Source organism: Chlamydotis macqueenii, chromosome 3 (assembly GCF_036417535.1).
Source record: "Chlamydotis macqueenii isolate bChlMac1 chromosome 3, bChlMac1.mat, whole genome shotgun sequence".
Taxonomy (NCBI): Eukaryota; Metazoa; Chordata; class Aves; order Otidiformes; family Otididae; genus Chlamydotis; species Chlamydotis macqueenii.
This window is the reverse complement of record NC_141558.1, coordinates 72,461,011-72,589,382: the sequence shown is the minus strand read 5'-3', so window position 1 is coordinate 72,589,382 and position 128,372 is coordinate 72,461,011. Positions and strand designations below refer to the sequence as shown.

The 128,372-nt window shown below is 38.5% G+C and overlaps 1 protein-coding gene across 6 annotated transcripts; it reads right to left on the bottom strand.

Moving 5' to 3' along the window:
- Window positions 1-14,266: 14,266 nt before the first annotated feature.
- On the bottom strand, window positions 14,267-110,864 carry ENAH (ENAH actin regulator). Of its 6 annotated transcripts, none has more exons than XM_086744470.1 (15): window positions 110,603-110,864; window positions 63,327-63,492; window positions 62,118-62,295; window positions 52,809-52,893; window positions 37,310-37,629; window positions 35,303-36,103; window positions 33,080-33,387; window positions 32,678-32,814; window positions 32,222-32,276; window positions 31,887-31,935; window positions 28,541-28,607; window positions 26,028-26,090; window positions 21,699-21,777; window positions 18,431-18,488; window positions 14,267-17,258 (listed from the first exon to the last, which is right to left on the bottom strand). In XM_086744470.1, exons 1-15 carry the CDS (start codon window positions 110,605-110,607, stop codon window positions 17,221-17,223), a joined length of 2,409 nt encoding a protein of 802 aa, XP_086600596.1. In that variant the 5' UTR covers window positions 110,608-110,864; the 3' UTR covers window positions 14,267-17,220. The 6 variants fall into 6 exon arrangements, with proteins under 6 accessions (XP_086600596.1, XP_086600598.1, XP_086600597.1 ...); XM_086744472.1 differs by having other exon boundaries at window positions 35,303-35,413; window positions 110,603-110,855; XM_086744471.1 differs by lacking the exon at window positions 26,028-26,090 and having other exon boundaries at window positions 110,603-110,859.
- Window positions 110,865-128,372: the final 17,508 nt, after the last annotated feature.

Here is a 128,372-nt window from a genome sequence, read left to right as displayed (position 1 = left end):
TGAATCCTCAGAGACCTGCTGGTGCTCAGGCGGCCTGAACCATCTCAGCTCCTTCCACGAGGAAGGGACTAGAAAAGGGCTTGAATTTTGTTTTGGGTTTTTTCATTGTTTTGTTTTTGAAGCTTGACCATAAACTGTTTCTTCTTGATACAAGAAACCTGGCTGGGCACAGGCATCAAAACCCAGCAATCAGCAGGCACCAGCAGCCATCTCTAGGGAAGATCAGGCCCCACCTCAGCTGGAATATTTTCTTGGTGAGGTCTCTGTTTGGCTCTCAGTCTCTGAACATCCTTCCACTTCTCAGAGAAGGAAAGAACAGCATTATTGCTCCCAAACTGGCTGGACAATACATGTCTTGAAAAGGCTGTGGGGAAGCGGTGGAAGAACCCATCTGCATTTCTTGGCATATGTTAGCTAAAGACAGTTACTCAGTGATAGGAGAAGCCCAGCCGCAGAAACACTCCTGTCTGCTGCCCGTTAGGCAGCCTGAGAAGCCTGATAAGGCTCAAAATGTCATGCGAGGGCTTGACAGTGGTGGCCTATAACTTATCCAAGCAGCAGCTCGCACAGCAGCAAGGCAGGCCACACCACGCCCTGACCTCCCACAGCTGCTTGAGGATCTTGACTTTGTTTTTTAAATGAAACTTATGGTTACAAAGGCACCGTAAAGCAGGTGGGAGGGAGATCACATATGGTGGGTCATGTACTATAAGAAAGGTTGAATGATGTGGAGGTGGACCTTCAAATCGCAGAACAATAATTAAGGTATCACCAATGAAGACAGTTGTGGTGGGCAGAGGAAGGCAAGAAAGCACATCTGTAATGGCTTTACTTAGAAGGTGGAATAAGAACAAGGCACACCCCTAAACAGAAAACATGTCATCCACGCAGTTTCTGGACATCCTATGAAGTAGGGAGCCTACCAGCTTTTGAAAGAGATGGAGAGGGACACAGGAGAAAAACTCTCTCCTCCCAGAAGGAGAGATAAGAAAGTTTCCTTTGGGCTCTTGGGTTTCTCAGAAGGGAATTTCTCTGCTCACAATGCCCTCAGGGAAGGAGGCCTGTCCGTAGGAGTCCATTCCTTGTTTAATGAGTCTCTTCCTTTGTAATCTCACTGATCTGAAGCGGAATGATAGAAATCTATTTATGATAGCACCCAAACCACCAGCTGCGCAGCAGTCAGGGAACAGGAACAAATTCCTTGTGAGAAAAAGAGCCAAAAGGAAACACCTCTTGAGCAACTATGGCTGCAATGGCTCCATTTTGTAAAGCCACAGCCTGAGAGAGATAAAGACTTCATCCTCTGGAGATGCTATTTTCTCTCTGTCAACTATTACCTCAGCTGAGTAGTTTAGAGTTGAAGGTCTAACCTGGGTGTAAAAACAGAGATGGTGCCAATCACTCCTGAAGCTGTAGGTTTCCGTTAGGGCCATCAGCACTACTTTTGGGAATTAACACTCCTGATTTTCTCCTGTTCCCAAGACATAGTGATTTCTTCCAGTCACACTTGGGAGAAGAGGATGTCTCAGCACCACTCCTGAGGTACTTCTTTATCTCTCTGCGGAGAGAGCAGACTTTTAGGGAGATAGCAGATGGCATCTCTTCTGCAGCAAGGTGCTGAGGATGCAATAGCTCCCCAACACACACCACAGCATATCACCACCAACGTTTAGCTAAACAAATTATACTCACAGGCTTCTATCAGTGACAACTCTAATCTTACTAATTCCCCAAAGACTTTTTGCCCTACCAGCTTCAAACTCCAGTGGCCATGGGACGGTACCAATTGTACGTCTCTATTCTGAACACGCTGGCGGGATTAGCAGCTCTCCACAAGGTGAGTTTCTGTGTGCTTAGATTAACTGTATGTTTACAGCACATTAACATGTTGCCTCATATCAGGAAATAACGTAACTCAAACCGCAGAACCAAGATTTCCTTCTCTCTTTTTTTCTTGCAATTTTAGCAGCAGTTTTTTGGGGTCAGCTCTTAAAAGTACAATAGTGTCACTATCAGACTTTTGTTAGAAGGTAAAATGCTTTTTTTTTTTTTTGATGGTTGATTATTTGAAGGATGATTATTTTTGCCTTTCAGAAAATTCTACCTGAATATAACACCAAAGGCTGAGATCAAGAGCGATTCAGTCACTGGAGTAAAACAAAAGAAATAGAGGAATCCTTTAATAAAATCACTTAGAAGAATAGATGCACAACTTCTCTAATTTACACCAACTGCACATTTGACAGAACTGAAGCAGCGATGCAGATCCCTTCACCTTTCCCCCAAACCGACTATTGGTATTTGATGGTACTCTACCATCATCACTTGACATTTTAACTGCTCCTTTTGTAACACAGCCTAGTATTTGTGCATGCTCAATATAAATTTGGGGCCATAGCTAAAGCAGACTAAGCACACAGAGTATGCCTTGCTGCCCAGAAACATGAAGTCCACTCATCTGCATCTTTTCCACTCTTGCAAAAAGCGGAAGTCATTGTAATTGTGGGCTCAAGTTAAGTAAGAGTTAAGATTTATGGATGAAAAGCCCATCAAGAATTAAACAGCTTTACTAGACTAAGATAATAGCAGATGCTGATTTAATAAGAGGAATGACCACAAGTTTATTGTGATGTGTTCTGTGTAGCTTGCTAGGGATATTTAACATAAGTAGGAAAAACCCCTTTAAAAAAGTCTAATTCTGCAGTCCTCACACAAGCAAAGCTTCAGCTTTGAAGAGAACTAAAGCTTTAGATCCTCTAATCAAAATCTCTATTGGCACAGGCTACTTTGCGTTCCTGCAAAGAGTTTCTATGGACCACATCTTCATATATGTAATGGAAATGTATGGATGGGATCTCTGGGTGACATCCAGTGAAACTGATGAGATGGGATCAGGGAAGCCTAGGTGAATGTCATTGAGATCTTACTATGAACCTCCAGTGGAGAAAAATGCAAGACTTTTGTAACCTGTTTCAGGATTTCACTCTGTGAAATAATTTTAAAGCTTAAATAAGTAATTTTAAACTTAAAATTATTTGTTAATTATTTTAAATTAAGATGTTTTGCAATAATGTAGGTCTTCATTGTATCTAATGAAGATAATTATCTTATTAAAAGGCAGCCATGGAGAACATGAATCTTCATATAAATAAACTTTTCATATTGGAAGACCAGTATGCCTCCTCAGTCATCTCTTTTCTAGAATCAACGTATTCCTTTATTTCTGATTTTCCATTAAGATCATCCTAGCTCTCTCAACTCTCTTATCCCTTGACTAAATTCAATTAATGTATTCCCCTCTTCCCCAGTTCCAGGTAGGATGGAGTAATACTACCCGTGCCACCCGTATATCACGTTTTTAAATACCTCTCAGTTATTTCACAGGGGTTTTGTTTTGTCTGTCAACAAATACTACATCATGGGCTTCTATCAGGTTTGACACCCAGCTTACTCCCCTGTTTTCCCTGCAGCATCCCATTCCCCAGCCTCCACACCCACAGCACCAGGTGAACATAACACAACCCGTATTTGTGTGCCTCTCTTGCAGCCAAGTACTCTGCAGTTCACCTGCACTGAACGTCATATTAAGATTTTAGGCCATCTCTTCAATATAACAGACTTACTCTGAACCCTCAGTCATTTATTTTAAATGACTAAAAGAAGCAAGCCCAGGACAGATGTTGTCTGGATTCCACTTTACAGCCCATCGTCTTCCTCATCTTCCCTCCCCGTTTGGGCAGGGAAATAAAAACTCCTTGCAAGTATCTTCTTCCTTTCTTCCACCAAACCAGTTTGAGCCATTACCATAACAGCAGTGAGCTCTAGACTACACTTTCTCCTCCTTTATGTCGTCATATGGGACACTCACAGAGCATCATTAAAGTTACAATACAATCTTGATGTCTTCCTCCTTATCAGCTAAGCCGAGGACCTCATTCAAGGAATCTGAATAGGTTTGTTCTCTCCAAATCCACAGTAGCTTTTTTCCTTTTTAAAACGAATTACATTTTGAATACTGTGAATCACACATTTTAATAAAATCAGCATCTTTTGAAGATCAAAGATGTAATAATGTCCACAATTCCTCCCGTCTTCTTTTTTCAACCCTCTTCTCATTGGTAATATGTAGACTGTGTTACCAAATTCAGCTGGTACAGACAGAGCTTTAAACAATCATTTATATTCCAACATCAAACCAAGTATTTTTGGAACCTAACAAACGCCAATCGTAAGACAAAGAGGCTGTGAAGCTATAATGACGTCAATCTTTTCTCCTACGAATGCCATCATGCCTTAGAAAAGCCGCTTTTTCCCCATTAAGTTTTACTGCAGCTTACAGTGCGGTTGTTCTGCAAAAGAGATTGGTAAGAGCATTGTAAAGCATCGTGCTTTTCACATCAGTCTTTCTACGACTTTTTCATTTTACAAACTAAGAGACAACTTTTACAATTGTCAGTCGGAAATATTAATCCTGCCTCTGGAAGTCAGCTGTTTCTTTTCTGGGAAACCCGCTGCTATCAGCAGCAATTAACCTTTATTAGCAATAGCAATCCCACAGCTGGAAATATCCCACTGAACTATTCTGGGCGCAATGCAGAAACCAGAGTGTAGTTTACCATTACATCATTGTCTCTGCAGGATAACAGGCACTAAAAAAATCCCTCCCAAAAGCATAAAGACATTTGAACTGAAGTGCAATATTCTACCTTTGCTTACAGTCAGGAAAAAAAACCCTGAAATTATGAACATAGATGCAAGCAGTCAAAAGGAACCGCTGGTGAGAAGTTTGCCGTTTTAAATAGAGGAATTAAACAGGCATTAAAATATCCAGCCTTTACTCTGGGGTTTCTTCTGAAAATGAAGAATGGTGCTGACCAGCAACGCCTGCCGCTTGGCAGAGCGGAGCCATACCTGCCGTCCCAGCCACTGCACATCAGCTGGGAGGACAGAACCACCCTTTGTTTCCTATGGCTTCTCCCCAGACAGGTACAACCCTTTCTTCAGCTCTCAAAACATTTCCATCATTGCTTCCCAGTTACTGTTTCATGAGATTGCCTCTGCCACAGATGACTTTTTCCTTATCCCTGGCTTGGTGCAGCTTTGCCAGTGATACTTTTGTCTCTACATCCCACACAGATCACCTTTTCATCAATCCCAGTAGAGCCTGAGCTTGGAAAGATCTTTCTTCATTTTAAAAATTTTAAACAGATTATTGTGTGTTTAAGAATAGGGATCATACGGCAAAACATCATCTCCTAATTGCCTCATCATGTTTTCCTGAAGGTAGCAAAGCACAAACACAAACACCTCAACCCCCCCCATTACAATTAATACCTCTGTTCCCACAGACCTTATTTTTCCTGTTCATTGGCTCCAGCTATTTCACATGTTTCCCATGACATAGCACAGTATTACACATTGTATCTGGAGTAGAACCGCCCTGCAATTTACTCCAGCTGCTGCCTTTGTTGGGTGATTTCACAGCAAATAATTATTTGCTCATTAATATGCAGTCATGTGAGTAATGCTCCAGTTTGAGCATTCTTGGGGTTTATTTCATAGGCTTTTATTTTAAATTGCCTACTTGATACTGAAATAAATGCTTGGGTATTTGTACTACTGTGTCCTGAGGCTTGTCTACTTGTTTAATGGCAAAGAGCATTATGCCAAGCAGCACAGTCCACATTACCTGCCTCCTCCCCCCTCCTCCATAATTGCCGACAGACTATTTTCCCATTCATTACAGCATCACTATGTTTAGATATAACTGAAGAAGGCCCTGATACGGTGGGACTCTGGCTGTAGGGAACCAACACAACACTAGTAAATGACTGCTAATAAAGCCCCGGTGAACTATGGTGAGGTGCAGGTCTTCTGGAATCTAAACCTAATTACCATAACCTAAATCACCTTTAGCAAAGATTTGCAAAGTAGCTCCATATCTAGAGGGTCAGAACCACTCTTTGGCAGATGAGGCTCACCAGAAAATCCACACCTCTGTCCTGAAGTGAGCAGAACATCTCGTCGCTTGCAGCCCTGAAAAGTCAGCAACACTGAAATACTAAACTGCTTTGTGCAGTGATCTGAATTGAAAACTACGTGTTTTATGTTATCCACAAGGCCTTAATGCTGCAAGGGAAAGAAATCTAAATGTCTCAAAGACCGTAAATGAGCAACACCCACCCTCCAACACAAAACCAGCCTTGTGCCAGCATGCTCCATTTGCTTTGGAAGGAAAGAATGCTGAGAATACACCAGCCATGCAGAGCTTCTGCTCTTTATTACACAACTGTTGTCTTTATCTTCACAGAACCTGAGAGAAACCTAAGTGTCTCATTCTGTACTATTCCCTATTACAAGCTTTGCATTTTTTTTTTACATATGACAAAATTGATCAATTTTAAGCACAACTTGCAAGAAAATAATTTTATTTGACCTACTTAACATCTGCTTCTCACCCTGTCCTCCAAAAATCTTCATCTCTTTTGTCATACTGAAGATAGATTCTATATGGGAGGACGAAGACCTAGATAAAATTAGTAAAGGACACTGCAAAACTGCAACTGTGAAAACTGAGCAATAGAAAACAGTATATTTAAAAGTCTCTTTAAACCCATGCAACATTGAGCTAAGTAACTCAGTCCCCTGTGCTCTGAGCCTACTTAGGCCTGCACATTCCCATGTATTGTACATTTATTAAAAGTGAAGACAGACAACCTTTACAACATGCTTAACCAGATGAGATAAAGATTTGATGTTCACATCTCCAAAAAACTTTTCAACTATATAATGAATGGCTACAAATATTTCGGCACCTACACTTGAAAAAAATTTTATTCTGGAACTGATGTCTTTTGCCATCAAATGAGATTCCTGCAACCCTCACCATCAAGCAGGCGAAATACTGACATGAAAGGGGCAGTTCACCCTCAGCATCATGGTAGATGCTCTGCTCTCCCTGCAAGGTCTCCACTCACACTTTAGGAGTTTTCTTTGCAACCAAACACTGAGATCGTGTGTTCCAAAAGCAGTTTGGAGGAAGAGCTGGCACATAAACCAGCCACATCCTCTGTTACCTGACAAAATTAGAGTAACTGTGAAAACAGAGAGATTCCCACTGGCACTCTAATAATACTGCTCACAATTGCTCTAAATGCTGTAGCAGAAAGGTACGCATCAGCTTTTGTTTAATGACAAAAATGAAGGCAACAGAAGTACTAAGAAAAAAACAGCTCACTGTGGCTTAGAGAAAGGATGCTGTGCCAACGAAGCCAGGAGCACAATCCAGAATCCATATTGTGCATCCTCGACACAACACTGTTTCCTAGGTGAGGTGAGACAACTTCTGTCCTCCCCTCTGGCAGCTGCAGCACAGAATTTAAGTTTATAAAGCCACAGCCGACTTGGAATTAATACATACTTTTAACTATAGAAAAGCCTTTTTAGCTTAAATAAAAACACCTTCAGGCTTACAGGGTTAGTCTGTGCAGCTGACATAAAAACAGGGTTTTCTTAAACCTGGCTATGCTGTTTCTAACTGCTGGATGATGGAAGGCTCCAGAAAATGAGTCAATGAACTTGGTATGGCAGCACTGGAATGACCATGACAATTACTTCCTACTGCAGCCTATGCAGGAATAAAGTTTCAGCAGCAGTATTTCAGCTTTTAAGTACTTGTTTTGGTTAAATTGGAGTTTTTCCCTCAGTAGTATGGGGCAAATAAGTTGCATTTTCTTGAAATAAGCTCTGTGCGATGAATATATGTGAGAAAGGATGTAAAAGTTCACAAAGGAAGGAAAGCGTTTTTCGCATTTAGCATCTAATCAGGCATCTGGAGGCCTAAGGTTTTGGTAGGAATGTTAAGGTTTGCTTCACAAGGTGGTTATTTGTATAAACCCAGGCCAAATCACAAAGACATTAAAGGTTATTCTCATCTCCTGGCAGTCCGGGCTGATCAATCACCAGACCAGCTAGCAGAAACAATGTAAGGAAAAAAATAAATAGGCTAGAGAAATTGAAATGCCTTATTCCCGTCTCGAAATTCAGCTCAGGCTCTGCCATATGCGTGATAAGAGAGAACAGCCTTGGTCAACAGGCAAGTGAGAAGCTGCCAAGGGACAAATTTTTGGGAAGTCTGGAGGAAGAGCATGAATCCATATCCATGTGCCTGCCTCTAAAGATGAATTTAAGCCTAAAAAGACCATAGCTGAACAGTCACCCCTTGCCTTCTCTGAAGCTATTTTAAGAACACCTGAAGGAAGTTGTTCTCCATGTTTTGAAGGAAACAGTTCAATTAACAGTTCAGCGATGCCTCAACTTGCACCACAGGATATTCCTTAGGCTGAAACTATGATGACTATGAAACAAATTTATTTTGATTATCCTCATTGTTCTACATATTGAGCATCTAAATCCTTTTGCTGAAAGCAAGCCATCACAGTGCAGAGACTTTTCCGGTTTCTGTCCTCTCTCAAGCACTTCAATTACCTTTCTACAACACCAGAAAAATCAGTACTCCCCTTGCTAGAAAAAACCCTACACACCTTACATTCGTTCCAAATAATTAGTACTTATTTTGAAAAGAAAACTGATGTTGTGCTATATCAAAATAACACCTCTTCTAACAAGGAAAGCATGGCTATGAGAAGTAAAAGAAAAGTTAACCTGTTATCATCAAGAAACTTGCTTGGTGAAACAAGCTTTTTCTCCCCCCGCCCCCTTACCTCCAGTAAAAAAAGCCATTTCCTGTAATTCAAGTTAAATTTTATTGCTTACATATTTTTCATAGATGCATAAAAAGTGCTGGGCAGTATTTACTAGACTGCTTAAACACAAGACCATTACATCCGATGGTTGGTAGCATTTCAGACTAAAAAGACCAAACTCTGCAATACGTGTATTGACTTCAGAGAAGCTGAGAATACTCAGAGGTTGAAGATGTGCAACATCTTTATTCATGATAGCTGAGAGCATGTAAAGAAACATTTGCTATTTGGGTCCCGTTAAACAGAGCACAAAGCCTGTTATTGCCTTTAGAATAACGTAGCCAGTAAATATGTAATGACCTGTTTGCTCTAAAGGTTGCAAGCTGACCGATTGACACTTAAAGGCATTGTTTCTTTCCCCAGAAGACCAGTGACTTCATGGCAATGAAGCTCTCCTTCAGCACTTATTTAAAATGTAATTAACAATTTGTTATGCAATGATAAAAAGCCAAGCCTTTGCTGCTGGTGCAGGCCCTGGTTGTGCTCGTGGCTTCACAGACAGGCTGTGCTGCCTCTGTCTGCAAAACGTTCGAGACCTCAAGCTGTAACACTGCAGGGCTCTGCGCTCAGGGAGCGGTGTTTCAGACCTGGACTCCTCTCCCTTTATATTAGTCAAATACATAAAAGACAGTATTTTGGTTAAATATTTCACCTTGTGTTTCTATGCTGTTAACAAAAAAAACTAAAAGCATGTAAGTGAAAAGTAATACAGCAAGAAAATGCAGTATTTTATGAAGTGCTCATTCCCCTCCCCTTGATTATTAATGATTATTAACCCTGTCACCTCTGACTGCCCTCACACACAATGCTTGGGAACACAAGAAACCCAGGTGCTCCAACCAACCCTCGTTATTTTGACCATGCTAAATGTGCCACCCTCTTCAAAGCCTTTTGCAACTCTATTGCTTCGGTTTCAAGGAAGGATTTTGCATTTTTGTCTGTCAGAAACCCTCTCTTCTGGAGTCCTCCATTTGCCTATCATTGCTGTGGACTTGTGATTTCTTTACCTACTTTCCCTAAAGCTGCACTACCCAATTTCCATCCCTAAGCTCATCTCTAGACATCTCCCAAATGAGAGCACAGAGTATCTCATTAACTCTATGATAAATTATTATAGCAAGTAGCAGCTCACCACCAAGTATTACACAAGGGAAAAAAGAGATGGAAACACATTTCAAAAGTAATACAAACTAACAAACAGAGTGAGTACAGAACTGAAAATTGTTTTCAGTTACAACCAATAAATTGCAGAATCTGCATATTTTCAGCTTGCAAGTTATAATTTTGTAAAAGTCTTCTTTGAAGAGTGCTTTTTTTTTTTTTAGAAATTATTTATTTAAAGAGTACTTCAAAGCTGTCACAAGCATGCAGACTGAGTGTTCCCCTTTTGCGTAGTTTGAGAGCTGTGTGGGAATGTGACCTTGTGAAGACTTGGTATGAGTTTGTCACCACAACTTCACGTATGTTTGCTTGACTCCAGAGTATCTGAGAAGAGTATTTAAATCTCTGAAGGATATATTTTTTCCCCATGACCTAGAAACAGGACAACCAAAGTAGATTTAGAGGTCTCATCCAGCAAAGCTGCCTCCAAAAATGTCTTGTCCACACATTGACCTGACATGTTAGAGAGATGCTCCAACCTCCAGCTTCACATAGCATCACTTACTATTCTCTATTAAAAAAAAAAACCAAAAAAAACCCCACCACACAAAAAATACCCCCAAAAAACCCCAAACAAAACCAAACCCAAAAGAGAAAAGGCAACAAGCATTTGATTTCCTTTCACTGCTGGAGTAAGGCCTCCTGATCATCAGACAAAGCCCGAGCCTGCGCATCCCTAGCTAACTGCGCTCTCCCTTTGGGTACGCTATTTCCTAGGCACCACACCGCCGATGCACCTGAACTGCTCCGAGAGGATTGCACTCCTCAGCTTCCCCACTGCTTCTGGGTGCAGTGGTCATCTCCTCTTTACATGTGCTCCATTAAGTCACATAACAGTGCTAATTTCCATTTACTAAGTGACTAACTCCTACTTCAAAAGTCACCTTTGCGAGGTCAAACATGTAAACTGTCTCCGTAACAGAGATTCACTCCCATACAACTAATAACACGTAGCGTAACAGCAGGATATATTATGCTCTCACCTCTGACAATCCAAATACTGTCAAATATCCAAGTTGAAGAAAATAACATTTAAGGCCACGCTATACGCATAATACAAAGCTTTGCCCTTCGTGTCAGGCTACGAAGAACATTGCGCTAATGCAGATTGTTTCAGTAATTCTTGAAGAAGATCTGCTGACCAAACCAGCATATGTGTCAACAGTCCTTCACAACTGCCGATGTCTTTCTAGCATCGCAGGCACCTGGCAGTACAAGCTGGTACCTCTCAGGGCTGCATTTCTGCAATTGCTCGCTCTGAACAAGGGAAAGGATTTTTCACTTACCCTGTGCGGCCCCTGATGGACCAGCTCCATTGGGGCTGGACTCCTCTCATGCCCCTTTCTGCTTCTTACACTGTAGCATGCCGTCAGCCTGTGGGACTGAGAGCCATGGAGAGCTTGTCATATTAGTGGAGCAAAGATTACTGGGCAGAGACAATAAGGCACATTTTTGGCTAACTTTGTCTCAAATAGAAACATCTTTCACTGGCAGAGGTAAAGGTCTCAGCCTAAGAGCCACACAAAGCTCTGTTTCTCATTATGTGCAGCCACAAGCCTTCGGGGCAGTGACAGACTTCTCTAGATGCATGTTCAGGAGGCATTTATGAGCGTGTCTGCACTCCCCTTTCCTCAGGGCTACATTTCAGCCGCTGGGGCTGGTTCTCAGCATCACAGGGCTTACTGAGCTACACAGGGTCAAACTAGTTTCAGGATACAGTGCTGAGGAAAAAATGTCAAACAGCACATAATTTACCTTCAAAACAGGTATTTTTTTTTTTTTTTTTTTTTTTTTTTTTATGTACTAGGCCTACAACAACGGGCTCAGAAAGCCACCTCTGCTGACTGTTTTGATTTGCAGATTCCAGCAGCATCCAGACTGGGTCTGAAACCCGTTTGTGAGTTTTCAGGCTTCTTGCAGCCCTGCTCATTTCTAGCTGCTTCCTTCCCTGCAAGGTATCAGCCTACACTGAACACTTCCCAAGCTCCCTTATACTTCATCTTCTTACACCCACTTTCTCACTACTATTTACGTTTTTCTCTGCCTGTGTCAGCAGCTTGCAGACCAACTTCTAGAGGCTCTGCCAAGAAAACCAGGATATAGTTCAGCACTCACAGTGTAGTTAGCACAGATAACCGAGCTGAAAGTTGTTCGGAGTAGGTAGGGACTTAAGTGGCTCCAGCCGGCTGCTGATTAAAAAATTACATTTAAGATTTATGATGGTAAACAGAATAGTGATGGGAGATCACTTCCAACTCTCCTGTGCTTGAGCAGTTGCAAAGAGAAGTGAAAATGTCACACCAGTTAGCAGTTCTAAAATTGGTTGGGAAGGGAGGAAAAGGTGGTCCACATAACTAAGCAACAATGGTAAAATGAAACATCTCAACAGGGAAAACCGTTAGCCTGCAGCTGAGAGCTGCAACAGCCAGAGCAGCAATACAGTTCATCAGCAGGAGTTGCTCCACATCTTTGCCATTTAACAGTTTATGAAACTAGGACACCAGATAAAGAATACTCATTGAGTAAGATTCAGGACACCAAGCTCCATAAAATAAATCTTAGAAAACGCATTTATTGACTGAGAGTTCAACTGGGATCCATTTATAAAATGGAGGTAATTTTACAAAGCTCCTTGACTTTCAGCATCACTGTGATGACCAACTACCTGAAAGAACTACCTGTGCAGTGACTGCAGGTGCTGGTTACCAGGTATCCTGCAGACACTAGTGCTGTGACTTTAAGGTTTTGCTTTGAGCTTTCCAGACATCTAAAGCTACACCTCCTATTCTGTATCTTGGACAATTACACCAAGTTCTATTAACGTATTTTAAAAATTCAGATTATAAACCCAAATCGACTTCAATAGATTTCCTGACATGACATATAAATTTCAACAGTCTTAAGGATTTAATTGTTTGAAGATGGTCACCTAACTCCTGTCAGGCATTCATATGGGCTAACTCAATGAAACAGTTTTTTGAATTTGAAAGAAAATATATATTGTGACAGTTTATTTAACAAACTTCTCTCGCTTCATTAACTCTCCTAGATTGATGCAACTGTGCATTAAATAATCCTCAGCATTTCCATATCCAAAAACCACCCCTTCAGACAAACAACTGAAGCGAACTTTAGCCTGTTCTTTCAGTACTTTACACTTGCCCCAGATCCACTGAAATCACTGACTCCTTCCCTTTTCACCTGCTCTCTATCAGCCCCTCCCCAGTGACAGCCTATGCAGTCAGGAAAATTTACAGTCCCCCAAAGAACTGTTAGTCTTGGGTACAAAGCCAGTTTTGGAAACTTTTTCCTTGCTCCCTATCAGCCCAGTCTCGTTCACCTACCAAAACCAGAGGGAATCTTCTCTTTATTTTGCAAGCTTTGTATGATTAGTTGTAAGAGACACGCTGGCAAGTAATATTTAGCCCTGGAACTCAGCCCAGTTAAACATTTTCAGAAGAGCCTATGTAACGTGCTGATAACCACCAGTTTGATCAACCGCAGACCACTTTCCTGCTTTTTTCATACACAACTTTAAAAAATAGATACCATACATCTCTTTGCACCAATGTACAGATTTCGTAACACTGTTCAGAAATTTAAATGAGACAATTGTATACTTGTTGCCTAAACATTACCCCAATAATAGTAGGCCATTTTAGAAACTAGCAATAATTTTATTTAAAGAAAATCCTTTAAAACTCATTAAGGTTGGTGCCAAACTTGGCACTGCTACCAATGGTTTGCCACACAGGATTATCCCATTATCCCTCTGAATAAAAAAAGCAACAGCAGGGAAGTACAGCTTTCAGGATGCTAAGTCAAGGACATTTAAACAGCTGCTCTCAATATTCCGCTGTAAGACAAACTGAGGAAAGCTGTCCTTAGTGCACAGAAAGCTATATTAGTCTTTCATGGTAGGTTTTCTTTATTACCAGTATTGAAAATAAATCATGAACATAAAAGCAGCAAGAGAAAAGTTGGACTAACTGTAATTATTTTCCCCTGGTCTTTCCCTCTCCCTCCCTTCCAAGTTCCCCGTGGATACAGATACGAAAGTGTAGGTGTGTGAGAATGTAAATCAAATAATACATTTAAAATGGATTTTCATTTATGTACAGCAGTTATTGTTCATGAATGTTACACAGTCGTTGCAGTTACATTATTTGTAAGGTAAATCTTCACTTTTCTCTACTGAATCTTCTGATGGAGAAACAGAACGGAGGGTAGGAATCAAGGAGTAAGGAATGATCACAGCCATTCAGAATTTTGGGAATTCCGAGTAGTAAAACCTCAGAGTGTCTTCTAACAAAGTTCCAGAAATAAAGGGTGGCAACATGTATATATTGCAATTTTATTTCATTCGCTCAAACAAAACGTTAGCAGGTAAGAAATTTAAAATGACACAATATGATAAAAATAGCAGAGAATGAACTGAGAAACTAAAAAGAAGGTAAACCTAAATGCATGAAAAGTCAACATTCATTAGTGATCTTCAGTCTTTGATTGACACTTGATGCTTGATAACTTTTTAAAACGATGAACTGGAAATCATGACTATCTGAAGAGATTTCAGCACCAGCACTAAGATTTTTACATTCAGTTGGTTTGCAGTTGACTTGGTAGCCACTTGTCTATAGTACAGGCTTATCACAGGTCAGATCACAGTGTTGAGGAAAGCAACGCCTTCCTGGCATTAGAAAGGATCCCTTAAACTGCCCTCAGCTTAAGACATCCGTTGTACAAAAGCACAGAACCACCACAATATGGTTTTTAAAGAACTTAGTTACCAGTAAGCAAAATGACCTTAGCTTCTTGCAGTTCATTTTCAATACTGAAATCTCTGGAAACGGTGCAACTGTCAGTAGGACAGGAAATGTCTACAGTAATGTTTAATTCAATTCGATTTTCTGGAAAGAACCAATTCGGCAGTTTGGGATTACAGAAAGTATGTATGTAGAAGCAGCACAAAAGACGACATCTGTTCCTTTTTCTTTTAAACAGAAATCATGTTAATTGTAGACCAAGGCACAAAACGTTTAGTGCATAAGCCAGTTCCTTGCACAATCTAGTAGTTCATCCTTTAATTTTGGACCACTTATTCATGCTATTCCACTATGCTACTCCTGAACTCTCCTAGAAACAAATCAAACATGATTTCTGACAAGGGTAAACTTCCTTAATGCTCAAAAAGTCCGTGTAAAACAAAGTTACAACAAAGATGAAAATGCCTCCTCTTGTTTTGAGAAAAACAGTACTTGACAAGCTTACTACAGATTTTTTTTTAATGCCTTCAATAAATGCATGCAGAAAAATGTGTTTTGTTTTCAAAAAAATGATTAACAGATGATGTTAGGCAATATTTCGACTGTAATCTTCTCTTAGAATTTGAACCTATAGAAACAGGAAATGTTTGCATTGGAGAAGAGTTTCCCACTGAAGCCTTTACAAAGCTGTAAGTGCTGTTTTGCTTTGGTGTTCAGCACTTAAGACAGTATGTTATTGAAAGCATTAGTCCTATGAATGGAGCTGCATATATTTTTAAGCTGAAACACTAGTCTCTCCAAAAGTTGTAAGTAAACTTTTCTTTTGGATCAGCACAGATCCCAAAGCAAACATGGCACTGTTATGGCTCAGAAAAATTGACAGTGCAAAGAAAAAGGGAAGATTTTGATCCATATTCTTTGTCCAAAGCACTACAGATCCAATTAACAGAATTTTTATTCCACTGAACTGTACCATATTAAAAAAAAAAAAAAATTACAAGCATAAAATCAGAATACCCCTGGGAAACAGAAAGGTATCCTCTTCCCCAAAAATGATCCTCAAATTGTTGACCAAAACCAATGGCATACACCATTGCTGTTTTTCAGGGTTTGGGCTGTGTGGAGCTGTGGGGTCTTTTGTTGGTTTTGAGTTTTTTGGAAGGACAGTGGCAGATATATTAGGAGGAGAAGGGGACGTTTACTGTGACCTGATGCTCTGTCATTCTAAGGTAACTAACTGCTGTCCTGTCTCATTAAACAATCAAAAAAGGAGTCTCAGAACAGAGTGAAGCAGAGGGTCATGGAAAAAGGTGAAGGACAATGCACTTACACAGGTGCATCCTCAGTAATTCAGATGCCTACACGTTTGTTCTCTCACTGAAAAATTAGTTAGGTTCACATGGGAGTTTCAGAACCATTATGGAAGTATTACTGAATTTCAAATAGAAAACTGAAAAAAGATACAAAAGGATTAAGTACCTGGTTCCATTAACATGGTTACTGATAAAAGTCACATTTTCCTCATTGTTACACATGCATGTAAGATGAAGAAAAAGTGTAGAAAGTAATAAAAATGTGTCACCTTCCCCCTCCCTCATCCCACATCCTTTTGGGCATAAATTAAGCCTTACAAATGAAAAGGCTACTCTGTGACATGCAATTTTCTTTTAATTAAAAAGCTGGCTGTGTTGTGTTACATTACAAAAATGTCCACATGCATAAATCTAAAAAAAGCCCCAAAATCTACTGTAAATCTACAACATACTAATGATTTACATTTGACTGTTGATTCGCATTATGTAGAAGTCTTAGATTTGGTAAAGCATCATAACAATGTAGGAAGGCATCTACATCTTTAAACTCTGGACTGTATTTGCTTTTTTTATTTTCCTATAAAATTGCATGAAGGCTAACTAGAGAGGCTTCCTATCATAAAATTCCAAGATCTTGATATGTCATCACTGTCTAGATCATTCACTTACAAATATTGCCCTTTAAAAGCACACATTTCTAATTCCATGTTTTGTGAACTGAACTTCTACACATCTGATCTTTTAAATTATTCATGGAAATACCAGATATGATAGGAAGACAAACCTGAGATACATTTGAAGTACAACAGTATAACTTGCTAACTCCTTCATTAATAAAGAAAACCTCTCTGAAAAGCCTTCCCAAGCTTCTCCCTGTTTTTTGTCTTAACAACAAATTCTGAAACATGTGCAATTTTATCTTGACATGAGTAGACTTCAAAGCACTGTGATCTTGTCTGATAGGTGTAGGAATTTCTGCATAATCATTACAGTAACTTTAAGAGTCTCTTCCGCCCTGCTGTAAAGGTCAGAAAAAAGCTGCAAACTAGGAGGGGAATAGCGTATCACCAGAGTGATGTGTCTGAAGCTCTTCAGAATACGTTGTTTCTCCCTCCTTCCAAGTGTCTGTCTGTCTCCATTTTCTTCTAACAGCTCACAAAACGTAGTCAGTTTTATACCAAATTAAAGAGTCACATCAGCTTAGTACTAGTCTTTCTATGCAGTATTCGACTTGCTGAGTTCCTGCCTGATAGCTAGAGAGAAAGAGAGAGAAAAGTTAACAAATCAAATAGTCAAAGTCAAGGCAGAAAGTCAGAATACACAACTAACCCCTTAAAGAAGGCTCACTCTGCTCCAACACTAATATCATGAGTAACCTATATGTAAGATTCCTTCATGTGGCTTCAAGCAAGTGTCATTCTCAGCCTTTTTCCTATTGTAAAATTATGTTAATATCTTATTTTTCAGGTCTGCATCTGCAGCAAGTCTATGACCTTACCTAATGACAATCACTCCCAGTGGGATTATCAAGGAGCATGTGTGGGAGCTCATTTATTTTATTTTCTTATTTGTTTTAAGAGCAGCTTCAGGGCCCTCCTTTGTTTGCATCATACTGTTCTAAAAGGCTACGGTACACAGTACGGTCAAAATATAGGGAGAAGCACTGCATTCTCTGTAGCCCCAATCCAGCTAGCTCTTTCTATGACACCAGTTGATGATATTTGATATTTTACCATCAGTAGTATCAGTTTAATAAGACCTTTTTCCCCCATTCATACTTCTCATACTTTAGGTTGGTACTTTCAACAAAGAAAAAAAAAGGGGGGGGGCACACCAAAGCAGTAAAACACAGTTTTATTTACTTCTTAACAGGTGGACCTTTCAGATTATTCTTTCTCAATAATTTCCCTTAATTACAGAAGACTACTTAGGAAAACATCTTTTGTTAAAATAAAAACGAAAATTGTGGTAATTCTTTTGACTCTTACATTACAGACCAGAGAGGAGAAGAGTAAAAGCTGAATGCACAATCTTAGTCTAAATATTACTAGTTTTGACATATACATCTCAGCAGCTCTGGGCTATTTAAAGATAACCCACCTACCACCACAGGATAGAAGAATAACTGCAAATCACTCAAATACAGCATCCCTCTGACCCCTTTTAAAAATACACTACTTGGTGTCAGTGTGTTATTAGAACAAAAAGCACAAGAGAGATAACATAGAAGCACATCAGTCAGAACAGGTCTGGCACAAATTAAAGTATGTCACCAGACTAAGAAGAAAGCTCCTTTTCCCAATATATCATTCTCAGGCTAGAAACACATTACATGGTTGTGCACCTGTAGCTGCTTACTCTAAGACTGTACAGTATATACAGATATATACAGTATATACAGATATATAAACAGATTGACACCTACCATCAATGAGTTCTTCCTTTAATTTTGTTAACTCCTTCCTCATTTCATCTAAAATGTCCTGTGGTGTCAGAGCATAAATAATAAGTTAGTTCTGTAACATGAACAGATTCGTTTTGCCACCTGTAATTTTCTGCTGAGAGAAATCCAAAATTCTTCCAACCTTTCATCAACCTTTGACCCTTATGAAATGCACAACCCAGTCTTTATCTTCCAAGTTAATCCCCCAAACATAAAGCATCCCTAAAACATTTGTACTGCAGGTACAATGAAAAAAAAAGCCTTCCACAGAAGTCCTACAAACTGATTCCTGTAGAACTTATGAGAGAAGAAGTGTCATACTGAAGTTAGAATATCACACTAATCTAACTGCTAAGTAAAAAATTCTTGGCACATCCCTTTAAAATAAAGCTTTGCTACAGATGAAATGTAATGTGGAATGCGAAAAAAAAAAAAAGCTAACTAAAACCAGCAAGAAAATATTCAAAGGAAAAAAAAAAAAGAAAAAAGGGAATTAAGTTATCAAGGTATTCCCAGTCACCAGCTGGAACGTGAGAGAATTAAGGCAATAGAGTGAAGTGCGGTCCCCTGCTTGCCGTTTTCTCCATCCTTTTGTTTAAGTGATGTTAACTGATAATTTGGTTACAATGTTTTTTACAAGCAGAGTGGCTAGTAGTGTCTGTTTCCGTAGAGGAGACGGTCACCTCCTGGCCAAATCTGTAGCCAGCAGGAAACTCATCCAGAAGACTTCAGCTGTTTCTTTCTCAGCTTTGGGGTTAGTATGCTGTTTGCAACTGAGTGTGCAATTATCCTAGTGTACTCTAGACTTGTTGAGTCCTTTATGAGCTGTTGGTAGAAGACACACATGGACAGAACTTCCCTGCCTGAAGTAATTCCTGGCATAAGAGTGTGTACCAAAGCTGCCAATGTAGGTCTCCCAATTTGCCAAGTCTTAAACAAGAATCTTGGACAAATAGCAAGAAGCCTCGGAACAGAAGCGTGGCCACCAGTTGCTGGAAAGAGCAGCGGCAAGTAAGAGCTTGCCACACGTTCAGCAGAAATGGTGAGAAGAGACAACGTTGCCTCCAGAGAAAAGAATCTTAACAGAGGCAGTGAGAGTCAGCATACTGCAAACTTGGAAGAGCTGTGCTTTATGGGATAATAGGATCCCCATCCTTTGTGCCTCCAATGAGAAAGAACCAGAGAGAAGAAAAAAAAAAAAAAAAAAGCACTCCAGAAAAAAAAAAAAAAAAAAAAAAAAAAAAGAAAAGAAAAACAGAAAGCAGTCAGGCTGTTGTCATGAGCAGCATTTCATTGAAGCTGTAGCAAGAGTACCACAAATCCTCTCAAGATGACAAAACAACAGTACTGCTTGAACTAGGTTCTAGAACCTCACACAAGCTCAAGAACAACCCACAGGCTAGAAACAATAACCCCCCCATGAGCTAGAACTCACTCTAGAACAGACCACTAGGCTTCCAAAAGGACTTGCTGCTCTAGAACAAACCACCAATCCGACACGCACCATGCTGCTCCTCCCCAGCCACCAAGCTGGACTCACGACTCTAGAACAAACCCCACTTCCCCCCCACTACTGGCTGGACCCCTGCTCTAGAACCTCCCTCCCCACTCAGGGGCCAGCCCGTTGATCCAAACACCACTTCAGGAAGACCCCTCACCTCCAACTCCACAATGCACATCACCTCTAAAAAACACTGGCACCAACACCACTACCATGGTCCTATAAACCAGCCACTCCCTGAACTCACCAAGTCTGGAACCCACTCGCTCTACAACCACCCCCCACTCTATGGACACCTGAATGTACAGCCCCCTGGCAACAGCAAGCACATCCCTTCCCCATTTTCAAGGACAGGGATCTGACTTCAGTAGAGCCTTGCTGGGAAGAGGCAGATCACATCCACAATACGGTGCATGCTCATAGTCTCTGCCGGAAAAGTAAGTAGCACCATCTCAACATGCTCCCCAAGAAAAGGAGCTTCCACCAGCTCAGCAGGGACAAATGTGGCCAAAAAAAACAGTACCAAGAACTCAAACATGACTCGCATACCATACAACTCAGACTGGCACTGAGAAAGCACGCTACTGCTTCTGTCCAAGCCTCACTCAGCAAGCTACTAAAGCTGGTCAGCTACCCCATCATACCATGCTTCATCAAGACTGCCACCTAAAGCAGGGACACCATGCTGAAACACTGTTCTCTCACAGGAATCAGACTTTCCTCCTGCACATTGGCCTTGCAGTTCCCAAAGACCCTACAGATTACTAGACACACCACAAAGCACAACAGGGCAAAAATACCCAGTAGCATTCTCACACATGAACAACACCGAACATCTTACACAACTCTGCTTGGGTCAGCATCAGCCCAATGCCCCAGGCAACAACTGCTTCCAAAAGGACATCTGCACTGAAAGCGCCTACCAGTAGCAGCAAAGATCATCGATCATCTTAGGTCTCCTCTACAACGAGGGACTTCTCTGTAGTCAGAGGAACACAAATACTTTACACTCACTCACTCCTCTGCGAGCTCCTGTTCTTCGGAACAGGAGCTGTTCATCTGCTCAGTCTACAGATCACTAATGCTCTTAACTGACAGCTCCTGTCTTCATACAAATCACAAGCGTTCTCTTACCAAGCCTTCTGGTTGCACAGGTTTGTCTGTTTAGCAAGTGTACTTGACAAAGGCCTGTCACCTACAAGTAATTGGTACCAAATAATTTTCAAAGAATCCCATAATGTCTTTTCCACATCTAACAGTAGGTGGCTGCCACCTTCTTTCCACAAGAGTCTCCTCTGCTCTTAGCCAGGATAGCTACACAAAAGGTGGTATTCATTGGATGCTCTTTCACCAAAGTCATGACCATGGATGCTCACACCTGACATTAAAATGTGGTAACACTTGTTCTGCTAGAACTGCTCTAAGGGCTTGTTTGTTTGGAAGAGAAGGAAAGGTTTTTCCATGCAAACCAGTTTCCCAGTTCATCCACAGTATCAACACCATCTTGTGCATGCTGTCTAATGCAAAGCAGGAACGAGCATCTGTGAGAAAGTAACGGGGCTGTGTAAGCCACCATCCTACACTTACAGCTCCGAAGAATACTGAAACACATCTAGGGAAAAATAATGACTAATAATTACTAAATAATTATTTAAGTTTTGAACTAGTTAACAAAACAGTTAAAAACTGGTATTGGACAGCTACAAGACCTTATACCTAAGTTTTCTATTCAACGCATTATATACGTACCTGCTTCAATCTGTCATAATCTAGACCTTCTGACTGTACTCCATTGGCATTGGGTTGCCCCGTTGGTGTAGATTTTGGTCTGCAGTACAAAAACACATCCGTGAATTACTGGTCAGTCGTTATTACAGGACACATAGGGCTTCCCCATCAAACCTGCTAACATTCGTCTATTGAAAACATAGTAAAGAATCAGAATGAAAAAAAAAAACGTTGGGAGTGAAAGGGTGGGAAAATCAAGCAGATCCAAAATGCCACACAGAATAGAAAGCAACAACCAAGAACGTTTTCCACAAACCGGAAATATTACCATAAGAATAAGAGTTATTAGTTCAAAACACGAACTTTTCAAGTAGCAGACAGATTTCACTGTCAGTGGTTTCTGATTTTTTCATAATGAGCATAAAAAACTGAACACCTTCAAGTGTCAAATGCTTTCCCTTCTCCCTTTTCAACTGCTTACTCATTTCAAAAGAGGCCCTCTCAAAGAAACACTCCCACTAACTAATGACTACATGGTGATGCTCTAACTGTATTATTAATGCTGTGGAATCACCCTGGCAGATTTTCAACATTTGACAGGACACAGCTGAGCAACCTTATCTAACTCCCTTCCAGCCTAAATTATTCTGTCAATTGCTTTTTAAGGCTACTGAAAGCAAATACTGTAGCAGCAGCAAGATTTAGAAGACAATACTTGAGAGGAAGGCCTAGTGTTTTGGACTATGTCATGTTCAATGTTTGCTTGTGTCACTTTCCTAAGACATCAAAAACTTGCTTACCGACATTATCTTGCATCTTTAACACACATGCCAGAAGAAGCAGGTCTTCTACCTTCTCACTTCTCTTTTCTGATCACCTCTGTTTATAGAAGGTGTAACTGATGTACTCACTAGGTTTCTGTGGGGCCTTGCATACCTACAGCTATGAGCAGAGACAGAACCTAGATTCCAACAGCAGGAATACAGAAATGGTCCTCCAAAGCAGGGATGGATGAATGGATGGGCGGTGTGGGTCAAAGAGGGAGGAATATTCTGCTATTCTTAACTTTTTCAATCTTGGCTAACATCCTCTCCTCATTACTTTGTAAAGTGTTAAGTGAAAAGAAGTTGATAAAATTTCTGGCAGTTTCTGTCAAGAGGTTTCCCCAATGTTTAGAACTATCACAGTATGCCAACATTAAGGAAGGGTAGGGTAATAATAGACTAAACTAGGTCCTATTTTACTGTCCTTGTATGTGGCATCACTGAACAAAAAAGTCTGGCCTAAACTCAATGTCTTACTGCAGAATTCTTCCATAGGATCAATTTGTTAAACACTGCATTTTTCTGGATTCACTACCTGAAGGTGCAGCCTTATTTATTTACAATGGAAGGTGGCCAGGAACAAAAAAGACAAAACAAAAAGAAGACAAACCAGTGGGAAAGGCAAAGTTCTGTGCTTTAATACTGTGTATTTGAGAGAAGATAACCTATCTTTTTTTTTTCAGAATAAAGCAGATTATGTGAGGGACATAAGCAGCATATCCATTGCTTTAATTTTTCCATTTAATTATGTAGTTTTAATTTAGTTAAAGCTGTGTTCTCACTGAGAAGAAAAAGAATAGTGCACCTATATATATGTTTGTTTTTACATCATCACTACCTTCAGCTTTCATGCATCTTCCCTTACAAGATAGCAGTTCATCCATGAAGAAATTGTCTGATTACACTGTCTCTGTTCAGTACAAGCAGAATAAGCCTCATACTTAATTGTCTTGATGAATTTTATAACCTGATAGGACTATTTTCGTATTTGTTAACTGAAGGAAAATACTCAAAATGCATCTCTAAACAGAAAAAGGCATGCACACTAAAATAACATTTTGATACTACTGATCTGATAAACTTTCTCAGGTTTGTGCTCTCTAGCAGATACTTTTACCTCTTCCAGGCTGCCAGTGTGAAAAATGTTAAGAAACAACATGGGACGCAAAAGCTGCTTATTTTCCTTTCTCCTAACCTGTAACAGGGCATGCCTGTTTCATTGCAACAGCCTGGCACATTCAAAGAATTCATTAAAACCTTCATACACATTCATAGCTACTGAGTAATTCTGGTGATAGGACATTTTAAATTGGTACACCCAAGCCCATTCAGCTTTTCAAAAGGCAGTAACTCCAGTGTAGGTGGTAGAAACATCTCAGTGGGTTTTTTTAACACTTCATGATTATTTCTGTGCACTGACAAGTTAGTTATGTCAAGCCTAGTGGCACTCATTAGGAAAAAACTGCCAGCAGCTAACCACACAAAACAGAGTCAGCAGAAGTTAATGTATAACTGTCCCTTTGCTGCTGGATTTTTCATCAAAGCAGGGAGGTACAGGAACATCCTCTGTTGTTATACCAGCTCAGTTCTTCACTTGGGATCACAATACTAAACTGCTACAGTTGTTTAGAGAATTTAAACGTAAGTTCCAAGAGAGAAATTGCTAGTATTATTATTGCTTGAAACACACTGAAATGAAATACATGATCCATCAAGTAAGATGGAAGACAAAATATTCAATAACTTGATAGTGAAAGAAGCTGGAAAATAGAATTCACCTTGTAACCACCAGAAGATCTACAGTGTGTGCTAATGCTATGAAGACAAACCACAGTTTGGGATCTTTTACAAAACTCTTTAGATACCGATAGTGCTAAGTTCTTTATGAAAGAATTCCTTGCTCAAAAACATTTATGAAGATGAGATATTTGGCAATTGCTACTTCATCACGTACCTAATATTTAAAGTGTTACTTGCAGTTTACACCTGAAACAATGACTTAATCCAAACAGAATAGCATGAGTTTTTCAGCTTTTCCTTAGATTGTTTCTGATCATTTCCTTTCACTATCACTTTGCTCCCATACACTATGGCATTACAGCATACACCCAACGTACTGAAAAAAAGAATCTGTGTCCTCCCAAAATGTAATTTCTGACAAGTGCTAACAGATACCAACTACTTGCCTTAATGGAAGAACCCAAACAAGAATATATTTTAATAAATGACTTATAACATCAATTATTTTCATGAAATGACTTTAAAGAAGAGCTCTCCACAGCTAGACTGCTTTTTGTTTCGTTTGCTTCAGATCTTCAGTATAAAAAGACAGCTTTACCAATCATACGCCATATACTGCTAGCTGTCAAAATGCTCAACAGGAAAATATCTTTATGAACTCTACCACCCAGTCTTAAGAATGTATTTCGTTTTTGCTTTCTGAAATGCAAGACATTCTTCATTCAGTCAAATATGAAGGACTGTAATTTGTAAACTAGATAATTTCTGATCTTAGAAAAATCTAGCTGCCTTCCCCCCTAAATTAGCCCCTTTCCCCTTCTTCAGCTTGCTGAGAAGAAAGACTAAGGGCGAATGCAGTTGCCATTAAGAAAAACATTAACACTTGAAATTTAGTGAATAAGACATCTCAACGATTTGATCCCAAGATGGCTAAAGAGCTCTCCCGTGTGGTTTTTCATAGCATTGCCTAACAGGGGAGTGAGGCAACCTCGACAAGGCCCTAGAACACCTTAAATCAAGCATGCAAGATAAAGATTTTATTCATGCCAACATGCAGAATACACCACCCAAGATCAGTAGCTAAAAGGGGAACTTTTCATACAAAAGATTAAGTAGTCACCACAATGAGTGCCTTCATGAAAAACGAAGCTGGAATTTGACTCTGTAATCTGAGGGGTTCTGCAGAAAGCTTGTAAAACCTTAAGGCTTTCCATGTCAGTATTTTATTACTAACGCCACAGAGAGTGAAACTGAGATCTACAGCTTAATATATACACAATGTGAATTCTAATTTGTGAATATGTTCCCAACAGAAACAATGATTTATGTTTAACAAGTCTCTTTTTTTTCCCCTTTCATGTGTTTAAGTCAGGCAAAATCTATTTGTTATCTTTACTTAATTTGTGAAAAGCAGATGTGAAAACTCACCTGGAAAATTAACTGCTATTCCTGCGTACCTAGATGTACATTTTTAAAAACCTGCTTCTCCGAATACTGCAAGTGATTCACCAAATCTTGGCATACCCAAAAGGAATTTGTGCCTTTGCAGGTGGTGACTGCCAAAAATCGACTATTTAATATGAATTCAAAGCTGGTTCTTAAGCCATCTCAATTTGCCTTTGACAACATCTGCTTTTAATCAGTCCAAAAATGGGCTCAACTGGACAAACAAAATGTGAAGAGGAACCTGGGTGCATGTGGTGATTACCAATCCATGTAGAAAAAGTCCAACCCTGAACCAGTCAAAATGGTTATTACAAAGTCTCAAATCCCAACAGGATGATACCTGTTTAATGAATCATAGAACCTGTTTTCAGAAGCAAGCAGATTTTTCCACGGAGATTCCCGTCTACGAAGGGGAGAAACACTACCTTAACAAGCTATAATAGGTCTTAATTATGTTCAGTTTTAGCACCTTAAATATAATGGAGTTTTACTAGTTATGTTCCATGAGTTCTACCTGAATATTTCATGAAATAGTAAAAGTCTTTTCAAAGTCTGCGGTGAAAACGGCCTGATTTTAAACAGGACACTAGTTATCCTAAAATAGAACATTCATTCTGAATAACAACCCCTCCATTATCTACCTGTTTGGAAGCTCTGAAGAGAAAATTTTGCTTACTTGCCAGTTTCTTATGCATGCTTTATTTAATCCCTGTAAATGACTCATATCCTCTCTGTAGAGGTCAGAAGCAGGTTCTCAAGCCTTACCAGGTAAAAGTTATCCCTTTTTTGGCAAACGCAGTATTAGTGTTTCAAATAGCAACACCCTTTGACTAACTCTCTCAAAGAAAGTTTCTTTAACAAGCTGCTTGCTGAGATAGACTTCTCAACTGCAGAGAATTAAGAAAAATGCAAGGCTATTCAAAAAAGATTTCTACTAATACTTTTTCTGAGTCCATGAAACATTCCTCATCCTGGCTGGGAAAAAATGTCAACATTGACTAGAAAACTGTACCAGCAGTCTTAAAATACATGCTATGGCACCTTCCAGCAGGTTATGACAGCACTGGAAAATAATACTGACATTTGATAAAAACAGAATTCTTATTTTGAAGTATTTTTAGAGCATACACTCAGTGAGGCTCTCTTCAAGCTCAATTCTATCAACATTTTCCATTGTATGATTGAAGACAAAAGCTTGATGGAGAGATTTTCTCAGTATGTCTCAAGAGAAGTCTCAAAACTCCTTTGCGCTCCTGTACTCCTCTAGGCCAGAAAATATTTTTAAACAGACCTCAGTAACCTCTGAATTTCACCAGTTGAAACAAGATCGATGAAATAGGATGCATAAAACAGTTTACAAGAAGCTAAGGCTGTAGGGATAGATATAATGAAGACTTAAGGATATCCCAGACTCCCCAAATGAGTATGATACGGAGAGTTGCCCTGTTTATGAATCTCTTAATTTTCCTTTCTTCAACTGCTTATCCATAAGGTATCTATAGCCAAAGGGCCAGGTCAGCAACTTTCTTAAAGAATATGAAATCTAAAATGCTCTTTAGGATTTCTTACACAAATTACTTCTGTGACAAGTTCACCCTCAATGCCAGGTATTGATACGTCAAATCTGCTTCAAAACAAGAGATCTTGGTTAAAGCAGGTAAGACCTACCAGGGAAGTCAGGGGGAAGTCAAGACTAAAGGTAAAGCAGCATTTTGTTACACTGACAGTATACCAGAGAGGACATCACCAAAGTCACCTGCTTTTTGACAAAAAAAAACAAAACAAAGCAAGCAACCAGAATCAAGGCTGCAGACATTTTAAGCTCCCAGACTTAGTTATTTCTGAAAGACAGACAAGGATACTGAGAGTGTTTACCGCTGGGTTTTAGAACTGAAGACCTCAATAGCAACCTCAGCCACAAATAATGCCACTTAGATTATAATTGGTTTTTCTTTCTCTAATCACCAAATCTTGCATAGCTGTTTCCAACAGGCCTGAATTTTAAGGAGAAAACAATTGTAAACACAGCATTCTCAAGTTTAACATGTTCTTTCGTTTTCTCTCAAGAATTTCAGGTAATTTTGTCAGATTATCTCAAGTCAGAATCCTTTAACCTCTGTATGCAGAATATACAGGAACTCTAAAATGAACCACAAGTCTTCTGCTTAACGTAAGTGGCAATTAAATGTACCTCAAAAATTTTTTTAAAAAAAATTGCTAAAGCAGCTATTTCACAATTTTGCATTACTGAAAGGCCTACCAAAGTTCCATGTGACAAGTTACCAAAGATTAGTTAATGCACTGAAGGATGTATAGTTTTTCTACACTGCTTTAGAATGGATTTCCTTGGATTGGTAGGAGACAGCTACTGAAAATTGTTAGAGAATCAAATCTTACCAGGATGGCTTAAATATCTAGGTAAACATTCTATGACTAGCAAATAAATAGAAAGGAAAAAACCTATTCACTAGATTTGCTACTGAATATATGAATCACAGGATTGAATTTGTTTTTCCCTTGCAGGAAATTTCAGACTTTTAAAGAAACAGAAAGAATTAAACATGGCTGTAGGCAAACATACACCTTGACAATTGAAGTTATCCACCAGCAATTGTTAAGGAATCTTTTGGGGTTTCACCTGTGACTTGACTGTCAAAAATTTCACTTACTAGCATTCTCCAAAAGCAACTCCTCATTCCAGATTACAGCAGTTTCGTAGCAGTAATTTTAAACTCTTACATTTTGCTTTTAATACTACTAAAGGTGATTTTTGCTATGTTAGTCCAGTATCTTTAGCAGCACAGGCAACAACAGCAAACATAAGAAAGAGATAACTAGTACAAAAGGGAGTACCTGGAGATAACAGGTGACTTGCTTCCATTCACTGTATTTGTTCTTTCCCAAGGCTTTCTTGTTAGTTCTGGAAAACATAGTGAGAGGATTAAAAACTGTCTTTTTCTATTAGTTGTGCAATATACATGAGGAAACTTCAAGTACCTGGCAACTTAAGTCAGTCATTGTTTTTTGTTACTACATTGCATTAGTTCTTTCATATTAAACTACCTCCTGTTGTATTCATCTTATTTTTAGTCATGCTACCATTTATGTTGTGATAGCATCTTAAAGTCTCACTTTTGTTCTAGATATTGTAAATGCCATTTGATTCTTAATCCAACTGGGAGAAAGTCTGCTTATACTTCATGTATCTGATTGCTTCAGTTGTGAAACATGGAATTCTGGAACTATAACCAAATAGCTTCAAATACTGGAGGAAGATATTTTTAAGCTAAAGGAGTTTTCTTGAGCTGTTAATGAATTATACAAAATTAATCCAATTTTAATTTCAATGAAGTGACAGGAGGGATGATACAGCCTCACACCACCAGAATATCTTTTGGCAACAAGGTGTTTATTTTGCAAAGTCTTGTCCCCAGAAAGATACTTCCAAAGCTGCAATATATCATTTGCCCCTTTCAAAATAATACAGACTCAAACTAAAGGTACATTGCCTTGGGATTCAGAAGAGACTGTAGTTCACTTACCACCTGTGATACTAAAGCCTTACCGTGCATCTCTTCTCCTGTCTGGGCAGCTTATACTCTGTGGGCAAGCACTCCCTCATACACTGGAGAAGAGGACTTTTGGGCCTAGTCTGCAGGCATGAGTAATTTGTAGTCAAGTTCAAAAAGCCCAACCTATCTTTATACGTGCTCATGCTTCACCTTCCATTACAGAGCCTGCTTTCAGGTTTGCTTAGAATCCTGTACAACGAACTCTGACTCCCTGTCCTCAGTTTATCAGTGATCTAAAGCCACATGTGAAAGCTAGCTTTATTGTGCAGGTTTGTTTGTCAATAGCAGAGAGACAGAAATCACAGCTGAAACAGGGCAAACAGTTCAGTTAAGAATTGTTTATTTTGTGTTCTTGCATGCATGGTGAATGAGATTTCCCCCCCCCCCCCCTTTCCTTTAGTAGTCTCACCTAAGCCCTTCCTCAGGATATACCTATCATACCTATCATTCCTTACAATCTGCATAGGCTAAAACTGCTTACTATCATTACTTACTCAGGACTTCAATGTGCCACTGATCTTATCACTCTTTATTTCAGATTTGGGGTTTGTTTGTTTTGTTCCTTTTCTTCTGGATTGCTCAGCTCTCTTAAGCAGGGCAAGCTGAGAGGCAGAAATGTCCTTTTAGAGTCTGATATTGACCAGGAAGTTCTCTGGGATGCAGCTGCATATCGAGAAGAATATTTGAATTGCAGAAGTCAGATAGCACAGCCTGTGACCCAGCCAACTACAGGTTGTCAGTGCTAGTAATAAGTCTTAAGCTTAATTTGACATACCAGGCTTCAGGACTTGTCCTGTCACAGGAGTTATTTTAGTAGGACTTTAGCTGTATCTGCAAAATTGAGGAACTTTTGCTATGGTTGCAGCTTGCTCAAGGATCATGTGATTATCCTTATCTAGCTGAAACAGCAACACTATTCAAGGGTCATACATCTGTTGCCTATCCCATGGTTTTGAGCTTGATTATTACCTAACATGTTCTAGCTTAGACTTTACTTAGCTTTATGTGACTTTGTGCTTCTTCCCCTAAAAGGAATATACCATATACATAAAAGGACTAACATGCGTAAGTAATCATGTGTAACTCTCCGGAACTCTGACAGTTCACCACAACAGCACGTAAGGAAGGGTAAGCACAATGCCAAAGAGGTAAATCCTGACAAGTCTCTGTATAACAATTTCAGTTATACTATTAACGATAATTAGACATAACACCACAAATTTTTGACCCAGGCTCTGTTTAGTATGCCAAGCATTCCTCTCAAACATTTTAAGGACACGTTCCAAAGATGAGGCACAGCATCACCAGAGCACTTTACATCATCAAGAAATGAAGTGAAATCTCTCCACTGGGAGGAAACAGTCAAACCCTCTGGATGCATTTGGCATTTTAAAAAAGTTTGATGAGGTTTCTTATAACGACAACCACTTAAAGGAACTACTTCACTTCCACTATTTTTTATTTCCCCCTTTTGGGCCTACATCATTATTAGAAGGGTTCCATAAGCAGTCATTTCCCCAAGGCTAGTATGTCTAATTGTCTCTGTGTATTGCCTTACAGCCTAACTTCTTTAGACTACTGTCTGTATCTCAATGCTAACAGTTTTCCAGTTATTTCCATCCGGACATGCTTAGCTCCTGGCTCTCCTTTTTATCCCACAGCCAGTGGCCACCTGGGTTTATTCACCTTACAGCAGTGGTTTTCAATATTAACGCCAGCACACCATCAAGTGGCTGAATCATCTAGTGAAGAAGTATACACATGGGCAAGCAATCAACAGAGAAATCTAGAACATACTGAATATATATTCATTATCCAGTCATTTTCCACCAGTCTTCTGCTTCCTGTATCTTTTAGGATGACAATTTACAGATTATATGGCACACCCTTCCCTTTTTATATGCATATACTGGGAGGTGTCCAGGGAATCTAAGGGTACAAGAAGGTACTACTAAAGGACAGGAAAAATAAGAGTCTTGAGTGCCACCTGACGCTTTGTAACACAAGCGTTTACAGTATAAATACATATGCATGCTGACAATACATCCTGGCCAGCTACAGAATTGGTGAGATGGAAGCTTTCCTTACTGACTGCAGCAGAAGTGCTGGCTACACAGTTCCAAATTCTGTCACAAGCATACCTCAGCAGAGCAATCACGGGGAAAGAATTTGTATTCCATTCACTTATATTGATTTAGAAAGGACGCTTGCATGTGAGGGAATCTTTACTAAAGTACCTGGAAGTGGCAACCATTTCTGTCTGATAGTCTTGTACATCTGCTTCGAAGGAAAAACTACTGTCCCAACTTGTGTCCTGCAATGCCTGAGACAACTTGCTTTCACATTCACTACCAACTGCTTTCCGTGCATCAGCCCCATAGGTTCAACCCAGGAGAACCCTACACCAAACACAGTGTTTCAGTGGATGTTCCTTTAATCTGACACCTTCTGAAACACTTCTGAACCAGGAGCCATTCTAATGCAAAATGCCAAGCTGGAATCAGGGGAAAAGAGGCAGGCTTCAAAATTCAGCACAGCCAACTAATATTTTGTCATTATATTTTATGTTTTATTTATTATGTTTTAGCATTACAGAGTCTCAGAGTTCACAAATCTCTGCTACTTACCAGGTGTGCTTGTTGAAGAAACTTTTGAAGTTGAAGACTCTGATTCTTCCTGATTAAAAGGGAGGTGAGAGGGAGAAGGTGGGGAGGAGGAAGAGAAGAAAAATAACAGATTAATCTCAACTGTTTAAATATTTATTTCATTTTTTATATAGATTTAAATGGTTCTGCACAATTTTACGTAGAAAGTGTGCAAGCACTATGCACTTCACAAAACAGTGGTTATAATTTTATATATTTATATATGGTAAAGTACAAATAATCTCTCATGTACATGATTAGAATCTCTCTCATAATCTAGTATTGAATAACGAAGTAGATCAAATTTCTCAACTCACAGTTTTATCTTCTTTCTGCTCTGGTTCTGTTGATCCCTTTTCAGCAATTCTTCTCCTATAAGCAGAGACAAAAGTTACCAAGATTGTCACGGCTTTAAGATGCAAGAATGTTGTTTAGCGTAATTAAAGACATATGCAGCTTGACAGATAGATAATTGAAAATCAGTGTTTAAAGAAGTACTTTCAAAATACTTGCAAGGACAAAGCCCTTCTGTCAAAGCAACTGTGCAATTCTTTCTCCTCTTCAAGTCTGCATCCCCTCCCTTACTGCTGCACAAAGACTTACACAGAAGAAAAGTACTCAATTACACTCAAGTCAAAATAGCTATTCATAAAACATTATCAACTTCACGAAGAAACCACATGAGCAAGCTGATGTTTATTTGATCCTTAGCCAGCAGGCACCCCAAATCTACCTCTATGATCTGCCAGAGCATAGCAGAAACAGCTCCTTACCTCCTGGCCAGCAGGGCACTCATTTCTTCCATCAACCCGCTGCCTCCCAAGGGAAGTGGTCCATTTCCACGGCCACTGTCTGTTTTAGATGAAGCAGTGCTTCCTCCTCCTCCACTTGAACTGGAGGAGTCTTCAGCCTTCATAATACACAAAATAACAGCAGATGTGCAAATAAAATTACAGCAGACTTAATGAAAGAAGTAGAAGTCACATATGAGAAAGAAACAACTGTGTAAGGAATGTGATCGGCTGGCAGTACATCCTGTAATGCTTTTTAATAATGAATTAAGCCTACTCCAAAAGTCTTGATACTGCTATTAATCTTAAACAAAAATTACAACCAGTTCAGGAAGACGGGATTTAGAAACAGGAATTGGAAAAAGAAACAAGAGTTGTATTTACCCGTGAGACTTTCCTAAGTTTGGCTCCAGCAAGGGCAGCTGCTAGTCCAGTTAAAGGGCGATTTTCTTCAGACACGAATCCCACTGAAAATCCAGAGGCAGGGAGCGGAGGAGCAGGAGGTGGAAGGGGAACAGGAGGAACTTGGCTAGGAAGTGGAGGAGGTGGTGGCGGTGGTGGTGGCGGCCCTGAAGGCGGAAGGGGAGGTGGTGGTGGTGGGCCAGGAGGAGGTGGGGCTGCTACTGAAGACTGAGCTGGGCCAGGGGGTAAGGGGGGTGGGGGAGGAGGTGCAGGTGGTCCTTGGGCAACACCTAGTATCAAAGAGAAAACAAATAGGCTACATTAAGAATTTAGAAAAGAAAGATCTTATATCCATTGAAATACTGTTTCTTTTGCTCAGTGTATGAGACGTTAATACTGGTAAGGGTCCTTTTTACAGGCAAGACAACGCTGCAAGTTTCAGCAGGAGAGAAGCATTCCTATTAAATGTACTAAAAATATTACACAGTATGCTATGAGAGATCAGACAGTTTCAGAGGCATTTACATACAAAATCACTCCAGTCAGGTTCTGTGCTGCAACCAAGAAGAGTCTTACATCAGGAAACTGGCAAAGCTTTTATAAAGAGTCAAGTAAGGCACAAGCATCATACTGCATAGGAACAATCCCGTGTGTTCAAATGGTGCTAAACAGAGTGACTTTTCATTGTACTAACAAGCATTTAACACCACCCAGACATCTGAACCCTTGAACTGTTTGAGTTCCAATGCTAATTTCTAAGCTGTATAAAAATCTTCCCTCTAAAAAACATTCCAGGAATCAACTTTAATAATTTAATTAGTGAGTTAGAAGACTGACATATCTAGCTGATGGGAACAAGCTCTTCTGGTTTTTTGTTTGTTTGTTTGGTTTTGTTTTGTTTTTTTTTTTTTTAATCTACAATTCCTTTAATGCTTTAAATTCACATTGATATGCAATACAAAACATATTTTCAAGAAAGAATATTCTGGTGATTACTGTGTTATTATTATAGGAACAGTTTAAGAAATTGTGACTAAGAAAACATCCCCACACATCCACCCCCCCCCCCCCCCCATCCAAATTGTCATAAGCTGCTAAAAATGCTGTGCAGCTACCTTAAGCAACCTCTACAGGCAGGAATTTCACACACGAGTCTTCCTGGTTTCCTACTGTGCTAACTACTGTGTAAATTTAAAAAGCCTTTTAAACTCTCTTGGTATCATTCACCATCCAAGTGCACACTTTTATTCCATACAAGTGAGGCCCTTCACCCTATTTTCAGTCCATCCCAGAGTAGCTCACACATTCATTTAAGACAAGAGGGTATAAACAGGATCTATCCTGCATGGCTTGTGCGGGATGAAGCCACAGTCTGCTCATCCCTTAGGAGCCCCTGTGCCAACACCTTTAGCTGGGACACTGCAGACTTACGCAGAAAGACCTAAATCTATTACATCAGTATAAATACAGGATTAAGGTTAACAAAGACATGTACATCTATGTAAAACACATTTCTATCATACTGGTTAAGCATCCATTAAGACTGTCACCTGCTTAACCAAACTTTTTTTCCTAAAATCTTTTTACCTACACTGGTAGAATACCACAGGAAGACCTTTCTTATATAAAGGTCTTCCTGTGGTGTATATATATATATACACACACACACACATATATATATACACATATGCGTGCATACAGCCATATATCAAAAGATGACCACTATACAGAAAGAAATGCTGTACGTGTTACATACTACTTTCTAAATCTGAAACTACATAGAGTATCAAAGTGGTTCAGATTATTCCTTGCTTAAGGTCATTCAAATGTTCAAAGCCGCACATACGTTCTTCCATGTCGGCTGCCATTAGGAAACTAATGAAGCTACCTATTAACACCATGTTCAAATAAACTAACAGTGCAAGATTTACCAGGCAAGTATTTGACAAGCTGTGCTCTCAATAGGTGAAAACTTACGAAACCATAATTTTACTTATGACAGGCCACAGAACGCCGGCTCTCATCCACAAAGCTTTAAAGTTTCTCTTACCGCAATTTTCCAAACGGTATTTCACTGTGGTATTAAGATCACTGCAACTTTGGAAGCACTGTATTAATTCTTTGGGGCAGTTACAGGCTTTGATACCAATTGGTTTCGACTGCATTCCTCATTAGTGCATTAGTAGCAATAACAGAAAGCCTTACCCTGCTGGGTCGTAGGTTCAATCGGCTGAGAGGCTGCCTGCAAGACTGGCTCAGAAGCAGAGGAGTCTCCCAGCACAGAGTTTAGAGAGTTCTCAACAGAGGCAGGGGTAGCTGCAGAGGGAGAAGGGAGAACACTAGGCTTGGATGAGGGAGTCGAGGCATTCGGGGAGTTGGGAGAAGGAGAAGCTTGAGGTCCAGAGAGTGACAGAGGCGGAAAGGAAGGCAGTGGCGGGGGAGGAGGTGGCGGAGGTGGAGTTGGACCTGAGGTAGAAGGTGAAGGAACCGGATAAGCCAGGTTTTCAGGAAGCCCGTTAGGAGCTGTGGGAGATGTGGACACTTGGGTCACTGGATTAGAAGCCGACGCTGGGAGGACAGGTCTTGGACCAGTAGCTTTGCCTGGTGGACTGCTTATCATTACTGGAGGAGATGGGGGAAGAGGGGCAAAACTAGGCGCGGACCAGGCAACAGGCTTCGTATTTGGAGGCAAAGTTGCTGGGGCATTGACAGGAGAAGGGGGCCGAGAACTTTTGTTTAGTGGACGAGGAACCGTAGCATAATGGGGGAGAACAGGGTGGAAAGCTGAGCCTAAAGATGTAGCAAAACGTGATGCAGAGTGCCTTAGAGGCGGTGTAGGGGGAGTGGAAGTCGGTGGTGCAGAAGTCACTACAGCGTACTCCGGTGCGGCCTCTGACATTGGTGCTGAGACTGCTTTTGCATATGATGGAGGAGGTGCTGAAGGAGGCTGGCAACTGGAGTATTCAGGAAGTGGAGTGCTATACGGGGAGTTGTCGAAAGATGGAGCTGGACAGAAGATGGAAAGCAGCAGCAAAGGCAGGATAAAAAAAGGAGAAAGAGAAAAAGGGAGCTAATGAAGCAACAAAACCAGCATTCAAACAAAATGTATAAATGTAGACTACAGTTAGTACCAGAGGATTAGGCACAAGTGAAAATACTGTTAGGAAAGTTTTACATATTATCAACAGCTGCTTTTAAATTTTACCAACTATTTTTGTGCCAACATTTGAATTTACAAGTACATTCTAGAGAAAGTTTTCTCAAATCCCATCTGTGAGATGGATTAGACACAGGGTCAATTAATCAGTCTTTTATCAGCTTTTATCTTCTTGTTTGGTTGCAAACTGCAAGCAAGTGTAGTGATCTTAACATTTGTTATAACTCCACTAACAAAAACTCATACCATAGGCAGCAAGCATAATTTTTCTCTTCCCAAAAAAAGCTCCATGACAAACTTGAAACTACAGGGAATAAAACTACGAATAAAACCTTCTGCTCTAAAGTGACTACCTCTTACATAGTTATACCTCAAATTTTACCAAGAGCTGACTTCTTATATAAATTGAATTTGTTACTAAAGAACCAAGTGTTCCATTATACTACCAAAATAAGAAATCTTTCAGTTATCACTAGATACATTTCCACAGGCAGTGCATTCTCTTATCTACAAATATATACATTATGTTTTACTGAAATGTTACTACAATGATAAATTAAGCAAGACTTCATACTGAAAGGTATTTCTCACACTCTTACTTTGCCTTATGTAGGTACATACCTTCTACATTAACTCAGCCTCATGTGTTTGGGGTCCGCCCCGCCCCCCGCCATTATGCAATGAGAATATGTATTGTTTAATGGAGCAAACAATAAGGTATTTAGAAAATTTAACTCATCATACTTTAACCAGTGTTGGAGGTGCCCAATATGATTCAAATTCTTCAAGCAATCAGAGAGTATGGCAAACGGAGTGAGCAAATAGTGCAAAAAAAAAATTTATTTCAGAGTCAATGGAAAATTATGACAGGAAAGTCAAAGATCTTGGACTCCTTGCCATAAAAATGGAAGCAATTCCAACAAACAGAAGTCTGAAATACTGACTATTGTTGCACAACTGTACTCACTGCCCTTTGTTGCTTCTTTCCCACTCCATCACCCAAACACATATAGAGTAATCTGGCACTTGAATACACTCAGTGTTGAAATTCTTACCAGCATTTGAAATTCTTCTCTCTCTTTCCCATTCCAATTGTTCCCTTTCCAACTGTTCTTGTCGTTCTCTTTCTTGCCTTTCTCGTTCAAGTCGTTCGAGTCTTTCTCGATCCTGCCTCTCTTTCTCTTGTCTCTCCCTTTCTAGGCGTTCTTGCCGTTCCCTTTCTTGCCGTTCTCTTTCCAGTTGCTCCTGTTCTAGGCGCTCTCTTTCAAGTCTTTCCCTTTCTAGTCTCTCTCTCTCCAGCCTCTCCCGTTCCATTCGTTCACGCTCCAGCCTCTCCCGTTCCAGCTCCTTCTGCCTCTGTTGCTCTTGCAACTGTCTACAATCACGAAAAAAAGAAAAAGACTAAGCTGCAAAGCAAAAACCAAAAATATCAAGCAACTGTTAGAGGACAAGAAAAGATAAACTAATTAGCAATCTTTGCATCAGCAAGAACAAAAGCACAGCATTTGTACCTACATAAAATTCTCAATTTTACATGTTATTTTTCTGAGCTGGATAATAATTGTATTATGCTTACAGTAAAAAGAATCCTATATCCAGCTTCCTCAGCTATCGCTGATCATTTAACTAGCCGCCGCAATCTTCCTAGTTGGGGATATGGAGTCACTTTTGTTCTTTGCAGGGTATTTTATACTCAAAGAAATTAATAAAAGTACAATGAAATAGCAGTAACATAAATAACCATCAAAAAAACCCCACCTCCATATAAATTATGTTTTTCAGCTAAACTCGTCAGCTAGTATTTATGCTAATTTTACAGAAGCATAAAAATGTGTAACGTGTCCCTCTCCACTTGCATACTGCTGCATGCACTTATAACTTCACCAGGGTCAAGATGAGAACACCCTGAAGGCAGAGGGAAAAGTGGACATGGTCAGAAAAAAATCCAGGGTGCAGCAGCCAGGGAAACACTGCAGCGAGCTGGCAGGGTTTCCAGCTCGTGGGAGTCTTTGCAAAAGAAAGCAGAGAGGGGGGAAGATGTGGAGAGGAGAAAAACAAGTAAAAGCCAGGCAGAGGAAATACAAAGAACTTCCTAAGAGTAAGAAGAAATAATGCAAACTTTGCTGCCAAATCCATTAGGTTGGCTGAAAGAAACACTGTACAAAAATACAGTGGGAAAAGCTGTAAACAACCCTTAAGCTTTTTTTTCCTCCTCCAGTTTTTTTTTTTGTATTTTCTTTAGTAAAAAGAAAATTACATTCCAGTAAGATACATGTTTCTAGTCATCTAAAATATAGCTTTTTGATTTTCAAAGCTTTTTCATCTCTTGGGGGAGAGCACCAATAAAAGAAGAATTAGGCACATCCTTCTCAAAGGTGCAGCCAGTACGTTCCTGTTAGCATGTATCACTGAAAAATCTTGCTCATTATTATCCTCTATTTGAATTCTTACTTTCAAAAAATCATGACATGCAAAAAGAAGAACCTGTATATAAAACACACAGCCATTTTTTCTGCCATGCTTCAGATGCAAACTGAAGATAGCTCTTCACTAAGCACAATGCACAGGCAGCTTTTAACTAGAAAACAGAAGGCAGACCTAGATTTTGACACCTTAAGCTGCTAGATACGTGTTTTCTATAGACTGCCACTGGGCAATCTTATGTGGAACGGTCATTACTAATTCTATACTATATGCTTAAGAGTCATGTAAAACGGAAGCCTGAAAATGAAGGGAACTTCAGCTGTTTCATTTCTATTCAATGCTCAGAAAACACTGGCAGAATTGGAAACCCCAGCTCATGCACTGTTACTATTGAAGTCCATCCTTATTCAGAACTATGTTTTTCCTTTAAAAAAAAAAAAACCAAAAAAACAAAACCAACAAAAACTCCTGTAAAATACTGAAATTTCATAACTGCTATAAAGAATTAAGTTCCAATTATGTACAGCAAAAGGACTTTTCTCTACTGAACTTATAACCCAGCATCCTCAGAAGCTGCAAAATAGTTCTGCTCCTGTATCAGTTATTCTGTAAGTTTCTGCTCTCCCATATAACAAAGTTGTAATTGTAGCCATTAAGAAATTTGGGCTGCAGCTCAGCTTGATAAATGCTTGATTATTAGTCTCTGAAGTCCACCAAAAAGTCTGGTAATTGACTGATATATATATGGAATGAGTAGAGGATTTCTACAAAATATCAAGAGAATACAATATAAACCACAGAAATGTAAGCTCCAAAAGGGATATTAAAAATATTTCTGGCATTACATTTTTGCTTGCTCTGTACTGTACAAAACTACTTTTATTATGTGCTCTTTTTCCCTTAGATAGAATCTATTATTACAAGAAAGCAGGGTTTTCACCATGGCTAACTTCAGTTTGGTCATCTTAGGCACAGATGTTTGTAGCTAAAAGGTTGTTCAGAGCAGGACTCAACATTTACAGACTCCAAAGCAGCTTTTGTTTATTTTGTTCACTCTTTTTCATTAATTTTACAGGAACTAGCATATTCTACCTAGAAACATACAAACTGTTGATCCTAAAACTAAAATGTAGGTAAGGCATTTGAGGTTTAAACATTTCGTGTTACATTTAGTTTATGAAACTAGAAGGTATAAATTTCATTGGGTTTAATAACACATCAAGCAGCTGACAGATATTTAGATTTTCTTTTTCTTAAGTTCTTCATTTCTTTACAGAAATAGAACCTCAATATAGGTCACTTCTCACATAAGAGCAGCATCACCAAGGCAGTTCTGCAGTAAGTCATACTAAGAGCTGTGCCATTTCATATTTTCATAAGCAACCGGGAAAAGAAACAGTGAGGTGTGCTTGACTAAGCTCCTTAATATTAAGTTATTTCGGATAGCAAGGATGACGGCTGATTATGAAGAACCACTGATGGATCTTCTAATTCCAAGTAACTGGGAATAAAATAGGCAAATAAAATTCAACTGAGATAAAACTGCAGGGGAAAGAGGGAAAATTGCTAAATTCATATACAAAATGCTGGACTAAGAGTTGACTACTGACTCAGGCAGTTCTATGACAACATCCATTCATTGATGTGTTCTGTGCAAAATTACAAACAGATGCTACACTTTAGGAAAGGATTACAGAGCAGTATAGAAAACACTGTCATCCTGCTTCACAAACCCTGCATCTCTGTTCCCACCTCAAAAGAGGGAAAACAGCAGAACTGAAAAGGTTCAAAGAGCACCAATGCTATAATCAAATGTACCAGTTTCCATTAAAAAAATAACCTAAGTTGGAATTCCGCATTCTCGAAAAGACAACTGAAGGTCTACAAAATCCTAAGCAATGAGGACATCCTAATGCAACAGCTGGGAGGAAAGATTTGATGCAATCAATAACAGCAAAGCTAAAAAAAATTAAAAACATAATAAATACATTAAAAAAGAGTGAACACCTCTGTACATCAGGCAGATGAGCTGTAGAACTCCTTGACAAAGTGATTCAAACAAAGAGTAGGAAGAAGCCCACAGGAAAACAAAACAAAAACAGGGAAGGTCATTTAGAAAACAGAAATTGCATCAGGCAGAAGCAGCTGCTGAACCAGAAATGCCCAGAGGATTGGACAGTAGCAGAGGGAAGTATTCCAGGCATTTGCCCTGGCCCAGAAGGGTGGAGATTTTTTGTTAGATTTTACTTAAAATTCTAACTATTGAGAGCGGTATGTCCTCATATGTATGTACTATCTACAAGGATAGGAGGAATAAGACATGGCCAATGAGACTGTATATAAATGTATACTCTGTCTCTATATACCATGTAATTACATGCAGTGTTAGCTAAAGTATAAGATGTATGTCTAAGTCAAATTGTTTGTTTGGGATTGACTAATTCTCCTAATTTGGGTGAGCAGGTTCCTGAGGCTCACCTGGGGTTGTTCCCCTCTTCAGAGAGCTATAAAGACACAGAATGCCTGCATCGTAACAAAGCCTACCAGAGTGTTTCTATGCTTTAGCCTTAATCTGAAGCAAAATATTTCAGTTGGCAATCAGAACTATCTAACTGTACTGGCTGTCCACTAAGGTATAGATAAAAGACTAAGATAACCACTTTCATCTACGCAGGATCTGAACAAAAAAAAAGTTACCATTATTAAATAGAGTGAATAAGGATCTAACATTTTATTTTTGCAAAAGAATCCTAATTTTCCATTTCTTCAGGAAATAAAGGAATAAAACCAGAACTTTTTGAAACATGCAAAAGAAAACAATGACTGTATTGAGCACTTTGCTTATGATACAAATACTCTACCAAGAGAGGGCAGCAAAATACCTTGCAAATATTTCCTACCTTAAACCACATTCCCATGCAGTCAGATATAGGAGATTAAATACACCATTCTTGACAATAAACGTAAAACTATTTTCCTTATATATCACTGCAGCATTCCTTCATCAACAAGGGAAGAAAAAAAAAACCAAAAAAAAACAAAAAAAAAACCACACCACCAAAAAAACCCACCACCACATACCAAAAACAATCCACAAAAAACTACACATCACAACACCCTACATTTTTACAGTAGCTTTAACAATTTTCATAAATCTTTCAGATAGAAAATCAAAAGTGGCACAGGTCAAACTATCAGTATGCTAGTAATGCAAGCAAGTTGCTTCAACACAACTTAATGAGCAAGAATGGATTTCATAAACTATGAAAGAACTACAGCTTAGCAATTTTAACAGTTGTAACTTTAAAAGATTAAGAATTTGTTCTGCTTATTTTTTTTTTAAAAAAGGGATAAATTCATTTGCATTAAAAAGCCCTGGTTTTGTTTAGTTATAATTAGATAATGTGATTTTATTTCAAAATTCTGTCAAGAGATCAAAATTATATTATGAAAAAGCAGTAGCAGATTACGAAGAGTTATTACATATCAATTAAAGCATTTCTGAAAAGTCAAGACTTTGGTAGTTCTAGAGCATGGGAACGTTCACAAACATTATGAAAGCAATACATGAAAATCCTTCAGCCTTAGAAAGTACAGTATCTAGCTACCAGGTTAACTTTTGAAAAACCTTAAGAGGTACTAAAAATGCCCCAGAAAGCTATCTTATTGTGAAATGCTAATTACGCTATTGCAAAGTGATTCTAATTATTTTAAAAGTGTGGATTACTAGAATCTAAGAGCTAATTTACACTGAATAGTTAAGACAGTGTTATAAAACTGAACAGCATGTCAGTCATATATGTAGTGTAGGTACTGTTACACGAGTTTAGATTTGAAGAGTCAATTTCACAGTTTCAGAATAGCTGCCAGCTTTATCATATATCCTACTCATTAAACTTTCTTTTTGGATTTTAATTAGTTTCACGCCAAAAGCATCTTAGGAAACTTCACTTTGGGGTGAGGGGTGCTGGTTGTTTTTTTTTTTGTTCTTGTTACCTTTAGTTTCATATTGCAAGAGCTTTTAAAGTAAACTCCCCTCTTTCTCTTGCCCTTATACTTTCAGCCAGTCAAAGAAGTATGAGGAGGTATAGTCAGAGGATGAAGAAAGAATCACATTTACAATACTAACTTGTGACTTTAAACTCTATCGGTGTTAATCCTTCAGTACTTTGGGCAGCCAAGAATCAGGAGCATGACTGCATTCTTGAAATAACACAAGGAGAAAAATGCAATGAGCAGAGTTAAGTACACACCGTTGCACCTCTGCTGAAAAAATAACACATTTTGCAATCATGAAAATATTTAGAATTTCTCCTACATGACAACTATAGAACAGAATTGCTGTTAGCTGACCGAGGTGCAACCAAAGCCTTCCTAGCTTGTTCCAGATCAGACCATAAAAGGGAATAACAATTGAGTGCTACTATCTCAGCTCTTGATGTTATATGAAATCAGCCAACATCGCATGTACACAGAGACCACTTTCTATCATGCCTTTAGGAAGTAACATCACTGCATTCAATAGATCATCACACATGCTACTGCATGATGATCAGACAGGAAGCTATCCCAAATTAATACTATCCAATTCCTTTGGATCTGGTACCAGAGATCCTCTGGTACTTTTTTAAAGATTAAACACAATTTATGACAATATAGTCAATCAAAAGAACTGAAGCCTCAATAAATCACCTTACAATATGATCACTACCACGTGGGTTGAATGGAAGACAACGATCTTAACTAGATTAAGAAATTGCAACGTTTACTGGTAAAACAATATTTTCTGTCAGAGCAGACTTGATAGCCAGAGAGAACATGTCTTTTTCTGGAACATTTTTCATGTTTAAGCCCATATCTTAATCATCTGCAGAAGAGTTATTACAAGTGCCTCAGTTTGTGGAAAGATTGTCCCTCCACCAGAGAAAGTATGCCTCAGCATCAAGCAGTTCACATTGTGTCAAAAAAACAGAGCTGTTGTCACAAGGACACCAGGAGAAAGAAACCTACAGGTAACAAATCCATCGCTGAAAGTTTGTGAAAGTAAATAGTTGTCTGCTCTAGCAGGTCACCTTGTTTCCTCAAGTGCAGCTCTTTTTGTACATTCACATAAATCTTCAAGATTCGAACACTGGCTTGCTTTGCTCTTGGACATGAGACCAAGCCATTAATTTTTTTCCTAAAAAGATGATAGGAAACTGCACCAAGACCACCATATATCAAACTGAATAACATAACTCAGCCACAAACCCAAAAGGCTTCTTGTCATGAAGCCAGATACATTAAAAACAGAAGTATTTCTATGAACAGTACAGACAGAAGCATCTTTGTATCATATCCAAATTCAACAGGCACTGAGCTGACAGACATTCCGAGATGAACAGAAACTGGTTTGAAGTATTTAATCTTAAAACTCACTGTAGACAACAAAGATCCAAGACAAAGCCTGCAGAAAACAAAATATCTTGAGGAACAGACTTGACGTAAATGTTGCATTAAGTGAAGAGGTCAGCTGCAGGCAGATAATACATAGTATTTGACAGCTGTTATTTGTGTTATTTGTTCATCATTTATGAACACACTAATTTCATATTCAGTTTTTTCTTGGCTGAGTAACTTGGTGTCAAAGCAGAGCATCAGATCACTCTGAAAGATCAACAGGAATACTAACCTTGTTTTGTCTGCTTAAAGATACAACAAGGATAGGGGGAAAAAATCACTAATAAGACAAACGTATTGAAAAAGGACACCAAAAGCCATCACTTGAGCCACTAAAATGTAGAATTAAAAAATATTTTTTAAAATCCATAAAACATTTTTTCAAGGGGAAATTTTCAGGTCTGTGTCCCACATGTGAGGTTTTTTTTCCTTTTCTGAAGAACAGTTTCTTGCTTGTGCTGTTACCTACTCTGAAACAAATGTATAAGGCATGGCAGCAGACAGACACAAGGATGACTCCCAAAAGGCAGCATGAAGGTTGACCATTGCTGGCTTAAAACATTGCAGTAATATTTTCTGCACTTTATTCTGAAAGTTACCATTAAGCCATTCTGTATAAGAAATCAAATGTGATTATAACAAAAGTATTCAATCATGTATGCAACTTTCATTCTATGCTTAATTGTTTTTTTAAATGTAAATTTTATAACCTAACATATAGAAGAAATCTAGGAATAATGCCATTATGTCAAAGTTCTAAAAGTAAGAGTATAATATCAACCATAATTAATTATCAAAATCAAGATTCATCAACCCAGACCAATGGAGTTGCTCAAACTGTGTTGGTGATTTAACCATTAAACTTACATTTGCCAGCTAAGTAAATATTAAAAATACATTTAACCATTAAAATACATTTATAGATTTCAAAAGTTGCATTGCAACTACAAGAAAAAGTCATAGTATTCCAGTCCTGGAGTCTCTGTATGCCTAGATTTTCAGGGCTGCTGAGCTCTTGCACCAGCTCCTCTAACCCTGCCTCAATCTACGGAACAATAAACAAGACAGTAATGTTTGGAGTTTTATTCTAAAATGCTGCAAGCCCCAGCATGTGGGCATAGATACCATTATCTAATTCAACAGTCGCTACCTACTAGAATACATCTCACATGACGGTTCTCTTCCTCCCACCACTGAGTCACTGCAACAAATAGAGCAGCTGGCTGCAAACAGGCTACACAATGCATAGCTGAGCCACAAGCGCCAGCACCAGATGCAGGGTGACCTCAGCTCCATCTGAAGCGTGTTGTCATCTACAGAAGAGCAGCTACCTTGTGACTGCAAGAAACTGCATACACTGAGCTTGACTAGATACAGTTAACATAGTTTATGAGTGTTACAAACGTTTACAGAAAACAATTTAAAAGTGAGTGCTTGAATACACTGATTGTTTAGAACACAACTGCTAGTTTAAGTTTTTAGCTTAATCCTCTGATCTTCTTCTGCACAAGTTCAGAAAGGAAAAGGTGTGTCTGCTATGGCCGCTCAAATTTACAAGAACTTAACTGAATAATAAAAACCTGAATATCAATGTTAAACTTGCTCTTCCATTTTTAATATTAAATATTTATTCATCATTCCAAAATTCAGCATTTACCACAGAGCTCACTCTCACCTATGGTGACATAAACCTACTAACTATGTATCTCAAGGTCTACACAGTAATGCTTATGTACCATGGAATGAACACACACCACTCCCCAAATTTCATAATTCATTTACAATGAGAAAATATAGTCTAAGTCATGTCAATACAGATTGCAAAATTCCATCAAACATGGGCAGCCTCCACTGAGACTGAGAGTCTTCATGAATAAAAAGTACACTTCATGCACCAATAACATCTCATCAAAAGCAATCAAGATTTAACTTCTTTACATCTTAAGCTCTCTCAGTTGCATGAACTTCACTTTGCATCACCTAAACTGAACTCCTGCTATATATATATGGTCGCACTAAAACTCTTACCAAGTTAGCTTTATTTATTATTAAACGAACATTTTTCCATGTCCAGACAACTTCTACTCGAGAATAATGCACTTCCTTTCTGAGAAATCCAGATCAGAGCTTGTGAATAGCATAAAATGAGCAAGAAACAAAAGACTTAGAATATCTGCAAAGTTTGACTGTTCAAAAGTTAAAAGATTTGTGAAGTGAGTTTATATATATGCTCTGAAACTGACAATTATTTCCAGTTTCAAATGTGGTCAACTTCTGGTTCTTTAAACAGCAGTGAAAAGTGAGACTGTTGCAATTACGTTTTTTTTTTACGTTTAATTCAATGTAAAATTATAAAGGCATTTTAATTGATTATGTGTATCATGACTTTGAAAGACTATACAAATCTAGTGGTCATTAGAGCTATGTCCCATGTCCAAGCAACTTTCCCCTGATTAATCACCATTGCACTTCCACTGTCAATTTGATTCTTGCTATGCACTAATATTAAGACAGCCTAAACAGTAGTATTTGGTCTACAGGTTGGGGTTTTCTCCCCTCCTGAAAATGTCTAAAAACAGGACACCAACTATGTATTACTTCTCATTCCATTTTGATCATCAAAATCTGCAACATCATCCAGTTCCTCCTGTTCTCCTTTGTACTCATGTATCTCAACTCACATCAGTAGTAAGGATTTGCTTTGTTCAACAAAACACCAAATAAAATTTGATTGTTCCCAATCCCAATGATGCAGGAGGAACTGCCTGTTCTTATGCCTCTCACACTTCCACTGCAGTCCTCCTCTCTTCCACCTTAAGTAAGAGGCTGTCAAATGCTTTACTGAAGCCCGGGAACATTGCATGAACAGCCTTTCTTCTTTTGCAAAAGGAAATACTATCTGGGTACAGTTTACTGTGCTATCTTTTATCTGGTTAATTATTATTTTCTTCAAAAGTAGGTCTTAAAGCTTTTCACATTAGCAAGGTCAAACTAACAGGCTTTCATTTCCTTGATCAAAAGGGATTTAAGGTCTACCCACAAGCTTTTATGTTGTAAGCTCAAATTGCATTAATTGGAAATGAGAAAATATGACAAAGAACTAGGTTTTATCAGTCAAGCAAAAACTTGTAACCAACCACCATGATAAAGACATGAAGAGACAACTATAAACCTACACGTTATTAGATACAGGATTTCTAGTAAAGAAAGGGATCCATTAAGGCCCTTTGATCAAACATCATAAAATCTAGTTCTCCTTACCTTGATCTTTTCAACTTATGTAAAATATCAGAACACTTGAACTTATCTGGCAGAAGACACATTGCAGGAAGTCATCTGTGCACATCAAATTTTAGAAAAAAACCCCAAGAATCTCAGTAGTAGAAAAATCTGCTTCCGTTGGCAACTCTCTCTCAGTGGTACTGTAGTGAGTATGGTGAAGAGAAATAATTTCATAAAAGGGAACCACAACAATAAAAAATCTGGAAAAATGTAGAACAGTTTCTAATCTCAATTTCATGTTTTGCATTAAACAGACAAAAACTCCACAGAACTGAAAATTTTGCAGAAAGGGTAAGATTTCAAAAGAGATGTTTTATAAAGTGTTAACTAAGATACTTGTCAGAACCATCCCTCAAGCAACACCCATATTCAATTGCAGCAATTAAGACAACAATTTTGCCAATGTAGTCAGAAGACTGCTTAATGGAACAGTGCTTTTCTCAGTCTGCTAAACACGTCAATGTTACCCAACATCTACAGCTATTCAGTACTGTAAGCAGACAGCACCCATTACCTCTCCATAAAGCCAGTTATTAAATCTCTGAAAGGTAGACTTGACAGAACTAAGGAAAACTTTACTGTGAATGGGAAGAAACTGAATGGGAAGAAAACAAAAGGCACTAAAAAAAAAAAAAGTCATTATTATTTCCCGAAACTTTGTGGGCAATAAATAAAAATTAAGTCTTTAGGATAGGAGAAAATGCTGACCGATGGGTCTTTTTTCTTCTGTCTCCTCTTGCCTCCCGTCCTACGATGCAATGCAGAGGCTGGAAAGGCCCAAATGGCTGCAGGCTGTCCCATGAAACTACCTCAGTAAGCTCAACTTGAGAAGTTTTCACTGATGTAACTTCGATCTGCTGGAAGCCCTTAGCTTAGGTATTAAAAAACCCTTTGATTTCATCTAAATCATGTCTCTGGGATGCAAACTTCACGCCGATTTTGTAACATGCACAGCACACAATACAATCATACAACAGTATTCTGCTGATCACTCTTATATGCTAAATCAAAAAGCCAACTACTGTATCATATTCATATGCCTATCTCAGATTAGAACTGTTTGCTTAGTTAGAATCTAATCAATCCATACGCCTTTAAAGAAATCCTACTTCCTCAAAATAAGCTGTCAGATAAATGGCACCATTTCAAAAGCAAAGAAAAACTGGAACAGTACATCTGGCCACTAACTAGGGAAAGGTCATGGGCTGTGGGAAATTGGTAGAAACCAGGCTACCAGGGACAGAAAGTGATGGTGTGACTGAATTAAGAGATGCAGGGTTTTTTTTTTCCTTCAGTATTTCCACAAGTTTTCAAAACAGCTCAGGAATGATAGATGTAATATTTACTAATTTACAGGGGAAAAATTATTTTACTGTCGTTAAAATGATTAGGAAAATCTCAGGAAAAAATACTTATAATCCGTAAAATAAAAAGCATTCCTTTAAGTCTATTGGTAAATAATAAACTGCTACCCTTGTCAGCCTCTGAACTTGTACTACCTAAAACTAAGAAGCCTCCCAAAAGATGTTATGAAAACCATACCATATCAATATTACTTTCTAGCACAGTCACACACCAAGTTTTCTTTAACAGTATCATCCCAATCCGTGATATAAACTAAAACAGTAAGCAAACTGTTTGTATTTAACAACTACAAACCCCCCTAATATTCCACTGTTGTGTTTATGCAAACTTCAAATAATTTGAGTACTTACGACAGAAGTCGGTCAAGTTTTGGTCCATTACGTCCCTGAGGGACAACAGGCGGCTTGTATACCTTCATTATTCCTTGCAACCTATACACTTTCTCTGTTTCTGGTGTTCTTGGTCTCTTTATTTATGAAGCAGTGATGATTTTGAAGTTATTTATAAACATTAACTCATTAAATTCCCAAGTGTCATATTAGATACCAACTCAGTGACTCATATTCCTGACAATATATTTATCGTGGCTAGAAGAGAAGGTAAATTTACATGCACGAATAGCACACAGAGGCATGCCATGAACTAATCTTATATTTTAAAATGGTATTTGACATTAAGTAACTCTGAAGTTATTAACAAATACATATGTCAACTGAAGTTGGCTCATTATCAAACAATCAGTGGAATTTATAAACACTGCCTGACTACCACTCTGACAAAATGAAAAATAACTCATACAACAAAAATCCCTTCATTTTTGAGCATCAGAAGTGGAAGCTGCAGTGTTTTAAAGCTTGTTATTTCTGTACCGAAATGAGTGCAAGTTAAGGAAAGTTAGTTATCTTCAAGGACTCCCCGACAGGGAAAGCATATACCATGTGTTACGGATTCTCAAAAGAAAGTTACAAAGTTATCAATCCACTAGACAAAATTATTTAATTGACCACCTTATGGTCAATTTGCCTCACAGAAACCTCAGTGCTTCAGATCGCACACCCGGTCCTAGCGGCTTCACAGGTTGTCATCACTGCACAGTAAACTATCCAAATATTCAAGTAATAAGCTCTGCAGCAAAATAAACTAAGTAATATTACTACTTCATAACTTTTACTCAAAATGTAAGGCATCCAAATCCTTTTTAAACCAGAGAAAAATCTTTGAACAAAAATAATACATTTTTGTGAGCAACGATCTAATTTAATTCTTCATTTCCCAATTTCGCCAAGATTTTTGAACACCAGTTATAAAAGTGAAGGAAAACATCAGTTCAGTTGAAGAGCTCTCTTTAATATGCCGTTCTTCACTGGTCACTCCTTTGACAAAACATTTCTGAGGAAATGTTTTTATTTGTACCTAGGAAAACCCTGAAGCTACAAGCCATATAGTTTAACTTTTAAATTAGTCCTGCTTCTGCAAGGTCCCTCTTTCAACTTCAATTTTTACGTAAGCAGATTTTTTTTCTCAGGCTTAATATTCTCCTAAACTTACCACGGGAGTCGGTCAAACGCTACTGAACCCAGGTACACTTAAGGGGAGGGATATGAGCCCAGCACTTAAAAACAACTATTATCAAGCCACATCTTGAACAAAACCTCCACCCCACAGACACACATTTCACGAGAAATAGACTCGTGAAAAAAAGCCCACCTTTCTATTGATCCATCACAAACCCCATGTTCCTTCCTACGCAGTAACATTTACTCCCTTCTCTTGCATTCCCTGTAGTCTTACTGCTCCCAAAGAATTCAATTCTACCCACACAGACTTTACTGGGACTGAAAATGTCACTTGTAGATATATTAAAAGTAATATACACCTAAAACCTTTTCCTCCCAACTATTTACTACTTTCTACTTTAGTAGAAAGACTAAAGTAGTAAGAATATTGTTATCACAGTCTGAAAGCTGAAAGACAGTTACTACAGAAGTTCTAGCTTAGAGTTAATGGAACTGTATTACAACCATATATGTACTGTAACTATATAGTTACAGTAGAATAGAGAGCGGCGAAGTATTTGTGAAATGTTTTAATGAAATCACATGTTCTTAAGTTTAATGACACAACAGGAATAGACTTATGACAAATACTCTGGCTAGCAACATAAGTAAACACTCAATCCAGTTATCCATTCTTTTTCAGGGGAAAAACAAATCAAAACCAGGACCAGACTTCAAAGAGGACATTATATTAGATGAAAACAAGCAGAGCACACTGATCAAATGAGAAAGTAAAGCCTAAGAATGCCATCTAATAATATGTCCTTCACACACACAAAATTGAGAAACTTTCATAGCTCTTAATACAGGGCAGCACTTTTTTCTGAAGAGACGTCTATCTAAAATGCATCTCTGATAAGTATTTCAGCATCACAAATTTCAATTAAAACAGGCTTCTAAAGGAACAGATGGCAAGTAAAAATATAAAAAGCCACTATCGTAGAACATAAAAAATTTTTTAAAAAGCTTTTTAAAAGTCTGTCAAAAGAAGTAACATACAAGACTTTTATCGTGACAGCAGACTTGCATGTAAACACATCAAACAGACAGATTTGTAATGAGCTTCCTGCTATTTGTTTTTAAACAAAGGGACTTTGAGATAAAGTGACCTCTGCTCAGATTTAAGAACATACTGCAGAAAAGAGATGGACAAGTACGACCAATTTTGATGTCAAAACTTTGTTTAACATGTATAGCTATTTTATAAAATCTATAATATGAATCATTCCCAAATAATTAGCAATCTGATTCTGCTCACCTGTGCCCAAACAAACTAAATGCAAATTCAAAACAGAAAAAAATTCAGTGCCAATTAGATCCAACATGTTAAAATATTTTTCCAGCTACCACCGAAAGCTATTAAGTGTATTTACACCATCAATCTGGACAACTTCCTATTTGTTTAAGGATCCTGTTCCCTGCATCTGTACCGCATGTGATCTAAATAACTTCCAGCATCCCTTCTGGAAGGGAACAGCTAATCTCCTGGGAGCATTTTGATATCAAAATAATGCAGGATTGCACCACAGGCAGCATGCTTGAGGCAGCCCAAGGTTTTCACTTAACCCAGGCTGCTAGCACTATCCTAGAAGACTTTGCCATTTCATATACCCATATCCCAGACACTAAATCTGCAGCACTAACCCGTATTACCATGCAACAAAAGCAGGAATACGGCAACTAGAAGGTTTGTTCCAAGAATTTGGGCACATGATTGATACACCGTGATTATTAAAAGGAACTGAAAAAACTCCACAGGTTAAAAATGCTACAGGTCTGAAAAATATCCCCCAGGGCATGGGACAGGGTACAGTGGCTTCATACTGAAAGGAACAGCTTAGCTTGGAGGAGTGCCAACTGGTCAGGGGAACACGCACTATTCCCTGAAGGGCAGCACAGATATAACCAGTTTTGCTACAGCTGAAAGTTAAACTACTAAAGGTTCCATAAATTTATACACTAAAAGCAGAAAAGTTTCCTTGCTAAAGGACTAATATAGTAAAAAGGCGAACAAGCTTTCCAACACAATATTTTCATGTAGTGCATCCACATTCTGGAAGAAAAAAATTGCAATTCTCCACAATGATTTAATTCTCTACTTTTAAGGTTAAAGCTTCCTTCCTTGCTTGCTGCTTTCTCATTTATAAGCTGGTGTCTTCAGTTTCTGACACACCAGTCACTGGAAAATTAATTAGCCTGGTTAAAAACGACAGCAGTGAAATCTTCCAACGCTTCCCATCTGATCTTCAACTCTTTCGTGACAGGCCAATAGCAATTGCACTGTTTGAACAGGTGGAGATTATGAACAAGGGACGTAACGACAATCAAAGTTTTTACGCAGGAAAGATGCGCTACTGAAAACCACACGTATACAAATGCTGCCCTAATGCAAGACCGTAATTTAAAGTCCTTGACATGTAATTTCTTATCACTAGTGAGGAGTTACTACATTCTTTAATTGAACAGCTGTTCACTTATAATACCATACCTTCTCTGGATTTCCAATTCTTCTTGTGATGGACCATTTTGTACTTGAGAGGGAAGCTGTGAATTCTGTCGAGGCAATGTAGGACCTAAAAGTGAAGACAGACTATAAATTAATTTGAACTTCTACTATGCAAAAAAGCACAAAATTAAGGAAAAAGGCCAGTCATCACATGACATAAGAAATGTTTACTTCTGCTTTTTAAGCCAAACAAGCTCAACACATAATACAGCAAATAAAATCGGCAACAAATGTTACCTTAGGTATTAACAGAATGGATTCATTTCACACGGATGAAAAGGCTTCATAGAAATGCAAAATAAATATTATATATGATGGAACTTGACAAAAGCTTTGAAAAGCACTCCAAGTCTGAGATTTTCTTAAAACAATCAACAGTACTCTTGGAGGAACAGAAAAAGGCTCAAAAAATTAAAACACTCACCTAAATAGAACACTGGAAATGGGGGGGGGGGGGGGGGAGAACAGGAGAAAAACCATCAGAAGCTTATCACCATATCGAGATAAGGAAGATAAAGTATATTTCTACAAATCACAGGAAAATTTACTCAGATTTTAGCTCAACTTGAATCAAAGACTTCCCTTGTGGATAGGTAAGCATTGTGTCCAAAGGAACAGAGGCATGTAACGAACGGACAAACTGTGCATTCCGCTAAGCACAAGAAATGCAAAAGATAAGGACATGCAAATTCAACTTCAACTTTTACTGATGGGCAATTCTGAATCATACATCTTTCAAATAAATGTATATGCTAAACCTTTCTTCTAAAAACAAAGAAGCTTTGCCATTTTCCTCACAAATCTAGTTACAGAAAAAAAAATATTTAAAAAGAATTAACAGAAAAGAAGGATGAGGAGTGTGAAACGGAATACAGTAGATCATGACTGCATTATTTCTATAAAAATTGACAGTAAACCAGGAAGTTATTTAGACTACAGCTACACTTAAGATTATGGGATTTATAAGCAAGCAGAACTAAAAACAACAAAATTGTATCAAGTTCCGAAAAGATCCCAAAGCAAACCAGTAATTTCTTCATGAGATTCCAACAAACTAGTTAGTGTGATGTAGCTGCAATGAGATCTCCCCCATCTCAAATATCAAAACATAAATTTTTCTTTGCTATCTGAACTTGTGAAACATCCAAAAACATGAAGAGATCATATGTGGTACACTGAGACATAAAGGACAGGCGATCTGCCTCAGATCCATCAGACAAGTGCCCTGTTTAAACAGTATACAGAAAGGTTCATTTACTCAAAACAGCATAGTACTGTTTCCACGGTGGTCATAAATACAACGAATCCTGAGAATTAGAAAAGTGTAGACTATCTACTGTACCCTACAGTTAAAAAATAATGTAAGTTAATTTTAGAAGACAAAAGCAAGAAGTGTACAACAGAGGTTGTTTCTTCCTTATTTATTCTTTTCAGCAAACATGAAGTCCTCAAACCTAAGCACATGATGTCGTCCTGGATGTACTATTTTTGCTTGGAGTATCTCCAAGAGATATCCACAGATATAAACCTATATTTTTTTAAATGCAAAAGATTTAAGTGCAATAATAATTAGTAAGTTATCAGCAAGTAGAAACATCTGTCATAGTGCTCATCTAGAAAACTTTTCTGTTTTAAAGCTTCTGAAGTCACACGTCCTCCTCTGTCATCTCCCCTGCGTGACAGGTGGAAGGCTTTTATGCCCATTAAGCCACGACCACAGCTCCCAAGCAGCTGGGCTGTTTGCTGCCTGCACCATGCTGCAGCCTTTCATGGACTTTAAGTAGACACAATCCAGCAGCAACTGCGTTCCTGCTTAAACGTGCTATATACAACTACTGTTTGCCACGTCTAACATGCTTCCTTCCCTCAGATGAAACACAGTGAAAATTAGTAACACTAAAAATTAATAACAAAGAAGAAACATAAAAAGAAATGGTCATACAATGGCCATTTACCAACTAGAACTATTTTCTACTGAAAATACAGTAAAAATGAAAACTTCAAACTTCCACCTATTTAATCTTTAAGAGTATTTAAAAGTAATTTTGAACAAGGTATCATCATGCTGCAGTAGCGGAGTTTGGACTACCACTCTACAACCCTTCTGACAGTGTCCCCCCAAATCTTTCTTTTGCTAACACCACTGGAAACCAACCATCCAGCGGCACTCGCACTGGCTATTCAGACCAGGCCAGCTATCAGATAACCAGTTCTCAGAGCCTCAAACTTTGCTCTAGAGCACTGTCCATCAGAAAACCATGTTCTCCGTAAATTCTGCAGAACACAACCATCAGCAAACTAAACTAGTGTAACCTGGCCAACCTACTCCAGTCAGTGGGTGCTTCCTTCATAGTTATACATGCATGAGAGCCAAATACAAACCCTTGCTAAGAATTAACCTGGTGGTTCTAGTATTTCTTATACACTTCTGTCATTAGGATATGCAATCTGAGTATACCAAAGGCTTTCAAGAAAGAAAAGCTCAGCTACCAAGGTATTTGGCCTGTTATCTGACAAAATCCTCTCTGCAAGCACAGACTCTTGATAATCACCATGCTAACCGACATTGGCAAGTTAAAGGTACATACCAGGTGGAAAAGTACATTTTATCACATAAAATTAAATTATTACAGCAAGCCAAGATCACCAGTGCATTGCTAAAATACAACTGTCTGGATAGTGGGACAGATGGCATAATACATAAATAAGCAGGAGCTAGCTAATAAAAAGCTCTCTCAGAGGCTTTTGAACACTTCAAGATACTTCAGGAATATCAAGCCCCAAGAGAAACATTCACAGATACTGCTTGCAAAAAAAAGTTTAATCCTTCTACAGGATCACTTTATTTTCAGAGACCAGTACAAGCCAAGCAAGAGACAAGGCTGAATGGTCTATTCATTCTGAGTTTTAAGGAAAGCCTAACATCCATCTTTTTCTAAAGAAAGCACAGATGGTGCACTCCGTGGCACACACTGACAGACAGAGGATATAATTTCATACTAATTTGTCCAGTAGCCATTCTAGTCTAAACACTTTCTGTTCTTCAGCTTTTTCTCACGTTTGCACCATCCTTCCTCTGTGACAGTTCAGGCAACTGCATAGTGAGAGACAGACCGGAAATCTAATGTATTAAAAATCCCTGCAAAAGCCCTGCAAGAAGCGTTTCCACCAGCTAGATCGGGACCAGTTCTGGTTCTTTATGGGGTCACACAGACAACTATGCTGGCACAGATCAGAGAATGACATCAGACTGCTGGGGGCTGCTTGAGCAAATTAAGCATCCCAAACATCACCTTTTTAAACCACAACCAGAGTTGTAGTTAATCAAACTCCTTAACTTCATTTTCACCTCCAATTGACTTCTTACCTCTGTATCTCCATTCAAGAGCTGAATTAATTCCAGTTGCACAACCCTATGAATGTATAATTAACAAGCTGGAGATAGAAACACATGGTTTCTCCCCCCGTGATGCTTTTTGGTTCATCAGTTCCTTCAGTCTTTGCAATTCTATCGTCTGCTTTGGAGTTTCACACCAAACTCTCCACTTGTTTTAATGTCAACTGCCATACGCTAGCAGCATTGACGTAGTACCTGGCTGACACTGAAGACATCACATTCCTATGAGGCATTAGCCCTAAAAAACCCTGAGTATCTAGTTCAAGATAGGAACAATACTACTACAGGTTATACGAAGAGCTACAATGTTTATTTTCATTTAGCTGGACAGGGTTGCTCGGGAGCTGGTAACATATGGATTTGTGAAATGCTTTTTGGGGACCACTGGCAGTCAGATAATGTGAAATCTTCCTCAGAACACCGCAAGCCCAGGGTTCAAGAAAGCCAAAACACACACAAAAAAAACCCCACTCCCGCAATTACTGCACTGTTCACAGTATAGCATTAAAAAAAAAAATCTACTGTTTTTAAAATACAGTACCTTTAGAAAAAGCTTGTCAGCTATCACATAAGAATTTTAGTTTGAGGTGAAGATGTTTATTTTTCCCCCAGATAAACAGTTTTATATAAAAAGAACTCAGTAATTAAGAATTCCCACTCTTTCATATCTCAGTATTTTAGTGTCAAAACTAAGCAACATTCCTATTACACCTGATATGCAAATCAAAGTATGACTAACTTTTCAAAGGAAGAATGGATTGAAAGCAGACAGCAAGTTAATTTATACAGACATACGCTATAAAGACAAGTGTACTGACTAATTATAATCTTTAGAAAAGATTTTCATTAAGGACACTTTGAGTACACCTACTAAGCAAAGAACCCACTCCAGGCAAGAGTTCAAAACCACAGCTAAAAGATGTATTTCTGTTCTTGAATATAAGAACTTTAAAAAGTTGTTTACTAAATGCTCAAGGGTTTTCTGAATGAATGGAAAGCAGGCTTTTTTTTTTGGAGATCTATGCTAGCAAGTAATTAAAAAAAATATTATGGCGAAATAACCTCTTTCACTTGTCTCTAGCTCCTTCTCCACCCATTCAGAGCCTGTCTGGCTCTAGGCCGTTATAGAACAAAGTCTGGGGAGACTTGCTAACTAGCCTTCGGCAGAAGCAAAACAGCACCACCCCTGTAGATCTAGACTTGTATTACAGATTTATAAGCAGAACGATGACGGTCAAAAACTGGGGCATTTACAAGTGACAAAACTATTCTCTAGTACTTCTATTTGAGTGAAGCTAACACTTCTCTTTCCTTCAAATATATACTTCCTCACATATGGCTACCATTTTGTAAGTACCTTCAGCTGACTTAATTTACTCATCATTTTGATTTATTTTAGCAGAGTGGTAACTATTTTGCATTTTCTATACTGGAAGTAAATGCTTTCCATTTCACTTCACAAGCACTTTTATCTGATCAAGGGAAAAAAAACGGGACAAGAATAACAAAAATATTCATTACAGTACATCAGAATTTAAGTAGAGATAAGCTTCCTATCAGTGCCAGCAGAGCCTTGGAAACAGAGTGCTGAAAACCTGGGTGCCAGGCTTGGCTCAGCACCAGGTTGCTGGGTGACCTCAAGCAGGCTTGTGGCTTCCCTCCACCCTCCTTTTACGCAGGGGGAGATGGAGACAAAGCTTCAGCAGGAGAGTACTACACTTGCTTAATGAAACTACAAGATCACGATCTTAAAGCATCCAAAGTTAAACATATCGGTACCATCTACTGCAGGATATTCATTACTTTTTTTCCCCCCAGTTCTGTCAAAATTCGTTTAAATAGCCATGTTACAGATCATGACTGTCACAATTTGAGTATAATACTACAGAAATTAGCCTTTCTGAAAAAGTTTTGTTTCCACAGTTATGCTCCTGATTTGATGACAACATCCTGTTCCAAAGAGGCAGTGGATTTAATATAGCTACAACTTCTACTGGTCATATGTTTAAGGTAACAATATGACCCTTCAAGAGAAAAATATTTTAACATTTCCCAATGTTTATTAAACACAACTTTACCCACAAAATTAATGTACTTCTATGTATGTTTGCCATGCAGTTAAGACCAACTACCAAATTTTGTTAAAATTTTTTTAGTTGCCCACCTAAACTTTAATGCTTTCACCCGATATAGTATTAATTCTGAAGGACCACACAAATCAGAAATACCACACAGGCAACTCTTAAGAGTGAGTATGACTCTGAAAACTTAGCAACTCTCCTTTTACTTCCAAATACCACAACTATCACTGATTATTCTTTCAATAATCTTACTTGCAATTAAAATGTAAGTATTTTGTCCAATAAACAGTCAAAACTTCCTTTAGGTCAGTATTTTGGCATATAAATCAGGATTAGCTATTACAAAGTCTAGTAACTACCAAATTTTTTTTAAATCGATCCCACATTTAAAAGGAAAACAAAAAAACTTACTAGCAAAAACAGAGATATTATTCAGCTTCTGACAATACAGGTAATAATGTTACCACATCATGTAATGTAATGTAATGTAATGTAATGTAATGTAACCACATCATGTTATTCCCATTTTGACAGGGAGTGCTGACAGCCTGCTCCAGAGGCTTGCCAAGGGTACAAGTATAGCATAATTACTTCGCTGCCGTAGAATAATTTTCCTCTAAAGTTTTAGCATGACGTGAACCAAAACAATACAAGGAGAAGCATCTGAGATTCCCCCCAGCTCTGCACATACATTTCTTATTTCAGTCTCCTAGAGTCTCTACATGTTTTCCAATTAGGTAACCTCAGCTTTTGTTCCAGTTTGCATTCTCAAAACTACTCATATCATAGACAGAATAATTTAGTAAAAGTGCATTCCTCTATCAGCAAGGATTTAATGAACTATCTTTGCTGTAAGAGAAAGGACTACACATCAGTATACAGCTATGAAAAAAGCATGCATCTTTTCCTCATAAAGGCTTGATTATTTAATAGCTGAACAACATCATTTCTATGGTTAGTAATAATTTCAAAGAACTTTAAAGTCAAGGGTTTTATTTTCCCCAAGATGAGACTAACAAAATAAAGATACTCTGAAAAAAAAAACAAAACAAAACACAAAAAATCCTCTTGTTTCTTTTTCCCAGTCCCCATCTTCTTATGAACTAAAGTGTCATCTAAGGCAATATTAGAACAGCTTCACTGAAGCCATTCCTATCCTTGCCTTTATATCCAGAATATACCAAAATCTTTTCAAGAACCAATACCTAACTGTTAAAGATTAGTACAAAATCCATAATGAATCTTACATATATAATACTTTTAGAAAGAATTAGAATAGGCATATTTATGGGTTTATTAAATCCTTCAGTTCTTTTGCAGCTTTCAACTTCTGCAACGAACAACTCAAAGTACCTCCTCAAATGCAAGTGACGCATCTATAAATCTCATACTTAGTTTCTTATTCTCTTAGCAAGGCCTTCCTGAGACTGAAGACAGATGCCACACAAACACCACCAATTCCAGCTGAACTAGAAGGTACTTTCTGCAGCAAAACTGAGTATGATACCCCTTTGTTCCCCCCCATCTCCCAACGCACTTCCCTTACTTGCCTTTAGTCCTTCAAAGGCATAATCCATTTTCCCACATGGAGGCTTTTCTCATTCCAGAGTCACTTTGATTGCAACACTGAGCTCTACTTAATGCAGATATAAAATTTTTCTTTGTAATGGAATGCAAAACCTTGGCAGAAACATTTATCTTTACTCTGAATAATTAAGACAAATTAATGAATATCTGAACATACTGCTCAGAGCCTTAAAGCCAGAAATCCTCTTCCAATGACCTCTTCAACTGGTGACACATACTTGTCAGTTGATGAAGGCGTAACTTTTGACCACTCAATCATTTAATTAACTAAAATAATTAACTAAAATAATTAAAGTCTTCCAAAATTTTCCCAAATGAGTGACAGAAACAAATCATGGTTCATTTTTAACACAGTATGGGGCAGGAACTTGTAGCGTTAGTAGTCTACCTTAAAATTCCACAAGAAAGAACAGTTCTGTGTTGCTGTCCTTCTCATCTGGATTTGCAGGTGACTTACAGTCTGCTCCACTAGCCAGTAGGAAAATAGGGTCTGGCTAAATAGCCACTAGCTAATGTAATCATTCAAACCAGAACAAAGTGAAAATACTTGGACTTTTACACTGATTTAAATAATCAGAGTTCAGGCATAAGAGAAATCAGGATGATCACATGATCAGCACAGTAAACCAGGGAGAGGAAAAAACCTAAACTCGCAGAGCATTTCAAACAGTTTCACTGTCAAGGCAGCCATCACCTCGGAATACTTCGAAACAAACCTGTACGGACTTTTTTAGAAGAAAACTGGCAGTTGCAGTAAAGCCTTTACTCGACTCCAGCTTCAGACATTTTCACTCTGCATTCTGAATTCATTAGAATGACAAAAGGCCCATCACTGCGTGCTGGGTGATACAGGCACCCAGTGCCTCTGCTTCTGCTAATCCACTAGAGGGAGATCCTAAATTAAACAACCTCCAATTATGCCAGCAACACAACAGGTGAAAATGTCAACTGCAAGCAAAGATCAATGACATTTTTCAAATACATGCAAGAGAAGGAGACTATATGATTTTATTTTTTAAAAAAGATTAAGAGAGCCATGACAGCTGACTTGCAAACCAAAAGGATATCCACAGAATAATTTTAATATTCCTCAGTTGTTTAGATTTCTGTGAACCCCAGCATAAAGCTTTAAGTCATCTACAGCTTTACGAATTTCTGAGCAGTATACCTCTAGCTGCCCTTTTGGCCTTGTATGTTGCATAACAGCTTAAGCACTGCAGAATGTATCATCCTTCTTGCTCTACATCGTTTAGTTTCAAAGTTAAGTCTCGAAACAGCTAGCAGAATGAAAAGCAACTTGACAAAGTCACCCTTTTATTGCTCTAGTTGAGACAGCCCTAGTAAGGTTATCTACAGCCTCTCTTCTATACAAAAGAAAAAAAAAAACTGGCACAGAAGTACTCTCTCTTGTTACATGGGCAATCTTTAAAGTTTAATAAGGACAAAAGAATTCTATTTGGTTACAAGAACAGAAAGTCTCTCGAAGTTTTTTAAAATAAAAACTCCCTCTGGGTGTGTCCCACTGATCAATCCACTGCAGAGCCTATCTAGAATATGTTACAGACACCATTTGAAGACTGAAAGCCAGTAAGTTTTCCACCAGTGTTTGAAACCCTCTATGTCATCCTGTTCTCCAAACAAATTCAATGATAGATCTGTTGTCTAAATTGTATGTGGATACAAGGTCTCCAAGCTAGAAAACTGTATGGTAAGAACTCCCAAAGAGGATGACCTGAATTCTAAAGCTTGGAGGAAAAAACTTAACATTTTCATAACCCAGTACTCAATGAGAAGGAAAAATACCAATACACATTTAGAACACTAAAGGTCTCTCAAAATCTTGAAAAGTACTCTGATTAAGAGCTACACATTTGTTGGTTGTTTTGATTTTGTTCGCCACTCCCCCACCCCCCCCTCCAAAAAAAAAAAAAAAAAAAAAAAAAAAAAAAGCAAAAAACCCACCCCAAGGTCAGCAAGTTTCTATATGTAATAGAAAACATGAAATCAGGTTTACTTGTTAGGAATCGCATTTTCACAGATAGAAGTCAAGTTGAGATCACTATTAACCAGCAGCAATGAGGCAGACAAAATACCCAAATAATTAATATGGCTAGAAGGTGAATCATTATTAGAAACAAGACTTATTGACTTTCATGCATAAATATTTGAACTTTTTCCATCTCTGTATTTGAACAGTCTTAAAAAAAAAAATTAAGCAACTCTTACCAGCTTCCTGTGAATTTAATACTTCTAAGGCATGCATCATGGCACTTGCGAAGACATTGGCATCTTCTTTGCTGCCAAAATTCAGACCATACACCTGCCTAGCATCACGCCACTGGTGGAAGGTCTGTGTAGCCTGATTGTACTTCAGCCCTTTTGGAATGGCACAATTTATTACCACCTATAACAATAAGAAAAACTACTTATGTTTAGAATTGCTATTTCATCGCAAGTGCAGCTTCAGAGATTTTATTCCCTAACCATGGGGGCTAATTCCAGTCCCACAATCCACAAGATCACAATGTTGAAGCACATACTCATTTCAATTTTAATTCCAATGCCGCATGAAATCCATGATGAGAATACACAAGGGGACTAATGAGATATTTTGTATCAACTTTGTAGCTTAAGCATTCTCATTTCAAATGATGCAGTGATGTTTTGGAACAGCAATGTAGTAATATCAACAGTTCTGACTTTTAGTAGCAGAATACTTGTGAATATACATTTGGATTTCAGAAATGCAGTTCTACACTAACTTCACAACATACTTGTTAGAATTAGGTTTTTAATCAAGTTATCGCCCTCTCACTGTGGCTGCTGTAACCCTTAGCTTGCCATGCCTTCAGTAGCAGTTTATGTGGACTTCTACTCTGCATCACAAGGTATCATTCTGCAAGATCATTATAACTCACACAAAAGGTGATAAATTCTAATTAGTAGGACAACCATTTATTACAAGCCATCCAGTAAGAGGACCCCATTGCACTTGAATAACTATATCCTCCCACTTTTTTTCCACTGAATAACAGGAAAAAAAAACCAACCCAGGTTTGTTCTCAGATGAAAGCACAGAGATCTTTTATTCTTCGAATAACTGTTTAATGACAAATCACACGGGAGACTATCAGTCCATGCTTCAGGTGTGTGATAAATGACCAAGAACAGACCAAAATAATTTTATTAAATGCTGGGAGAGAGGGAAACAGATATAGCATGGACATATGGATGATATATAAAATATATATGGATGTATGTAAAGTGCTTAGTTTATGGGGGAAAAGCCATAATACAGTTTTGCTACTTCAGTTCAAAATAAAAGTACATTATTTACAGTTCCCGTCATTTTACTGAAGATCTGTTTCTTAATGTTAAAAAATCAATCACAAAAATAGCTTAAGATTCCTATTCCAAATTTTCAGATTGGCTTACCTGATGATCCTGAATCTTCCTGCCCACTACTCTGAACGTGTTGTTGCCTGTGTGATGATATATATGAACTCTGCTGAATCCAGTTGATCCACCAGCTGGTACCCATTTCTTATTGGCGTCATCGTAGACCATTACAGCAGCTCGTGCTTGGCAGATACTCTGTTCACTGTTAAAACACAAGTATTTTAGAGCAGAAAATAAAATTACTTATGGCAAATAATCTTCAAGGTTAATTTTTTGAAAAAAAAAAACAAAAACAAAAAAAAACCCTCAAAATGTTAAAGTAACACTCCTTGCAACTTGCTGAAACATCCACCTTGCTAAATAAAAAACCACTAGCACTTTGACTTTTGCTTTAAGGTGTTCATTCTGAAAAGTTGTGGTCAAAACAAACAGGCCTAACTACTAATGAAAGAGATCTTTTTAACATATATAGAAGAAAACACACACACGGGATAAAGTTCAGCACAAAAGAATCATGTGCTCATAAATGAAATGCTTTTTGGTTTTCACATCTTTTACAACAGTTGACATCTAGACGTAACCTTTTCTCCCTGAAAAAAGGTCCTACTCATTACTAAAAAGCACAGTTTCACCAGTAGCTAATCCTCATTATGGCAGTCATCTGGAAGCTAAAGTGCAGTCTGAAGTTAAAACGGAGCATATAATGAATATTTCATATTAGAAATACAAGGAAGCACAACATACCATAAACACACTATTTCTTAGGAGAGGAGAGGGTGATACTACGCAAGTTATCTTTACGGGAAATGTCCAGATGCAGACAGGAAATAAAAATAGAAAGGAATGATTTCTTATCAGTAAGCCAAATTCTCTGAACATACCACTCCAACACATCCGACATTATAGAAAGCACATGATGCCTGGCTTGCAAGGAATGTGGCCTGCCGTTTGGAAAACTGAGGAGGCTGAGGAGACATGCATTCTTAATAAATTACAAAAGGAAAGTAATGAAATGTTTCTTCATATTTTATGAAGGAGGGAGAAGATGACTGTCCCCTACTCTTTCTTGGGTTTTTTTTTGGTTGGTTGGTCGGGCTTGGGGAGGTTGTCTGTGTTTGCTGGGGTTTGGTTTTGGTTTTTTTTTTTTTGTTTGTTTGGGGGGTTTTTTAAGACCTTTTTTAAAGACCACGCTGAATTTCCCAATATCTTATTTCCATCTCCCGGCACAAGAAGATTCAGCAGTGTATCCAGTTGTTTTAACTTCCAGTACTGACATTTTTGAGAAAACAGAGCATCAATTTCTATCTCACTTTCCATGGCACTCCAGCAATTAGAAAAGCGCTCAATACTGGGATGCTTTCCAAGGCTAGGAGAGAAGAGAGAATACTGAGATCATGTCTCTTATGCATGCGAGAGACTCAAGATCAGATGAGGATTAATTTTAAAATGCACGTGTTCTAGTCTCATCACCTATTCAACAACTGGATCACAATGGGATAACAACCTCTAATTAGACCATCCTTTTTCTAGCCAGAAATCAGTTCCATGTAGGGATAGTAAAATTGTAACATGCACACATAAGAGTGCATCTTTTCTAAGCATAGTTCATCTTATAGTTTGCAATTTAGACCAAAAGTACCACATCTGATCCAACAAGAAAGATGCAATGGAAATAAAATTAGATACAAGTTTCAGGTGTTTCACATGCCACAGGTAAATAAGAAAGTGCCCTCATCTGAAGAAAGGACAATGCAAGAACCTACTGGATTTCTTTATTTTTAGAGTATTTTGGCACAGTTTTCTTGAATTCAAACCTAGAAATGTTCCATACTGTTCACAAAGTACGGAACAAACAGCAGTGTTTTGTTTTTTTTTTTTAAATGCCTAACAGTATTACAGAAAACTTCTGTAAAATTAGTGAACCTGAAGGAAATTTTTGCTACATTTGATTTTGGATCAGGCACAGGCATGATAAACCGAAAGTGACAGGACCTAGATACTGATCTGGAAGCAGAGCTATGCGGTTTGCAGAGTTCTTGACAAAAAATAACTTCATCTCAATCATGTCAGACAGATTAAAAAAAATCATTTAGATTCTATTAAAAATTGAGACTATGAGTATAAGCTAATACGTTCCAATTACAATGAAGGCAGAACTAGAGAGTGGTCATCACTGAAAAGACTATTAATAGGACAGACCATCAAGATCAGACGTTCTTATTCAGAGGTTCTCACTCTTTGCTCTACTACGGTCCTTCCACAGGCCTAAGGTTTTATAAAAGCTCCGGTTTTACATATTTTTATTTAACATAACAAGAATAAACACCTAGTCATTTTAGAACTATTTGGTATTCAAGTGGCACAATTCCTAAGTGCAAATAGGATGACCTTGAGTAGAATTTCTGGCTTTTCTTTAACAATTGTTGAACTATTTTTAGTTCCACTTCTCAGGCTATGCCTTGTAACTGGAAATATTATACAAGTCTAGATCTCAAACACTTCATGCTCCATTTAAAATAAAAGAATTTTCTTAATAGCAGGGTATTACTCTTAACCATATAGAGACACAAGATTATTCACATACTTTAAAAAATGACAAATACAAACAATTTCCAGTTGACCTATTCAATCACTACATAATAAGTCTTCTGCCTTCATTTCATACAAATCCTTTAACTAAAATTTTAACGTTCCAGGTCTATAATTTTCATATCCAGGTACCAATTTGAAGGTGACATACTCCCCTCCTGCCAACAGTTCCCACCACCCATCACTTTGTTTATCAGACTGCAGCAGTAAGATGGAAAAATGAAGCTATCTCTGTCAGAAACAAATTAAGCCATCACAGTGTGCTAGCCTTTTTCTAGGGTTCAATAATCGCACATTTCTAGATGTAGGGGAGATTAATTCAATTTATCTCTCTTAGTAAAAAGTTCTGCACTCTGAAGTGATTACTTTTTGCTTTGAAGAGAAGCATGGAGGCAAGAGCTTTAGCAAAGACGACTTTTTAGGTCTGCTCTTCAATGACCATTTGATTGTTTAATATTTGTATATTGTATATTACAGCAATTAGACACCATAAACCTAAAAAAAAAAAAAACACCACTTTTTAAAAAATAAGATGCATACCTGAACTCTACTAACCTCAAAGGGCTACACCTAATCAAAAATCCATGCCGTTAGCTCATTATTCTTTGACAGGTCTAACGAAAAACAAGGTTTAGTTTTCTTTCCACAATCCACCTTTTCCGAGGAAAACGCTGAGTTTAACATACAGACATATTACTAGAACTCTTTGTATTCCTCTACTACATATGAGCCAAACTTCAGTTCTAAGAAGTAGAGGCCAAGCGAATCAGAACAGTACCATTTATAATATTTCTCACTCTTCAAGCTTATTACATTGCCCTGCTGTACTTCTAACAGGAGGCAGGTCTGCAACAATCCAACAAGCTCAGTATTTATAAACGAACTCTTCACAGTTCACAGGATTTTCTGCAATACACATGTCCCTTAGATTGTAGGAATTGACTGTAAGATGCTAGACAATTACTTACTTCATTCACTGCACCAGAATCCCTCTGGTTTGATCACAAATTTTTTTTTTTTTTTTTTTTAATGGACAGATTCCTTTAGCACTAGTGGGAAATAAACAAATTGTCTATAGTCATGTTGCAAGAGAAAAGGAAAAAGGTCTTCATCTATTTGCCATGTCATTAGGTCTTCAAAAGCATCCTAACAGGATTTACTTATCTACAAACGTTCCTTTTTCTAGTATGCTGTACTGGTGTAATGGTTCCAGAAATCACTACATTTGGATTAGCCTGCACCTTCCCAACTGTCAATGAGAGCTCATTAGGGGATGCGGGAGAGTGAGTGAAGGGATCCATCTCCAGCTTTTCAAACGCTACTGCCAAAACGCACAGCTGCTCAAATAATTGACTGCTAACTTGTGAGGGCAGTGGGTTGGGGAACTGAAGTGTCAATCTAAATATTAATTAAGAAAAATTAAGAAATTGTCTGTTCCCATGTAAACTCACAAAACTAAGTACATGAAGTTATATTCAGAAAAGGGAAAATTCGTAAGAGGAAACATTCATGCAAAGCAGTGCTTACCAAACCTGAGGAAACAGAGTACAAGCTCCCTTCCCAAAATATAAAGCTTGACAAATAGCTGTATAAATATATGTTCAGAGGAGTTCTTCTCTAGACAAAGATGTAAGGCTATGACTGTTGAAGCCAGCCATTATTCTGGATAAGTTCACCTACAGCAATACCATATAAAGCCAAAGACAGGGTTATTGTTTTTTATTTGGGGGGAAGAGTGGGGAGAGGTCTGGCACTCAAAAGGCTCACACAGAAAAATCACAGTAGTAATGAATCATAAGATTATTCTTATGGGAGAATATACTTTCATCCTCCAGTGATGAGATCATATGGAAAGCTCAAAAACCATAGCAGACTGAACCCTAACAGACATCATTCTTTCGCCCAAATGGAATGTGTTCATTCTTTCACATCCCAAGTTCTTAAGCTCAATGCACAGTGACACAGTCTGCAGACCTAAACCTTTTTTTCCTCTCTCCCCAAAAAGTGGATGTTTGGTTTTCTTCTCTCAAGAACTAAAAAGGATAAACAGACTTAAGTAATCAAACTCATATGGAAAACAGTACAATTGTAGCCACAGAAAGGATCATTTAAATATACTAACAAGAGCAAAGAAAAGCTGTGCTTGCTCCGACTCTCAGCCTTAAGTATTTTCGTCAGTGGTATAACAATGAGGTTTTTTTGAAAATCACATCCCACTACTGTGTCTTCTGGTGATTCAGGTTTTTTTTTTTTTGCTATGTTCTCAGCTTACAGAAACATAACAACATGTTCTTAAATGTGCAGTCTTTATAGGGCAGAAAGGAATGGAAAGAGACGCTGATTCATCAAATGGCAAAGCTAGAAACTCCAAACATTTCCAATACTAACATCTTAAAATACACATCTTTAAAAAGCAGTTGAATGCTGGTCCAGATATCAAGTTTTATATCTTGGTGGTTGTGTTTCATAAGATTTTCCCTGCTTATTCAGATCACAGTGAAAATGTGTGTTCTCAAACAACAAAACAAAGCCAATAAAACAACAACAAAAGAATCCATAACATACTGTGTACTGTACCACCACTGTACTACTACTTTCTATGAACTAAAAGACACTTTGCAGACAAAGCAGTCATGTATTCTAAGCTGCTCATTTAGCCTAACTCAATAGTTAACCTATTTGATAGCATCTTAATGTAAAAATGTTTCCAATCCCACAAATATGTTCCTCACATTATGGTCTGCTGAGAACCAGATTGCACTCAACGACACAGATCAGTATTTATTTTAAGGAACAGGGGAACAGCTTTGGGCTACTTGAGTTTCTAACTCGTACTCTACTGCTTTAGTTCTACTCCTTTTTTTTTTTTTTTTTTTTTGAGATTTAGCCAAAAGCAAATCTCAGAGGAAGGTATAACAACCACAGTCGCCTCCTGACAACTAGACTGGCATCCATGCCACCAACAGGACATTATGAAACAGTATAATCCATTTGTGCTCAGCAAGGGTTAACACAGTTCTTACAAATAATTTTCCCTGTAACTCATCCTCAGTTGAAAGGTAAAAACCTCCAATTTTTCTGCATTACTAAAGCCTAGCTGAATATCTTGCTGCAAGGGAACATTACATGCAACAGTACAGCAGAAGGAATTATGCCGCTCGATGCTGCTCGCATCCAGCTTCAAATGCTGTGGCTTGTCTGCTCCAAGACTCAGTTAGTACAGTATTTACTTGCTATTTACGTTTTAGAATAAGACTACTTCAAGATCAGCTGATCTATCTAGTGACTGGTTATCACACAGATTCTTCTTTCGACACCCCTGAGCACAAGAGCAGCTGGTGATTTTTCTTCTTGCAGGTCAAACTTAAACAAGAGCCACTGTTCAAATGGGAGGTGAATGGGGAGGGAGTAGTTCCAGATTGCTTCACTAACAGCTTTCCTGTTAATGAGTTAGTACTTGCCTGTGCCTAGAAAACTTTTGATTGATAACTGAGAGATTCATTCATCTCTCCCACTTTTTCATCTCATGAATTACTCTGAATACAGATTAGCTGCAACATCAGAAACCAGAGGAAAATCCCGCATGGGAAAGTTGCAACCAGAAATAAAACTACTACTGCTGAGGAGCAGGTGAAACTGAATCTAAACACTGGGAATAACAGCTGGTGAAGGAAAGGTGCTTTGCTTTCAGCACAGAATTCTGCAACACTCCATTTTAGAGTTTTAGTTGGTACACAGTTTACTGAAGCTAAACTTTATTTGCTCAACGAGCATCTTCCACTGAAAGAAAATTGCTTTTCATCCCATGTATAAAGGCATTTAACATTAATTTAAGAGCAGTCTGCTCTTGGAGCATGCAATTTACAGAATAAATTTATCTTGTCGCTATAAATCTGTCCCTTCACAATTCCACTGTTGTAGCTTGTTTCATAGCAGCAGGTGAATATCAAACAGGTGAAAGAAATAATTGCAGGACACTCAGGCAGACGAAGAAATGTTATTTAGAAAAACAGCTTGATGTCAAATAGAAAGTCTGCTTTTCACATAGAATTATCAATTTATAATCCCAGGAAATTTGTTTTCAACATTGTTTCACATGCCATATTTAGCGTAAGAGTATTTCATACAAGGAAACATACAACGTTGTCTGTACAATGGACAAAGCCATTTTGAGCTGGCAATTCAATGTTGTCTCTTTGTTTGTCGTATGCTGATTCACATAATCTATTCTTTTAATTAAGAAATATTATTTCAGTCAGAAAATGCATGTTGGAGTCAGACTGAAGTGTTCAATCTAGAACAGTATTCTAGAAATACTCATGTTCTTTAAATTCCTGTATAAATTGTTTTTTAAATGGACAATAAAACTTAGAGAAAGCACACAAGTTGAAACAATCTGGAGCAGACACCTGAGAAACTGGAAGAGAGAAAGTGTTCTAGCCACAGAGTGCAAAGAGTGGCAAAAGCCACCAAAATATGAACATTTCAATAGAAGAAGAGTACTGTAAAGTTTTAAACCACCTTATTAACTGGTGTTGTATTGGTGGTCCACTGTAACAAGGTGATAAGTGGACTTCAGAGTAATTTGATGGCAATAAATGCTAACCTCTAATCTATTCAAAGTGAATGAGAGGTATTTAAGAGAGAATATGACAACAGTCAAACCAAGAAATGGCCACACTACAGAGGTGAACCATAATAAAAACAAAGGATTGACAAGAATTAATAACAGCAGACTGAAACCTACGGATTTTGAATAGCATGAAACTAGTTATATTAACAATGGCTAACTACATATATAATACACAATAATATAACATGCTATAATATTAATATATTGTATATTCTTATACATAAGTAACTAAATATATTTACAATCTCCATCCCAAATTTAAATTCATAAATACTTTCTGAGGTCAGCCTTCCAACTCTCATCTCAAACTGAAGATGACATTAAGATACCTAGCATGTATACAGTCCAAAAATGACTACTGTACCCACTACCGAGAGTTTAAGCAAAATTTAGAAACAAAAAAGGTTTCAAAAGTGACTTAAGTTGATTTTATCTATGAAATACTTCAGGCAAGGAACTATTTAACTAGTACAAGAAGTCACTTCTCAAATCTTAAACGAAAGAGATTGTGTGATTACTCAAAAGTAGGTATCAGTTTTCAAACAGGAACATAAATTTAAATTGTTTCATACACAAAGGAAGGGGTGTTCTTTAAGCAATTACTTCAGTAGAGAAAAGGAATGATCACTTGCTATCTTGTTTTTTAAAAAGGAAGAATAAAATTATTAACTTTTATCACCCATAATAGGCGTTGCCCTCTACAAAACCAAAAAGGCTAAGAACTATTACCTAAGAAACCACACAATCCAACCCAGGACTTCATCACTTAATTTTCCACAGGTTACCTGCTAACCTTGATTTTTTTTTTCCTTTACTTGTTTGTATGACTGTACTACTACTATCCAGATATTTATCTATTTTGGTGTCTGTTAAGAGGAACAGCTTTTCACAGCTTGCACTTAAGGTTCTAGGTTTTCCTTACAACTAATCTGGATTGAAATAAAATGCAGCACTAGAATGCTATACATACCTAAAAAGCATGCTCAGCCTTGGTACAGACAATACTTTGGATGCTTAAAACAAAATGTGAGGTTTTAAATCTCAGTGAAGAACTTACTTGGACATTATAAAGTTTGTCCAAATTTTACTATCAAAAAATTACCAAGTTTACTTAAAACTCCAAGTTATGAGATAGAGAAGTAAGAGCTTGGATACACTGGAATTTTATATACAAGATTTGGTCCTTGCCTTGTATGCAAACCTAGCGATATCTTAATGGAAATACTTTATTAAAAGCCTTCATTATTTAGCTTTGAGATAAGTTTCAATGAAGCAACTAAGTGACAAAAGCAATGTTTTTCCCAGTTCCTACCAGAATTTTCTAGATTTTTCCTCTTATAAAGATTCATGAAAATTTTTTTCAAGAAATGTTTTCAACATGTTTTGAAATAAATCAGAACAACACATTGGTTAGCTATTTAATTACAATGCATTTGCACTGATGGGGGGAAATCTTTCTACTCATTATTTTCACACCAGTAAAATAAAGTCTTACATTTAGACTCCACAGAAGCATGAAATAAGATAATTCAGTTTACGCTTTCTCCATGCACTCATCCATATTCTTCTTTTCTTTTATCCTCTTAGAGAGGGTGTCCTCTTAGACATGGCATTTCTGGTAATTTATCCAGATCTTTTTCCTGAAAACGCTGCATTGTTACAATCAAATTGATTTTTCCACTGATTCTGCAAACATATTTCTCAAGGGCATTTACTACTTTACTTACACTAAAAGGTTATGTGGAATCTATGCAGTAATTTAAACAGATTATGTTTCCTCAGTGTAGATCCAATACAGTGGCATTGCAAGCCAAAGGTCTTGCCACAGTAAGGTTAACACTGCCTGGATAGAGATTTTACTCAATAGTGAAACAATAGCAGAAGATTCCTGCCATGATCTTTCATCCATCTCAAAACAGATTTTTATCAAAAATCAGTTTCTTCATTTTTCAACTTTTTGACAAAGCCAACAGAAAACAAGCTCTACAGCACAATCTGAGAATGAAACAATTTGTAAGCACCAGGGTACACTGTAATTGAACAAAGCCAACAGCCATAAAATCAATGCCTTTACTGAATAGAACAATCATGACAGATTTAAAAGTTCAAATCTTAACTTAAAGGTCTTAAAGAGCAGGGCCAAAAGTCAGCCAGATACATTATTATTTTCCTACAAATAGTCTATTTTTGATGGTTTGTTGTTTTCTTTGCTACAATTTCATGAACCTTAGCCCAATTATTCTACGGAAAGCCTTTTTAAGTGGGCATGAAAAACACCACCATCTTCAGCAACTAGATTGACAGCCGATGATTTCCTGTGAAAAACCACTTAACTTACATTTCCTATCTTCTATATATATTTTAACAAAAAGTGACCTTATTATGTTATTTCTTAAGCTTTCAACACATGGTACAAATCACAGCTTTCAGAGCCCAGATTCCCTGGGCAATCTGAGTTCCCGAACACACACTGCAACAGAACCCATCATTAATTACCATTGCTGTGGATCACGTAACTCATTTTACTTTCAAATAAAGAATGTCCAACTCCTTCTGGAATAGTGAGATAGTGGCATTTTTACATTACCCATTTAACATAATGGCTGCCTCTGATGTAGAGAGCTGTGTAAAGGGAATGGGGCTGATCTTTGATTGAGACATTACAGCCCCAGTGTTAATACATGAATATGCAATTCATAGTTCATTACAAGAAAGATTCTTGTAGGAAGTGTCTTTCTAAAACTTTCACCTCAAAATCTCACCTCAAAAACATGAACATAGAAGTCACATTTGCTAACTGAGCACTTGTTTTTAAACACCAAGTTGACATTAACGTTAATTAATCAATGAAAATGTGGGTCCACTGCAGATGAGAGGTTATCTAGCAGCAAAAGACACAGAAAAGGCTCCATGTATTTGCCTTCCTCTCTGCTGGCAAATTTTGTTCTGAGACTTCCCAGGACTGCATGAGTACCGGAGTACTACCTGTGCTACAGTAAAATTGAGTTAGGGGCCTCAGTTAGACAAAATGGATACAGAAAGTGTATTTAATTGAATAGTACGCACCCAATAAGAGTGGAAGTAGCTAGGTGGTGACATCATGAGTGAGGCCATTCTAACATCTTTACCAAGTGATAAAGACAAGTTCATGACAGTTGGAAAAAGGCAAATGTTGTTACTGTCTTCCAGCAATGCAAGAACCAACGTTCGGGAGCTAGAGGCCCAAAGGGTTCCAAGTAAGCAGTTTGACATTTAACTGGTAAGCTACTACTGGTGAATTTCTCAGGGGTCAATACTGGCTCTAATACTGTTTGATGTCCTTGTTAATGACCAGGAAAACAGGATGAAATGCAACTTCAGCAAGTCTTTGGATGGCTTTCCTTAAATTGGGACAGATTGATATGCTGGACAGTAGAGCTAATGTTCAGAGGAGTGTCAGCAGGCTCAAGAAACCAACTGACATAAACCTCAAGAAGGTCAAAAGCAAGAGCAAAAAACCTGGGAGAAAATAATCACCACACTGTATAAGGTGCTTATTTCCCTCTATTCAGACCATATCTGGCATATTGTGCCAAGTTTTGGGCTCCCTAGAAGAAGGGAGATTTTGACAAACTGCAGCAAATCAAACAGAAAACAATTAAGGGAGCTAGAGAGAAAGACGCATGAGGAAGGGCTGAGACAGCTGTGTTTGTTCAGTCTTAAGCTAAGGCAGGAACGCAACTGCCATTTGCAACTGCTCACTATGTCATTACAGAGAATACAGAGTCAGAATCTTCTTAAAAGTGCACAATAGAAGGATGAAAGGTAATGATCAAAAGTTGCATGAAAAGAGCTTTAAAGAGCTTTCAACTATGTAATAAAAAAAAAAAAAGATGCACAAAGAGAGCAGTTAAACACTGGAACAGGTTGCCCAGAGGAGCTGTGGAATCTCCATTCTTGGAGATTTCAAAATTCAGCTGGACAAGGTCACGAGCAACCTGACCTAACTGGCCCCTTCCAAGCACGGGACAGGAGCAGAAGATCTTCAAGAACTGCCACCTTGACTAAGCCATTCCACGGCTCTAGAAGAAAGAAAGTTCCTTTGAGAAGGTCCCACTGAACTGCAGACTTATGATAAGTGCCTTACTTATGACAATTACTGCCTTAGCATCTCATTTTACTGGCATGTTCTTCCCAAAAATAGCATCATGCATTTCACACTTGAAGTTTCAACCAGCCTCTCCCTCTGTAGCCTATAAAGATCTTAAACACTAGCAGCTCGAATGCTCAGTGTCCAAAAGTTAGAGGTTTAAATAAACTATGTAGTACTTATATCGCTGACCTGTCCTACAAAATAAATGTCTGAATATTTAAAATAGTATTTTACTAAGTCATTTTATATCACCACAATTAGCAAAGTAACTCACTAAATTCTATTGTGAAAGGGAAATAAAACACTACAGTTCTCAAATATGGATTGAACAAGCAAGAGCAAAACAAAAACCATTGACCTGAAGGATTTGGTAAGTAAAGATCCAATGGAAAGCAGACCCCTCAGTATCTCCCTTTCTAGGTCAAACAAACTAAGTTTTTAGTCTTCACCAATTTGTAGCTCTTCCTAAACTTCTCATAATTCTTTCTACTACTAAGAAAACCAAAATACCCTGTGAAACTATTAGAGGTATAGTGAAATGAGATAGAGAAATTTGAGCCCATTACTTCAACCAAGACACTGCTCAGAGTAAAGTGGAGGGATTACTCCAAACCTTACATGCAATACTTACATAATCTTCATGTGGCCCCCTTACCTCCCCCTTTTTAAAGCACCCAGCAGATGCACAGATAGGAATCAAACTCAGTACTCCCACAGCAGTAAAGCAGAAAAAATAAAATGTGGTTTTAAAAAAGCATCTTCAACAAGCTCAGTGAATACCTGAAAAGTAAAAGAGTATCCTACTCAAATGATTTAATTTCCAAGCAATTATGCTAGTTGACACTTGCTAAACATTACAGTTGTGTTTATGACGATTACAAAGATTCTTCCTGAAGACTACTAGCATTTTCTAAAACCACTATAAAGTTAGAAGAAAAATGACCAAGGCAGTTTCAAGTTACTGAAACAAATATTTACTGACATTTTTATAGGCAACTGCAAAACCAGAGAATTATCCACAGAGTTAGTAATCCTGATATTCTGAAAAGGCATACCTAGCACAAAGCTATTTTCTATTCTTCACAAAAATCAGCAACAAAACACCACCTCTATTTTCTCAAGTCAATCTTGAAATACTTTCTGTTCCATAAAATAAATGAACTGCTAAAAGCTTAGTCTTGTGCCATATTTATTCTATTCTCTCTTATTCTTCTTTAGGAAGCAATACATGTATTTTAAAGCACATGGAAGAGTCAACAATTTTCTCTACTTAAAAGACTTAAGACAAATAAGTTTTATAATCTGGAACTTTACCAAAGGTGCTCAGTAAACCGTTATGTTCATGACAGCTCCTTATGTCATACACATGCATATATTTTCAATACACACTCTTCACATGTTTATATTTGATATAAATTATAGAGAAAAATGACCTTAAAATCAGGAAATATTAGAAATGAGAACAATTAAATTAACAAGTTATAGAAATCTCTTAAATAGAAAAAAATAGGCTAAATTCATTCATTAGGCATCTTATAATTTTCAGTAATTATTCCTGCGACTGCATAAAGTGAAAAATATCACGGTAAAATTACCTGTAGTACTTCAACAAGATAAAAAAAACATAGTCTTTTGTGCAATAAGCCTTGGTTCTCCTCCCAAAACAAAGCATGTAAAAATGCTTCATGAATTCCTGAAATCTCTTAACAAGTCTGTACTGCAAAATATTTCAAATATAAATGCATCTCTTGACAATCTTGTCTTTATTTCTGAGGTCTCCAGGATAAGTCAAAGTTACAGGTCTTAATCAGGCAACTCCAAACAAGTGAATTCTTAAGCAATCCAAAACCAATCACAGTGCAGTAAGCAAGCATCAGTCCATAGAAATTACTCTAGCTACAACTGCTTCCTTGTAAAAGATGATCTAATGAGCATTCTCATGTTGTTTATTCAACATAGCCATTCATGATAATCTGTAAAACAAAGCAATACTAAATTTCCACTTACACACCTATCTGCAGCAGAGTTCTACTCCTGTTTTGAGCATGCACTTCCACATACAGACTCCATTACAACTCAAGCAGAGATTATCATCATCAAGCTGACCCAATCTGGAAGCATTCTGCTTCCACTTCAATTATGGTTTATTTACATTTGCCTTTGAACACAAAGTTATCACCTATATGAAAATATTAATTCAACTTTCATGCCAAACTACTGCATTTACTCATTGAGCAGCATATTTTTAATTTCTTCTCTTTTTTGATCCAAATTACTTTTTGGCAAGTCTAATCCAGCCTTATTCTCAATAACTCTGAATTCTTTCCCACACCATTTAATCTCTAAATATCACTTAAAATTAATTATTATTTTTCACTTCTATACTTAATACTAATACCCTTCTTGAAGTGGCTACTCGCACTGCTATTTCAGAATCCCTTCTTCCAAGTTTGACTACAAGTCAGTCAAGGTTTTAGCCTCTAACTTGAAGAAAGCCCTGATTCCACCCTACACACATCCTAATTCCTCATTTCTACTAACACACTTCCCTCAAGGTTGTAAGGTTTGTCTTTTCAAAACCTAGCGCCTTAGGTATAAACTCACTCTCATACAACCTTCTATTAAATACAGCTTAAATTAACCTATAATCATTCTGATCTGTAATCTTCTTTTCTCTGAATATCCTTCATACAGTGCTATTCAACAACAAACAGTAAAAAAATTTGCATTTCCCAAAGTCTGAAGTTTGGCTTCATCAGTTAATTATTTTGATGACAAGGTAATAATGCTGATTTGATCTAAAAATTCTACCACTGTTTTATGGTCAGCATGCTTAATTTAAAAAGAAAATTCTTCTTCAAGAGCTGGTGAAGGGATTCAGATGATTCTGTCCTGTAATATAGGTGCTACTGTAATTCTAACACAAGGAACATGTTACTTTTACATTAATGAGATTATAAGCAAAAAGTTTGAAGTGTTCTACTCTTCCTCTCCAAACTAGTAGCTAAAGCACAAGCAAAAATACAAAAATCAATGCTAGAATTAATTTCAAAAGTATTTTGAGTCTTGGTGACCCACTTTTAACTTTGAACACCAACAGATGATTGCAGTAACTAATTCAAATCTAGTTAATAATTAACATTAACATTTGTGCATTCATTACATCTAATGTTCTGTCCTAGAAAAAGGGATGATCTAGATGCACCACTAACCATGGAGCAGAAGTTGATTTTCTCAGAATATCAGCTATCTTATGTATCTTGCAGCAAAACCTAAGCTGCTAGAGTGAAGTGGCAGTAAGCACGCAGCCCTCAAACAGAAGTGTATCAATGTAGATGTGTGCTCTACATACTTGTTTGAAGCAGTTTTATCCATCCAGAGTAGCTAGAATAAATGGACATTTGAATTGTCATGTCAATGAGTAAAACAAACTATTTTTCAATATATCTTGCTTTGCTGAAATAGGTTTATTATCAAAACTCTACAGAAATTGTTACCTCATGAAAAAAAAAAAAACCACGAAGAGCAGTCTTCAGAGCATCAACACACAGATACCAGAAATGACTAAATTATTATGCCATAATATTTTGTTATAAAATTGATCAACATCTTCATTATGACTTTACACACAGTTTTTTCCAGAGAGCAGCTCTTCTGGTATTTCAAACCTCTTGGCAATGTAATTATTGTCTAGTATTGCAATATTTTATTTCCCCCATTTCAGGATGTTTTGTTTGTTAGCTTCTTAAAAAAACAGTTACCAGGTTAAACAGTGAGAATCTGTGTTTGCTGTGGTTTCCTGCTCTCAATTCCTAGGCGATTCAGTCGTCTCCCTAGTTGTTCTCTCTTCTTTGCAAACACCCATGTTTCAATACAAAATCTGAATTTTCAGACTAGGAAGTTAACTCTGTTTTACAATAACATTTATCTTAAATAAGCTAATCTGTTAAACACCAAGATCTACAGTAAAAGAGACATATCCATGTTCACCTGAAGAATTTCCATTACAACACCACCTACGTCTACCCCCAAGTTTTAGAACAAACTGCATGACATCTACTACTGATAGCAACTAAAGGAGATGGTATTTCCCAAGAGTGCTTGCAATTTAAAACTTTCCCAGACAGTAGAATTCATACCTTTCTTAAGTATATCTGCATGAACAAGCACAAAGAATTATTCAACAAATCCAGACCTCTGCATGTGAATTTCTATTTATATTTGGGCATAAGATTTGACTCCAGACTGGGCTAAAAGAAAAAAGCCTACGGATTTTTATATTTTCATATGTTATATTGTATACATAATGCATTATATTAAAAAATTCCATTGTGTAAGTCTTTTATACACAATGGTATTATCAGCACTACTCAGGAAGTCCCTTAAATTTCTGACAAAAATATTTTTTTTCCTTTCAGGGCAGGGAGAAAACCAGTTACTGGCTTCCTTTACTAGAAAAAAACAGGAAAATAAAGTTTTCAAAACAGTAATAAGGAAAAAAAAAACCACATGATCTAATAAAAGTGCATTTTTTACATTACTGTCAAAACTGGAAGAGATGTTTAGACATTTCTTTCTAGTATTAGTTATAATCAGATGTCAGTTACTCTATCTCCTCCTTTAAGGAGTGTAGCTCACTATACCTTATCTCAGACTGAAAGCCCACTATTTAAACCAAATGTAGTGCTGTACTTTGTTTTTCTGCTAGTCTTTTCTTACTTAAGTTTCTTCAGTGAATCATTACATAAGCAAATACTACTCACTACATTGAAAGTATAAATTCAGTCCAGAAAGCACAAATAAAAACAGCCCAAACAGAAGAGAGGCTCTAGCCAATTAAGGCTTTTATTCTGCAATTTTAATATTAGAAGTGTCAAAAATACAGCAGAGGAATAAAAAGCTAGAGACCTATAATAATCACTAATTTTCAACTGAAGAAAAAAAAAAACATTTGTAAGCTCCAACTGAAAAAATAATATTTAAAAGCATAATTACATATTCATTGTTATTTGTGCTGATAAAATATTTAGTGAAGTAACTATAAACACAAAGGTGAGTTGAAGAACAATGTTGCTCACAGCAGAAAATTAAGACTTCTTATCAGCATATCCGTTGTTTAGGTTTGTGCTTACTGCAAGTGCCAGAAAGCTTTATCTGAACAAGAATTTTCACTAGTTCAGCTAATTCAGCAGTAATTTTTGCAAAATGCTATTTTAAAGTATAATAGCAGCACAATCCAGCTGGCATCCCATAGACCTCTTTCATTGTACAAGATGGTTGTTATGGAGCGAGAAATTTAACGTGGCTTTCATTACTCCAGATCAACTGTCCAACCATTGTATTAGCTTTCCTCTCCAGCTATAACTTCATTTTAGAAGCCACCTTTTCCAGGAAATATTGCATTACTTTAATCAACATTTTACTTTATTACGTTATTGTCTATGATAGTCACTTAAGCGCTGAGATATCTTACGCCTCATACCACAGGACAAAGTTCTGCTATTTACAGCATTTACTACCAGGCTGAGTTTTTCCAGTGTCATGACACCCTTCTAACAAGTACTTCAGAAGTTTAATCTTTAAACCGCAAAGGGAGTGTCTTGCACCTTCCCTCTTACAGGAGCTTTGGGAATCCTACTCTCTAATCACAGCCTTCCAAGATGTTGCATTTACTCACCATCTGTATCACTGGCATTAGCAGGTTCTGCTTGCAAATAAAGATTTTGGTTTTGTCTTTTTTTGTGTGTGTGTGGTTTTTTTTTTCTGTTTGGGGGGGGGGGGGGGCGGGGAAGCTATAGTCATGTTTGGCGTTCGTGGGGGGAAGCTATAGTCATATATTACTATGCTGTGGCGCACATCAGTTTGATAACACCAGCTGCGCACTTAAGACTTCATTATCTTCAGTTGTTACCTGCCCCACAAAAGCACTCTTAGGTAAGCCATGCACAAGACAAGGGGCTTAACACAATATTGCATTTTCAGAATAGCTAAGCATTCATATTCTGGAACATACTATGTGACCAGCCACAAACTTAAGGTAAGCAAAGAGAAGCAGGCAGCCTGCACTACTAACCATAAATATGTATTTTGTGGGGAGACACAGAGAAAAGAAAAGTTTTATCATCCATTTTATGCCATATGCAGGCATATGCTACAACCACAGTTCACTTAACTGGTCCCTGATATAGTATAATCCGTTTTCCATTTATGCATATTCAATTGTCCAAGTCCAGTTTTAAACAGCATGTGATGAAATGTAACAGTAAAACTTGGCAAATGCAACATGAAACAAAGTCAATAGAACTTAGTTTTCACATCTGTAGGCACAAAATTAAATGATAACGTTCCAGAAAACACTAACAAGTTTAAAGTATATAATTTTCTAAAGTCTATTACGCACTTTTTTCCATTATGACCTTTTCTCTCCCCTACATGAGCATATTAGTTGTGGGTTTGTTTTTAAAGTTTACCATTATCTTTAAAAGCAAAAAGGTAAACTGCTTGTTCTCCCTCCTCCTATGTACAAAGGAACAACATTCACTGCATCTATGAAGTACCTAAGGGCTGTGAGTCATTTGTTTTGGAAAAAAAGCTCCCAAAGGCTATCAAGCAAGACTGTTGAGATAAAGCCTTTCAAGACTGACATCAGGGTTTCCCAGACACTACGTGCACCAATAAGTGCAGACTAATCGTATTTTGTCAGACTGCACACTACTTCTGAATCCATCTACCAGCATGCCAACAAGGATAATGTAAGCATAAACTATTAGAAGCACATGCCACTCCACACAGCTCTTCTGTATTCTCACACAAGTCCCTTCAGAAGTGTTTAACGGCTTTTTACAAAACCAAAATTAAGACAAATGCACTCATATGAAGCAAAAACAAGCTGGGGGGACTCAAGGTTCTGATTGCCAGCAGTGTGTGAACAAAGCAGAAAGCTACAGAAAGGCTGTTTCAGACCGTAAAAGAAGGCCCAGCAAACTGGCTAGTTACCCTGTCAGCACAATCCACTGAATAACCCAAAGTTCTGGTTTGGTTTAGAAACCAGTTACTTCAGCTTTTATTCTAGCAATCAAAGGCTGCCAATGACCTAGGCAGTCTAATCAAATCCAGGCCTTGCTAAAAACAGTAGTTTGAATGTCAGTAGCTGTTTTCCTTTATGGTACTTGGCCAGACTAACAGCATCATCGGCACTCAAAGCACGACACAAAGTTTATTTAAATCTAGGTATTGCAACACAGCTGTCTTTACTAGCAGGAATATCGGAAAGTGTTCTTTAACAACTAATATCTGTTAAATTAAGTAGACACACACAGAAATGTTCAAAGGAGCAAGAATTATTTAAAAAAAAAAAAATCCAAAACAGTACCAAAAGCCCAAAACTTTCATAGTCACTTTAAAGAAAATATCCAAATGAAAAAATGCACTAACAGCCACCAGCATGCAGTCTTACCTCTTGCTGCCTAACAATGGTCAAGAAAGAAAATTAGTCAATACACTTTAAGTGAGCATTCAAAGGAACTGGAAAAGTCCGGTCATGGACCAAATACTACTCACAATTCCTCACAAAACATAGCATACGGTGGGACTCACCATGAGCACCAATGTTTCCTTCACCTCAACAGCTAAAGAAGCAGTCAAAGAAGCCTTCATAGGGGTGAAGCAGCATCCTGAACGACCCAGAACTCCTGTTGCATCAGCTGAAGATGTTCAGTTTATGAAGCAGACTCATGAAAACACAAATGAAGTCTTTTATATGGCAGCATAAGCCAATAGGGTATACTTTTGTAAAAAGTTAAAAAAAAGAACTGCATAAAAAACAGATGCATAAAACAGTTTCTTCACCTCCTTTAAGCAACCTGCATTCATACTATAAGATCTAGAGATGTTAACACTGGCTTAGTGAAACAATTCACATAGTATCACTAATGCCAAGAGGAAGAACTTCTTTCTGAGAGGCAAGTCTACTCCAAAGTGCAAAAAACATGCTCATAAAAACCTAGATTCCCAGTTATCTGTGGAATGTAAGATTTAGCACTTTACAACCTTTTCTGTGGCAAATCTATCAACGAGTAGCTTGTCATGAAACAGTGCACGTGAAAAGAAAGCTGTAACTGCTAGTGGTCGTTTGGGAACTGTTTGTATGGGGCGGAGGGAAGAAAACAGTGCATGCTGAGTTTTGATACCTAAAAATCTAAAAGATTGCCATATAAGCAATTAGTAACATGGAAGTAGATGTAAAATCTAAAGGATAAGGGAAAACTAACTTCTGTTAGCTTTCCAAAAGCACGAGCACAAAGTATAGTACACTTTGGACTACAGGAGACATACAAACTGCAAGAACACCTGGGAAAGTCGAAGTGCACCAAAAAAGACATAGGGATTAAAAAAAAAAATAAAAGAGCAAACCACGCAAAGCAGAGGAAAAAAAAACTTGGGATTGTACTACATCCTCCATAAACAAGTAGAAGGAAAATTCCCTTAACAGCAATGAAATACTGGAACAGACTATTTAGAAATACAGTGAAATCTCACAGAGGAACCTGAAAAAGTTAGACATGTCAAGACACATTTATTTGACTCTTGCTTCTCCACTTGGTATTTTAGGAGTGTGCCTGTGAGTGGGCAACCCTTGAGTCTCGCAGCTGCCAGACCACACTTCCAGGCAGAAGTTGCAAGTACCCCTTTCTGACACCTCCGTGGGGAGGGACAGAACCCCAGTGTACAGATCCCCAAGGCAGCGATGCAGATCGGTGACTTCACTGCTGTGACAGCACACTCGGCTCACAGGTATCTGCTGCAGACGGACCCTGCCACAGTAGAGATGGACGCTGGCTCCATGCAAAGGAAGGTCAAGATCCAGCAGTTACTAAACGTACTGTAGCACTTAGTAAGTCCTGGGTTTATCGTTTTCAGATCAGCAGGCTGCTGTTCTGGCAGGTATGGAGTAAGAATCAATCAACCAAATGAATCTGGCTCAGGTGTTCCCAAACCATGGCTCCAGTCCCATGTCTGAAACACCCAAGGAGCATGCATAACTTCATTAGGATCTGAAGTTACAGCTCAACTAATGTGCAATTACAGCACCGGTGGCCCAAAACACCATGCTGTGTCATTTGAGCCTCTCCATTACAGCCCACAATATCTGCAGCAGTAAAAATCCCAGATGCCCAGAATACCTCAACTTCCTTTAACACTCAAGAGTCAAAGTTAAGTGTAAGAAACCAATTGAGCAACGACCTAAACACTTGCACGTATATTAGTAGTTCAGGAACTGGAAAAGTGTCTTCTCAAAAAGCACACAGTGAGTTCAGAACACCTCATCAATATTAGTGAGACACAGTTTTATAGCCTTAGAAATGTTCTTACTGTTTTCTCTCACCCTTCTCTAATTGATTTGTATTTGGCTTATCTGCCTGGGATAAACAGTCCCTCAAACGCAGTCATGTCTAGAAATGTTCCTGGTAAATTACGAGTTGGCACCTGATTAATAATGAGTCCCAGGATAACAAATTACAGAATGAGTTTTTTATGGTTAAAACAGAATGTTCTGCCTCCTTAGATACACCAAAGATTTTCAGGGTTGCAGACAAACAACCAACCTCTCCCCGCTGAAAAAAAGAGGGTAGTACTTGCATAATAACTGTCTCAATTAAGTGTTTCCCACATGCTGATGGAGACTAAATCGTATGTTTTCAAGGTCAAAAAGCAGCATTTGTCCTAAAGATTTCAGACAAGTTATGAGACACAAATTTTCTCATTCCAAGTTTCAAATATTACATATAGTAGGCACATGGAGAGATAACTTATTTTGGGGGGAAGAAGCAAAACCAAATTCTTTCTTTACCTTTATAGGAGGCATTTACATTACTGTTCCGAGAACCAGGAGACAGTCCACACAGCACTACAATATATCCTTATGGATGGCTCTCACAAACGATGGGAGATGGGGAAAGGAGAAGAGTGAGGATGAATAATCAATATCAAGTGTTATCTGTCTTGTTATCATTTCTAGAACCCATTAGCCTTTAGCAATAATTTTCCTTGAAATCCCTAAACGGTCTAGGGATAGACTCATAGTTGCAGTTCCCAACAATTTTTCATACAGTAAAACTGATAAATTTGTTTTTTGTATTATTCTACTTCAAGTTTCAGTTGTTTCTGCACAGCTGCAGAAGCATATATCCATTAGCTTCTCAGATGCTCCAGTCTGTATTTAAGTCTAATTTAGCTTGAGTTATCAATAACTTCAGATGTTTATCCTCTAGCTGCTATTACTGCCATAGCAACTAGTAACAAACAAATGCTTTAGCAATCAATTTCACCAACATCCCTGAGAAACAAGACATCGGTTCTTCTCTGAAATCCTAGAGTATTTAGATAAATTCTAACACCTTGGGACAACTCTGATGATTAGATTCAAACAACTGACCACTGAAGGTTTAATAACTATTAATTTGCTCTTTCTAAACAATATTTGAGCATTTGGGATTTGTGGTATTTAGTGTTGGTTCTGAAATCTGCTGTTTGTTCTCCAAAGCTCCAGCCACTGTGAATGACATATATACATATGAAAAACATATACAGGATGAAAAGGAAATGCAGAACCTTCTCCTCTGCTTTTCGTAATAGATTGGTCTGAATCTGTCTGCAAGAGAACAGAAAGAAAATTGTGTAGGAAAGTTTGCACAGATGTTTTGTCCCAGAATCTGGTTGGTGCTACTCATGCTCCCTTTTTGTATATAAAACCACATTTTTAGAAATAATGGCTAATGGAAGCTTAGACTTAAAACCTACACATATCCACAATATACATATGAGATATGTACAGCATATTTAGCTTTGAAAGTTTTGATTCTAGCATGTATGGAGAAGTTACATTTTTAACAAATAAATTTTTAAAAACCTCTGAGAAGGCACACATGGTCTGTTTGCAGAATGCCTGCTCAAATTCCTGCTCTGTACGTGTCATTTGACGCAAAATCCAATCTGAAAGACAGCAGGTCCTCATTTTTCACAGATCAATTTTCAGCTTGAATCAGTGAATACATTGTCTGAGTTTGCATAGCCATAGTTGTAATGGAAACGTATACCTTTAATTTAATGAAATAAAGAAAATTCTCTCTTCACAAACTTTTAAAAATACTTCAAATACTTTTTGATATCATAGCATCACTTGTTCTAAAGCAGTCTCCAGTCTTAAAAACTATACAACTTTAGGAAAAAAAAACCCTGCCTTTAAAAGCCCTATAATCTTGATTCTGAGGCAGTTTAAAATAACTTTGCATAAAGTCATATACCTTAAACAAACAGTTGCACTCTGTTCCTGATGTCTCTGAAGCTTCTTTACGATCAGAAGCCAAAGTATTTACTTCTATCATTGTACAACATTTAATACAGTTTTAAGTGGTGTCTACTTAAACAGTGAGTTGTTGCAGAATCCACTTAAACTTTTCCTAACGGCTAGGCTAAGCAGCCTGGGTGTGGCAGCGCTTGTGACTGAAAGCTCCCTCCAGTCCCCTTCTCTGGTTGATAACAAGCCTGCTAACAGCTAAGAATACTTACAAAGAAGAATTTCAATATGCCAGCACTTTCTCTGAAGAGAAAGCCATAGCATGAAATTGATATGTACTATAATAATTAGTACTGTAGTCTAGGTTTAGTTTACCTGATGTAGCCTAGATTTAATTAAACCGGAAATCTCTATACTTACATTTAACTAACAATCTCATTCTTAATTTTATTGGAAAAATACTTTTTCTTACTTAACATTTTTTTTTGTGCAGCTTGTTTTCTTTACACCAATGTAGAATCACAACAGCCAAGAAATGCTGTTCTTTGCAAAATCTATGGGGCAAAAGCAGTCAGAATCACGTCCATCCTTCATCAACATTGAATTGTTGGTAATTCAGTGACAAAACTCAAACCAAGTGATTCAATTACAATAGCAAGTTCTGTAAACAGAACTTCATTACCAATTTGTTGTTACTACAATTTTAGTGGGAACTCCGGTTTATTGCAGTATTTTTTGTACTTTAATCTAGGTTATGGTATTATACATGTCTACGAAAACAATTATGAAAAAAAGCACGTGAAAAGAAGTTACATTCAAAACACCTACGTATACTCTAATTTTTGCAGTTACCTGTCTGCAAAAATAGTGCAGAGAAACAAACTAGTTAAATACAAAGCTTGGCATCTTAGTTGGATCAAAAAGATAATTTATTAAGTTCACAACAGTTTCTAAAGGAAATAAAAAGGCAGAGTTTTTAATGCATTAAAAAGAAGTTATCCACCTTATAATGCAGTTCTACACAAGTTATTTATAAAGGCATCTCATTGTGGTCAGGATATATTCTCTCTAGGTGCTACCCCTTCATAATTCTAACACACAGTACAAGTAAGGTCTTTTCTGCATCATTCACTGTTTCAAAACATCCAAAAGAACTTAGTTTGGCCTAAATTTAAATTACATAACCTCCACTTCTTTCAACAGAAGCTTTACAAGTGTAAATAAAGACAGCTTTTGGTCCTGACATGGCAACTTAATTGCATTTTGAATGAACTAGAACACAACTACATTTTCTTATGTACAGCTACGTTCATTCTTTACAGCTAGCAACTGTCAGACAAAAAAAAAAAAAAAAAAAAAGAATTTTGCTGTAAGTAAATACAACTTCTATGTGTACACTAGACATGAAGTTTTTTAAACAGTATTTCAGAACAAATAAGGAGTTTCTTGCCTGTACTTCAACATTAGACTGTTAACCTCTTCAATAGCCAAAGCCCATAAAATTGCCACCTTCCAGCACAGAAGTACTAATCCTGTTCACAATAACAGAGGATGTAAGAGAGAAATCAAGCCTAAAAACTTAATTAGTGTCAGATTAAGACTTAAAACATCCAGAAATTTATGTCCAGGCAAAAGATACTTACACCAAAAACCTCGAATGTCAAGTAAAACACTTCTATCAAAGTCACACTATATAGCATGCCGCCATCATAACGATCTCCTGAGGTCACCATGTTTTCTCCAGTTTGCTTTTACAACTCTCATAACAAGGAGACAGAGGAAAGGAATGTGGAAGAATCGACTGATACTACTACACCATAAAAATCTACCGACTTTTCTCCTGACATACAAGAGTTCTGTCTGACCTGTAATATGAGTCACAAACAAGGTACAGCAGCAGGACAGTGACCTGAAGCAAGAGCTGAAAGGAAGCCCTGTTCTTGAACAGTGCAAGTCGTACACAAAAGCTGTACAAATTTCAACCTTTTCCCTCTAGCCATAAAAATTATGCAACACGTACTGCCTCGGTGCTACATACAAGAAGAACACTTTTATAGAAACGGTTTCATAAAAATATTACAAACTGCTACAGCAATCACTGAAGTAACCTGTCAAAAAATTGTCAAAATGTTTAGAGAGAGCTTTCCTTACTAGTGCAGACCTTTATTTGCTAAAAGGAATAAATTGGAAGGTGCTATTTGGATAGTCCAAACTACTCCATCTGCACATCCACTTAATCCACACTGAGGATAATTAGCAATGCCCTTTCGACCTTACAGTAGCACAAGCAACATGATTGTTCCTCTTTTTCATTTCACTTGCAAAGAAATATATTCACTACACTGGATACCATAATACAGACACCTGAACAGAAGCAGAACTCACAATGAGGGGGCAAACTGAAGTCAGATGCCAGACTTGAACTTCTGATTTGACTTAACATCAATGCCTACCACCCTAAAGGTCAAAAAGTTACCTACAGAGACAGTTAATTTCTGGACATTGTTGCTACAGGAAGTTATGGAGGCAGATAAGGTCAGCAAGCTAAAAAGGGATTACAAGAATCCATGGATAACAGGTTCTTAAAAAAAAAAGAATCAATAGGCATGTTCCAAAGTGTTTCAAATCAGACAATGGATTCTAGGGTGCCAGCACAGGGGGAGGAAAAGGGATCACTAAGTGGCTGCAGGTAACTTCCTCCAAGCAGCTTCTGCTATTGCTGCTCTCCAGGACAGAGAATGGGACGAGACTGACCACTGATCTGCCCCAGCGGGACACTTCTCTCATTTTTAATGCTACTCTAATACTGAAATCTCTCCAGCTCACACAAAACTTAACTCTTTCCACAGGAAGGGGAATCCTAGGACCCTGAAATTTGTCTTGTTTAAATTATACATCCTGGTTTCTTTGTTTTGTTATCAAGGGAGCCTAATCTAAGATAGGAAGCAAAGCCTTTTAGATTAAGAATCCTTTTCTATTGTTTTAAGTAGTCTGAAGGAAGTCTCAGTTTAAATAAACAGCCAAATTGCCCAGAGAGCAACACTAGAAAAATCTTTGCAAGCTTTCTTTTTTTAAACTGACATTAATTTCAGATATAACAGCTTTCAAACGTATTTGCATGATTTCATAGGTAATCTATTGCTACACTACTTTTGATATATTCTTATATAATATTTCATAACAAGCCAATCAACCTAAATCAAGTCCCTAAGAGTCCTGTTCTCTAGTTATCAAGCAGCATCAGAAAAGTATTGCTAATGCCCCTCTAATAGCAGGTTATCAGATGTAAGAAATTTAGAAAGACAACACGCTGAAGTACAATGCAGACTAAGACTGAAATTTAGACAAAGAACAGATCTGTGTGCTCCACAACAAAAATGTGAAGAGTTCAGTATCCAAATTTTACACTGGAGAAAAGAGATGATGATCTCCTCTGCAACAGGCAGCAGCAAAGAAGCACGCCTACATGGGTTAGGGACACTGTTGTACTTACAAGCTAGATGCGAGCAATCTTGTCCTCATTACTATCACACACACACACACACACACACAGTGTTTAATCTCCGTGGTAAGGAACTATCCAGGAAGAGCGCTTTTACTTCCAAGAGACTCTAAACTGAACAGAAAAGCTCAACACAATGAACTGTACAGGCTTCTAGAGATATACTGCCTGCAATTTTCTTAAGAATTTAAAAGCAAAACCAAGCACATAAATTATGGTCTCCCACATCTCAGCTCCCCCCACAGCTGCTAAAAGGATGGGAAGTCTGCTAATGCCATCACCTTTAACTACTCAAGACTGATACAGCAGTGCAGCAGGTCTGGCTAGACAACGTCAAAAGAGAAAAACAATTCCTGCTCTTGCTTCAGCTGGACAGCTAACAATAGATGCAGTGCATTCCACGGATCAAACAGAGCTGCAAATAATCCCAGCATTTTTCGCCATGGTCACACAGAGTACACAGGCTATGTCACTGAAATTCTCCCCAAACTGGGGAAATACTGGGGAAAGCCTTGGGGCTGTAGCCGGCAACCACTTTTTAGAATGGCTTTTTAAATTAAAACTTTTGAAGGTGAGTAAGCAAAGAGACTCTAAAGTGGTTTGAGCTGAACAAGCCTTGCCTAAACTGTAGATCGACATTCTAAAGCTAGGAAACAAAAGCTCCCATTTTAGTCAAGAACTTGTTTTGCAAACAAGACACATTAAAAAAAAAAACAAACAAACAAAAAAAAAAACACACTAAATTTAGGATTGATAGTTTAGCTGAACATTGTCTAGTTAATTAAAATCACAGAAAAAAAAATAAAGACCTTTGTAAGAATAAAATAGCATTTTAAAAAAGTTTTAATTGGCATTACAAAAAATAATAATAATGTTCAATTAACTTCAAAATTTTTAAGATAAGAATAACGGGAAAAAAAAACAGATATACAGTTTTAAACAAAAAATATGATTCTGCTTCTAATTTCCAGAAAGCTCACAATGAACTACAATATTAGCAAGTGCTGGACATCACTCATCAGCATTTACTAAAGTTTAGACAAAGCACATATCAGATAAAAAGCTTCATAAACAACATTCATTTTGACAGAGCATAATTAAGTTACAAAACTCTGAACTGAGCTAAGTTATTGAGGTAAAACAGGGAGAACGGCTATATGCACTAACTCAAGTTTGAGAACTCCACTACCAATCAAGTGCTCTTTATCCTATCAAATTTTTTGGTAGCAGCTCTGCAACCTCTGGGCTACAAACCCAAGCTGTTAAGACAGCCCTGTGGATGTTCTCCTGATCGCGCCGTGTACAGGTGTCAGTAACCCTACAGCAATCATCTGGAAAGCGCACTTGGCAGGCTGAGCTAACAGAAAGATGCTGACTGCCAAGTGAACACAGAAAGCATTTGTTTCATTAAGAACTCCGCTGACAGAGGTTTAGAATGCAAGTATCTATTTCAGATTTTCATTTCTGCCTTTGCAGGCCCTGCTAGTTAAGATGTACATGTGGGAGAGCAAACCAACACTCATTTTTTGAAAGGAATGTGATGCTACTGCTAAGAAGAATGGTCACTTACCTTGCACCTCTGGATTTTACTTAGTACAGTAAGTTAAATTCTTTCTGTAGATGCATTCACTAGAGCTGGATAAAAAGACTGGATACTCTCCCCACTTCCATTCCCCTTCTGATCTGTTCTTCCATATTATCTATGAAGTGTTTAAAGCCTAACATTGGATAGGGAGGTAAGCAGTATGAAGTTACTCACTTCAACCTAAAGATACTCAGCAGTATACAGTAGATTAAAGGAACTCCATGAAAAGACTGTAACTACAAACAGTAGCTTGTTGCAACACAAAGGGAAAGCAAAATGAAAGGGTTTCCATGGTTTTGAGCCATTTTGCACTTAGAATTTGCCATACTGACAATTTTTAATGAAAAGTCAGCAAGTTTCTAGAAGCAAGTAATCCATGATTACTAGTTTAAGAGCTTATGCCCTACATGTACCAACTAGCTACACAGAAAATTAGTATTTGATAACACTGTGTAGTAGTATTTCCAACACTTTGAGGATGCTATGAAACACAAACAAGCCGTGTACAAAGGTGGCACACTGTGTCTGTCTTTTCAGGTAGTATTTTTGCTAGGCACAGAAGCCACAACTACTGCTAATTACATCTCAGCTAAATTAATTCTTATGTTACAAACCAAAACAGCTTCAAGCAGAGAATTATTTTCAAGTAAAACACTTTGCTCTGAAAACAATTAGCTTATACTGTAGGAGAAGAACATACTGACTATAAGTCACAAAATATTCCCTAACGCACTAGACTTTCTTGAAGGTTTTTAAACTATGTCGATTACCATTACGACAATATACCTTATTCTGATGAAAACCTGGAGTTTCTCCTGAAAGTCAGAGCAAGTTCAAGCATTCTGGATTCAGTACAGAACTCTGCTACAATCCACCACAGCCTGGGTCAAACTGAAAGGGTTTTAATCAGATGCCTGTAACACGGGTACCTCAGGTAAGCGAACAAAATCTGAAGCATACTGCACTTGCATAACTATAGCAAGACAAGAGTTGATGGTAAAAAGAGGGTTATTCCTGCAAAACCAACCTCCTCCCCTCTTTTAGGTTATTATCAGTAGGCTGTAGCACAGCAGCTTACCCCATAAACTGTTACACTCTACTAGATCATAGAATCATAGAATGGTTTGGGTTGGAAGGGACCTTTAAAGGCCATCTAGTCCAACCCCCCTGCAAGGAGCAGGGACATCTCCAACCAGGTCAGGTTGCTCAGAGCCCCCTCCAACCTGGCCTTGAATGTTTCCAGGGATGGGGCTTCCACCACCTCTCTGGGCAACCTGTGCCAGTGTTCCACCACCCTCATTGTAAAAAGTTTCTTCTTTATATTTAATCTGAATCCACTTCCTTCTATTTTAAAACCATACCTCTCATCCTATCACAACAGGCCCTGTTGAAGAGTTTCTCCCTGTCCTCCCTGTAGCCCCCCTTGAGGTACTGGAAGGCCGCTACAAGGTCTCCCCGGAGCCTCCTCTTCTCCAGGCTGAACAGCCCCATCTCTCTCAGCCTGTCTTCATAGGAGAGGTGCTCCAGCCCTCTGATCATCTTTGTGGCCCTCCTCTGGAACCTCTCCAACTGGTCCATGTCCTTCTTGCGTTGGGGGCTCCAGAGCTGGACACAGTACTCCGGGTGGGGTCTCACCAGAGCAGAGTAGAGGGGGAGAATCACCTCCCTCGACCTGCTGGCCACACTCCTTTTGATGCAGCGCAGGATGCAGTTGGCTTTCTGGGCTGCAAGCGTGCACTGTCGGCTCATGTTGAGCTTCTCATCCACCAAGTCCTTCTCCTCAGGGCTGCTCTCAATCCATTCTCCACCCAGCCTGTATTTGTGCTTGTAATTGTCCCGACCTATGTGCAGGACTTGCACTTTGCCTGGTTGAACTTCACGAGCTTTGCATGGGTCCACCTCTCCAGCCTGTTAAGGTCTCTCTGGCTGGCATCCCTTCCCTCCAGCGCAATCCTTCTTGACATGCTGTCTAGAACATTACCAGGGAATCTCATACTATCCTCACTCTTTTTGCTTTAGTCTTTTCTCTGCAATGCTATTAGTGATGCTAGCAACAGATTGCTCCACGTTGCTTTTTACAAAGCTCATGTTTTCATCTATGTAAAAACTGCAAGCTTCAAGCACGACAGATTACTTTTCTTGTATACTTTGTGTCTGCATTTATGGGGATTTTTTCCCCATGAGAAGATCCTGAACGTCATAGCTACAAGCCTCAGTTTTCAGAAGACTGCAGTTGATGGGCTTATACTGTTCCAAGTTGAATTTCCCTGAAATTACTACCACTGTATTTTCAGCTAATGTTCAGAATCTCAGACTATGGAGGGATATCAATCAGATTTGCAAAAGCCTGTGACCCAGTGGTTACCTCTCAGAGCAGATGTGAGGTTCTAAATGGGGAAGGAAGCGAGCTGTCAGGTTTACAGAGATTCTATGTTTAACCTGAATCTTAAGAAAAACAGTAGCACAAACTATTAGTAAAAACCTACTAACATAACAAATATATCTTCAATATTACTTAAGAAGTAATAATGTAAAATAAATTTAATTTCCTTTAGGTTTTCTAGAGTCTTATACTAATTACCATAGAGAAGTAGCAGATGCTTTAGTATGAAAACGTCCTGTAAATTCTGTCAAAAACAAAGTCATAAGACAGATATACACAAAAATTACTGTAAGGGAAGCAGAAAAGATTTTTTAAAACCACATTGAGATAGCAGCTATCGATGCTACACTCAGAGAAAATACATCAAGTGCAGTTTTGTGATGCCTGAGCTGCATCAGAACCACAAAGAAATGGAGGAGTATGCTTGCTATTATCAGAAAGGACAGCAGTCCAGAAGACAATGCAAGCAGAAAGGAGGACAGGGTAAGAATTCTGAACAATACTGGCATACTGAAAAAATTACTGGAGGAAAAAAACAACGAACCAAAAAAAATCCCCAAACAAACAAACAAAAAACCCAAACCCAGACAGGTCTACATTTAGATATATTCCAGTGAACAGATGTAAATCAGAATGTAACAGACTAGACAACAATCAGCCTTGGCTTTCAAATAATGCAGACCAAGAGGGAAGTAACAACTGGTAGGAGGTTTAAAAAAATCCCACAGTGAAAGACTGGTGATTTTTTAAATTGGTGATTTTCATCTTGAAAAGACTTAGAAGAAACATAAACCCTCACATATACTAAAGGTAGCTTCAAAGAGGAGAACAAACCGTTCTCTGCTGTCTACAGTGAGTGAGTATGGAAGTCTTAATATACAGAAAGAAAGAATTAAATCACATAGTGAGATAAAAACTCCAAAGGTAGTTCAGAATGGGAGTAAGATTCCTGATAGAGGCAATACCATCTCAGATTAAAGACACATTTAACTGAGCTTCCCAAACTGCAGTCTACAGATCACAGAAAGAAAAATCTGTCTGCCCAGACTGCCCCCAGCATCATTTTTCCACAGACCCTCCCAAGACATAGACAGAGAATGCTTACAGATATTGTAAAAACCTGTCCCCTTGCTGCTCTGGAGGTACCACACCACCTCCCTCCATAATAACCAGGCCTGCATCTGCTATCTGCATCTGCCAAAACACATAAAAGTGATCCATTCCATCATTCATTATAGAGCAGTTGCACCTGAGTATCTAAAAGGAGTCACCTAAGTGGACTGTCCCGTTATATAAGACTGGTGACCATTACCTGTCTTTTAGTTATAAAGGAAAGACCAAGATAGACCAATTCAAAGCATCTTCAGAAAAAGTCACATGGTCTAACCCACACAATGAGCAAGAACAATGAGCTAAGTGTCAAAGTTCTTACTAGTCCTATCATAAAAACTGATGAATAAATATTGATGGATCTTAGTTTAGTTGAAGTTAACAACTCTGATTAAGCACAGTATGAGCAGAATGTAGATTCCTGGAGTTTCAGTGCTCCTCTCTGCTAAGCACACTGTTGTAATTACAGTTTCTGTTTCCTTCAAGTGCATGCCCTACCAGCAAGACAAGCACTATCAAGAGTCACACTGATTTCAGGTAGCACAAGCAGTTGTGAATCTAGCTGTTCCAAATTCATTAGCAACCTATGCTTATTTCAAACACCATGACACATTCTGTTTGGCTTATTATTTCCAGTTTTAAAGAATCTGAGAAATTACACACTAATATAGTTTAAGAAAATAACTTGCAGAAGTAAAAAAAAAATACAAAAGTTAAGAACGACTAGAAGTTCTGGATGCTTATATATGAGAGGAGTGACTTATGCTTGTAAAACTATTAAGAAGTCTTGTTATATACTTACTGCTCTCACTCTTCCCATATTTTTTTTTCAGACAACTTGACACAGGAAAAATAGACTGAGGAGTAAATGAACAGCTAGTAGGTTTCTTCATTATTCAACATGTATTGGCTATTTTTCTACAGTAAACAAAACTTGTTCTGAATACCAAATTCAGAAGTTATTTGCAGTTTAAGTATAGTGTCAGAAAATACAGCATTTAAGAGCTTCAAACTTGAACATGCTTATTTTAAAGAAATTAGCAAAAGTTGGAAATTAAAGGAGAAACAGATAGTAAGTTGTTTCCTCCACTGGAGAGCTGAAGCACAATAACTGGTGTACCAAGTCTTCTGACGTTGATCATTTAATCCAAGATGATCTAGGGCCCTTCGTCTTCAGAGGCCATACAATGTTCTCTTTGCTTTGAAGGATTAAGGTATATGCTGAATAATTTTATATTTTGACAGATCAGGCCCACAGCCTTAAGTTAGTCAATAAGAAAACAAGTCAGGACATAGCTAATGAACATCCCTAACAACTCTGAACAACTGAACCAGCACCAAACTCTTCGAAAAATAAAAAGCAGTCAGCTCTGGTGGAAAACACTGAGCCGAGACCATGAAATCATATTCTCTTTAAGGAGTTCCCTACCTCAGGCCTTCCAACCTCTGCAACAGAGCAAGACAACCTAAAACATTAAAAAAGCAGCCTTCAAACTGCAATCTAATTCTTTCTGCAGACTAGAATCCAGTCTCTCTTGCAGGGGAAGAAAAATGGCATATAACCGTTCAAATGCTTCAACATCCTTTCTGCAGAATTCTGTGTATAGTGTATGCATACAGGCCTTAATTGATGACCAAGAGCTGACCGGCTAGTGTGACTCGGCACACACACATGAAGGAAGAATGCATTCACTTCTTTTCAACAGCTGAACAGAACTTCTCACTATTTGTATCAAATCTACAGGATTTGCCCCAGTTTCACTTCAACTGGGAGGAGCAGGGGGGGAAAAGATGATGGATATAAAAAGCTATTTTGTAATAGCTCTATTTACTGAACTTAAAAAAAAAAAAAAAGAAATACTATGCATCACCTATTACTTTGATCTGGCAACCATTAACATGGAAATGGACTGTTGCTTTACATGCTGCATCTTTTTGTTCATTTTTGATTGCTACTCCATTACACTATGAAATACAACACTACAAACCCTCCAAAGCAAAAAAAAAAAAAAAAAAAAACAAAACACAAACAGTGTTTGTTCCTAGTGGTTAATTTTTGCTCTCAATTGTTTGCCTCTCTATCCTGAAGTTGTACTTGAAAAATTTCTGTGGAGATTTTCTTTAGCCCTGGATGCTGACAGCAAAATCATAGCTGTTACTAGACTTGAAGGAAAAAGGAGAGGGTGGGCTACATGATAACAGAAATTAAGAGATTACTCCCGCAATATTACAATTGGATTTAGGGTCCAATTAGATAAAAGTGGAGGGGTAATTTAGGCATCTGAAGATAAAAATACATTGAGTAGTATTTTAAAGCATTTAAAAGTTAAATGATCTTTGCCCTACAACTAGAATGTTTTCAGAACATCCATTTTCTACTTTGAGATCCTTTAAGATTTACCTAAGTAGCCTACAAATGCACTACTTAAAACTTAACATATAAAATTTCCCGATTTCCTGTGCATATTCTAGAAATCCTCCATTCTACATATTAAAATAAGTTAATTTCATTAAAGTCACAAATAAAACTGTTAGCCTCACTATTAAATTATTCTGCCCTCCTCCTCAAGAAGAGGAGGCAGTTTTACAAATGCCTACTGTTTCCTGTTCCAAAAGATGCCATGAAAACCACCCATCATACCACTGAAAGCCACAGACAGTATTCTCGTTCTCGCCAAACAGTTCTGCAACAGAAGCAAAGATTCATCTTCCCAAAACAGTAAGCAAAAAGCACCCAAGCATCCCTGTCTGTGTCTTTAAATCATTTCTAACGGAGCTTGGGTTTGATCTCACCAAATACAGAACGTCATAAGAATTTTTTTAGGTTGCATCATGTTCTCTTTGTGTACACAGAGAAATGGGTTTTATTGCATCTGCTTGAGAACAGGCATGCAATGCTCTGCCATTGAGCTCTGAATTAAGCAGCAAACTACAAGAAAGAAAATGGTATTATTAAAGGCTGCTTGCTCCTTTAATGATGCTTTATATATTAGAGGCATCCCCTTAGCAAAAAGCGCAAGAGAACAGTACTGAGAGATGTTTCAAATCTTTCCTAACTTCATTTTTACTCTTCCTTTTGAATTCTGCTTTATTAAGAAGGCACACAAATAAATTTACAATAACATCAAAAAAAAAACCTCCAGCTATTTACAAATCTACTTCAGACTGACAGTAGTATATTTCAGTTCTAAGAGCAGAAAAAGTGACAGTATTTGACCTGCTAATTTTAGTATCCAACTTAATTTCAGCTTATATTTTGTAAGTTGTCTTTCGAAATCCACAACAAAATTCAGAGAACTGCTTAAAACAAGATGGATTATTATATAGGAAAAGTGTCACAGCACCTAAGACACAATGCAGGTGTTTTATTCTGTATTAAAAATCCTCAGCTTTCAAGTTTCTGTATTTCAGTCATCTATATTGCGTGACAGCCTTTAAAGCAAAGATCAAATTAACATCCTTCTAGCTTTCAAATATTATTTTTGCCTTTTTCGCTACGGAAGTCTAACTAGATTATAAAATAATGCCTTACCAGATGTTGTTATTTGTCCATTACTTAATTACTGGTTCCAGAGCAACAGAAGGTAGTTTTCCCAAATATGCGCTAAACATTTATTCCAGAATTCATCCAGAGCAAATATAAAGAGTTTGGATGCTGAGATTGGTTACTTTTAGCTCTGGGGGGAGAGCAGAGGTAGGGAGGGGAAGCGTTAACATATTCAACCGTCAAAATTAATTCTAATAATTAAAAAGTAACTCGATCTTTTGGTTTATATATTCATATAGTGCCACCTGCAATAACTTTCTCTGCATCACATTTAAAGGCTTTCAAAATTCATAGCCTAAGATTTTTTCCATTCAATACATTTCTCCCTTTTGAACTCTTAACATGTCACTTGGCAATGCCATCCCACCTCGAGGAAGATCACCACCACCCCTTTTTGTCTGGCTGGAAGCCTGATTGTGTTGCACAGGTGTCCCATCCATCTGAAAACAAAGAAAGGCTCTGCAAGCACACTGACGTCACCACAGCTCCAGCAAGCACCAGAATAGAAGCTCAAATATATACTTCATACTACCGTCCTACAGGAAGTCAGAACCATACCCTCCTGTTAAAGTATAAAATGAATGTGTAGAGATATGTGCCGGGAATACAAATTTAATATATCCTGTACTAAGTGACATTCTGTTTGTTGCATAGCAACAGGAATCTACTGCAGAAAAACAATATGGAACTTTTTTTTTTCCACTTGCCAAGCTACAGTTAACCCCAGCCTTCCTGAGAAACAGAGCCTTTACGGCATAAACATTACCCTCGTCACCCATCTAACCAAAGATGCTATGTGCAACACTTACTCTGTTTTACATTAAAATGATTCAGCACATTTAAATATTTGTAAGGAATGGTGCTGCTGAGAGAAAATTGATTGCTACAGTGCATACAGCCAGCAACATTTTAATTCTATCATAACGTCCACAAAAATTTCTCAGATGCATAGAATTTCCATTCTTAAGTGTGGAATGCTTTCATCATTTTATACTAGATTTTTCTCATACTATGTAAAAAAAAATAAAGCTCTCAAATTTTAGAAGAAAAGCCTATGGCTTTATTTCTAAGTAGTTTTGCTTTGTTTTGTCTCTGTTGTGCGTGTTTGTTTGGGAGGTTGGTTTTGTTTTACAACAAAATAAAAATGAGCATCAACCCAAACTACTTTGAATCTAAGATCCGTTATTAATTTTGAAGGTAAACTATGTGTGGACATCTAAACTGTGTTCCTCTTCATGGGAAAGTTTTTGTAAGACAGTATCAATTGCATAAAATCTCTACCTTCTTCCCCGAATAAGGGAGGAGGTAGAGATTTTCCTGAAGAACAGGAAAATTAATAACTCAACTGGTTGGAATATTGAGACATTGATACATCATAAGTTATATGAAAATATGCAACATCACATTAGGGAGATTCCTCCCTCTTTTTTGTCGTTGTTTTTGGTTGTTTGTTTTTGGTTGGGTTTGTTTGTTGCTTTTTTTTAAAAACCCTCCCCATTCCCAGACAAGACCATGGGGCAAGCTCACTGAGAGTTACAACCAAAATATCTAACGACTGAGCTTTGATGCGAGTCCACTCCTTACACCCACCCCAACTACAGACATACTTGAAGCCAAGGAGCTCAGTTCAACTCTGAAGGAAAAAAGCAAGATTTCAAATATACGGATGCCGAATACTGAGACTGTCGCTATATAAATCCCCAAACCTGAAAGCATTCCTAAGAGTTATACTAACAGCTCAATCTTCATCGTAACATCTTTTACAAAATATGCGCACTTTACTTAGAAGAACAAGTTAAGGAAAAAAAAAGTTATGAAGGTCTTACTATATAAGGCTTAGATAATGTAAAACATACCACTAATGAACAAGCTTACAATTCAAAACAGCTAAAGATTTCTCATACCATACAGTCACTTCTCTCCCTCTTTATTCACAACTAGTGAGCCACAGAACAGACCAGACAGAAACCTGATCATAGGTGAAGACTGTGCATCAACTATTGGGAATCAGTAAACGAGTGAACACCTTCCTACACAGGCAGCACACACAAAGGTTAACAGTACGGATCAGGAACAGTGTTTTCTTTTCATTGTTGGGCAGGAAGGCGTGCAAGAGGAGAGGTTGCTTGTTTTGCATTGGTCTCCCCTAAGAAAAGCACACACATGAATTAAAGGCAAGGTATTCAGAATATTCAGAACTGGCTTAACTGTACACTCTTCCATCCTATGATGACTAACTAGGGGCTTCACCAGGGCAAAAATAAAATCCTACTATTAAGTACTATTAAGCATTAGTCATGTCTAAAGATGTAACCCTTGCAATGCAAGCCACTTTTAACTGCATCTTACAGATTTACTATACACAAGTCACACTATTGACCAAGACCATCTCTCCACAAATGTAACACAGATAGGCCCCTCAAACAATGCACCCCGAGCATTTGTTCCAGTGATTCCCAGTAGTCAGATACTTCAAAGGAAAATACACCTTCACACAGGACCAGTAATATCTATAAAGTATTTTCAGTTTTACTTTGACATTTCTCTCTGCAATGCAATCTCCACTTCCTTCATGCAGACATCATGTTTGCAGAGTAATTCAGAAACAAATAGCAATTTAAATAGTATCCTACAGCTGCTTACCTGTTTTCAAGCACCTAATTCCTTATTCTTTGAAATAAGAACTATACCAAATATTGCCACTAGGTCAGACATCAAAACTATGAGCTACCTATAAAAAAAAACAAAAGACACAGCAACATTTACCTGTATCTGCCACACGCCTGCAAAAATCCACACAGTACAAAATCTCCACATGGTGTCTCCAAAGAATTGAATAACTTTCTCAGGAACACAGAACTCAAACGCCTGAAAGCTTGTCTGTGTCCGGTTCCCCGCCACTGCAGCAGTTGATGTAATAAAAGATATTGCCTCTCCTTGTAAAATCTTTGTCTTGTTCACATCCTTAGAGCAACATAGCTACAGTAACAGAATTCATAACTGGCAAGACAATCTTTGTATTTATCTTACTGTCATCCATTTGTGGATTTAGCTACTGTTGGAAACAGTGTCAATTACAGGAACATAGAACTGTTCTATCAGTGAATAAGAAACAAACAGCAAATAAAAAAAAATATACAGGAATACCCACTGGTTTTAAAATTGCCTTTATAATATGCCAAACTAAAAAGCCTGAGATGCACCATTCTTCCAAACTTTATGAGAAGACTATTCTAACATACTGTCAGAACACAAAATGAAGTCCCTGAACCCAGCAGTCCAGATTTCTTCACCTCACAACTTAGTTGTAAGGTCAGATGTGAAGTTCAGCAATAATAATTTTAAGAATAATTCATACATGATGCAGTTAACTGAGCTGATCACTAAACTGAATGCTACTAGACTCATCATACCATACTGTGGAAACCAGAACAATGGTACTACCTCAGTCCTTAAGATTACAGTACAAGATCTTTAGAGTGCAAAATGTGTTTAATTTATTTTTATGTATTTGATGCTTTGGTCTTCTCCTTCAATTTCATGTCAAATTTTTCATCTGAAATCCACTATCACATTTCCACTTAGTAACTAAAAACCCAACAAGACCACTGAAGTGCTACAAAACCTTATTCTCAATTGGTCTCCAAAACATGTAATGCTAAAGAAGCAGGTCAAGTACTGGGTTCAACTTCTGCCTAAGTCTATTAGCAATATCTTACTAAAGTGCTCTAGCCATTCATGTGTTGTTCCTTCTACTCTTCATTAGACACGGATTCCCTGCTAGTTCTCCAAGATTTAACCTACCTCCTCAGCCTTCTCTTGGTCAGAAGAGCATTGAACTGGACAGGTCTTTCATGTCTTCACTCACCCCTCAAACAGCAAGCTCTAACCAAGAGAAAAGTAGTGACTACCATATGCAGTGACTACTGTCTCCATACACTGTTTCAGACCAGATGGTTAATATCTGACTAGTAAGGCAGTTCTGTGTTTAAAATATATTTATTCCATATACATACACACACTGAATGGAGAGACAAAGTATCAGCTGCTCCTGCACCATCCTCGTGCTCTACTTACACCAAAGTGAGTATTCAACTAAGTACATCAGTGTATAACAATAAATTAAGATACAATAGTAGCTTGAGTTCTAACTATATTCAGACACCCCTATAAAAGCAGACGGAACTAAAAAAAAAAAAGTACCTCTAAACCTAATTTCAAAAAAAAAAAATCATGTTTTTGTTAGAGGAGTACATAACTACAACCAAACTATGGCTGCTCTTAAGTAACACATTCAGTGATGAGACTTACACATAAAATGCTGAGCTTTAGCACTGATCATTTTCATAAAAGTGCTGTCATTCACTACTTTGATTTATTATCTCTGCCATAATTAGGTTCATTCGGATTAGGTTTCACTGTTTTGTCAGTCTGGACACACCATCCATTTCAGACAACAGATAACAATGATTATTCTTAAGTTGTAAAGTCTATTTAAGTTAATCCACAGTAGTCAATTGCAGTTTTCTAAAAATGGGCTTTGTAAATGTGTTCAGGAACATAGCACAAGTTTTACAGTAAAGCTTCACTGTGCTCAATTTTAAGTATACATCCAACAAGTTAAAAAAAAATTATTTGTTCCGTTAACTTTGAGTACTTTTATAGAAGAGTCAGCATTGTTTAATGGACGAAGGTTTGCCAAAAGGATCATATACTTTCCTCAAATAACAGGAGAGGAAATAAAAGATGTACACATCACTACGTGCTGTTTATAAAAGACTCCAAGCTTTTAAAAGAAACCAAAGCAGGGGAAAGATATTTTTATAGAACAGGAAAATATACAGAGAAAGCAAGTTTTCAAAACAAGCAGCAGTGTATATTGCTCACTGTAACACATTATTGACACGAACATCTACAGTAGCTAGAAAAGAAAATTTCTTGCTACCTAGGGTTGGAAGCTCGGTCCCTGAAAAAAACACTTAGATTTAACAAAAGCTATTTCAAAAGCTACAGATTTTAAGCAGCAACACTACCAAGTTCAAGGCTCAGATTTACTCAGAGCATATGCTTAAGTCAGATTCACAAAGTCAACCAGAAAGCTGAATGGAACCTAAAAATACCAACCGCCTCTTTCCACCAATGCCAGTAAAAATACCACTAATACAGCAGTATTGAAAGTTTTGTTGGAAATATATGAACTACAACAGAATCCTAATCATCTCCCCATTTAGAATTTGCATTTTCAGTCCCATACAATACGAAAAAAAAGGCAACTTCAATTGAAGTCTCCACAAAATATACAATTCTAGCAGTTATGACCACATATGAAGACATATATTGGTCTATACAACTGAAACACAAAAGCATTTACCAGTAGCCAGACAAAACCACAATAAAACATTCCCTTAGTTACACGCCCTTCAAAAGGTTTCTGTTAAAAATACGCTATCACCATACAGTAACCTGCAATAAAGTGACAGCAGTCAGTGGCCTAAAAAAATTTTAGAATTAAACTATATTTTAGGAAGTCACTTTAAGGAGAATGACACATACATAGAAATTTATTTCCTCTAGAAAGAAAATGAAAATATTCATCCAGCTGCTATAAAACTGCAACTAAGGCATAACAGAGGCTTTAGCTATACCAATGATTACTCTTGTTCTTTTACTGTTCTGCTAAATGCCAAGTTTTAAAACTTTTTCTTTTTTAAACTTGGAGGCTGGTACACCCCGAACACACAAACACCTCACCTTCTTTATGGAATTTGCAAGAAGTATAGATTACTTTGTAACCTGATTCAGGAAACTAAAAAGAAGTTTCAAATTTGTGAAGAATAACAAAAGAATGAGAGAACATTCGAAACAAAATCCCTCCAATCTTGTTTGCACTGCAAACTAGGAGTTTGGAGAGTGCTTCTGGCAGCACACCAGTCCAGCAAAGTAGCATTTTTGTACCACTCCCTGGAATGCAATCAGTTTCCACTCCTCTCCCCTATACTTCACTGGATGTCAGCACCTTTCTTTACCATAATTTAAAAAAAAAAAAAAAGAGAGAGAGAGAGAGAGAAAATAAAAAAACACAACATCAACCTACACACTTAGCAGAGAAGCATACCAGTTTTGGACTAAACTGAAACAGTTTTTACTGTTCTTCCTTTATATAAGCCAGCTTTGCCTGGAGAATTTTCAATATGTGAAACTATGAGCAGATACTTTCTTGTTTCTTGAATACTGCATCACGTTTTCTTTTAATGAGCCCTGCCTAAAGATTACCCATGGAAAGCAAGAGAATCTTACTTTAACTCCTCATGTTAACTTCTGCACTGATTCCCAAAACATGGTGCTTACTACTAGCAGCTCAACTGGAAAGACAAAGTAGATTGACAGTTCATCTCACGTCATGTTGAACAGTGTCATGTTCTCCACCAGGCTGCCAGTAGCATTTGGGCAGTAAAGCCAGAAAAATGTCACATCATCTCCCGGGGAGCAGTTCCATAAGCTGCCCATAAGCATCTACAGAACTGTAACATCAGGAGTAGCACAGGCATTAACACTGTCGAAAGGTGATAAGCATGATTTTAACTTTTTTTTTTTTTTTGGAACTTTTTAAACATTCGTAGTGGAACAGCTACAGTGAAGGAGACTTGTAATAAGTGATAGTAGGGGAGTTAATTAGGAGTATCTGAAATAAAACTCAACATTTTCCTCTAAAACTGGTATCGGTACAGAGCATTTTAAAATGAGGCAAAACTACTTCAGAATCTGTCATTTAGATGTATGTTTTTATTTCTTAAGTTAGAAAATTTGAAAGTTAAAATAAAGGTCGTACAGCCATTTCTAAATGGAAAAAAAGATTCTGTATGTTATTCAACAAAAAAGCTATATACAAATCTCATTCTTTTCCAGGTTTGTGAGAACACATGGGAAGTTACAGCAAGGGAGGGACAGTAGGGCCACAACACTGGCTTGTCATCTGGCTGGTCTAAATACTGACATACAAAAGTGGCTTTGCTCCCATATTAATCCCAAGAGAGATGCCAACAGCCCAAGAACACAAGGTAGTTTTATACAATTCACAAGGACTGGCAGGGAAGGGCAGGGGTGGGGGGAGGGAGTGAGGTAAACACCACCAAAAATTACTTAAATATATTGAAGCTGTTCAACAAGGCTTACGCAACGCGACTTCTGTCTCTGCTACATTTATTTTAGCTACTATTAAAAGTCAATTTTTTTGAATCAAACATAAAAAGCACATATCTTCTGCTTCCTCTCAGCACTATAGCACTCTTAAAACCTAAACACGTCGGGATGTTTAGAGAGCTGGCACATGTACTTCTACACTGCTGAGTGGAAGCAGGCATGAACTGTCAAGAGCAATTCTAGATGAAAGGTCAGAGTACAGAAGGGAATAATATCTGTTTCACAAAATACATCTGCTCTCTAGTAATGAAAGCAAATGACTCTATCCAGTGGTTCGATAACCAGCGTCTGTAATAGTTCTGCATGAAATGCACTGGCACGGCAAGAAGCAGTCCTCATTACGAAGTATTTCCAATCACATGCCTAAGGCAGCGCCGAGCTACGTCACTCAGGGCATAAGTGTGCTAGCAAAGCATCCGCTGAAACAGGTGCTGGAAGAATAATTCCTCTCCTTTTTATGGAAGTGTAGAAAAAACGCTTTCATGCTATAGTGGTCTGGAAGCAGGGCGCTAACTAACTCGGTCTTGTTTTCTGGCCTCCAACAACAAAAAACATGAAGCTCTGAATCAGAGTCAAGAAAAAACTTGTACGTACCCTTCCAGAGAGCATTCCTGAATTATACACACTCCCAGACTGTTTCTAATCTTTAGAGGCTGACAACATAATCACCAAGATGGTCATAAATAGCTTTTCCTAAAAAAATTGTATTACGATTCCTGTACCCTCCATTCACACAGTAATCTTTTAAAGACTTAAACTTTTACTATCAAAATAATCCACTAAACTATCCAGAGTCCTTGAGGGCAAAACAGTTATCAGATTCCCTATCAGGTGGGCAGAAACAACCCCTCCAAAAATTACTTGCAACTGTCAAAAATAAAGTGCTTGCTAAAGACTGCACTTCTATCAGACAGATTACTCAGTCCATCTGTTAGTTTACCTAAGAATAAGGAAAGTAACCTGAATTTTTGTATCCACCTGAAAAAAAAAACAAACCCTGCCTACACCACCAATTTCACTCTTGAGATATGAGCAATTTTAGGAACTGTACTGGTTGTTGTTATGCATATCCAGTCTAATTTAACTGCCTGCTTGCACTTCCAACATTTTGTCAAAAATTTTTGAACTAAATTAAAATTTCTACTTCAAATAGACTATTTGTGTAAGTATTAAAACTAAAGTAAAGGCACAATTCCGAAGTGTTACCTTACATATTGATGTACGCAATAACTTAATGCCACCATTGGAATTCATGGCTTGGCTACTCTGGTATTTTACGACCTTAAATAACTGCCGTTACTGCAGCAGACCGAACTATACTACTGTCACAAATAATACAATGCTCTTGTAGACTCACTTTTCTGGAAACCCTAGGAAACGTGTGTGGGTTCCTTCAAGAATTTCTAGTCCTAATGAAGGTACATGTTTTGTTACTTCTGCCATGGGCTTTCACTCATGTATTAAACACGTAAAAATCCGATGAGTGTGGTATAGGATTTCTTAGCAAAATATTTAAAATATAATGAAGGCTTACTAATCCAGGCACAAGAAAGACCGACTTTTAAATGATAACATGAATTACATTCTAAAGCAACATACTTGAGTAGAAAAGCTGCTGAACGTAAGTAAGTAGAAATTTTAATATGGTTTAGAGACCACAAAATTATTTCTCTTTTTACCCTGAAAACACAAGTGAAGATATGACCTGATTTTCTAAAAAGGCAAAATCTATAACAATTTAGCTGCTTGCCCTATCTAAACACAGAATTAACATTCATACATATGAAACACACAGTAGCCTGTTGCAAACACAAACAAATTTACTGGGCTCTGGAAATACTAGAATTTAAAGTTCTAAAAAATACTGTTTATTTCCCAGTTCCTGCAACTTGGGTAATGAAACCAGACTAAGCAGCCTGCTTTCTGACTAGCACACTAATGAAAAACAATTCTTTCCCACACAAAGAAATGGATGTAGTAATCCCAAGAGAAGGCTGTACAGTTTGATTAAAAAAAAAAAAAAGCCAGTATCTTGGAAAGCTCATTTATTTTTATTGGAGTTAGCATACAAAATGAGCTAGATACAAAAAAAAAAAAAAAGAAAAAGAAAAAAAAAAAAGAGATAATTCAGTTAACCTTCACTGTAGAATCCCAACTCTAGCAGTAGGTTATGTTTGTCAGCTTCCGTAACACATATTTCAACATATGCTTCAATAAAAGTCTGTTCACACATGTTCTTGTACGAATACGCTAAAGTTATGCCATTACTAGAATCGGGGAACCAAACTGTGCTGTTACCTAGATCTTAACTACCTTTTCCCCCCACCGCATTCCAGTCAGCTAGTAAATGGAAACTTCACTGAATATGCCTATTCCTGGATCCCTATTATGAGAAGCGCATTCAGGAAACTGTATTAAGAGCAGTACTTACTCAGCTAACCACAATACAATAAGAGCAACAGGTGTTCATGGGAATCAACTGTTTACCTAAAGTAGGGGAGAGAGAACACACACAAGCCCTATTCAAGCTGGCTCCTGAACCAAGTAACTTCATACTTAGGCTAGACCATTTAACTGGGATATTTAATATTCAAAGTTTATCAGCAGCCTAGAACCCCCAACAGATGCTACTCAAACAGCATACAATTTCAATTCAATACAAAACAGACTTCTACAAGAATTAATTCTTGTGTACTGCTGATGTTTGTGTCTTACTGAACTGCTGACTATTTTATAAGATGAAGATGCTCTTTACAATGATGTTTAGTTTTACCTGACATACAGAAAACCCGTTTGCTCTTCAGTAACCGACCAGCTAACCACCCAGACAAGATGCGAGATCTTAACACGAAATCATCAAAATTAGTTCAGGCTCATGATGGCTCTTGCACATGTATATGCCAAATGACAGAACAGAATCTGTGGGCTTTTGTTTTTTCCCAGTTCATCTCAGAATGACTTCTAGCATTTACTTCTTTTTGTATTCTTCAGAGCACCAACTGCATACTTACCTGCAGAACAGCAACAGCAGAATGCAGTTTATGCATTCTAGAGACCATCAAGATCACAGCAAAAATATGTTTTCAATATTAACTGCTAAGGTTTAACACCACCTGCAAATAGAGGAGCTACATACAAAACGCTGGTCACTTGTCCCATCTCCCTTGTTATGACTCCCCCATCACAACTTGCCTTGACCAGCAAATGCACATTAAAAGACATTGCCTGAACAAAATACAACATGAAGATATTGTTCAAACATGTTTCAGAAACATACCGTCAATCCTAGTCTAAACAAGTCAAAAGAGAGAGCGTGCAGTGAAAGCTTGCCATTGTACTGGAGTTGGACCAATTAAACAAAACTGAGTCAACTTAATAGTGCCTCTATAGAGAGAAAATATGTCCTTAACCACATCATTTTCTTAGCCTGTTTAGTTTAATTGGTACAGTTAGCTTCTTTTTTTGAAAGGCTTGGAATCAAGCGTTCTTGAAGTCAGATTTCTTTGAAATACCAATGACCGCTCAGAGTGGCCATCCAACTTGCAACAACAACTCAATTTCCCTCTTACCAAATGCTCTTTGCTCACGAGCTGGTAGAAAGTTTCAGACCTATAATATATTCATTTGCTTGTATTTACTAACTGCTTCAAGTCAACTATTCAAACATCTAAATAAGCAACCTAAGGGTAGGTTCAACCTAGACACTTTCCTGTTATGCTGGTTAAGAGAAATATTTGTGCTCCCTCCAAGCTGGCAGATGTCCTAGCACACATACAGTTACATCAGCAAAAGAGCAGTCTTGCTGGTAGAACTTACTTAACTTAGTATCAGCTGCACAATTAAAGTACTTTTTGCCAGTACAAAAATCAAATTTATACGGAGCTTCTCAAAATATTTATGCCAGCTCTTGCTAGATTAGCAGCAGTCATTGTGTTAAAGACAGTCAAGACAATTAAAAAAAAAAATCTCTATTTAAAGGATCTCAGTATGAAGTGTAAGTTTTGTAACTTTTTATTTGCAGGGCATCTGACTTCTAGATGAGCAACATGAGTAAGTGAAAATAAATTATCACGAGACAAAACAAAGCTTAAAATAACACAGGACATAAATATCTACAGTTAACAAAGAAAACTAGAGGGAAATACAGAACACAATTCTAAACAAAACAGCAGGGAAATTGTTCCCATGCTTCCCGTTGCAGTGCTACCCTTTCCATTGAAGGTGTACACACACACGGGGGGGGGGGGACACCCTTAAGGTCAAAAAACGTAATTAGGATTTTACTGTTATTTACAGAGAATTCTAAAGGCTTGTCAGGTTTTTTTGCAGCAGAGGAATTGGCTGATTTTCGTCGTACAAATCTTGCCGAGCTATACTCCAAAGGACCGCACGACTTACGGTCATCTTCAAGACAAAGAAGGTTCAAATCCAATTGCAAGCCAGAGAGCATTTTCCAGGGGAAAAAGAAAAATAACAACTCGGTTCTGCCGTTGTTTAACCGAGGGACAGGCCTACAGGGAGCACCGCGTCCCCGAGCAGAGAGAGCAGCGCCCGGGCCGCCCAGCCGCATTTCTCACCGGGTCCTGCACCAATCCAGAAAGAAGATTACGGCAACAGAACGGGCACTAAAAGGAGCTGGGAGAGGAGGGGGGAGGACGGGGACGGGCCAGGCCGGCAGAAAATCGCCTCCAAATGAATGGGCCGGCGGGGAGAGGCAGTCCCCGGCGGGAAGGCACCCACCGCCCTCCCCACCGGCCCCCAGCCGCGTCCACCGCAGTGTTTACATCCGAAACCTCCACGGGCGACACTTCCCCAGCTGCCGAGAGGGGGAACCCCCCTCCCCCCCCCCGCGACGCCTCTTTATTGATTACACAGGGAAAAGCCAGCTGCTGCTGCAATGCAACACCCGCCGGTTAAGGCGGAGGGGAAGGGGGAAAAAAAAAAAAAAAAAACAACACCGAGAGAGAAAGAAAGGAGACGGCCGAGCCGGGCTCACGCCGTGCCGGCGCGCACCGCCGCGGCCAGCCCGCGGGAGCCGCCGGAGCGGGGCCGCCCCCCCTCCCCAACACCCGGCCCGGGCCCCGCTGCCGTCCCCCGAGCGCAACTTCGCCGCCGCGGGGGACGGGGACGGCGGGGCCGCCCCTCCCCCACCCGCCACTAACAATGGGCCCCTCCCCCACCGCAGGGCTCCCCTCAGCCCAGCCCCCTCCCCCGCCGCCAGCCGAGCGCACACCCCCTCCCACCTCACGGCGGCGGACCGTTACAGGCGGGGGGCACGGAGCGCACCCCCCCACACACACATCCCAGCCCGCCCGCTCCGGGGCCGGCCCCTCACCTCATGGCGCTGCCCGCGGTCGGGGAGCCGCTCCCGCTTCCTCGCTCGCTCCGCGCTCTCTCTCCCCCGGCCCAACTCCGCTCCTCGCCGCTCCGCAGGGGCCGGCGCGTCAACGGACAGCGAGAGCCCCGGCCGCCAGCGCCTCCCCGCCCGTCTCCGCCGCTCCCTCCGCCGCCGGGCCGGGCCAGACCACCGCGGGGAGCCGGGGGGTGGGAGGGGACGAGAGAGGTGGGGGAAAGGGGCGGGGAGGAGCGAACCAACGCGCGGGAAGGGCGGGGGGGAGGAGGAGAATGGGCGGGCAGGGGGGAGCGCGGGGGAAGCCGGAGACACCGGCAGGGCCGGGGAAACGGGGCGGGGGGCGCGGCAGCGGCGTGCAGGGGACGGGGCGGGAGGAAGGGGCGGGGGGCGGAGGCCGCGCCCACCGCCGCGCTGCCGCCCGCCCGGGCGGGTGAATGGGGCTCAGCGGCCCGGCGCGGGGGCGGGCTGGGGTCCTTCCGTCCGTCTTCAGGTGAGGCCGCGGCTCCCCGGTCCTCAGGAGAAGCGGTCGCCCTCGGCAGCCCCTTTCCCAGCGGCCCCGTCCCATTGTCCCAGCGGGGCAGGGCTCCGCGGCGAGACCCTGCTCCCGACCCGTCCCCCCGGGGCTGGGAGAAGCGGAACCGGGAGTGCCGGGGCCGGGGCCGTGACCCGGCGGGGCGGGCGAGGGCCAGGCTGGCTCCCGGGGAGACGGGTCCGGGCCGGCAGAGCTCGGCGCCTCCTGGGGCTTCGGGCTCGCCGGGGCCGGTTGTGAGCGGCACCACCAGCAGACCCAGGCCCTTCCTCACCCCGGCCCCTCCGCTCCCGGCGCTGGGGTCTTGGCCGCCCGAGTAACCGGCACCCGGTACAGCGGTAACATCTGACCCCATGTGCGCAGAACATATAACCCTTGCAGCCCGCTGCAGCAGCTCGGCAGGGAAATTACTCTCTGGTTCTTCCAGTTGCCTCTCCGTGCCCTCGGAAGCGTGTGGCCTAAGACATGTTTTCAGGAATACAGCAAGGTTACTTCAGCTTTACATCTTTCCCTAGCCCCGCTAACGTCTGTGCTAAACACAGATTTACGTTTTGCCGTTAGTACTCCCAGTGGATCCAACACACGGAATGCGTAACTTTAACCCAGCTCGTGTTCAGCTCATTTCTGTAAAGTGCCAAATACCCATTCACTTTCATCTCTGTTGATAAAAGTGGTGAGCAAGTATCTTTGCAATTTCCAGTGACGTGAAGGCAGCTTAGTGCTTCTGCATCTCTGAGGGTAATGGTTTTAAACCAGAAGGAGGTAGATTTAGATTAGACATTAGGAAGAAATTTTTTGCAGTGAGAGTGATGAAACACTGGAACAGGTTGCCCAGAGAGGTGGTGGATGCCCCATCCCTGGAAACACTTGAGGCCAGGTTGGACGGGGCTCTGAGCAACCCAATCTGGTTGGAGATGTCCCTGCTCCTTGCAGGGGGGTTGGACTAGATGGCCTTTAAAGGTCCCTTCCAACCCAAACCATTCCAAGATTCTAAATTCCATTGTTTTCTAGTGTTTAGTTATTAAAAAAGTATTGGAGGTGAGAAATAAATGCATATATACCTTCCTTATTAATTTATAGACTTTGAGATACAAAAAGGTAAAGAATTTTAGAAATATATATATATATATAGCTTCCTTATATGTATTTTTATCTAGGTTTCACATATTTAGGGATTTTACCATGAATCTCAGTTATTTGATGCTATGCATGCAACCTCTTCCTTGATTAGTATGGCATCTGAGGCAGGGTCATCCACTGTCAACTAATGGTGCCAGAAACACAGCAAGAGAGGAGCTAGTCAATGAAAAAAAAATGGCCAATTATTAGAAAATACTAATTCAGGAAAAAGGACAGGCTCTGAAACTGAAGCTAATGAATAACAGTTTAGTAAGAAAATTAACATGTTTTTACTGGCATAGTGATGATGTCAATGAAAATGTTGCAGTAGAGGTGAATCACAAAACGCAGATGAGTAATCAGAAGAAAAGCGGCATCATACTCTTAAAAAATAAGTGGGTACCTTTGATAACAATGTAAACGCAGTCTGAAAAAGGACACACAATTGAATCTGGTAAATGTATTTACCTTAACTGCTTCCAGCAAATACTGAGGACTCCAATGACTGACAGTGGACCTCAGTTCTTAAGGAACCATGAATTTCTTAAGATCTGGGCTTCCTATCACCAGAAAATCCTCCAAATAAAAGGTTTTAAAAGAAAGCCATTCAGACAGTGAAAAGTATCTTGAAGGTAGCCAAATACAACTGTTAAGATCTATATCTAACTGATATATCTATGTATCTATGTATCTACATAGATATATCTAAGATATATATCTAATGGGCTTCAGCAGATACATCAGTTAACAGGAATGGCAGAGGCAGTCAGAAGAAGAAGGATTTTGTTCTAAGATCCTGGTTGTTCTATACCAGAAAAAATCAGGATCATAATGTGGCTGTTCTGATACGACTGTTCGGTCATATTAGTCAAATCTAAAATAAGTTTGACTGTGACAGGTATATAAAAAACACTGAAAGTATGCCCGGGCTAAAAGTCTGCCTGAGAGGGAATGAAAATAGCCAGAAGCTGTTACTCCTGCAAAATAACTATTATCATTATTTGTGTTATATTACTCGGTGTTCTTAGCCAAATCAGATATAGTCATAGCTGGATTTCTCAAGACACACTCTGTGGTACAATAGAGTTTGTAAAAGTGCCAGAAGAATCATTTTGCATGCTGGCATCGCAGATGTCACCAAGTGCAAAGTCATTCTGGACGCTAGCTTAGTCAAAAATCCCATTGAATTAATCTATAACAAAATACTAAATCTACAGTAACTCATATTAGCAGCTACATGAGAAGGAGGGGAGCCAAAATGATATAGGGCAGAAATCAATTATAAATGTTGAGTGCCTTTTTCTTTCCAGGTCAATTTAGCGATGTTATTGTCAAGAAATTAAAGTAGTCTAGCAGAAGAATGAGTTAGTGTCATGTACATATTTATGATACTGAATTATGCATTGAAAAATCTGTAATCTCTTGTAGCGGGCCCGCATGTTCTCAAGCTGTAATTGTTCGATATGTCCAAGTTACTTTGTGCGATTCTGCTGTTAACGTTCTCGCTGATGGGCTCCTCCAGTGGCACAGCATGGGTGCTAATGCCCTCCGCATCACCTCCCACGGCTCTCCCTTCTTCTGGCAATGACAAGGACAATGTGGCAGAAAGCCTTCATAGCTGGTGGTGTCACACTAATAACCTGAGGCCACTGACAACTTATGAGGCAGAGCCATGTAACGGCTCTTCTAATCTGTGTCCAAGGACCATGTTCATGCCCTCCTTCCTCCAGATCCAAGCAGCCCAGAATACCCCAAAGCCACTTCACATCCCTCTCTCTTGCATTTTCTGCTGCTCAGCTGCAACCAAGGGCTGGAATTCAGATGTTTCCGAAGGCTAAGCCAGCTCAGGTTGAGCGGTATGCTGTGCCTCCTCTCCAAACAACCCAACTAATAAAAGCATTTTGAGTGCTAGAGAAATGGCTCACCCAGGCATAAACCAGAGAGAATGTGTTTCTGTTTAGTATCAGCCACATGCAAGAGGCTTGGCAGGCTACTCCTGAGCAAACCCAGCCGAGTCCGTCGCATCTCATCAGCATGGATCACCCTCAATACAGGGTCATGAGGAGGATGCGTGACTCATGTTCTGGAGACATTTGGGGAATCCAAAAGCTTCAAAAAGCAGACTAATCCTTCCTCTCAGGGTGAGGTTTCCCTCCATCTTCTCTGAAACAATCTCCCACTTTGCAGTCTTTGTTTCTTTGGAAAGTCTGTTTGTATTTAAGAGGAAAAAGTAGCTGAGATCTTCATATATCTTACTACAGTCAGTGTCCTAGGACAGCAGTGCTTATGCAAGATTGCTTTGGCCTTCTTTGATGATCTGTAAATAGCATAATGCAGGATACACAGGCAGAGAGGTTTCTGGAGTAGGGGGAAGTGGGTTTTTCTGGTGGTTTTGTGTTTTTGAAGGTTATTGTTCTTTTTACTTAAGTAAAGGTCTAGAGTTTGGTTTTCAAATATGTAGGAAAATATTTTTTTATTTCACTTGTTTGGATTATTTTCTGTGGACCTGGTATAGAAAAAAAACGCAATTTACTGTATAATAGAAGTGAGAGAATTGCAACAACAAAGCATGCGCTTTCTCTCTGGTGATAGTGAAGGGCCTTCCAAAAATGGTAGACTAAAAGAAAATGGCTCTGACAGTATGCACCTGTTACATCTAAGATTATCAAAACAGAAGTGAATTAAGTAATTTAATATATTATTGTCATCACTGATTATGTTAATCTAATTTATAAATACATCTTTTTCTCTGGACCAGGCACAGAGCTGATGTCTGAATCAATTCCGTGAAGTCATGGTTAGTTGAACAAGATGAGGATCAGACTACTGTATAGATAGTTAAAATATACTGGCTAGTATAATTCTTCCTGTCCTCTTCTTTCTTTCCCTCACCTCCAAGTCATTTTCAATTTCAGGTTGCCATGAGTCAGCCGACTGCTGAAGTGTTGCATAGCAGACTATTAAAGGAAATGCTTTCAACCAAAAATTCTTCAGCTTTATTTTATTTATGAAATTATGCAGTATTTCTCAACCATCTTCTGGTGGAGGGGGAGTAAACTATCTCTAAAATTCTTTAAGAATGCTAAAATAAACAGTTATTGACATGACTCAGCAGATAACGTCAACAATAGCCAGCAAGGTCTTTTCTTAATGGAATAATATTTTTGTTTTGTTGTAAAAAAGGCAGAACAACATCACCAGAAAAGGAAACAAATCTTTTGCTATCAAACACAGTCCTTTGAGTCCTGATTGTGAAGATCAGTCTTCCTACCAGCATACCCTGCTCCGTGTTACTCAAGTAAACAATTCACAGATCTTCCATCGAGCACCTCTGAAGAGGAATAAAAACAACAGCTGAAGCTTTCCATGGTGTGTCTTTCCACCAAGGTTCCTAATAGTGCCCCTCGTACTGTCAAATAGCATCAGCAAATCTAACCACAAGCCTCTGTAGACATGAGTCTGGAGTATGGTATGTGTCTTTCAGTCTGTTCCCAGTAGACTCAAATATTTAAGTGAAAATTCCTTGAATAAAAAGGGATTGTTTTTTCCCCCTAGATTTCTCATGAAAAGAATTTGTATTGCACTGCAGGCTCTTCAGTGAGGGCTGAAGTCTCTTTTTGCATAAGTACTGTCTATCAAGTGTAAATCGATGCATTTTGTACTAAGTGTAAAAATGCTTTTCTGATGCTCAGATAAATTATGATTGTTGTTTTGACCCTTGTCTTTCATTCACCTCCACTCAGTTGCTGACTTTTGTGGTTTCTGAGATGACATGTTGATTTAGGACCACCATGACAGACCAATCTCATCTCTTACTTTCCATCTAATTTTATACTCTTATCCCCTAATGGTCTTATTTGCCACCAGTCTGCATTCTTCTTCTGCATTACCAATAAAATTTATTCATTATGTTCTTTGCTCTCCCTTGCTAATGTCTTAGAACAAATTGTACTCTGCTTCTTTATCTTATGCTGGAGGAAAGTCCAGGCACAAAGCTGGCCCAGGGTTTGGTTAAGATTGTTTTGAGCCATCTTTTCTTACAACTCCAAATGAGTTATGTTTTAAGTTCCTCAGCTACAGCCAAGGATTTGGGCCATTATTAATTAGTTATTATTAATAATTTTTAAGTTTCTACAGTGCACTTGTAACATAAAAAAGGAGCAGGCTTCTTGCCTAAAAGAGCTGTTACTCTAAGGGAATGTCTATGCTGTAGTCTCCCGTATCTGAGCTAGCTTTAAAATACTTAGCTCAGTTAGCTGGTATTAGTTGTCTGGTACATTCTAGCTGAAACTGCATGGAGCTCTGCAAGCAGCTACTCATCTCACTTCTTGGCCCCAATACTGGCAGAGGTTTGACTTTACCAGAGCATGTTCACTGCACCATTCTGTCCGAGTGAAGGTAGACAGATGCTAAAGGAGGTGGTGTAGCCATTCAGCTGGAAGCCTGTACCAAATTTCACTGATTTCAAGCTACCACGCATTTTGCAATTTATCTTTAACAGACCAAAAAAAACCCCCAACAAAACAACAAACAATTGCAAAGCGTGTTGTGAAACCCTGGGAATATTCTACTCTGACTCCATTGCAAATACGTTCTGTCTTTTGACCATCTTTCTCCTTTCTCCTCCCTTCTATTTTAGATGACTGACAACACACTTACTATTGCTGGTTAGTTTCCATTCACTGCAAAGTTGGAATAACTTACGATGAAAGTACTGTCCCAGTTATAGATGAATGACAACACTTTTACTATAGCTGGTTAGTTTCCACTGACTGCAAAGCTGGAATAACTTGCAATAAAAATGATTATAGATGAATGACAACACTTTTGCTATTGTGAGTGAGCACCTGTGGACTGCAAAGCTGGAAGTAACTTAAAATACAAATACTGTGTCAATAAAGGTAGAAGCTTAGTAAGATTATGATAACCTCTTCAGTCCTTTCCAGCACTGCAGATTTTTCTTTCTGGCAATAGCTATAGCCAACTCCATAATTTGGATTTCAAATTTAGTAAGTGATAAATCATGTATGAGACCCAAAATATACAAAGCAGCAGTTGCAAAAATATTCTTCTTCAGTATTTTAGAAAGAACATCACAAAAATGTTTGCCAAATGAATTAATGTTTCTATAAAAAGATGTGAAGAAATGAGCTCTTAAGAGATTACAACACTAACACATGCAATTATTATTACTATAACTAGTTAGCAACAATTTCAAAATTAAGATATGCTCTATAAAATCAAGGAGAAGGAATTCCTTGCAATTGGCCCTAAGTCACGCTTCCAGGACAAGGGATCTGTATCTCACCAATACTCACTCTCTCGGCTCAGTATTTATTCTTCACTTCCTCTGTTAGTTCAGCTCCTGTGTTTCACAAATGCAACCATATAAACAGTGATGGATTTTCTCTTGCTCCTTCCAGCCTCAGACAGAACAGAACTGTCTCGTACCCTATTTCCTATTTCACGGGGTTTTTCTAAACAACTACCGATTGTTTGCCACCAACTGGCGTGGTGCAGTCAGGAATTTAGGTACTATGGTCAACCAACTAATTTCCAAGCCTAACACTCACTAAAAAGTGCTGCTGGAGAGTCTACATTCAAAAAATAAAGGTTTTTGTACGAATATGGCCTTTTTCAAACACTTGCTGAATGCTGAGATTTCTAACTGGCTAGTAAGAAAGCATTGCTCTTCTGGAGAATGTAAATAAATAGGGGTAGAAAAAGACTAATAAGGAAATGCTCCTTACTAGTTTGTTTCCAGAGTTTTGTTTTAAAAATGGTCTTATACTATCTGGAATAATTTCACCATCAGGAAGTTCTTTGTAAAACTTTCCTTGTTTCTCTTAGGCCTACTATGCTTAGATAAATTCTGCCTTCCCTTTATATGTTTCTAAATAGCTGTAAATTTTATAGTGGGCTTATTAAGACATCAGCTATCTCTAAAACATCAACTGCTCTATGTCACTAAACAAGATTTTTCAATGTTCCCATAGCCTGGCTTCTCAAATGCTTCCTCTGTCATTTTGTGGCTTTGTTCTAAGCTCGCTCCAATGTTTCTAGTCCTGGGTGTGCAAAACTAATGTCTTTATTCAAGGTGCAGCCAACTGCCCTTTCCTTCTGAATGTGGAAACAGAAATCACATTTCACAACACTATTTCCACGCTGGTTATTGTCACTCTAAAAGATTCTGTGGATTTATAATAAAAACCAGGTAGCACCAACTGTGTGAAGACACTGATTTATAACCCTAAGGGATGCTCAGACAATCATTTCATTTAAGTGTCATGACTGGCTGACTTTTCTAACCTTCTAATTGTGAATAGAGGTTGCCTTGTGCAGAAAATTACTCTTACAATAAACCATTCATTCTCTGTGACTACATCAGTGGGTGGAGAGGAAGTGCCAGCTTTGTAATGTTTGAAATTATTATTATTAAAACAAACATACAACTAGGATATTGGCATACTTGTAAAGAAATAAAAAGCCTTCCATCTCCTACCTGTTCATGGTTTAGAACCACCCTAAGCTGGTAGCAACCGTAACCATTAGGATCTGATAGGGTTCGTGTATTCATAAAATCATCAGTAGTATGAGCTGATGTGATGGTAAGAGAACATGCTCAGACAAAAAATGCCAGAAAGATAAGAAGCCTGTCCTTTTTCACAAGAGGTGACTGGCAGGGTGAAAAATGCAGAACTGAATGATAAACAATGCAATATTTGCAAGCCTGTTCCTAAAATGCAGCAGCAAGGGAAATCCTTGTATGCTCTTTTGAAGCAATGGCTGAGAACAAGAGCAGGAAAATAAGTGTTATTTTGGCAAAAAGGTGGAGAGGTTATAATGCTATAAAACCTTGTAGGAATTAATCAGCATTTTTCCTGAGAAAATAACAATATATGGATCTACACATGCAGGGAATGTATTTTTTTTTAAGAAATACTATATAATGGTGTTTCATAGACCATTATTCTAAGCCTGATCCTAGAGAAAATATAATACCAAAGTCAGTCTGCCTTTGTAGAGGTAGAATTTGCATTTATCATTTTAATTTGGGTTTTAAACCAAAATTTATTCTGATAAAGCTGCTCTGTATCACCCTTCCATCTCTTAACTTCATCACTGAAGCTCAAAAGAAGTTTTAAAAAAGACACATCACAAGGTTCGTCTGATAAAAATCATCGTTCACTTCATGTGCTTCTCCACAGAAATGGTGTCTTTGGAGGACAGCTGAAAGGGGAGATGTGCCCCTGTGTGAGGGGTTTCAGTGATGGTCCATGTAGGGCCACTGTGGGGAATTACAAGCTTAAGAGTGCGGGTTGTGGGATACCACAGTATCCCAACTACAGACCATGCGGTGGCATGTGTGAGTGATTTCAGTGATGGTTCGTGTAGGGCCACTGTAGGGAATTACAAGCTGCACACAGCTGTGGGAACGTGGCCTTGGAGAGGGGACCTAGGTGGGTTGCTATCTCAGAGAGGGGAGCTAGGAGGGTTGTTGTCTCAGAGAAGGGAGCTGGGAGGGTTGTTGTTGAGCAGGGTGTTGCTGCTGTCCGGGAAACGCTGTTAGCCAGCAGGGCACGTACTTGGCAGCCTTGCTGCGTGCGCTGGCCACGCGTGCACCAACACCTGGCCAGTACTCTGCCACTGAATCTGCTGAGGGTATAAACAGAGGTGGCTCGCAGCAGAGGGAGAGAGAAAGGGCCCAGAGCTCACTCTACGAACAACAGGGGATGCCCTGAAGGTGCTGCGCCTACCTCCCTTCTCTGCTCTGACCCCGCTGATCATCACCCTCCTGCTCGACGGTGTCTGCGGCTTAGTCGGGTTGGTGAGACTCTCACAAAGGGAAAGCAATACGCTGCTAACTGCTTATGCTAGGGACTGTAACTGCTTATGCAAGGCTATAATAGAGCAATAAATACTGTTGTGCTTTTAAATATCACATGTTGGGTGAACTTTGTGCATAGGAATCCTACAAACCAGCTACAACCCCCCATCCCACAAAAGTGCAAGGATTCCTGCTTCATAGTGGTCCTTTCAGGTTGACTACGCTTGTGGTAACTTAGAACAGACTGGAAGCTGCTGAAAGCCATACTTGGGAAGGGAGAAGAGCTAGCTAACACACAGAAGATTAACTAGCCCAAGGAGTCCTGCAGGAGCTGTATACACAAATCAGATCATATTAGGTCACAGCACATCACTAGAAGTGATACCTTAAAACCTGAACAAAATATGACTAAAAGCATTGCTTTTAAATCCTTGCCTGTGACTTGTATAGAGATGTTGAAGATTTCACCCTAGTAAACAAATATTATATGTTAACTAAAAAAGAGGTGTTCTTGCCTCCATTTACATATGGATCCCTGAGGAAATCCCAAAGCAGTTGATTTTTTTCAGGAAGATAAGCGTGGTACATACTGCAGGAAGCTTGAGCAGAGCTCAATGAATGAACTTACTCTAAAAAGCTCTTCATTTGTACTATTTTCAGGCAAATTTTGGAATGGATCTTTTAACTCATAGAAATAAGCAAATTATCCTTATTATCTCTGCATTACGGTCTCACCCATGATGACGTAATGCTGGTTTATATGCTACACAAATATCTGAACATGTTGCTTTCGGTTTGAGCTGGACCTTTAGCACATAAAATCAGATGAGATTCTGACCCACATAAGCTGTGACCTTACAACAGGGCATTTCCTCTTCCCTTCAGTTTCAAACATAGCAGCTCATATTTTCATTTACATGAAGATCTTTTACATCAATTACATCTGAATTTTATGCTATAATTAAGATCCCTTTGCACAGAAAAAGTGGTTCAAAATGCATTAATTAATTACATTAAATAAGCACACAAGAGACTGCCTTGCAGTTTTTGTTCCTCCTTTAAGAATTTTGTGAAGTTAGCTGCAATTCACAAACTTGCTTAGCTTTTTAAGCATTTCTCCCTCAAATTCTCTGACTTTCACCTTTTGCACATCTGTGAGGGCTCTCAGGCAGCCACAAATGTATATCCTACTATGTAGATTTGCTAAATCCTTTACAACAGGTTTTCCTCAAAGGCTAAGAACTTTCCATAACCTAGTTTTTACCTATCAAGTTCTGCAGACATACTCTCCTGAGATACTGACCTCACTCGTGTAATGATTTCTATCCAGCTACTGCATTCTTACAGCAACTACACGAGGGAGTTCTGACTGACTGCAAGAACCAGGAAAGGACTTGTCTAATGTATTCAAAGGACTTAAATGTAAGAGCAGAACATCCACAAGGCAATTAAAAGAAGGATTCATCTTAACTGTCCAGCATTGCATCTTCATTGTCTCTTCTCCTGTTATTACATAAAGAAACTTTTTGTTTAATGTTAGATTTATTACTACAGCTGTGAAATTGGATAAGAGTTTTAGATGGGTACAGAAACTACAGAGTAGTTGCACAGCGGTGGTCATTAGTAGGGGAAGACAGAAAGGAATGCTTATTTGAGAACAGTGGTCTCCCAGAATTCATCAAAATGCCAAGATTTCTGAATTTTCACCTCAAAAGACAGAACTTCACTGATTGTCCAAATGGGAGTATCACGCAGAATTCTGCTTTGCTGGTTTCTGGTGTCTTTAGCGCCATGGAAATAAATGATGAAGAATCCTTGTGCTCCTCCAAAATAGATCATTTGCAAAGCCAACTAGGGGTCTTTGTACAAGAAAAGGGAAGCGTTAGAAGCTATGATCACATGAAATATAAATCATAACCCATGTTCAGAATACATGGCTAGTAGAGCTCACCCAAAAGGCTGGAGGGATAGATCTGCTAATGCTATTTATTGTGTTCTCCCTCTGCACTGCCTGTTAAGCTCCTCTGTAATGGAAAGACAGATCTTGGCAGTCTTTGGTTTCATGCCTGTCATTACCATGACACTACCATACGTTCCCTTCAGCATTGTATATGTCTTCCTTTACCTCTCAGCAGCAGCAACATCAGTTACTCAACAGGAAATGTCTCGAAATAAGCTATTCATTTGAGGAGTCTGCCAAAATGAAAACACTTTTAGAAATAGACAACTGATCTCATAAACAGAAATAAATCTAAAATTAACTGAAACCAAAATCACATGTTTCCCCCCCTACGCCCCCACCCAGGTCTCTGGGTGTTGGGAATCTTAAGCTGTACTCTCCATTCTGAAACTAAATTTGACTCGCAGTCTGAAAACTAACCTCAGACTCAAACTTTGGTGGAGCAGCTTAAAATGATACATTCTATACTTAGATACAAAGGCACAACTTTATATTAATCTGTACTCATAAGTTGTTTCCTAGAAACAAAATCTTATTATTTAGGTTCAATTAGATTGTGTATTTTAATTAATTCTTTAATCTTTCTCTGGAAGCAAATCATCAAATAGAAGGGGCATCTGCACCATTCTAATTGACTTAAATAGAAATAATGAATGCACAACCTTTGGGTTGATTGGACACCTGGATTATTTCTCACTGAGAAAAATAATACATCTATCCACAAGCAAATTTTGGGAAGAGAGAGAAAGGTAATTTCATCACAAAGCATTAGAAAAAAAAAGTGGGCTAGAATTACACGTTTACTCGGTAGGGCCTATACTCTACTCCATCCACTGTCAGGGCTTCACTTTGAAGACTGAAAGAAACAGCAATAGTGTTTCTTTCAGAGCTTTCTGTAATAGAGGAGAAGGTAGGATCTGGTCCATGTATAGACGTTCTGGGAATCCTTCTGAATAAAATACATCAAGGAATTGCATTTGCCACCTTTATTCCTTCTGACTGAGATAATCCCACTGAAATCTATTTCTGGTTTTTTTTTCCAGAGAGAATGGGTTTACATTTTATTAAAAGGATAATACTATTGTTACACCTAGAAAGCAAGAAGCTTTTCCAAAAAAAAAAAAAGTACCTTGAATTAATTTTTACAGAATTCAGACCATTTACGTTGCAAAATTAATCTCTTGTAGTTGGAATTTAATGTACAAAATGAATGATTCCCATAAGGATTCATTTAACAGGCTTCATTATGTGGAAAGGGTATAAAGCAACCGAAGACCTAAAATGGCTGCTCGGCATTATGTTGTTCTGTGGCTGCTAGCGTGATTTACAACTAGGCATTTTCTGCTCTTATTTCTTTAGCTTAGTGCTGAATTATAAATGAACAATTGGATCCTGGGATTCTTCTTCTAATTAAAAAATAAAATTAACCTGATCGAGGGACAGTTTTTTAACACACTAAGTCAATGAATTCTTTATAACGAAATGGATTATTTGAGGAAAAAGACCCCATCCCCTCTCAGACCTTTCACCTTTTCTTTTAAATGACAAGTACAGAAAGCTAGATGCAAAACCAGACTACACAATTATACATAAGGTAGTTTGATGCGGTTCAAGTAACTATGGATAAGCAATTCACAATGCTTTGTGTGAACAAGCATTTAAGCAACTAAAAGGTGACTAGTATGCTTTCACTTGATTTGAATGTACACATGCAGTAAATTTGTCTACTGATGTAGGTATCTGACAACATGTGCAATCTGCAAAATCACCTTCAGTCTTCCTGATCATATGAATCTTTCTGTCTACGTTCCAGTTGTGGTCCATATCTGTTATTAAATAATGTACACAAATGCTGCAATCTCATCCCACAAACGAATAATAAATAATTACTGAGCTTTATTTTTTTAATAGATGACATAAGCCCCTGCCTCAGGGGCTTGCAGTCTAACTCAATAACGGGCAAAAAGATTGAAAATAATACACAACACCAGAAATTAAAGGCTTAAGAAGAGGCATACTTATGAAGAAAGAGGAGACAGAACTGTGAAGTTCAAAGTCAAAAGGACATTAACACTAAAAAGCCATCTAAGTTTTACTTTCATACTGGATGCTACCCCAAGACCTGCTGGAGTCTCTGTGTACGTAGCCAGTCCTTGCTGTATTTCTAGCTCTATCGTAGCTAGATCTGAATCTTTAAAATTAAACAGATGCATATGTAGGTAGGTTCTACTAATCTAAGAGATGCTCTTGTGCTTTGTGGTTGCAGGTCCGCAGATGGGACTGCAGATTGTCCCCATTCCTTTTCAAAAACCCCAGTGTGTGGGGCCCGTGCGTGTCTCTGTGGGCCAGTCTCAGTGGCTAGGGCAGACGAGAGGAGTCATCCGTACAGGCCCTCTGCATCCTCTGACCACAAGCACCAAAATAGCTCTCAGGCTATCAAGCACAGCCCTGGGGAGCAGGGAAGGTTCTTCAGCTCTCTCCTTATATTACAGGCCTGGATAAGGCTGATTTAGCCCTATTTTTTTTTGTAAATAAGGCACCAGGATCTGCCAGCAGCATTCCTCTCATTTTATCTGATCTCATAAGAATTATTTTTAGTAAGAACTGGTTTGCCCTGAAAGAAATCTATTCTCTAAAAAAAGCTTTGTACACTTAAGACATATGGGACAGAAGGAAGCCTGCATCTAGCATTACATTTTTCCAGTCACCAGAAAAACCCTGAAATGGCCCTTTTTAGCAAAGAAAAAAGATAAATGGGTTGGTTCTGAATTGAAAATAATAGATATGCCTTCTGCCATTCTTGACAACCTCTCTGAAGTCTCATTAGCTCACAGAACATGTGCACAACTCCTACCTCTTTTTGTAAGAAAGTTACACAGGTATAACACCACCAAAATAACAGCTGAGTAGCTGTAGTAGGATGGGAGCTATTTCTGTTGATTCTCTCACAAAAATTAATTGAAATAAATAATTTACAGCAGCAGCAACATCAGCCAAACCCCCTTTCTGACAAGCTTACAAGCACTGCAGACATTGCTTAGGGTCATCATACTCTGTATTTTTGTACACAGACTTAGTGAATGGCATGCATGATACGCTTACTAAGCTACTTTGGATAAACATGGAAAAAATCTAGTGGTGTAGTTGTCACAGACCAGAATGGTTTCATGTGCTATGTGATTTGAAGGGAGATTCCTTTGCTGTGTGTCATTTAGCTTTTATACATTGCTGTTGCTCAGTATTTCATAACCGTTAATTCTTTGGATGCCCCACTGAGATTGTTATATACATATATGCATAAAAGAATGAGAACTGTGCATTCTTATGTGATGTCACATTGTAGTCCACAAACAGCTTTATTGCTCTTTACCATCTTTGGGAACAAAGGGAAAAGGATGCCAATGACGTATGTCTCACGTTAGAACAATTTCCTTTTCACACTTGGAAAACAGAGCTCCTCTCTTTTACATAAGTTTTATGTATATACGCATAGCCTTGGGCTGTTAGTATCCAAGTAAAAAACCTCTCTTACGTCTCATGTGTAAATCAGTGACAGCATGGTCATGTGCTAAATGATAAATGAGCTGGTGAGGTGAAGTCAGCAAAAAACTGTCATGAGTTAATTTTTAACTTCATTTTTTAAGCCATGATCCTTCAAGTCATAAGGATCTTAGAGTAGGCTGGGCTCTGTCACACATGAGTTAACTGCTGGCGTAACTGATACAACAGCAAACAGCATCCTAGATCACAAACGTCTTTGGGAAAAGACCTGTTTGTGTCTGTCCAGCATATAGCACAAGAAGATCTCGCTGGTGACGGCCTTTCCTGGTGCACTTGTAATGCACAAACTATGCTTCAGTTACTGTTAATTCGTTAGATCAGTTGACATCGTGAGGAGAGAATTATATTTAGAGTACGATGGAGATCCAGGGTAATGTGGGACATGTTCCTCCCTCCCGTTCCCCCTGTAGTACTCCAAATCCTCCCTCTGATGCCTCTGTGCCTATATTTCTGCCTGTGTGGTAATAATTTTTCCCTCCTAGGGAGGCTGAAAGTCTGTCAATGTGTTTAAGGTGAACTGAGGTCTTCGGTTGCAATTTTCAAAGTAGGTATAGCTATTTTATAAAGTAGGTTGTGACATTATGTATAATAAAAATAAGGCTTCCTGTAGCTGAGGTTTTTATGCTCTCCATTTAAAGTCACTGTTTTCTAGCTGAATTACAGTATTACAATATTAGCAAGTACTATGACAGCTGAAAGTTACCATGCGGGGTACCCACCTCAGTTGAATACTTTTGGATAATTCTAGCCAAAGTAACCCAGGCAAGAGGGTACGATATACATTCACATCGTTTTTTAAAAAAAAAAATCCTGGCTCATCCTTACTATGAAGGAGGAAGGGATCATGAATGCTGATATCAAGGAGGCACCTTTTGCTGTTCATACAATGAGCCTCCCAATTTGGCCAAACCTCTGAAAATTGCTTTGCACTCATTCAGTCAAGAATAGACAGGCTCACATTAAACTTGTGTGGTGTGACAGAGAGCTGGATGGGAAAGCAGAGGGAGCAGCCCCATGGTGAGGTACCAGGGAGTACCTGGAGTACCAGGGACTGACCTGTGGAGCTTGGAAGCAGAGGAGCCTAGGATGAGGACTGGGAGAAGGCACTCCTGGCAGCTGGAACACACCAATGGTGAGGACTAAAATGTGAAGCTGAAAGGACACTGTGAAATAAGAATGGAGACAAGGAGATGTAAGGATTAACGGGGAGAAATCGGGACTATACTAAGGAAAAGCTCGAAGGAGTAGGAGCTGAACACTTCTAACTTGTGTTAAGAGCTGACTCTGTGCCTAGCTGTGTTCCTCCCGGAATGTGGAATAGAACCCAGGATTTCTGACTTACAATATTTGTCCACTTTTCCTACTGAGATCCACTAAAAAAGTAAATGTCTTGTCTCCTTGCAGCCCGCACAGAGGATGGTACACTTCTACATAGTAAGAGTTGTCTGTGGACCTCTGCTCCAATCTGTGGATCTGGAATTCCAACCCTTCTAATGAAACTAAGGGAACTAAATGTGATAACATGTGAAAGGACATCAACTTCCCTTCCTTAAAAAGCTAAGAAATTCTTATATATATATACATATGTGTGTGTGAGTGTGTGTGTGTGTGTGTGTGTGTATACACACACATAGACCAGTTTGAAATGAATTTGTAATGTCAATGCATTCAGAAAATAGGAAGTACAGGAAATTATGTTGACCTTGCAACCCATTGCTTATCTGCTTTGACCGCTTGTATTTTTATACAATCTTTATTTCTGGCACCTCATGCAGAGGTTCCTCCAAGTCATCTGGTGCAAAGGAATTACTTCAACCTTTTATTATTAGCATTAGTAAGTGTTTGTATGGTGGTAGGCCCTCGGTCAGTAGGTCTTGTGTAAGCACAGAGGAGAGCCAGTCTCTTCATGAACAACTTTGCAATATAAAAAATCTGGACTGTAATTCAAGAGCTGGAACTTTTCGCTGCCATGCTCAAATTGAATTCAACCACCCTCAGCTTATCACACTAGTCTTCCTTCTCTTCCTCCTTTTATATTTTCCTCACTCCTTAGGGTTTTATTTCTTTTGTTTGTTTGTTTGTTTCACACTTTTTCAATAAAAATGAGAGCATTCTATATTTCTCCATCTCTGTTTTCCTTTCCACCTCTTCTGATTCTGTGCTTCTTTCCCACGGTTAGCTCATTTTTTTTTTTCCTTCTTCATTTTTATTTCCCTCTTCTGCCACAAGGAATTAAGCATGAGCCTGGATCTTGCACTATCTCTGTAATTATTTGAACCTATATTACGTCTTCAGACCACCTTTATAGTCACAAGAGTTAAAACTTGCTTTTTAAAATTATTTTTTGATAAAAACTGATTCTAGGCAGCCTTCCAAGTATGATATCAGTCTTGTAACATTTGCCTGAGTTTGCTGACATCCTGAAAGAATGATCTCAAGAGGTGTATTCTTCTGGCTGAAAGGGCCAGCAATGGCACATCACAGTCAGTCATTAGTCTGCCCACAGATTATTCTGAGAGTTGGAATGGTTCAAGGGGAGAGGATGAAGCCCCCCAAGAGGCAAGATCTGGCAATGGCTGAAAGAAAGATGTGCAGGGGGGATGAGGGATAAGCAGAAGAAAATCTGAGAAAGAAAAGGAGGAACTTAAGAGCCCAGAGTCATAAGGAGCAGTAGCCTAGAGGAGAGATTTTTCTTACTGTGACGGAGAACAGGAAAATAAGTACTGATTAAATTTTAGTTACAACATAATTTCAA

Bases quoted from the DNA above. Each gene is read 5' to 3' on its own strand.
- ENAH (XM_086744470.1), bottom strand. The intron at 62,296-63,326 runs GTAAGCCAATCT...TTATTGTTATAG, and splicing joins GGAAGATTCAGGATCATCAG to GTGGTAATAAATTGTGCCAT. The intron at 17,259-18,430 runs GTAGGTGTCAAT...CTTTCTCTCTAG, and splicing joins AAAGGAAGAACTCATTGATG to CTATCAGGCAGGAACTCAGC.